General features: G+C 44.7%; 2 protein-coding genes across 3 annotated transcripts in view; both read left to right on the top strand.

Moving 5' to 3' along the window:
* Positions 1 to 4,395: 4,395 nt before the first annotated feature.
* Positions 4,396 to 72,363, top strand: LOC118777426 (sodium/potassium/calcium exchanger 3-like). Its single transcript, XM_036528313.1, has 17 exons — positions 4,396 to 4,930; positions 15,955 to 16,089; positions 54,562 to 54,638; positions 57,862 to 57,936; positions 58,337 to 58,421; positions 59,196 to 59,299; positions 60,946 to 61,020; positions 62,839 to 62,864; positions 63,143 to 63,196; positions 63,395 to 63,525; positions 65,017 to 65,177; positions 65,656 to 65,932; positions 66,389 to 66,555; positions 66,924 to 67,038; positions 68,010 to 68,122; positions 69,832 to 69,897; positions 70,191 to 72,363. Exons 1-17 carry the CDS (start codon positions 4,732 to 4,734, stop codon positions 70,341 to 70,343), a joined length of 2,013 nt encoding a protein of 670 aa, XP_036384206.1. The 5' UTR covers positions 4,396 to 4,731; the 3' UTR covers positions 70,344 to 72,363.
* A 27,242-nt stretch (positions 72,364 to 99,605) lies between these two features.
* The window catches only part of LOC118777409 (ras and Rab interactor 2-like), a 32,776-nt gene continuing 29,197 nt past the window's right edge, over positions 99,606 to 103,184 (top strand). Inside the window, exon 1 of one of the 2 annotated variants that reach the window (XM_036528286.1) lies at positions 99,606 to 99,781. In XM_036528286.1, coding sequence (XP_036384179.1) covers positions 99,722 to 99,781 — 60 coding nt within the window. In that variant the 5' untranslated portion in view covers positions 99,606 to 99,721. The remainder of the gene's footprint in view (positions 99,782 to 103,184) is intronic. The other variant, XM_036528277.1, reaches the window with a different exon arrangement.

Below are 103,184 nucleotides of genomic sequence, written 5' to 3'. Positions count from 1 at the left end.
TAATCTGGCAAGCTGATCCATTACGCCACCCTTCTCTCCATGAGAACTGCTTTATTGCCCCAGATATGCCTGTATATTTCTAATAATGGAATTAAGTGCCTTTGTCACTTGGTACAGTGAGGGAGTGTTTTGAAGCAGTCCTGGCTTTCTGAATGAAATAAGACAGTAGTACATTGTTGTTATTGGCTATTTAACAACAATAAAATAAAACAGGAGTGAGAACAGCTGAACAGTAATATTTTCATATAAGTACAGAAACAAACACTATCATGCACTTACATGGAATAAATATTTTGCTTTTCTCGTTTGCTGTTCTCCACCAGGGGCGATTCTAGGATCAGACCTTTAGGGGGGCTCAGCCCCTAATGAGAATGTGACATGCATACAGTGCCTTGCAAAAGTGTTCCAAGTCCCCTGCTAAATCACTCATTCCACTGGACAACAACTAATGCATTAATATTTTTCTATATATGATATTTTAATAATACTTTAAATAATACTTTTAATGAATTAGTAGTAAGTAATATGAGTTTCTGTTGACTCTATCATGCTCTCTCTCCTTCTCTCCCTCTCTGTCCTCCTCTCTCCCTCTTTGTGCTGTCAACCAAAAGTCAAACATAACAACCAAACAGAGAATTTATAATCTAATAAAAGGTAGGCCTATATAAATTGATCCATATCAATTTATAACATTATTCTAATTGAATATTGGGTTGCTGTGGGCAATGCAGTGAGGTAACGTCATTTTGACCTTACTCTCTCACCTGAACCTGGCTGTTTAACCTAGTCGATAATCTCTAGCGAACTACGTCAGTTTTTCTTTGACACTATTCACACCATGGAACTATAACCAGACACTGTCTAATGTGAGTTATAGCACGGCTTGGTTAAATACTCGTTTCTGATTGGCTGGAGGGGTGTGCATTATTCCCCAGTAAATGCACAGTAATAATGCACGGCTATGAAGTAGTTCCAGTGAAAGTGGCCTTATCACCTTTCTAAATTAATACGCAAGAGCATTCAACTTTAGTGAAGATTCCGTTTACAACTGAACAAAAGGGAAACATTGTAATAGCATTAGATAACGTAACAGTTAACAGCAACAACATAGCTAGAGCATCAACAAAATGACATACACTTCTCAGAAATAACATTTAACCTTTTTGGCAAGAATGGAGACTTTGAGACTTGGATGAAAACCAACGTAGGCTACTGGACAGTCCAAAAAAGCAAAAAATTAGGGAACAAGTGGAAAAATACAACAAAAGGCACAAAACCATCAGTGAAGGGGAAAATAATAAAACAGAGAAAGGGAAACATGAGGACAACACAAAGAAATCAACAACATGGGCAATCAGGGTTTTAAGAGACTGGGTAGTCGAAAACGATGAGAAACATTATTTTGTATCATTAAATGATGAGGGTCTTGACAAGATGCTTTGGTCCTTTTGCACAACAGTTCAAACGTCAACCAGACAAGAGGAGGCCTACACAGTGTCAAGTTTTTTGGCCTTGAGAGGAGGGCTACTGGGCACCATCTGTCGAAGAGAGGAAACGCTGGAGCCAGGTAGCCTACTGTCATGAAACAAATGCTCACCCTTCAAGTTCCGGTAATGAAGCAACGGCGACTACCACAGGGAGATCAGAATTCCAAACGTCAAGTCTCCCACGTAGGCCTATCTTGTTTGATCTACCATTTTCAATGTCAAATTTTACAATAAATGGAAACGTTCGATTTAATTTCAGTAAATGAGTACGATGTAGCTTGTAGTCAACCGTTTCCACATACGTACGTTTAAGATGACGGACACGAATGTAACGTTATCCACTTCACCAGCTAAGCGGACACTGTGAAGCTGGGTATATCAGAATTTTCTGGTTAATGGGTTAACTGTAATTTCAGTAGCCGAAGCCTAGATGTGTAACGTACATATATATATATATATATATATATATATATATGTATTTATATATATTTTTTTAATGTAGGCTAATATAGTACATTTTAAATAATTTAATTTTAAAGTTTGGATGTGTCAAGCTAGCTATATGAATGGACTATTTTCTGCGGATGTGCACATATTGTAATATATATTTTTGTTCAAAAATAATAAAATAGTAGCCCAGTTTAATATGAGTGCTGAATTATTTCTTTGGTAAGTAGCCGTGGTATAAGTGGAATAAACCACTCCTGGCGGTGCAGTTCTATGGAGATAAACCACTTCAGGGTGGTTAACGCATCACACCACCCTGTCGTGGTTTATTTCCATCGAACTGCACTGACAGTCGTGGTTTATTCCTTGCGTAATAACGACCAGTTTGACCCAACGTTCTCAGAACATTAAGCAGTTTTATTTGCTAAGGTTTCAACTTACTTTTAATCTGCCCCATGAAATTCACTAACCTACTTCTTCTCCTTCTACTTTCACTGGCGTACCGACGTTAAAGGTGCATGCCGCCACCTACTATACTGGAGTGTAACATCATGACTTTATAAAGAATACTAGACTTTAAACCTGTTTAAATAAAGCCATTTGAACCTATAATTGTTTGTCTTGTCTCTAACAGACAAGTTCGCAAAATCTAACGTTAGAGGACTAAAAATGATTTCAGAAAATAATAATAATAATTCTATTATTATTATTATTATTATTAAGGGATGCTGAGATGAGCACCCCTAAAAAATCTAAAATCCAATGTGCTCCACATCCTGATCGTATCCACAATATTTCACGTGCTCATTTTCTATTCTCCCCTCATCCCCTTGAGAGGCGGGTCACAGGTCACAGCCTTTGACCTCAATCAGCTACGCCAAGTGAAGACCTCATGATTCTGTGCTCGCTGAACCTGTTATTAGAGCCAGATCCAACATGGCAGAATCACTCAGAGAACACAAATCCTGCCTGTCTCTCCTCTAAAGCTCATCTTTTTATTTCCCTTCATATTTCCTGTCAGAACTGGGGTGAAGCATGATGATAAAAAGAAACAGAAAAAGATATGCAAAAAGGAATGTATATAATTTGATGTGACAATAAAAATATAAATACTAAGATAAAGAGAAAAAAGTCCTCTATTTTCATGTGTACCCCTTCTCTGACTTCCACATTGTGCTTTAAATGTGGGACCATGGGCATTTTATGTTATTTTTTATTTTAGCTTTGTGATATTTGGTCATTTTTCCAGCAAGGACTGATTTGCTTTATTTTTTCACCTGAAAATAGCTTATAATTGCATCGATGACTGTACATATGACACCTAAAGCCTGGGAAAGCAGTTTTATAAATAAAATGTATTATTATTGTTGTTGTTGTTTTCATGACTAATTTGCATTTACTGCTCTACATTTAATTTAATATGTACTTCTTATACAAAATGTACTCTATACATGTTGAAAATTGATTCCAAGTTAATAAACAATCACCTATTTAAATCTTAAAACAACAATGTGGTCTTCACAGTAGGTGCCAAGCTATAAGTACAGATCTGTTCAAGTATCAATCTATCAAATAACAAAATAAAAAAAAATCCAGAGATCAATATCAATACCACTTGATACTATGCACTCACACTATGGTAATGCAAACACAATCCAACACATCAGATGAAGGCTACATCATCTTTGTAAACTGGTGGGGGATTACTACGGACATGCTGTTGGCCACTACATTATGAACATTCAATTATAATTATAATTGCACGTTTTTTCACCCGGAATAATCGGAATTGTTATTATGTTCTCATAAAGCAGGGCCGTATTGTCAGTGTAGACCGGCGTCTGTCTTACGTTTTATGCCTTGCAATATTTGGAGCAACACAGTGTAAACTGTTTCTTCAGGCAAAATATCAGCAAAACTGTCAAGTGCCTTGCGCACCGCACAGGAAGTCGTCCAAAGGAAGCAGGCTGTAAGCTGTTTTGAGCGTGTGAGAACGTAGAGCTCTTTGCAAAAATTGCGTAATGTTTTGTGCAGGCCAGCTGTTCAAGGTATTGGGTGACAGCTACCTGCGACAGCACAGGAGGCGCAATCGCAACATCTGGATTTCACACCCGAGTTGCCGTTTTGCTGTTTGCTTTTGCTTCGAGTGATCAGTAAAGTAGTTCCCAAGATACTTGACCACGTTTCAAATAACATATTTAATGCTAACAAAGTAGGAAGTCTAGTTCGAATGGTATATTCATGTTTTTGAACCAGATTAAGTAATTCTGCAAAACCCTGCAGATGTCTGCATCTCAGCTGAATGTTATTTTTTTCCAGAAGAGGGCAGTGATAGGCGTGTATTTCCGCGTTACAAAATGACTCCCCTACTCTCCTCTCTCAAGAGCTGTTTCACCATCAAACAGCTGCACTGTATCAATTTGTATACGTCTTTCACTCCCTCTCCCATACTCGCTCTCGCTTTCTCTCTCTCTCTCTCTCTCTCTCTCGGTTTCTCAGTACAACATCCAGAACCTCACAGCAAATCGTGCCGCGCAAGAGTTGGCACCAACCTGACGCATCCATGGGGCTCTCCTTCCGCCCACATCATTATTGCACAATATTAACATTTAAATGATATAGGAAGGAAACACCTATACAAACAAGCGCAAAGAAATCGGTACCTTAGGTATTTACGGCGACGGCATTCCACCTTTTCGGTTTAAAAACTTTTCCTATCCGTCTTTACCCTCTCCCGCAAACCACCTCTACTTTCTCGCTGCCCATTTTTCTGCAAAGATTGTTATCCCGCTCGGAGATGTATATGGATGGGGCAGTCGCCGGCAGGATGTTTCCCGCTGTCCGAGCTCGGAGTCGGCCGCTGCAAGTGATGCTAACCCAGAAGAAAATTAGAGGGAGGAGGAAAAGGCGAAAGGAGTTGCTTTTGATCCAGATGTGCTTCATGGGATTTTTGCTGTTGGTCGTGTCGGGGCTTTCTTTTCTGGCTAAAGATTCAGGTGAGCTTTTCGTTCCAGTTGAAGTCTCCTCGTGTCCATGCGATTTGGCAGGACTAGTTGCTAGGGGCCGGGGGTAATTTAAGAATATTTCGCGATACAAATATGGGGGCATTTTCTAATTGATCTAATATACATCGATCTGCATCGACTGAAAAGCGAACTTTTATATCTTTGGCGGTGTGTGTATTCAGCGTAGCCCCCCATTCTGTGAACTGTATGTTAGGTTCTGCGCGTCTGCATTTAGTGGCCCTGATTCTGTGAGCTCAGCATTTAGTTGCGAAATTCATCAGCGAGGGTATGTTTTGGTTTCATGCCGCAAACGTGCGTGTGACATCACCCTCTCATGAGTCCATGTTGTGATGTATTGTATTTGTTTTGTGGGGGAAAAAAAACATGCCAAATGAGCCGTTTCCTCTCAGTATCACATTAACAGTAACAGTACTTAGAGTTGCGGTCAAGTCTTTAAATCGGATCAGTTCATTATAGTAGACAATTTATGAGGATACTACTTTCTAATTATTATTTGCTTTACCATAAACATATGCCATTTTATAATTGGTTTCTGATATTTTGTAAAGCGGAATCCCTTGAGTTAAAGGGGTACATGACTTGTCAATCAAAATGGATTAAATGGTGCAGTCGAAAACTTTAGAAGTTGTTATCCTATTTGTCGCCGGTGGGTCATAGACGAGTGTCTTGTACTGTGTGTAGCAGTCCTATTGAATGATGTGAAGGCTGCAGCACGCTGTGATACGTGTACTTACATTAGTAACTCCAAGCTCCCACTGAAGGGGTAAGTCAAGGCACTGTTTGGCTGACGTTGTTCTGCCGCTGGTATGATTACTGTGTGCTCATAATTTTTTTAATGATAATATATTTTTTATTGTTTGCGTTACCTATCATTACTATTTACAGATCGGAATTCAGACGGTACCTGCTTTAAGAGCTTTTAGTCGTAGTTACTATACACACAGCATGACAGTGTTAATAGGAAAGGGTTTACACATTTTTGTGTAATGATTTTAGGGAAGAAAAACTAATTTCAAGGCTAGGTTAAGCTTCACAAGACATGCTTGGAGCGAAATTTATTAAGTAGGCAGTCAACTGACAGGCAGAAGCTGGGCACAGTCTAGGTCTCTGGAATGGTTTGAACAAACAATAAGAAGAAGGCTGCTTTGAAGTTGTTAAAATCACATCATAATAATAATACTCAATATTCCAGTGGAGCCCCTCAGTTGCTTGTTCCAGTGTTGAGGATTTCAAGTCAAGGGGAAGACCTTGTTTCATATGTTGTTGAGAAGTAAATAGGCCTTACTGAGGTAGAGAGATCCGCTTTTGACCCCAGGATTACAGAATAGATTTGTAGGGAGCCCTCTGTGCTGATTGTGGGAGTGGGCTGTTAAAGCTCCTGAGAAGCCTCATTCTCACCTAGTGAATGTGACCATGTGACCCCCCCCCAATACTCCCATCCTATTAATTCGGCCACGAGAATCAGCAAAATGGATGCAGGGATTTCACGCCAGAGCAACACGAGACCTTTGCATGATTTACGCAAAGCCCCCGAGAAACGAGCCGTCTGTGTCGGAAACAAGGAGATGCAAGTTTAAAGAAGCTGTTTCTTCTACTGCACACCACAGTACTCAGACAGTTTATGAAGCTTGTTGAAAGTCCCGACTAGTCAAGACAGTCTACCTGAGGATTTCCTTCGGGTAAGGGAGAAAAAAAAAAAAAAGAAACGCTGGGTTTTGAGAAAGCACCATGATGAAGGACAGGTTATTTGGAAGCACCCCGGGCTGAAATGGCAAGGGACGTTCATGTGTTAGGAAGATGAGTGGCAGAAGTGGGGGTGAGCCTTGCCTAATGATGTGAGAGTGGGATAGAAGGAGCTCCTCACAGTCCCCACTGACAGGGGTTTCTCCAGCTTGCCTGACAAGAGATTTCATCACCCACACAGAGCTCCTGCAGATTTCTCTTCAGAAAGATTCCAGTCAGAAAAGGAAGGGTTTTGACTCTTTTTTTTTTTTTACATTTTGCCTGCATAATCCATGAGTTTCTTTTTTATCTCCATTTAGCTTTTTTGTCTCAATGTATTTAATTGGGAGGGGAGATACTTTGTCAATTAGCATTTATCTTTTTGCCAGTATCGCCCACGTTGTAGTTCGCCCAGCTGATTGGTTGTCCAGGGCATGTTTGTATTGGGCATGTACATCAACATTCATGTTTAATGTTGTTTTAGTTTCTGAGCATATGGGCCAGATTGGTGGGACTGCATTCAGGTGTGCGTTTGGTTAAGCCGTCTGCGTGTTGGCAAGGCAGGGTCACACCGCCATGTGGCATTCTGTCAGTGAGGCATCTGTTCCTCTCTGATTTCTCCACAATTTGTGATTATGATTTTGGGTTAACTATTCAGAAATAGGATTAGTCAGACATTCAATCCATTCAATGCCATGAAGGGATACATGGAAATATCAGAGCAATTATCACCCTGTTTCATTAGCAGTGTTTGTATGGTTTCTCAGCACAGTGACCTTAACATTCAACTTGTTTACATGTCAGTATCAGTGAATTGTAGGACATGGTTCTGTTTTGCTTCTATGGTTAATTATTTTGTTTCTCAACAAAAAAAATGAATTGAAATTAGAATTTTAAATAATTGAATAATATCTAATGTACTTCATTTCCCTAGATAATAAAAAGTAAGAGAATATATCTACTCTACTCAGTTGTCTTCTTCCTCTTTAATCCGAAAGAAATGTTCCTTCAACAGAAGTGAGACGGTTGATTCTTGCAGGAGGCGGAGAGACTCTGCAGTGGGTGTCCATTGGTCAGGGATCTGGTGAGAGGGTTCTGCTCACTAATGAGTTAAACAAGTGCCTGGACCCGCAGCTCCCTCTTTGTTGGGTTTTTCCTCACCTGAGATCATTCAGTTACTGCCAACATGGTTGCAATTAGAGGGCTGTTGATTCCATTCCCTGGTAGTCCCAGACTATTACTAATTTAACCACAAGGCACGAATAGCAAGTATTTGCTGGCATAGATACCTGTGGTTGTATGCAATGAGTAAACACACTCATTTTGAATTAGGTTCAAAGATATGTAAGAAATGGTATTAGTGCCCCTTTATTTGCGATAAGGTATGAAATTTTTATATGGTTGCGGTGAGCATGAGTTATTGCTTACTGGCCCCCTGCAGAAGGAAGGTTAGAGACACCGAGTGCCGTTTTGTGAAGGGGATGAGTGGTGAGGATCCCCCCTCTTCCTCAGTGAAATCCGCTTTCCGGGAGAAAAGCAAAAACAAACATTTCCCCTCGCCTCATGCTGCGTCAAAGCCTCCCTTGTAAATTCCAGTCTGAGCACAAGAGTTGCAGGCTTCCCGTGCAGAGTTTAGGTAACCGTGTGGGCTGTAATGAGCTCTCACGCTCCATCTGTCCATGTCAAGACCAGCCACTCTGCGGCCCCCAGCCTTCAGGGCGACAGCAGCTACAGCAGGGAGGCACGTCCAGGGCACTCTGTAGCTGTGAGTGAGCAGCGTCACCAGATTTCCTCCTTCAAACAAAACGATACAAGTCGTGCCGTTCCCATAAGTAAAATACAAATGACCGTGGCACTTTAGAACTGCAGTAAATCCACAATACCACGCACAAACGGCATTTTTAGAGCGTGGCACAATAATTCATTTGTAATATGTGGGGATGTTCAGTATTTAATCACAAGGTAGATTTAGGCTAACTCAGGGTCACTTGTTCAATATGGCTATATTAGTCTCCTCTGTAATTAAAGCAGGTGAGATTCCCGCATTGTCCTCCTTTTAGCCCGCACCCAATTAAGAGAGAGAGATCTTTTATAGTAAGCAACTATTCTGAGAAGCCCAAGACAATGCAGCTAGGGGGTTTCATTTCCCCAAAGTGCAGGAGGAGGTAAGGGTAGGGTTTTCTGCCTTCAGGTTTTTACACGTGTTCTGGAGGTATGCAGCGTTCCTCTGGCCTTGACATGGAGATGGGGGTCATTATTCTATGTCTTGTAGGCGGGAAGGGGAGGGGCTAAAGGAGACCAAGGGAGAGGGCTGTCCTACATACCATCTGTGCTAAATATAGAAAGCCTCAAACATCTGCATTACAGGTATGATTTATGATGCTGCGTGGATCCCTTTGTAACCTGCTTGAGCAAGGAAGAGAAGTAGTACGTAGTGCTGGTGGTATCCTGCGCGTGAAGTGCTACAATGCTCCGCTGTGCTTGGGAGCGCGTGTTAAAAAGCTCGCAGTGCTTTGAAGCTAAATCAAACGGTGGTGGAAAACATGCGTGCGTCACAAGCCCCCAACTCTGCCAAAAACCCTGGTGAACTTTCTGTGATTGTTTGACCCTGACCATGAGTAACAGGCAGATGTTTTGAACTTTTTTTTTCAGCTTATGTATAAAATGGTGTCAGACTGTAATTTTTCAGGAATGTAGCACAGGTTACAGCAAATAAGACAATTACGTAGACGGCCTTTCCTCTAATCCAACAGCCAATAAATAAAGGCAGGTTTGGTATTAATTTGTTTTGGCTGAGATATTGTTTTATAATATATTAGAGGTCAGTCACATAGAAAGCATTTCTAATACTAGAAAATATTACCCAACACAGGGGCTTACAGGCGTGGGCCTGCACCTTTGATGGCTCTGGGATCCTTCATATTTAAACTTGATATGGTGACAAATACACTTTACACTATAGGCAGGAAATGATCTGATATGGGCATAGCATTCTGTACTTTTTTCTGAATGAGGTTTAAACTTTCCTTTCATGTTGTTTCACATGAAGATGCAGGGAGGTGAATTTTGAGACAATCCCTACACAATAAAGCTCTCCCATCCTCAAGTATAAAAACCTCATCCCCCACCCCCTTTTCATGTGAGCTGTTGGCAGCATCCCTTCACCACCCCATGTCCTCCTTTTTTCCTGTTCCTATGTATGATGTCCAATGTGTAGATCAACAGCCTCAGCCCACGTCAAGATGTCACCCCTTCCTAGAACTCCAGTCCAAAGAACTGTACCTGTATACCCTCATCGAACTGTACCTGTATACCCTCATCAACAGAAACATCTTTTATTGCAGTATAATTCATACCTACTGAAATGCTTTTTCTGTCTGGAGGACAGCTACACTCTGAACCTAAGATGGAAGGTCTTTAATTATCATGCAGTGCACATGAAGACATTACTGGCTCCTTCCAATGAGACGCATGCTCTGAAGGAGATCCTCCACCTACCTGTGCAGTATAGTCTCTGTACTGAGACTTGAGAGGACAAATCTTCGCTCCTTTGTGTCCTGAGATTAGTACAGGTGCTTGTACCTGAGTCTGATACAGCTGCCTCACATAGACCAGCTTTGTAAATCCATCTGTGAAAATACCCAGAGCCCTTTGGAACAAGAGATTGGCCTGACACCTTCTTTAAGCAGTCCCAACACAATTCCAAAGCAATCAGCCTAGACTTGGAACCAGAGGGAAGAACACACAGGCCCATTTAATTGCCTGCTGAGATTAATTGTGATCTCAGAGTGTGAGAGAGTGCTGAAACATTCACTCTGATTGTAGTTGGAGGTTAAGCAAGAGCTCCTCATGTCAGGTCTCCTTTTAAGATTATGATTCCCATGCACAAAGCGGCAGTTTTCCACCACTTTTTGAAAAGATGCTCAGTAAATGAAATACACAGCAAAAGACTGCCTCTTAAACCTCTAATCTGCTCTGCTCACATGAGCTCCTTTCAGAATTAGAGCTTTATCTGTCTGCAAAAGGCTACTAAATTGCATTTCGAGAGTTCACTGTTTACGAAGTTTGACTTAGCGCCTTTTCAGTGTGAATCCACTTTTATAATGTCTGTTGATGTCCAAAAACCATGTTTTGTAATAAATCTGGCACTGTAAACATTCTGACAGTATGACATTCAAAACCTGGGTGTATGGGGCTATTGTGCTGATACTCCCCCTGATAATCCCAAATCTGTTTTTAATTGAATTGAGCATTTGATGTCTGCATTAGGGATACATTAACTGCACCTGAGTTAGTGCTCAGGGGGCACTGATTGTATTCCACCTCATGCTTTGACAGCATAATTGAGGTCATAGCCCAGAGATATAAAATCTCTTGTTTTTGCCCCACCTGGATTATTTTCTTATTAAAAATTGTCTGTAGAATCTGCCATAATCCACCCGAACATCTTTGTCAGCAATATTGTCGTACTGGTCCATTAAGCGTTTACCTATTGCACACAGAGCTCCTCAGAATTAACAGGCATTTAACAGGTTTTCATTCTGTCTGTTTCTTTTTGTAAATATATCATTACTAAGATGGAGTAAGCATCTTTTCTAATATTTTTCAGTCCTTAAATGGGATGTTTTTGTATTTCTCGATGGCAATGGAGAGGTTGCTGTTGTTCTTTCTTAGTAACTTGACCAGTGGGCCGAGATCCTCCATGTCCTCTGTGTTTCCCTGTGCAGTGTTCGGTTTACCGTGCACCGCTGTTACAGTGCTTTACCCAGCATGCCTTGAGAGTGAGAAATAGCCTGGCTTGTTAGAGGACGGACAGGGGGCCTGTGTAAAGGACAGAAGGGTCAGGTTGCCTCCTGATCCTACTCCAGGTCATTGGAAGCCATCGTCCCTGAGCTTACGTCACCACATTATGAATCCCAGCAGGCACAATGAGAGCAAAGCCTAATTAAATCGGAAAGAGGCACCTCAGACCCATCCCAATGTTTATTTTTTACCAGCTCTAACAAAACAAAAAATATGAAACAGACAACTTTGATTAGCTGCTATACATAACCTGACACGGCACTGTTAATTGTTAATTATGATCACGTTAATGATATAGGCATGTCACATGGTAGTCTAGCATCTCGTTTTTATGGTCGTCCCTTGGGAAGGGAGGGCAGCTTGTGGAGAAGAGCTAAAAACTCCGCAGGAAGACTTTGCTTAACCAAGCCCAGGGATTCCCACTGATGTAGAGTAATCCACCTTTTCAAAGACTGACGACCCTCAGCTGGAGTGTCGCGGAGGAGGGTTTGTAGACGATCCGCTAATGAGCCCATTTATAGGCTGTCACGCTTCAAAAAGGCCACTTATTTCATCACATTATATATACAGCATGTGTAAAAATGCAGTGGAAGAAGTAGGAATATAATCTCTCTCTTTCCCTCTCTCTGTCTCTCTCTCTCTCTCACTCTGTCTGTATGCAATATATGTATATGAACATGCAAGCAACATGAATACCAAGTCTTTGGTATCTTTGGTAACTTACAGCATAAACTGAAACAGCACATTTTAAGACATCCAGAAAAGTACACTTTACATGGTAAAAGGAGACCAAATTTACACTTTTCTGTGTTAAGTGATATGTCAGTCTCTTACATGAAAGACTGAGCATTTCTATACCCTGTGAGTCTAGAACTTGACATCTTTCTGTCATTGTTGGTGTGAATAAATAACCTGAGGGTTTTGTATTTTTCTATTCATTCTAATGTTAAGTCCTGCCTGATGGTAAGGGGGGCTTGTGTCATCAACTGGAGGAGGAGGATCAGTTTCTATCCTTGTAGACTTACATTCACACGTAATACAGAACATATCTAATTTACATTTTTGAGTTTACATTTACAAGTTCTGATTTTAATTCCAACTGGAGGAACGAATACACTAGCTAAGGGAATGGATCCTCCAAAACAGAAGATGGCGACTTTCTCAGTCCTGCTTTTCCTCTCTCAGGACAGGTCCACAGCTACCTATACAAGGCCCAACCCCACCGCTGACCTCACACCTGTATTGTTAATGAAGATTAACTACGTAATTAATTCTGGCAAGGAGGACGAATGCAGCATCTAATTATAACGCAGCAGTGACATTATGGGGTCAGGCTTCTTGATGTGGTGGAAGCGGCGGAGTTTCCCCGTTGTTGCTGGGGCGGTTCTGTGCATTGCCGCCTCGCGGCCCAGCCGTGTCCGCACGACCTTCCGCAGCTACTCCAGTTTCTCCTCACCTCCTCAATGTCACACGCCACCACGGGTCGATAGGGCCCCTCGAAATAGCCCAGCCGCGTCGCCTTTTGCGAAGGACCGCCGCCTCACCCCTGAGGTGGCACTCCCCCCGTGTCGTGCAGCGGGACCGACGGGACAGGCCCCTTGCTTTGCCCGACCGCGTAACCGCAGTAGTCTCTCGTGGACCGCAATCAAAGCTCACCTTGCAAGCGCCGCCCTTCTGGGGCGGCAGTGGTGGTTTCGCGGGTGTGCCGAGCGGGTGTGCCGAGCGTGTGCAACCACGCGCAGTAGAGTGCCGTGTCTGCCTCTTTAAAAAGTGCACCGTCTGCCAGGGACCATGCTGTGCCTCACTGAAACAGCCAGTTTCACGGAGACTCCTCCTCCAGACTCTTATGTTTTGGCACAAAACGCTTTGTTTTTTTTTGTCTGTGTGAAAAATATGCAGGGTATGTTCAACCTCAGGAAAAACACATCAAAGTTTTTTTGTTTTGTTTTGTTTTGTACCCAGAAGGCTTTGCACACTTCCCAGAGTGGGCAGCAGCGTGGAGTAGTGGTTACTGTTTTACAATCATTGACACAGGGTTGTAGGTTCAAATTCTGGATGCGGTGCCCTTGAACAACACACTTCATTCCCAGAGGCTCATAACACAAATTTGTATGTAGCCTGGTTTTTCTTATCTCATTGCTGTAAGTGTTCAGGCATGCTGTGAAGGTGTCGCACGCATCAATAACTCATTGATTCTTCTGTGCTTTGTTTTAAAGTTATGCTCAGTTGTGTAGAGGAGTGTTGAATTTAATAAGAGTGGGACTTTTTTATCCAAAGACACCCCCCCCCCCCCCACCATCTCTTATTTGAAATGCTGGCTTTGATTACTTTCACCTTTTGTAATTGCAACTGGATTTTGGTGTCAATAATTCACAACTCCAAATGGACTGGGATACATTTTTGTTTAAATATGAGGACTTTTATTTTTCTCCATACTTGTTTACGCATGTAATAATTCTAGATTTTTTTTTTCCGAGGAGAAACCATTACGTAATGACATATTTGTTTTACATAAGCAGGGGTACAAGCATTAGGGCTCTGTCTGCATTTTTTAAGGAGTCTCATTCTACGTGTTTGCTATTCAGGACACATGCGTTAGCAGACCATAATGCCCTTTGTGCTGTGCAGTGCGCCATGCGCTGTCCATCCAGCTACCCATTGTGGTAGGGGCAGTGTATATTTCCCTGCCCCCCCCCCCAGTTTCTCCAGTCTTGTCCCCCCTTGTGGTTGTGCACCGCATCTCCACAGTAACTTATTTCCCCCGTGTTCATTTCTGACCCATTGAACAGGTAATGCCTTTACCACACAATGTGTTGGGAGCCCACGGGATGTCCACAGTGGGTCCGCGCTCAATTGAGCAGGCGTGATTAATCGCGATGCTGTGCTCGCTTGAGAAAAAAATGCGTTTTGATTTTCCCTCCCCATGCCTGCCGCACGTGGGAGAGCCCGCGCCGACAGCTAGCCTGACACGTGCCTCTGGAACATGTGAGGACAGCCTGGGCCCGCTCCAGCCTTGAAAGCTTCATTTTACCCTGGGGGATAAAGAGGAAGTGTGAAGGTGGCAAAATGTCATGGCGGACTTAGATTTGCACAATTGCTTTGACACTGGTGAACTTTAGGTTTTTACCCTATTATAAATATTTAAAAGCCACGGGATTTGGAGATCCTAAGCCTTTGAGACGAGTACAAATGGCTTATCTGGTGTATCCCCTACAGTCCCTGTATAAATTATGAATGCACTGAATAACTAAAAAAGGAAACAAAGCCCAGTGTTAATGAGTTTCCACCCTGTGAGGTCAGACAATGGGGTACGTAAACAAAGAGACAGGGAATGGTTGAAGGTTGAATTCTTGAGTCCCAGAGAAAGCCAGGCTCGAGACTAGGGGGAGATCAATGCGACCCCGCCGAGCATGTTGCAGTGGTCTGTTTTGGGGGGGAAAGCAAACAGATTGATGGCGGTTATCGCTGTGCAGTAAACAGATGAAGCTGTTGTGAGAGCGGGAGGCTGACGTGAAGAGGGACCCTGGCCCCGGGACATGGAGACCTAAATCAAGGGGCTGCCAAAGGAGCCGCGCTTTGAGGGACTGCGCCGTGGCCAGGCCCTGCCGTCGGAGCACTCGCTGTGATGTCACGTTTATTACACCTCACCTCCCCTGCACAGCAGAAGGATTTCCTGAGAGCACGGAGGCTGCCGATTAGCGCATCGCTGTGCTGTAACCCGGTAACTGAACCGAGGCGGGGCGACTCTATGCGCAGAGCATTACGCGATCCGTTCCTTTGTCCGTCCATTAACTCCTGGCGATCCTGACAGGACGTCTGTCAGCGCTGGTTATTTACGACGGCCATTATGAGGTGCACTTAGCGAAACTCGGTGCTTTGTAAATCCTTCTGAATACCATAAACCAGATTACTATGTATCGGTACAGTTTGCATGGTCAGGTAGGGCCACGGTCCTTTACCCACGAAGCCCTTCCAGATGAGTCCATTTCACACAAAAAGTTTAAAAAAAGCATAGAATGGCTTGTTGGGATTTATAGTGGGGTTGTGGACTCTGGAACCCTTCATTACTAACTAACTAATACTAACATGTGGTGATGGATCCAATCTAGAATTCTGTATAGGCAGATGAGGTATGGATGGCTGCATTACCTGCTTTTGCAATCATACTTTCTTGATTGATCTTATGACGCAGGACAATACAGCATCCTGTAGGCTGGCTGAGGAGGCAGGGGCATGATGGACACCTGTGGGGGACATCTGATGTGGAGTTTAGCTGCGCTCCCTGGGAAAATCTGCATGTCTTTCCTTTTCATTTCATTTCCCTCCAACTCACAGCGTCTAAGTGGTAGTCTGATACAGGTGTGATTGGTTAGTCACTAACCGCCGATCGCCCACACACCAATGGTCAGCTGAGCTGAATCGAACGAGCCTCGCTGTACGCGTTAAGTGTGCCTTGCCTTGTCTTGCAGGTTATGACGTATCCAGCCACACTACTGATGGCCGCGAGAGGTGGGGCGTACGGAAGCTTCTGCAGGAGCCCATTGGCAACGACACAGAGGAGAGGGAAGAAAGAACTGCAAACGCCAAAAACTGCACTGAGCCAGGTAGGGGAACGGTCACCCATTCTCCGCTTCCAGCAGAGCACATTCTCATGGGTACGAACCTCCCGAGCGGCGCCGTGTCAAGAATCCTCTGCTTGACCCGATTCTTGGAATCGTGCACACTTTTGATTCTGGTGTGTCAGATGTAAGAGTTGTTAAGGGCTCAGTGGCGACATGAACGTTCAGATTGAATTTTTTTTTTTTCTGGGAGTAATAATGTTGTGATCGCCCTCGAATCGACGCTAAACTGCTTTCGCTTCGTATCAGGCAGGCATGGGCTGGGGCGCACATTGCCCTGGCTGATGTCACGACTGATGTCGCTGTGGTTTGGTGACTTTGACCGTCCCGCACGGCACGGCTTTGCGGATGATTGGTGAGGTCGCTGAGCCGCACAGACAGCCGGCCCTGTGCCGAGCAGGGAGCCGGGTCAGGGGAGCGCTGAGCTCTTCTGCGCGCGTGGCAGAGAAGGACCGCCGAGCCCGCCTCTGTAGGGTAGGGCCAGCCACTGAACCCAGGTCACCCTGTCGGGCACAGGTCAGCTCCGCTCGCCCCCCAGCGCGTCGGTGGGCGGCTTTGTTCCCCGTGGGTCAGTAATCCCGCTGACACAGACCATGCTATTGTTGCCGGGATACAATAGGAGGAGGCTGGCACGGCACGTGGCTGAGGGGTGGAGGGGTGAAGGGGTGAAGGGGGGGAGGGCTCGCTGGAGTCATGTGCTGTCCTCTCAGCGCGTGCTGATGCACCACAGTGCCACGGGTTCACACACAAGGTGCCTCCCTTATAGTTGGCAACTCTGTTAGCTGGTTCATGTCTCACAGTGAGAGACCCTTAGCAAACATCTCATTGGGCTGGTCCTTGTGATGTGTTTTTTTTTTAAAAGAAGGACTGATTCCAGCATTTGGTTATGTTAGCTATACTCCTGGCCTAACCTGGCCCTTCCTTATGCTGTCTCTGATTGGTCCCTATTCCTCTGGGTATGCTTTGGACAGCCTACTCATGCCTATTCCCCACTTGTTTTATTCCTGGGGAGTTTTCTGTGAATTAAAAATCTTAATGCTCCTCCCAATTACTCAGCATGCTCCCCCCTCAAACTCCCCCAGTTTATGCTCCATTGTCTGATTTTAATCCACACTGAGTTTGGTGAAGTAACACTTTTGTGGACAGATGTGCCTCTCCTTTCAGTTCAGAGGGATATCTGTAATTCTCAAAGGGGATTCATAAATCTTCCCCAGAAGGGGACAGAAATGGCTGCCTGCAGATTGACGCACATTAGCACATTTAGCCTAGCACCTGATAAACTACAGCATAGGAGAGAGATGCTGATCGTGCTGCGTCTTTGCCGCTCTGCTGTCTCCCGCTAACAACATGTGTCAAGCGGTTCAAAGTCAACAGAAAGATGTGTGGATTTTAATTAGCTCCCCTCTGCGGAGAGCCCAACTGGGGCAGTTTTGTGGCCTCTTTGATTGTGGATGGCCACTTTTATGCAAAAACTTTGTTTAATATCATTTGTTCGTTTCCCCTGGAATCCCACTGACTCCGCTGTAGCTGACGCTGGGACGCCAGCAGGCTAATTAAAGAAGCCTCACTGCGAGGAGAGGAAGGGACGGATGAAAGGAGGAGTAATCAATGCAGGGGCTGATAATTGATTTACTGCTGCAGCCTGCATCAGTGGTTCTCTCCATTACCTTGGTCTGCTGCTGTAGGGCCCATTCACTGGGTGAATGCAGCGATAATGACAGCACTGAATACCGTAAATACATTGCATTGTAGTGTCAACTGCATGGTGAGCAATTTGCCTTACTTTTCACAATTCACGCTAAATAGCCCTCAGGCTCCAATTAAATGGGACCTTGAACTTCATTATACATACGTCTAAGTCTTCACTGTAGCTCTAGAATATTTTTGCGGGTGCTTATTTTAGGGCAATGACTTTAATAATGCCCCTGACAGATTCCTGTTGATCTGTTGCCTCGTGCCCTAACAATAGGATATTCTGCTGCAATTTCTAGTGCACCATTTGGCACCATTATTTAATACTGTGTTTTTGAATGTTTGCACTGTCCCTGCCCATTCAGTATATATCTTTCAGGTCTCCTGCTCGGTTGTTCTTCCCTCAATGTCAAGTTTGAACATTCCGTAGCGACGATCTGAGAAGGTCGGTGAGACCTAAATTCAGGCCCTTTTTGGAGGGTGCAGGAATCCCTTACGGGTTCCTCAGCGTCCAGGACATGAAGGGGCATGACTGCGTGTTAATAGAAAGGAGAGGGGGGGGGGGAACCCACCAAAGAAACAAACAAGTAAACCAAGGCTGCCAGCTCGCACGGGGCTTCATACACCGCCAGCTTCACTTCCTGCCAGCGGGGGTGCTCAGAGCAAGCTCGGCGCTGCGGCGGCATGGGTCCGCACGCTTGTGTGCATGTGCGGTTTTAAGTGGGGACCTGGTGGTTTATGGGAATGTTTTTGCCATGAGTCGGCTTGATATAGCTATAAATACGAGCCTTTTTTTTTTTTTTACTACGCCTTGTTTCCATCGGCCTTGCTGGGCTGTGAGCACGCCGTGTCCTTGGGTGGCTCGGAGGGCCAGAAGTTTCGGAGCTCTGCGGCGCAAAGCAGCTCGATGTACGAACTCACACCCACAGGATGCCAGTCTCAAACTCAGCGATAGCGCGCTGTTGGCCAGAGCCGGTCAGAGAGGCAGTGGGTATCGTTTTAAAGGCAAGAGTATGGAACACACAACCTGCAAAGCACGCTGCATGATGGCATTATGTGTTCTGCTGTCTTTTTCTGAGCCGAACCTGACCTCAGGAAAAGTACCAACAACTAGGATGTGACCACCCCTAACACCCATCCTGTTTTTGGTTTGTTACTGCGTTTGGTGAATGCATAGAAGGAGAATGAAATCATTACATATCTATGATCTGTATGATAAAAGTCATGATTGTCAAGTAATGTAATCCTTGCAGAAATCACTGTTGTTCTGCTCATATACTGTCAAGCTAAAGAAAAGGTATGTATGATACATGCCTACAGATGCACATGGTAGGTCATTTTAAGATGCAATGATAAGGCAGTGGATGCATCCAGATGTAGACTTGTTGAGACAGATGTCACAGAACTGAAGCAGGCTTTCAGTAGGTAGGGCTGACAGTACAAGCACACCTATTTTTTTTAGCATATTTTTTTGCTCAGCCACAGTCAGCCAATTACACCTGGCCTGCTCGAGTTTCGACAGTACACGGTCACACCCAGATGTACCTAAGACCAGTGGAAACACTCACTCTGGTTGCAAACAAGCTGGCGTGTAGCTACACTCCCATCTGAAGAAAAACAAAACCTTGCTTTCCCCAGTCTTTCAACACAAACACATGGCTTCTAGAACTGATTTGGTTTTTCTAGGACTGTTACTGTGGCTTTGATTGTGGGGTTCCTCTCAGTGTCAGGACCCAGGTCCATAATGCATCCCAGTAAGAGGGTTCCTCACCAGGTTGTGAGGCTTTATATTTGATTCATGCTGATGCTAAATAAGTTATATTTAGAAGGAAATACTTAATGTCTTGTTTCTGCTTAATTATGCCTTCCCTGCTGAATTGCTGTAATTATTTTAATTGGGATTATTTGTGCTTTTTTGCACAGCAGAGTGCTCGACAAAGCTCCCTCTCCCTCTGTCTCTCTCATCCTTTTATCTCCTGCCCCCTTTCCTTGTTTTGAATGTTCCCATTTGTACGGAAGGCTCAGAACGTTCACTTCTTTTAGACAGACTCGAGGAAAGCTAAGCAGTGAGAATGGTAGAGAGACTTCATGTCCGTTTGTCCAGTAGATCATAACATTGGTCTTCAGAGCCTGGCCCAGTAATCTCAGGCTGTACACTGACAGTGGGTCCATACTGAAGAGTGACTACAAGATCAATACGCTGTATTATTTTTAGGTCCTGCTAATGTTTATTTGACATGCAGTTCTTGTGTAATTGATGTGTGGAGGTGCGACTTTTGCTGAAGACGCTTTTTACGTCTGGCTTGTCCCCTCTTGAGAAAAACGAGTGGACCCTTGATGGCTGTCCTTCTGTGACCTCATTAACCAAAACGACCGTCATCAATCCTCTCCCCTGTCCACCGCCCATCTACCAAGGTCAAGCTTATCAGCCAGAAATACAGTGGGGTCAGGGTTCCGGTAATGCATCTCCCACCTCAGCTTGTCCCTCCCTCAGCGTATGTTCCTTCCCTCTGTCCTATTAAAAACATACCTGCGCGCATCAGTGGGAATTCTGGGATAGCTCAATGCTGTCTTGAGTAAAACACCCATTCACTTCAGCCTCCTGCCTGAAAAAAAAGAAAACACATCTCACCACTTCAGTATTTTAGCTCTGCTCTTAGTAAAGACATCATTGCCAATGAGTCATGCTGTATGTGACCTTTGAAAAAGCACTTGCTGTGTGCTATAACAGGGGAGGTGGGGTGGATTTCTGTATGAAATGATGATGTGTAGACTCTTCAGATTGATACACAGGCAGAACGCCTTGTTTTTTTTTTTTTTTTTTGAAGGTGCGGAGGCTGTTGATTGCTCAGCCACAGTCCTGCTGATATGTGCCCCAGAGAGAGCCTTCATTTAACTAATTTTCCTTTGAGTGCTCATGAAACGAGTCCCCCCCCCCCAGCCCCCTCCGCCCCCACCCCCTCCCTTCCAGCATTCTCACACTACATAAAACGAAATGCTTGTGTTTTCCCTATTATTTTTCACTCTGATTTTAATTGTGGGATCCTGCTGCGTGTGTTGATTTTGCAGCTTGTTTTTGTGCGGAAGAGAGCAACTTCGTTCCAAGCTCTGAAACAAAGTGGGGAATCCGCCTCACCGCTTTTTGGGGGCTCTGCGCACCGCTGCCACCACGTGAGGATGCTTGGCGGGGGTGGTCCTTTCGGTGTGAGTTTTTCAGAGGGGAGTGGTCTGAAAGGAGGAGCAGGAGGACAGAGTCGCCCCCCCCACCCCCCCTTGTCTGCTCTCCTCGATCCCGGGGCTTTCACAAAATGAAATTGACCTGAGAGGACGCTGATATCGTGGAAATGCTCGCAAGGAGAGTGACGAGCGCTCAAGGTCAATGCCAGACTCTCGTAGTCCCCAGCTCTGAAGATTGCCTGATATATTGAACAGCACTGTGCAGAGAATAGCACAGGATGCTTATGTTAATGCTGTTTACTCAGTAGGTAACAGCATTATGCATCCTGCACTTGAGTGCTGCTTGCCACCACTTTCTTCATATTTACACAGCTGTACCTGATGAAATGCCCCAGCCTGCAACAGCTGTTCTCTTGCCACTGCCTTATGGCATATGAGACAGAACACACTTCTATGTAGTAAGTATTTCATGAGACGATTACACCTCCACTAAAAGTCTGAGGGCAATCTATACAAATCTGCAACCCATACAAATGACAAAGAGAATTTTATGGCAACGAGCAAACGTGTGACATCCGTTCCACATCCACCCCCATTTCTACTTTCAGCAAGTGACACCTGATAGTCTCTGATCGTCCCTTATGTCCAGAGCTGAGAGGAGACGGAGGCGAGAGTAAAACATGCAGCAGTCGATCTGTTAGAGAAAAAGGATGCAGCCGGCTGGTATTTTCTGAATTGCTGAAGTCCCCATCTACAGCTGCTGTGCAGGCTGCATTTCAGCGAGGAACAGTTCATTTATTAAATCCCCTGTCCCTGCCCCTCTCTCTGAGCATAATTTATTCATGCACTTCATTCACTCGTTCCTTCTTGGGTCTGGCTGAGCTGAAATGGCAGCAAATGGTGAAATGTCCATCCCGTTGCCCCAGTGTGGCTCAGCTGCGTAATGTCGCTCTTAGCGCATGATCGGTTTGCGGTGCCCCAGCCTCTCTGATGTGCAGTTATAGTGTAGCCTGGAAGATGGAGAGAGAGAGAGAGGCAAAGAAAGAGAGGGAGACAGAGAGAGCGTCTCCAGGGAGGGCCGCTTCAGTTATTAAAGGCCCACACTGCTTCGATTGCACTTCCAGGGGGGAGATGTCTTCATCAGTGCGTTGCGCGTGAGGGCTTCGTTAGGGAGAAGTGATTAATTATAGGGAGAATCCCTGGGTGGCGTGGAGTGGGCGGTGAGTGGGAGGAACCTGCCCGGCTCCCGCAGGAAGTCAGGGGAAAATCAGGCCAGCCAGCGCCAGGCCCAGCTGATGAACACATCAAAGACCACAGCAAATATCCCTATCTCTTGACTTCCCGTTGCCTTGGCCTTAATGTGTATTTATTTGTACTATAAATGGCCCGGCTTTCCAGGGAGCGTTTCTCCTCTTTGAGGAATAATTGACTGGGTGTCGTCAGAATACTGATTGGATCTAAAGGGGGACTGTGGCCTCATCGAGAGGCTAACTGTGGCCGCATAGCCGACGCTGGTTCCATGCTGGGCAGATGGCCTGCCCGCTGGAAGTGAATGCACTGTGTTAACAACCTCTTGACAAAGGGTCACAAAGTCGCGCAGTGCATGTAGCGTTTCAACAGTTAACCAAGCTGTCAGACGCCCATTGTCCCTTTCAATAGGCTGTCTTGTTGTTTTGTTTTGTGTTGTTTTGTTTTTTCCACTGGTGTCAGCCATACCCATGCTTAATGGGTGAATTGAAACTGCAGATCTTTCAGACCTTTTCGTCACAATGATCATCTTCCTGTATTCTGTTCCTTTGGAGTCAGACTGTGTCTGTCTGGCTGTCATCAATTGCCTGTTTGGTCATTTGTAAGGCCCAGGGAATCTGCTAGTAACAGTAGGGACTATCAGCCAGCATTCAGAAGGGCTGCATGACAGTCATTCCCTTGGTTTTCCCCACTGTCTCATTTAAATGAGACAGTTATGACAGTTATGGTCTGTTCTTATCATCTGATGCACACACTCACACACACACACACACACACACACACACACACACACACACACAGATGTGTATTATGTATGATGTGTGTATGATGTGCATAATGTATGATGCTTGACGATCAGCAGAGATCATAACTGTCTCATTTAAATGCGCTTGTGTGTTTCATCTTTCTTTGTTCCACGCATGACGCTACACCTTTCCTGGATAGTTCTGTTCATCTGTAAGCATTCCAGAACTGAGCTTAAAAAAAGAACGTACCCAAATTCGGTGAGAAGCACTACCGGTATGTGCTGTATGTTGGAGAGTATTAATATTTTTCACTCACAGCAGAATAGACAGATTCAAAACCAATCTTCTTAAAAACAATGCCTTCTGGCGATTAGCTGAACAAACTTCTCAGCGGCTTAATCTTCACCAGGCAGCGTCTTACTTGTCCCTGTTTCTCTACAAAATACACACAATATGCCCTTATTATCCCCAACAGTATAATAGCTGGCTGCTGGATTAGAGATAAGTTCACCTCCAGTGGAATTCTCTCTGCAGTCCTTCTTAAAGATTAATTGTGTTGCTAGAATGAAAAAAGCATACATCTTGTCCTCTTGCAGTGGGAGGGTGTACAGTATTATATTGCCTTCAAAACCTCAATAAGAGTTCAGACCCTTTCATATTTACCATGGGTCACAAACACAGATTTCTCAGGTGCCCTAAACGCAATTATATTGCTCGGCAGGAGGCCAAGAGTGAGAGAATGTAATTAAAAGGAGTTTCTGGTGGGGATAGTGCTGGCTTGACTCATTCCTCTTTGGTGTAGAGATGGCTCTCATGTATGTCATTCTGCTCTCCCTGCTCAACTCGCCAGAAGAGCGGACACTGAATAGAGTACCGGCCAGTCCCCAAGGAGAACTTCAAAACCTGTGGATCAGCTCCTTCCTCCATTTCAAAGCACAAGTGCGTGTCTCTGCTGTCCACTTTAACACAGCCCCAACCATTTCAGCCCACCCTGTTTGCAGGCTGCACATGATAATGCTGTATTTGACTACATGCAGTTGTTAGTTATTTAAAAGCCATTTATGACTGTACTTTTCTATGCATCCAGTGCATGGAATGTACTGTACGTTTCAGACTGGCACTTGTTTGTAAGTTCTTCGCTGAAAAGAGCCAGCTGGGGAAATCTGTGACAGTGGACCTGTGAAAGATAGCAAGTCCGTCTTTTTTCCCCCTCTTTTGCCTAGCTTTGTCTGTGAGAAGCTGGTATGTCAGCTCCTGTAAACTCACGTGGTGATGATGAGAACTGATGCAATTCAGGACCGTTTCATTTCTGGAACCTTTAGGCCACTGTTATCTTGTGTATTTTTCTAACTGAAAAAAAAGCAAAGACGGAGTTAGGTTTGTTGTTTAATTCTACGTAGATTCACAGCTTGTACATCATAGCAAGTCATCCGCGTTCGTATGAGTTACCCTCCATGAAGCGCTTCTCCTCATGAGCATCAAAGCTTTGTTGTGCCGCAGCACTTCCTCCAGTTGGCGTTTTGGAGGTGGTAGCAATTAAAGTCTCTCGTTTTCCTTCACACCCCTCCCACGACCACCACCTGGCTGGCTGCGTTTATGCCGCGCCGCTCACTCCATTGGAAGCAAGATTTTCAAGCTTTTGAAGAGAGATTCTGGAGCAAAGACAACGTCTGAATACCAGCCAGCTCTGGACTTGAGGTTGGAGGGGGTTGGGGGGGATAGGGCAGCGTGTGGAACCAATCAGAGTCGACGCTGTGTGGCCATGGTGGAGTGTTGCGCTCCACATCTGAAACAACATTTCCTCCAGGCCAAAACGCAGGCGGCAGAAAACAAACAGGCCTGTTTCTCCATAAACCTTTGTGAACGGAGAGAAAGGAAAGCCCTCAACTGGGACTGCCTTCTCCAGGAAACTTACATCATACTCTTCCTGGAGAAAGAATGGCAATCAGGGTCCTCACTCTCAGATCTTTATGGTCAATGACGAGCAACTGGAATACACCTACAGTAATTCCAAAGAGACATAGAGTATACTGTCGCACACCTTGCTTAAAGTCTCCTTAACTGTATAGCCACATTTAAAAACTTTAGGCAGGGTAGGATACAAACGATGGTCAGTACTTTTCTGTAGTGTTGCACAAAAAAATACATATTCTTCCTCCTCTGCTGTTTAGCAACATTAAAGCTAAAATGTACACAAATTTCTCTAATATATTTAAATAGCTAGATACACTGTGTGCTATGTTAAGTTTAGAACACAATGCTATGTCATTTGAATTTGATATATATTTGTAATCACAGATTAGATACAGGACAATTTTGACTGTCCTGTACCTAATGATACAAAATTGATCAAAGAACAAAATCTTGTGTCATTTAAGTTTTGTAAAGAGTGTGACTGTATTCCTGCTGACTATCCTGTTGACGTTTGAGCTGCACCTCTCCACAGAGGTTGTGGAAGAATATTCTCATTCAGAGGAAAGAAATGATTTTAAAATGATTTGAATCTCATCTAAAGTGAATTCTGAAAGTTTTGGGGTGAGGTACATTAATTTTCAGATTCATACTATAATCCCTGTTCTTTTGGGTTTCCCTCTGTGTCCAACCCCTAGAAGGTACTGACAAGTTCACACTGTGTCAGCTTGTTAGTGTAGGGGTAACTAAATGGGTATACATTCTAACACAGACACAATCAATCTTAACATGCATAGCTGATATTACTATAAGTAATATAGGGGAATCATTTGGAGTGTGTCTTCATTTGAAACAACAATGAAAAGCAATACTTTTGATCGTACTAGATAAAAATAATTAGTTTATGAAACCACAGAAGCATCTCAAATGAGCTTGTTTTCCCAGTTATCAAAACAGAAAGGTTTCATAATATTTTGTGGTTACCTTTTACTGTATTTAAAACCAAGAAAGGGTTAAGGGACTCATCGGTCAGGGGGTTGTTTCCAGTCATTCTCCAAATCGCTGTCTGGCTGATTAGGAATGTGTAGACTGCGTGTAGTTGTAGCATTGTAGTGTGGAATGCCACTAGCGGTAGCGTACGGTTTCTCTTTGCATGTTGTGTTTGAGCAGCTTCCCCGAGTGGGTTTCTCATTTCCTTGTTTCGGTGCAGCTCGGCCCCTGCCTCGTGCTGAAATGTTAAGGCGTCATCGTTATTCGGTCTGACGCTGGACCTGTGCCGACACCCCCGGGCTTGGCCCTGTCATTTCTGGTTCTGAACGAGAGAGACCTTTAACAAAAAAAAACCCTGAACTATTCTTATAGAAGAATCAGAGCACAAAAAGCTGAAAAAAAAAACAAAAACAAAATTAGGGTTTGAAAATGTGGTGCACGTAGACGTATCAGGTCATGCTAAAACCCTGGGGTTCCTTTGGGTTTTTGCAGCCATCTATATTCTTTGGAATTTGTTGTAGTCCTACTGATCCAAAAAGACCATTCCTCTTGCTGTTGAAGACAGCATCAAGCCTAATCAATCCAATGTGCTGCATCGCTGGCTTATCTGGAATGAGCCTACATGCTCTTAGTAAGCTAAGACTCCTGTTCAGGCTTACAGCAGTGAACTTTTTCCCAATGTCTTTCTCCCCACGAATTTGAGCACACGTGACTGTTACACAAAAAGCCTTCACCAACCACAGCAACTTGCGATGATGGCCATGATGGTCACTGTAACGATCACTCTGACTTGCATAACAATTGGTCAAATAAACATGAGGTTTGCTTAAATCTGTGACTCAGAGATGGTTGTGAGTTTGCCTGAAAGTACTGATAGCTTAGTGGGTGGGATGATATAAACAGACTGGGCACATTCTGTGCCTGAGGTGTCGCCCCCTGCAGGCTGAGTGGAGGAGAAAAAACCCAGCTGAGGAATGCATGCACAATCACCATAAAACCACATAAACACACTTACCAGTGTATCCCATCATCACTGGGTTAACCATTCTCACTTTCTTTACTTTGACTAGAGACTGCAGCTGAAATACCCCTGAGCAAGTAAACCCATTTTTTTCCTTCACCTTGTAATGACAGTCTGCTTAGAGCTGTCTCTTCTTCCCTGTGCACTGTCTAACATCCAACAGCCTGCTATACCTGTGCAGTAAATATTATGTAGGGTTAGCCTAGCCACCGCTTTATTGATAGACCAACATATTCTTGGAGTAAGGGGTCATGTTACTTATGAGGAATGCACTAACTTGTCATGGGGGGGGGGGGGGGGGGGGTCACATCTTGCTTCGAATTTTTTAGCATTAGATCATAAAAAAAAGAACAGCTTTTGTTATCATGGTTAAGTTGTTCACGATAACTGTAAGCTTGGCTGTAGCACTTGTGAGTTTGGTTTTCCATCTTCATGTAGAGCAGACTGGGCACATCAGAAAACTATTTTCACCGACACTGAACGTACATTTATTTACATCTGTTTATGCTACTTGTGGAACACATCTGTGCATGCATATACAAATTGTGGTACTACTACACAAGTCTGCTAGCACTGGCTGTATTCAGGTCCTGAACAGTGGCTGTTCAAAGGTTTCAGACAAACATAGTAGGAAACTGACATGCGACACAAGGCTGAATAATTCAAAAGAAATTATGCTATGTAGACGGGAGTGTGTGAAGCATTCACCTTTAAGCACTGTCACTGTTAATAATGTAGTCACATTTCTCAGACATTTTAACAATGTTTATGCTATTCAGTGCTTTGATATCTTTTGCTTTCCTTGGAATCCGTGAATGTGTTTTGGCCATCTTTATAAGATGCGATCCAAGTTTCTGATCGAGTAAGAAATCTTGGCTAAATCCCAGGTTGTGTATGTTCAGAATTTTCCATTCGGTGAAAAGATTACAAATTCTTGGGCACAGAAAGAGGATGTGCAAGTATTGTGCATTCATGAATGTAGGAATGCCTGGCATAAATACCACAGGAATAATATTCTTATGCATGAGCCCTGCTTGGTTTGCATACCTCCAGACATTTTTCACGAAATATTCATTGTTCTCCTCGAACAGAGACCAAAGGTGATGATTTCGACCAGTGGACTAAGAACGCAATCTCACATCACAGGAATTTTGGAGTGCTGGATTTTTTTTTTATTTTAACATTCAGCTCACAACATTTAACTGAATAAGTCAACATATAAAATAAATCAACAGAACTTGTGTCAGTATTTTAACAAGGCCTCATATATACTTGCAATCATTATTGTTTGCGATTTGATTGTTATGCATTTAGAACAGGTATTCTGTTGCATGTTAAATGGATGTCCTCTGAATAATTTTGTTTTATCTGCACATTAATGACAAGAAGTTTCATTAATTCAGTGCATTTGGACAGGAATTTATTTCAACAGGCCTAGGTTATTTGTTCTGGCAAAGGAGTTTGAAACATGATCCCGGTAGAGTGTGGGGAGAGAGCGGAACCTTAAATGCCATGTTACTCAGCACGGTTGCTTACTACACGCAACGTGTCAGAGTGCATCAGTGTTCTGGGAGTGTGTGTGGACGGAGCCCGTGCATGGGGAAACATGCTGATTTCTGTGGAGCGCTACCGGGAACCCAGCTTTGAAAAATGAGTAATGCGAGGTTAACCGTTTTTGTCTGAGACATCAAGCGCGGCCCCGGAGATCTCTTTTTTATGACTCTCACAATAAATATCAGCCGAAATTGCATGAGCGGGTGACTCTTTGTGCTTGTTGATGCTGTTGTGTTGCTGTCACAACAAAAAAATGTTGAAGTGTCCTGCACCATTATTACTTTAGGAGAACAGCAACACTGAAACACTTCATCTCCCTACTACTTCTGCATCATTCCTGCGGTTGTCAGCTGGTCCGGCAGTGACAGGGTGGACACTGTGTGCCATTGAAGAAGTGTCTCAAAAAGAAACGCTGGGACCAAATGAACCCTATTGCCACATGTTGATATGCTCTCGCTCGCAATACTTTTGGAATTAACTGAGGCAAAGATTTGGTACACTGGCGAGCTTCAGAGAGCTGTTAAGGAAGCAGTTACTGGAGGGCTGAACTGTATGTGCACTGGACAAAGGCCTCCTTTGGCAGCCAGAATGGGCAATGATTGGGCATGACTGGAAAGGGATAGAAACATTGTCCAGCTTTGCATAGTTTATTTGAACACATTACCGTCCCACCAAATAAGGAGTTGTATATGTAAATTGTGACACGAGCTGAATATTTTAGGAGCCAGCATAGATGGTGGCTTAGTGCCACATCCCATTCATGGGAAAAAAACAGAACTGGAGTGGAAACTATTTGAAACATTTTTAAATTGGCTGAAAGAATAATACTAATCACAAAATCACACAGACGCTATCATAAATAAATCTGGTGGGCATTATCTGGTAGCAGAAAAAATATAATTTTTTGGTGAGAAGTGACAAGTAATGACTTGTAAAGGATTGCTGGCAACTTATAAAAAGAGATGAATGCTTGTCAATACTCTCTGACACTTGTCAGAACTCTTTAAGGCCTTATAAAGGATTTAATTGGAGTTGGAGCTCACCTGGAGCTTTAGCAAAAATTTTGCAAACCCTTGTTTCGAAAGACCTAATGGAACTTAAATTACATTTATTGTTATATCAATGGGCTGTACTAGCAAACCAAGGTTACAGGTTTGAACCCAAGAAGGAATTCTCTGTCTGCACTTTTGAAAGCTAATTAACTTGAATTTGTTAAGCAAATATCCAGCTGTTTGTAGAGACTCTAATAGAACAGATAATGTAAATATGCAAGGCGTATATAGCGAGTTGCCCTGCGTAAGATGTCTGCAAATAAGTAATGGGGTGGAACTTAACCATTTAACAGCTGGCACTGAGGCCCGCTGGTTCCCCTGTGCCCTGTAGGCTCTAATGCACAACAGCACTCAGCTGTCCCCATGCATCTCCATCACAGTGAGATCCCTCGCCACGCTTGAGTTTGGCCATATGGCGAGGTGCTAAAGCCCTGCCTCTATTTATAGACGAAGACGCATGTCATGTTTGCTTAGCGGGGTGTTACAGCCAAGGGCTTCAAGCTTTTACAGTAAAATCAGCAGTTTGTATGAAAAATGGGTTCCTTCTGTGGGAGAGGGAAGCATCAGAGACAAACGTCCCGCAAATAATTTTCTTGATTAAAAGCACATGCCCGGAGTCGAACCCTCTTTGTCGTGAGCGCGCGCACTCACGCATCCTTGTGTGTGCCATGTAGAGCGGAAAGCCTTCACCCACCAACATGCTATGTTTACCCTCCCGTGCAGGTTTATGGCAGCCATTTTAACGAGGTTTTGGAAATTGAAACAAAAGGAAGTAAAGAGTAATGCCATCTGACGACTTTTGCCGAGTGCAGTTATGGTCCTTTTTGCAGTTCAATAATAACTCCCCATCTGTGGTCGGCCTGGGCAGCGTTTAAGTGTCATCTCTTGCGACACTGTAAAAATGTTCAATGTTCCCCCGGGCTTGTCTTTAGCAATGATCTGAACACTGGTGTGACAGGCAGCCGGGCCACTTTTCTTCTCAGTTTGAATGTGACTCCACATCACCAGCAGACAGGTGAGCAGAGGTGTTTGTTCAGAACTCACGCATGACTTGGTTATGATACTCACCTTTGCGGGCTCCTACAAGCAGCTCATGTATATGTTGAAATGGCTAAATGGTATTACAAAGCCAAGTATCCAATTAACTACAAGTGCACTGAGCATTGATCTTCTCTATCTGTGGTTTGAAATGTTTCCCTTGAAATACTAGTTACCCAAAAAAAAAAATCATTTGGCCAGATAAGCTGAATTCACCATTAAAATAGGTCTTGATGCCCATTGCTAAAATAGCATTTAAGAGTCTTTGCATAACCTCATAGTAGATAACAAAGTTCTGTGCGGTCCAATTAAAATCAAACAATAAGAAGTATATGGAAGGTTTCCAGGGGATCTTTTGCATTGTTTTGTGTACATTCCACGGCTTGAATAAAAAACTTCTCCCACTGTGCATAATTATCCTGGAGATGGAGCTACAAAAATATAGCACACTGCTATTCCTAATTGCCCGAATGGCCTCCAGCCAGTGGTGGAATTGGGAGAATGTTATAGGGGAATCTATATTGCTTGATGTTTCCTGAACTACTTAGCAGGGATTTAATTACAGCGGGGTAGCCATGTGATATATTTTTATACAGTGTTACTGTAATTCATCATGGCCAGAGAGTTTCCCAAGTGTCTACTGATGGTTCTTGATATCTCTGCAGTGCTGGGATGTAGCACTACAATCGCACCAAAAAAATGTTCATTACCTGTCATCCTGCATCCCATGGGGTCTCATGGTTCCTTCAGCTAAATATATCTTTATAACATCCCCCGTTAGCATTTTCCTCCACCTTTTCCCCCCTTTCAGTTTCATTGTCTTACTGTACATTGTCTTACAAAACAATATGAAGCGCCCTGCCAGTCATTTTGGTGGCATCACGTTGAAACAGAACAACAAGATTCTGCCCGCCTGCAGCTAAACAGTCAGCCACAGATTTACAGAATTAATTGAAGCACTCTGCAAATAGCTCACTGTGGCAGATCTTCAGCCCAAGTCTGTTCATGGACGACTGTCAAATGAATCTCAGGCAAATGTTTCTCTCTTGGCGTAACAGTACTCTTTGTAATATTTTTAACCTGACAGTTTTTTTTTGTCAAATCAGTGTAGGTGTCTCATGTTGCTGGTCTTCATCCCGCACAGAAATCAAGAAGAAAAGGGAATTTCTCACAGAGTAAGTTTGGTGAAGTCACAAGAAGAGAAGTGGGTCCTAATAGTATCAGCAACGTTGAATTCAGAGGAGACATACAGAAACAGATCAGCATAACCTGCCGGGAACCAGATGATGCCATGTTTCTAATGTAAATCAGCATCCAGCCCACGACAGCAAGGTGTTCCCATCATCTATTGCCATGGACGTCAGCCAAGTACTCCTGTAGACCTTAGGTTTTGATTTTTTTTTCTCTGTCCAACAAGTTTTCCTCAGCCTCTTATAAAGTGCTTACTTGTGTAATTCGGGGCTCTGGCCGCGAAACAGTCAGCGTTACTAAGGTGCTGTTAAAACGAAAACGAAAAGCCGGCCGCCGTTGCGCCTCTTGGCCAGATGGCGTGTGCAGCGTGCCGAATGTTCTCTCTCCCCGCATAGCCCTCCTCCCGTTCCGTCGGCACGCGTGCGAGATGTCAGATTTCTCAGCCCCACGAAATGACCGATGTTTAGTCATGCACAAAAGGCCCGGCTCCAGATCGCCTCCATGGCACAGTTACTCAGACTTCACCGTTGGCAGCGCTGGCCTGCGCTGACCTTCTCCGACCCAGGTTTCCAGCTGGAGTGCAGGGTAATACGGAGGACAGGGCCTCTGGCACTGGTGGCTCCTGCCTCTCGCACACCCTGACGGACGTTCTGAAATGACCGCTCACAGGTTCATCACTTCCTCATGTGTAATTTTTATTAAGCTACTTTACAGGAACACCTTTGACACTAGGGTATCCTAGGCTGAAGTCAGCTAATGTGTCTGAACAGCAGGAGTCAAGAATATAGTCAAGAATATTTGTAGGCCATTTAACATAGCTAGGCTTATCATTCTGCTTGTCATCTACAGCTCATCTAGTACTGTGTCAGCCTGATCTTGGTCACTGGTCACTGTGCTTCTATTACGAACCCTAGGAGACCGTTCCATGCATTTAGAAGCCATTCCATTTATTAATGTTACTGGAGTCCTGGTCTTTTTCCCTGTGAATTTTTCCCAGCTGGAAGTCAAGCTAGCCAGTCTTTTCTCATGAGAAAGGGTAGTGGAAGAATTGCTTTTTTTTTTCAAAGCAAACTCAGGCCAGTGAAAAGAGCAGCGTCCTGCGTCCTTTTCCTCCTTTCTAAATGAGCCGAAGTATTTCAGCGTTCGCATTTGTTTCTCTGCTGCTTCGGCAATCGGCACGTGCACTGGCATGCCTAGTCATCAGGGCCCCGCGCTGATTCACTTTCTCTCCTCTCTCCCCTTTTGCGAGGCTGCACACAACCTGATTCCCCAGCCGCGCGCGTTGCCTAGGCAACCCGGCTAAGTATGAGATCATCATCATCGGCGCTGTAGCGCCTGAGCCCCAGAAGCGGACGGAGAGGCGAGGTTACGTAACGCTCCGGGCTCAGGCCGGGGGAGTGATGTCACCATTCAGAGGAAAGCACAGTTTAGAAATGCAAAACGAAGGCTGCTAATCCCGAGGGAAGGGGCACATTAGTCTTTCATGGAAATGCGGTAATGCTGGATGTGCCTCTGTCTGTTTATTGGACTACGCTTTTCATCCAATCTGTCCTTATATATGGGCAAGTCTGTATGTAATGATGGCTAATAAAACATGGCTCAGTGTATTTATGAGTGTGTGTGTGTGTGTGTGTGTGTGTGTATGCATTAACATGGAATTTATATACTATGATCTAACATGCTTCATGTTGCAGAATAGCTGCTCAAAAGGCGTACAGATAAACAAATGCTTAGAATATGTGATCAGTAGTTCGGTAAGTAACGGGGAAAAAGAGGATCAGTCCCTGTATTAGAATGCTGGCAGCTTCGGAATTAGTCTGCAGCACATGGCACAGAAAGGCCAATGAAATGGACATGGCTGATAGTCAGCTGAAACTTTTATGTATGCTTAATTTATGCTTTATAGAACACGGTCACAAATCTGGGAACAACAGCATTATTCTTTCATCCCCTATTCCTCTTCCTCTTCCTATCTGTGCTTTTGAATGATTCATGTAGTTTTGCTAGTGCTTTTTGATGCAGGAAATGAAAGAATCATATCGATAGGTATATCATAATATCCTAAGGTTTGATTTGGAATCCTTTTTTTTTTCTGCTGCCGTTGTTCCAAAGGTACAGGACGTCACTGCCAATGTCCACACTGTTATTTATGGCATGACCAGAGCTTGAAATATGGCTTTGTCCTCTGGTGCAAAGTAACACAAAAGCACTGAGAGAATGAGAATGTGAAAATATAAGATATATAGGGCGAAAAAACATGTACGCATTGTTCCTTCAGAAAGGGGTTACTGTTCTTTACCTCACACTCACTGGAGCCAAAAGAGAACAGAACATACTGCTGAGACGGTGGAGGAAAAATGGCTCAGATGTTAATGCTCAGATGGTAATGACTTTCAAAACTTAAGCACTTAATTTGATTATTTTTACCCGTGAAGTGAGCAGCCACGTACTGTACATGCTTTGTTCATTATGCCTGTCAGGTCATGGCGTGTAAAATGCTGCGCTCAGACTGTCTGCTGCCCGCACGCTCAGACCAGCACGTCGCATGTGAGTACACCTGGACTGAGGAGGAATCAAGGGGGCGAGGGTGGGGGGGGGTGTGTCCGGGAGGCGTTGGCGGATGCGGCACGGACACGGTTTGCCAGCCGTTCGGCCCTAGGACGGCCCGGTGACAGGCTCCGACGTGTCGGTCACCTGAGGTGACCGCTGCAGAGGCTCAATTCCAACAGGGTGAAAAATCTGGCGGTGCGCTCCCGTTAGCGGAATAGCGCTCGCTGTCATTAGCTCTGGGCTGAGGTGCGGGGCTGAAAAAAGGAGCCTTGATGAACGCATGAAATATGCAGGAGGTGCAGGGCTCTTTTTTGGGTCCACGTCGAGGGAGAGGGATCACTTTGCGTTCCGCCCGCCGGGGAGACTAATGAGAGTGCGCACTATATTTAAACAGCGGAGATCGCAGATGGATGAGGCCCCCTCTCCGCTCGCCCGTCCCTAAAGAGGACGCTTCTCTACACTCCCACCTTTTATCTTCGGCCACAAAAATAAACGAGCGAGCCCTGTCCCACAGGGATGTTCATCCGCGAGAGGGAAGTGATGCGTAACGCCAGCGCCGTGCAAACGCCCGCTCGCCCCTAGCGGGAAAACGTTCCGGGATGACTAACGCCGGCAGCACATCACCAGCAGCCAAAACAATGTGAGCATCCATATCTGACCATCTGCTGAGTGTGGCTTTTATGATATCCACCTAAGGAGGCGCCTGACGGATCACCGTCGCGTGGCCCGAGTCAGCTGCAGACATCCCTGCAACTCTCCAGCCATTTCTTAGCTCACTTCACTTCATTTCCATTCAGTTCCATTCATCTCAGTTCAATTCCGTTCAACTCATATCAGATTTATTGGCAAGACTAACACAGGGTATATATTGGGTATATAAAATACAGGGTATATAGTGTATATATGTATATACACTGATGAGCCAAAATAGTATATACATGTATATACTGTATATACTGTACACTGATGAGCCAAAACATTATGACCACCTGCCTAATATGCTGTTGGTCCTCCGTGTGCCACCAAAACAGCACTGACCCACTGAGGCATGGACTCTGCAAGACCCCTGAAGGTGTCCTGTGATATCTGGTACCAAAACATTAGCAGCAGATCCTTCAAGTGTTGTAAGTTGCGAGGTGGAGCGACTGTGGATCAGACTTGTCGGTCCAGCACATCCCACAGATGCTTCATCGGATTGAGATCTGGAGAATTTGGAGGCCAGGGCGACACCTTGAACACCTCGTCATGTTCCTCAAACCATTCCCGAACAATGTGTGCAGTGTGGCAGGGTGCATTATCCTGCTGAAAGAGGCCACTGCCATCAGAGAATACTATTGCCATGAAGGACACCTGGTCTGCAGCGATGTTTAGGTAAGTGGCACATGTCAAATTGACATCTACATGAATGGCCAGACCCAGGGTTTCCCAGCAGAACATTGCACAGAGCATCACACTCCCTCCACTGGCTTGTTATCTTCCCACAGTGCATCCTGGTGCCATCAGTTCCCCAGATGAATGGCACACACATACACGGCCATCCACATGATCTAAAAGAAAACAGGACTCATCGGACCAGGCAACCTTCTTCCACTGCTCCCAGGTCCAGTTCTGACGCTTACATGCCCATTGTAGGTGCTTTCGATGGTGGACAGGGGTCATCATAGGCACTCTGACAGGTCTGCGGCTACGCAGCCCCATACGCAGCAGGGTGCGATGCACTGTGTGTTGTGACACAACCATCAGTAAAATTTTCTGTGACTTGTGCCACAGTAGACCTTCTGTCGGTTCGGGCCAGACGGGATAGCCTTCGTTGCCCTCGCGCATTGACCACTGTCGGTAGGTACTCACCACTGCTGAGTGGGAGCACCCCACAAGCCTTGCCGTTTCAGAGATGCTCTGACCCAGTCGTCTGGCCGTAACAATTTGGCCCTTGTCAAAGTCGCTCAGGTCTTTACTCCTGCCCATTTCTCCTGCATCCAACACGTTGACTACGAGAACTGATTGTTCACTTACCATCTAATCTACCCAGACCTTGACATGTGCCTTTGTTTGGAGATGATCAACGTTATTCGGTTCACCTGTGAATGGTCATAATGTTTTGGCTCATCAGTGTATATTCTTACTGTCACGCATGAACACCCTGCTTAGAAAACACCTGTCTGATATGGAAATGGTATAGATACTGACCTATGGGTGGCTTTAAGGGACAGATAGAAAAGTGAGAAGGGAATCCATAGCTTGTAAAGAATGGATGGCTTCTATTGCTGAAAGGAGTTTTCTGTGGGGGCAGAGCTGCGCACGAGTGGCTTCTCAATGTAGCCCATTTCATCTGATGGAGTCGCCGTGGCGCTGGCAGACCAGTCTTCACTGCATGTCTGGGCTCTGTGAGTGGATGCCGCTGATCACTCCCATGATTCCCGAGGGGGGTGGGCTCAGAGAGCGGGGGGTGCTGGGAGATCACGGGCGAGTCGGCCGAACCGCAGCCGCATGAAGCGTGAGGGGGGCGTTCCGCTGAGCATCCGGCTGCACAACATCGCTTGCAGAACAATATCTTTTGCTCTGTTTGTTTTTTTTTCCCCTCTCTCTCTCTTTCTCTTCATCTTTTTCTCTTTGTATTTCTCTCTCCCTGAGCTGCCAGCAGGTGCTGTAGTTGATAAAACACCCGAGGTGTCTGATTCTACTCTGATGCAATCCAAACAGGGAACGCAAAGAACTGAGTGCATGTCCCATTTTGTTTTTAATACTGTACTGACCAAATATCATTTCAGCCCAAACAACAGCCCCTCTGCCCACCCCCCTTCAACACACATACACCCAGACACACGTGTTTGTCTTATCCTCTCCTCTCATTATTTATTGAGCAGGATCTTGTTGGCAGAAACCTTTCCCTTCACAGGCGTTCCATTTCCCCAGCCTGAATGTGTTTGCAATTAAGCATCGGACCAGTCATGTGACCGCACATATCGGAGTTGAGGAAGAAGCAGGAATGTCAAGGTACAGCATACATTGTCTAATGTCCACTGGCCACAGGAATTAACCAGTGGCAATCAAATCAGAGTTTGCTTGCAGTGAGTGTCTCACATTATTTTGGACAAGCAAGTCTTTTGGACCAATGCGTCTAATGCAGTTGATGTAACTGGTTTGTAAGGTCATTGTCAGTGGGCTGCAAATTGCACCCCTTTTGCACATGGTTAATTGAAATTTCTCTCCAGAATAAAGCGAGTTTCACAGGTTCGGAGTGAGCCATTTCTCAGCAGATGATTGACATGTTTTGGTCCACTTTGCTCAGTCCTTGTTGGTTGTTTTAATGGGCTCACGAGCTCAGTGAATGCACTCGTCAAGCATTCCAGCCTCCGAATCTGGGATACCTCATTGCAGACCTTTTCAGTGTTTATAAAGGATGCTATTTTGATGCATGTATTTTCCACATAAATTCAGCAGCATCTGCATTTTTAAACTCAACTGCAGCCAATTTGTTCCTCAGTGTGACGACCATGCTAGGAAAAGCAGTAACCTAATTCTGGTAGAGAGCCAGAGGGGGGCGGGGTGGGGGGGGAGTGGACAAACAGCACATGGCTCCCAGTCCGTGTTGCATGTTCTTATATAGGGTAGGACCGCAGAGACTTCCCCACACTGTTTGCCTCGAGAAGATAATTGACCCTTAGCAAGCTGCTTCAAGGTTATGCGGATTTACACGCGTTGATTTCAGAGGGGCTTATCAGAGTGGGTTGTTCCTCATGACGCTGCTCCCCGGATACGGCAGAGATCTGAGGTGTCTCCGAGCCCACCGCACACGCTGTCACCAGTGCTATTTCCTTTCATGGGTGCATTTCCTGCATCTCTTGGGGATTGCTTAAAATATTCACATAGAATGTGGTAAGCAGCTGTTGATATTGGCTGATTTTGGGGTCCAGTTACTGCTTCAAGGACACCTATTAACTCTCATTCCACAAGCAGTCAAGGTGTGCCTCCTGCTAACAAAACACACACTTTCAACAGCGCGACGGAGGCCGTTCTCACCGGTCAAGACCTCAACCAGACAAACTACATTTTCCCTCCCAGAGTTACTTTCTGTTCAAATGCCAGCATTACCATGTAACCTTTATTTATTCCCCTAGCTGGGTGCTTTTTTACATAGCAACCCCCCCCCCCCTTCACCCTCCAGCCCACACCCCCATTTTACAGTGTCATCTCTCCTTTGTCTCGGCGCTGGCGTGATATCTCTCATGTGTGATTTATGAGTCCTTCCCGCTCATGGTGTTGTAAATAGGAGCCTTACAAGGGAAATGACGTCTCTTGGGAGCGGGCCGCCTCAGAGATGCGTTCTGAGCTTCCTACAACTGCTCGGGAACATACAGGACCCTCTCTGAGCCGCGAATCAATCACAGCCTACCCAACAGCCATCGATTGAACAAGAAGTCTCTCACCCTGATAAGAAAATTCTCGTTTTACGTTCCACGCCCTGATTTGGCCTCGGTAGACGTCCGCTCATTTTCACAAAAGTGGAAGAGGAGCATAATGGGGCAACATGAGCACAAGAGCAGATTTACTTTGATGACGACAACGTTGTTCAAGAGATGCTTTGCTACAGAAAACCTTACAATGTGCAGATACAGCTGCCGTGGTGGTGGTTCCAACACTCCAGGCCTAATTTTGGAGTCACGTTCTGAGGCTGACTCAAATTAGACTACCATACGACATTATGAAGAAAGAGATAAACAGTTATAAAAGGATTAAAGCATTTTAGTGACAGAGATAATAATGAGTGGAACGATATTCGTCGAAAGAAATAATTGCTGGGGGACAGTTAATTATGCGTTCTCTTGTATGGGAGGATTTCATTTTTCTGCCATTGTATGTGTCTATTATGCAAGCATAGTAATTTCTCTGTAATGATGCAAGCACAGTGTGAGGATTCACACACACACACTACAATATGTACTGAAGACTGGAGATCCAGCTGTTGTTTCCTGCGTGGGGTTGCATCATCCGGCTGCATGTACTGCTCAGTGCTGAAGGTGCTTTTTATCACAGGTTAAGTCTTCCTTAATTTCCACAAGGCACCGTGAGTATTAGGATGCATTTTATATATGATACATGCTATATTGAGCAATGTCCTGCTCCTGATCTGAGCGCAGGTGATTTCTGGGCGTATCCCATCCCGGCCTGATCATTATGGATTACGAGACAGGTCCCATAGGAGCTGGTCCACCGCGGCTCTGTTCATTTGTTCAGTGTCTGTCTTCATGGCCTCCACACATCGCCTTAACCATTTTAAACTTTAAATGTTAAAGTTTAACATGCATAGGAAAAAAAATATATATAAAACAAGTTACGCAAGTAGAGCATCACACAGTGCGCGTGATTGAGTAAATAAACGGAGATGTTCTGGAGATGATAAATTTTAATGAGCTGCAGAGCACAGCTGTAGAACGCGCTCTCTGCCATTCACCCTGACAGCCTGTAATTGACTGCGCTGAATGAAATCTCACCTTTCCGCAGGGTGCAGGTTCTCCAGCCTTCCCAGCTGCGGAAATTCAGAAAAGTACGTTCTCCTCCGGTGGATGAGGTTACACGAGAACACTCACCCCAAGACACGGAGCCAATCAAGAGCGTTTTCCTTGCGAATGCAAGGCCGTTCAGCTTGAAATGCGACCAAGGCCTTTTTCTCCTCACATCATTATGAACCTTGGGCTCCTCTTCATGCCTCTCCTGCCTGTGATCTCACACCTGCTCTTGAACTCAGATTGATAAGGCCATGGTATACTGCTGGTCCTTCAGGCTGTGGAAGAAGGAGAGGTTTGGAGTCAGGCATGCCAATTAATTTTCTTCTGAGACCTACAGGATGACACACTCTTACATCGCAGTGTGAATACACAGTTGATCAGTGACTGAATTTGGTGAAAAAATATGCTTTAAGTGGTGAAAAAATGTACTTAAATGCTTTACTGAAATTATCATTACTTGAAGATTTCTCTGTTGGTGGACTTGTGGTATTTCAATGGTTTCTTTGGCTGCTACTAGTTTCTAAAAATAATCCATTAACAATTGCAAAAAAGCTCAGAATCCTGTTTTTGTAATACTGTATGAAAAGGGCTTGCTGATTGGTTGATTGATTTATTGATTGATTGATTTGCATGTATGGGTGAGTAGATGACCGGACAGAGTTTGCACAGATTTACAGTCGAAAGTTGAAAGCTTCTTATTCGGTCATCGTTATCGGGTTGTCCACCAGCGTGAAGCACAGCGAACTGCTGTTTGAGAGGGAGAGAAGGAGATGAGAGACTGATGAGTGAGTGACGGATCGACTGTGACTGACTAATGAATAGAAGGTGGCGGGGGGGTGTGTGTGATTGCAGAGTGGGCGGATGGCGGGAACAGTGTGTATGTGTGTGTTGGGGTGAAGCAGTAGCCACTGGAGACCACAGCAGCTGCACAGAGCCTGCTTACTCCCCCAGACACAGCGCTGCTCATTGCAGTTTATGTTCCAGGCTGGAGATGCAGTGAAGAGCATTTTTTACGGTCACAGAGATTCTCTGTCTCTCTCTCTCTCTTCCTGTTTCTCCCTTTTTGTTTTTTTTTTCTCAATAAATTCATCTTTTTTCTGTTATTACAGATTATCATGATTTCTTCTGCTTATCTGTAGCATTTGTAGCAGTAGTCATCTGCCATTGCTTCAAGTCTCCTCACAGTCAGTAAAAACATGGGAAAGAGTCAATGGCACTCCCTATCTACAGAAGTGCATATGAGCATATGTACTGTGCATATGTGCGTGCTTGCGTGAATCCATGCTTATGTGTGAAAAGTTTCAGAAGTGCATGTCCAATCACCTGGTTGTGTTTCCATGCATGCTGTATGAGCGTTCATTTGTGAGGAACGTGCCCCTGTTGTTGTAAAATGTATTTAATTTTTTATGCTGTTCGCTATTGCCACGTGACTGTATCAGACATTGTAGGTAACCCTGGATAAAGGCCTCTGTGCAGGTACAGTGATGACAACAATAGAAATATACAATAAAAGTGAAGCTCCAGCTGAAGATTTGGGAATATTTTCAGACAGTCATGATTTATTAACCAGACCTAGACAAACCAGTCCCGTCCACAACTAAAAAAATCCAGCTCACCACTTCTTTTCCATGTCAGCTGTTCATGCCACCGTGCATTTGTAAACATTCCGTGGTGAAGAATTTCCGTCTGTGAGCAGCCTGCCACTCTGAGCTCATTATCTGGGATGCAGCCGCGGCTCGGATAGGTGTGCAATACTCGGTGTGTTCCTCTATTAGGTGAGGATTCCTCTTCTTCACAGGGGAGGTGGTTTGACTTGACCACTTTGTAACTCTTCTGGAACGGCTCTTAATTCAAGGCACCTGAACACATGCACACACATGCAGCATATGCAGAAGGATGAGGCAGGCAGCTCACCTTCTGAACAGGCTTAGCTGGTGAAGCAGACACTGCATTTAACTGGTGATTTTTTGCGGCAGCTCACTGCGCCGTGCTGGGCTCCAGTGCAGCTACTGTTAGATGCCCAAGCATGAGGTCGGCCCCCCTCCCTCCCGCAGAGGGTGCCCGTTGTGTGTGTGTTAGCCACCGCAGACATTCACAAGCTTATACGCACACACAGGCCACACTGGAGCATTTAGGACTTCTGCCTGTTTTCTTCCCAGCGGATTACGCTGCATTTATGCAACATCTCAGTTCTTGAGCTTTCATGATCTTATTGAGGTTTAGTACTCGGGTTCAGTCAAAATCTGTGTACAGTCTCTCCCTCTCTCTCGCTCTATCTCTCTATCCCCTCCAAAATCCTTCCCTTGAAATGTCCGACCTATTAGGTAATGTGCCACCCAGTTGCTGTTTTTAAGTACTTGTGGCAAAAAATAAATGCAACCATATGCTCGGCTTTCTGAAGAGAGGTAGGGAATGGAGGACAAAGGGATTCTTTCTCGCCTCACGCAGAGCTGAAGGTCAGTGCAGGGATTGGAAAATATGTGGAGTATGTCTGCATGCCCAGGGAATGTGAGTGGAGGGACACTCTTCTTCACGGAGCTGGGGTTAGGGCGGGGCAGACAGGTAGTCAGAGTGGTTGATGAGGACTCACCTGTGACATCACCAGTATTGGCAACACGCCCCTCCCACACACACACAGAGCTGCATGCAAACTGATGAGGCAGCAGGACGCTGTGGACACTGCAGACAAACACGGGCTCCAGAGTCCACACCTCATACTACACACAGACTGGCCTGGTGTTGTCACTCATGTCATGAACACTGTCTGTTTTGGGTTTGTGCTGGATTTGGATTCGGGGGTCCTTCCAACCACAGTGGTATGGCAGAAGCTTACAGGATACTGTAAGTCAATGTCTGGACATAACTTTTCGTGCTAAGGTATCGCATTACTGTGGCTGCAGTTCAACTGAACGAGCTGCTCTATACTGTTAGAATTAGAAGATCCTGTGTTTTTGGCTGCAATTTGAGCAAGCAGCTGTAGAAACGGCGTTGACTTACTGGTGTAGACTGCCACCAGCAGTAATTATATTTCACCACTAGAGGTGCTATAGGACAAAAAGGGCGGCAACATAAATGGTACCTGTTCAGGTCTTGGGAGACAATAGGTGTAATCAGTAGACCCAGCAGCCAAAACAGCAAGTGCAGAGCTGGATGTAGGGGTCAGACCAAGCTAACTACGGTAGCCTTAAGCCTGCTCTCACACTCTGATCTCTCTGGGCCTTCTGCTACGGCTGCAGAGCCATTTCCTTCTGCTCTGAGGCTCAGAAAGCATTTTATGGAATTGCCGAGTTGATCCAGGGAATGAGATTTTAATATGGTTGACAAAGGCCGAGGTCCCAGGCCCCCAGGGCTCTCTCGGCTAACTGGAGATGCGCAGGACACGGTAATTGGCAGAGCTAATTACTGCAATGATGCCGAACGGTGAGCCGCAAGCACCGTGAGGTGAGAGGCGCCAGGAGCCCCTGTGGTGGTTTCATTGCATTACCATCCGCAAGCCTGGAGGAACGCCGAAACGCCTCCATGGTCCCCATGTCACGTGTCATGAGCGCAAAGCCAAATGCACGCGTGGTATTGCAAGGATCAGATTTCAGATGTATCTGAAACGACCAAAAGCAGCTCTTTTCTTTGTGATGTGTGGCTAAGTCGGGTACTTTCTGAATTGGAATAACATATTGCGTTATAAATACATTTTCAGAGCTATAGCTTCAAGAGTTGTTTACAGAACCGTCTCTTGTGCTTGTTTTCTTTTGTTCTGTGCAATCAAAGTGATTCAGTTTGGTTGGAGCCAAGGATTTCTCAGAACTGAGCATCTGAGCCAATCAGAGATGGATACTTGAAATTCTCACTGTAACCTTTTGGTCAGATAATTCTCCCTTTCACCATTATTGCCAATTTTTCCATTTCTCACTTGCTGGCACAGCAGCTGTTGTCAAATCTTAACTGTGTCTGTTATGTGTGGTAATGTAAAAAAGGGGTCAATTCTATTATGGCTGTTTTATGAAATTTCTTAGATTTTGAGAGTATTTGTTTTAGAGACACCTTGATTAAAACACAGCTATGGAGAATGTCTTCCCTACAATCACAACACAGAATTCATTTGTACTTAATGCTTCATCAATGTACTGTTGTACCAATGTACCAACCATGTATGCTTGTTGAAGTTTTCAACATCATTGATGAAATTTAAATTGTAATAAAGAAAGTTGTTAAAGTTGTTAAACTTAAAAAATTGGTTTGAGTACTTTACTTAAGAGAAGAGTAACAGTGTTTTGTCATTAGTTTAGAGGGGCAATTGAAAAATAATAAATAATAATAAAGCTGAAGAGACATATTTTAACAAAATATTTTCAGTAGACAACAGTTCTTAATATTTGACAAGATATTGCTGATTCATCTGGAAGAAAAAAAAAACACTGTGTTTTCAAATGTGATCTCAAATGCAGGTCAGCAGTCAATTAACAGATTAATCTTGTTAATAATTAATTAAGAGAACGCAGATGGAAGAAAAAAAAAACGCATGCACAGTGGATCCTTAGGACCAATGTTGAGAAACACTGCGATACAGAATATAAATGACAAACTCTACTGCCGTGACGATTCCAGCCAAACATTAGTTTCTGCCTCTTTGGGTCAGGAGGTTTGCCTGGCTCTCTCTTCATCCTATACTGCAGAGAAAGGACTTAATTCCACAGTTCACTGAAGCAGTTTAGCAGAGATAGGAAGTAAGCTGCATGCCTACTCCTTTACTGTGTTGTAAATATTGATGTGTTTAGAGGATTAGACTTTGGTTTCAGGCATCCGTTGAAGATGCATCATCCTATGAGATCCCACTGAAGCACAGTCCCACAAAGAAGCAGCCACACGTGGCCCTTAATGACACTCTAATCGTGTCACAAACATTCCCCTGTTAAAAAATACATCCTTAGATGACATTTTCCATCGTTAATCTAAACTGCCATCGACAGAGGGATTAGAGCTAGTTCAGCTCCTCTCTCCTGTGATCTGAGGACACTGCAGCTCTGCTCATTTTTTAGCTCCTGCTGTACCAGAACACAAGTCTGTTCTAGGACCTGTACCAAGAGCTCACGCAACCGCATGCCTCCTTCTCACCTTTGTGTGTGCATGCGTGGCCATCGTCCAGCGAAATCCTCGCATTTCGCCGCCAATTTGCAAGCATCACTTTGTTGTGAACGGTAGGTAAAGGGTCGGGTTGGTAAAAAACCAACACCAGCGTGTTCAGAAAACAACATCTGTTCCCGCATACTATGAGATGAAAGAGAAGCTTTTTTTCCCGTTGTGTTCCTAAAAAGCCGTCCTTATCCCCGGTGATCTATTTGATGATCTATTCAGTGATGTATAGGATTGGAGTGACTCAATTATGGAGCACAACAATTATATAATAATCACACTGTTACGCAATCAGCGTGGACTGGCATCTCTGTTGTGTTTTTCTGCCTTCTGCTCCACCAGCAGCCGTCCCCGGTCAATCCAGCTGGATCCAGCCTAGATTTAAAACTCAGGATCTGACTACAGCCCTTTGCATATATAGCACCCCAGTATTCCTGCCCACCCCATCACACCAACACTGTAGGAGTGTGTGCACTCATATAAAATTACGGTATGTTTGTTTAGTTGATGCAATTATATAGCGCAACTTACATATTCTACAACTATTACTACGTTATACCTTTATACAGTTGGGTTTTTACTGAGGCAATTCAGGTTAGCTACGTTGCTCAAGGGTACAACAGCTTTGGCTCGCTTTGGAATTGAACTGGCAACCGGCAGGTTGTGAGTCCCGCTCCTTACTATTAGACCACACTGCTGCCATAAGTGTGTACGTGTGCCCATGTGCGTGTGCGTGTGCACGCGCACACGTATGTGAGTGAATCTGTGTGAGTGTGCGTGTGCGAGCGTGTGTGCACTCCACCTTCACATCTATGGGCAGGGAGATGAGCATTGTTAAGAAGGGACCCGAATAATCTCAGCCCTGGATAAAGAAAAGAATACGAGAGACCGAAGGAACAGCACAGTACTTCCCCTCTCAGCGTAAGTATTCTCATGCTGTCTTTCTACGTCATCCCCGTTATTGAAGATTGCGGAGCTGCACGCAATGAAACAGCAAAGGTGCCGATACCGCTGGGCACGTGGAATGCCTGGTGTTACGGTCACATGACATGGCACACAAGCAGGCTTGATGCTCCACACAGTTCCTGAAAAGGAATGATTGAGTTCCACCTATTAGACCTCAGTGTGGGAGCGCTGATTGAGAATGGTGGCTGTGCTGATGGAGGCCATTGTAGGAGGGTGATTCACACTGCCGCGCGTTTAGCCTTTTGACTCTCACTGGTTAACTATCCATACTTCCAAGACTGACGTCACCCTAGCCTTTCATATAAGCCCTCGCATATAGAGAAATGAAAGTAATGACCATGTAATCAAGACCTCAGGGATGTTTCTCTCAATACAGCCATCTGCGCTATCAATCTATCTATCTATACTGCACTATCTATCTATCTATCTATTTATATATATATACTGTAGATGGAGTGGCCATGATTAATGTGAACCATCGGAGGACATACGAGACTGCAATATGTACGTATTACCATGAAACTCATGTATCATCACCAGTGTCTTGCCAAGCATATTCTCTCCATTCCTCCATTTCTCTCTATTTAGCTATATATTCTCTTACACCACTAATGAAGGTGTTAAAGAATATGTAGCTAAATAGGTTATATTGAAACACCCTTTTAGTAATAATAATTTTGTGTTCATTTACACCAATGTCCTTAAGGTATCCACACAGCAAGAAAGAAACATTTAGTTCTGCTGACAGAGGGCGACGGGTCCTGGTGTTGGGTCCCCACATGGGTGGAGAGGAAAGAGTGAGTGACAGGAGATCTGACAGGCTACAGACCTTGTGAACCTGCAGCTACCTGTCACCTGATGTGACGAGACAAGATGGACTTTCTGAAGTAGGCTGTCACCTGTAATTTCGTCTGCTGAAGAGCACCTGTCAGACGCCCTGTCAAGGGGGTCGTCACTAGGGGCCGGCAGGACTTTTTGGACACTGTTTTGGCTTAAACAGTTACATGAATTATTTCCCATAATTCCCATTTTCCACATGTCCGATTTTCTTAAATACGGGCAGTGACTTCAATGGAAAACAATCCAAATTTAAGAAATCACTACGTTTAATACATGCCACATATCCTCAGCAGCTTTAAGCACTATTTAACATAGCAAATAATGTCCTCTAAACCCAGACTCTGCTCTCCCCTCCTTCTCAGTGACCCTGTCAGCCTGTTTTTTTATTTTTCCAGCGGTAGCTCTCTTATCACTGAAAGACACAATAAACCATGCAGCAAATCTATTTGTAAGTGAATAAACATGAGGTGTGTGCATGGTGGCAGTTTCATAAATAGAATAAAAAAGCTAGACAACTAAAATGAAAGAGTAAAAGCCTGTGTAACAGGGCGACAGGTTAAACCCATCATGCCCCAGCTGGTCTAGAAGTGGGAGAAACAACCGACTGACACGCAGACTTGTAACGAGACCACTGAGGATATTACGCAGTTGTAGCCTTTGAAGTGGGCTCTTTCACAGTGCCCACTAGTTTAGTTGTGCTTTAGTTGTGTCATCATGAAGTTTTTAGAGGAGTATTCCTGTGTCATTGTGGATTCGGGCATAAGAGTGCAGTCGTACAAGGTGAAACGGTGTCACTGCTTTGACACCCCATGTAGAGAGGGACCAGGGGAATCCATGTAGGTTTAGTGAGAGGGACCAGGGGAAGAGGAGGTAGAGTGTGCCACAGTGCCCCAGCAGAGAGGAGGACATATTTTTAGGTGCAGGGTGCTGTTGTCAGGGTAACATGGCGGTATGACATGGCCAGCGACCTCCTTGTACGCTTACAGTCTGTATATATGTATAGTATTACTCTGTGTTAAACAGTCTCATACCTACCTCTCTTCTGAGGAACAGTCCATTGCAGTCATTTCAATGCAGACAGAATTTCTGACAGAATTTATTTCTCCGTCATTAGGTAAGTAGGGGTAAGTACTCATAAGCTGGGTTAATGTATATACAATCTACTCTCCTTGTAATAATGATAGTGAAATTATGTAAATATACTTACAAAGCAACAGAACACACTAATGCTATAATTTTATACGTAATAAGCTCTTTCATGAAGATCACCTAATATATACAGGGATGTGACACAACTGGAGGCTGGTGTATGGTAGAGGTGCCTTTAGACTATGTATACAACTGCACTGTACACATCATTATTTTCTAGTTTTTTAGCTTTCCAAATAAGCTGAAGATATGAGCTAGTAAATGTCAGGTGGCTAGCTACAGGACTATGTAGACATCATGAATACAGGTTATTGTTTTTAATAGTAATACTTTATCTAGTTAATTAAACACTCTTTTTGACAAAACTCTTACAATTAAAATAAAATGTCGTTATCTTTGTGGATACTAGTATAACTTTTTGCCAGTCATTGGGAATAAATCAGAAAGCCAACTAACTTTGATTGATGATCAAGCAGGGACTTTTCAGTGTGACATATATGTAGTGATACTGTATGTTGAGTAGAGTGGAGTTGCGCTGTGTCTTGCACATGGAGTCCAGTTCAGGTTTTGGTTGTCCTTGTATTTCTATGTTTCATTACCCAGAAAACACATTACTTGTGCAGAAAGTTGTTCCCGTATATGTAAATGACTTTGTAACATTTGTAAAAAAAAAAAAAAGTGTGACCCTGGGGATTTCAAAGAGTGCCAGTGGAAGGTTATTGCATAAAACAAGAAGTCTGGTGGTGCTTTGAAATCTGGTGATGTTTCAGTGTATAGTTGCTTATAAGTAATGGATGTAGTTAATTCTCTCTTTGCTCCTATTATCTATAAAACTCTGCAACAACACAAAGCTGAAAAGTAAGGAGCATGAATGGGGAAGGTTAATGTGAGGATTCATCTCCATTAAGCTCAAACCACACACACGTGCCTGCACACACACACACACACACACACACACACACACACACACACACATGCATGCACACACAGACACACATGCATACATATATCAAAACTGTGATGTGCTGCAATTGTTGTCTAATGTAGGAGTCTTGCTGGTTTAATTCCACATGAAAGGATAATTCCTGATCTTGCGTCAGTGCGTGCACTTAAAGACAACTCAACAGATTATACATTTCCAGGAATCAACTATAGCGAACCGAAAAAAAAAGACAATTTCATGAAATGGACAGGAACATTTTAAAGGGATTTATATATTATAATGACAATAAAAGCAGCTTTTCTGGACATGCTGTAAGCTACCACAGCAGTCTATTTATTCAGCAAATCCATAAAGAGATCATTTCACTGCACAGAGACCCAGGGACCGATGACCCAGTATCATCTCTAAGCTAATCATGGCCATCATCATTTTTTTGTAATGTACAGTAGACAGCACTCAGGAATATTTAGTGGCAATGTCATGCTTCTGGCATGCCAGCACTGTATAAAATATCCCCAGAGGGCACTGTGGCCATTATGAATGTTCAGTGAATTTGGGTGATTGAATTTTTGATCGTTTTTATGAAACATTACTGCAACGATGACCATGTCATCAGTTGGAGGGACATTTAGTATCAGTATGCCAGTATGACTAACATTCAGTGCTGTTAGTGACTGGATTGATACTAGTGAAGTCACTAGTTTGGTACTAAGTTGGTTACTAAGTTGGCTACACAGTGGTACTTGCATGTTTCACTTTTTGTGTAAGCCTTCTGCTCATGTTGATCAGACCTACCAAGGATGGCACTTTCTATAGTAACAACCCAGGGGAGGGTAGTGTCCTGGGTTCCCGGAGCAGAGATGATATCAGCGAGTTAAGCCCTCTGTGCCAGTCTTCCTCAGCCAGGGGTCCAAGCAAGTGCCTCTTTCCTCCAGTGAGGACAGAACACCCAATTATATCCACTCTGCCTGTCCAAAGGTTGCAATAGTGGCTTTCATCCACCCTCATGTGAGTGAAATCCGTCTCTCGTTTCCACTTGTCCTCTGAGCCATTTCTGCTGCAGGGTCAGTCTCTTCTTCTCAAGCTGTGTATGCTGTCCCGTTCTCAGCTCACCTCATTTGCGCGTACCGCCCATTGGGAATCCACAGGCAAAGCAGTAGTGCACCCCCCCCCCCCCCCTATTTCGCGAGGAGTAAAACCTTGCGTCGCCGAGCCGTGTGACTCAGCAAGATGGGTGTGTTGCGCCTCTTTGTTTGCTGTGTACTCTCCTTCGTGTTTGTCGGTGAGGCGGTCCGCGAGTGATGGCTCCGGCTCAGAAAGGGGGAACCCCCGAGGCTGTCGACACGAGAGACGTATTCATCACATGAAGATTTTTTTATTTTCGGGAAGAAGCCTTTTTCTGTGTGCTGAGTAAGGGGGAGAGGATCGCAAACCGGGGGAATTTTTTTTTTCTTCTGACAGATGGAGAGCTTGTGTCTGAAGTACACTAATGAATGGAGGAAAACAGCCCCCTCACAGTCCGGTAGACCAGCTTCTCAGAGAGGCGCATAACGCGACCATACGATGCGCGTGCGTCATCAAAGCCAATCATATCGTCTACACTCAGTCTGGGTCCATTTTGAATTACCTCTAGTAATGACAAATTATGGAGGCTAATCTCTGTTGATACATTAGGACACATTAGAGTCCTTCTCTTCATAGTGAGGATATGAGAATCCTCCATATTCGAGCCACCTCCTGCTGAATAAATAAAGCAGACCCCGAGGAATGGAGTCCTGGGGGTTGTCCCTATATTTCCTCTCGTTAGGGAAGCACTGGGAGGGGGGGGGGGTTACTCCCGTGCCCCTGTGTCCTTGGCCTGGTGAAGGTGTGCTGTGCTCTCCCCCTTGTCCTGCGGCAGAGCCATAATGAGAGCAGGACTCATTTGTGCCTTTGAAGAGCGGAGGAGATGTCAACCCGGAGCAGCCGTCTAATGGAGTCTAAGAATAGAAACCCCCCCCCGCCACCACCACCACCCCCACCCCCACCCCATGAGAGCTCCGCGCTCTGCGCTCCGCACCGTGGAAGCAGCGTGCAGGACCCCACGCCAAACGCGCATGTAGCACTTGTAGCCGTAAATATTAAACGCTTCCAGCTGACAGGTTAGCGCTGCAGCACCGCGTTCCCCGTTCTCCTTTTTTTTGTCGAGGCGTTTGCCGCGCAGCAGAAGGGGCGGCGGGCAAGCTTAGGGAAGGAGAAGCGTGCCACAGTGAGGGAGTGTAAACGGTTAAAACCGTGCGGACGTGTCAAAGAGCAGTGCAAAAGCTCGGGGGACGAAGCGGGTTCTCAAGTCAGCTGCGCTGTGCCCCACGCGCCTGTCCCGCGTACGTGCCGCTTGTCTGAAGTCTTCAGAGTCCCGCCTCGGTGCCAGCGCAAGCGCCACTCGAGCTGTCTGGCTGCCCTTTTGATGGGAAATGCTAGGAAATGTGAAGCAGATGTTCGCGGCTGCCCGTAAATCTTGCATTGATTGTTGCGTCGGCTGAATTAGTCGGCGGGGATGGTTCACAGCTGACAGGGCCAAGTGCTGGCATGCAAGTGTGTGTGAACGGAGCACTGCTGTACAAGGGTGGGAAGGTGTGCTAATTTCACATGGGTCGTTCTGCCTTTGGCTGTGTGCTCCCCAGTACAACCCTACTGAGTGCTGCTCATGAATCTTCATTAGCAAGACACCTCTAAGATCTTCAGTTTCACACTGCCCTACACGACACACTACAGACTAAATCAGACTGTTCAGTAGAGGTGGGTAGTTTGAATTAAACAGGAGGTGGTCATGAAACATCACTCCCACTCCCACTAAATACAAGACGCAGATTAGACTCTTCGATTGGTTGGATCTTTTATTGCCGATTGGTTGGGCTTAGTTATCCACATTCAGCCCCAGGAGAACTATCAGCTATCTGGAATGGTATCAGAGGATGCACCCCAAATGATTCAACATAAAATGCTGGTTAGGATTCACATACCCAACTTTCACACAGGTACAGAAAGGAAAAGACCCCAGTATATAGCAAACAAGCTCCACACCAGCACACTGAAAACATTTGGATATGGTCTACCTTCTTGCTGAACATAATTCTGAGCAGGAAAATGTCACTCAGTGCTTTGTTCCCTTAGACTGGAAACCAATCCAGTCAAATGCATCTCAGCTGAAGTTAATGGTTAACAGACTCAGCCTGTTGATTGGTTTGTTTAAGAAAGGCAACCATTTAGACTGTCTTTTTGGCAGCAGAGCCGTTGTGAATGAGTGTGTATCCGACATAGACAAAACAGCCCTTTATTTTCCATTTTGTAGCTACAGCAATGCAGAAAAAGGGTAGGTTTATACAATCGAATAAAGAGGTGAATGTTAGCGGTGATGTCCAGTGCCAGTGTCCGAGGTGGGCAGGCAGAATTCCTGCCACTGCATTAATGGGTTGTTTGGTAGAGCAATATCAGATGACAGCGTGCACCGCAAGTGGCTTGTGTATTTAGGAGTCCAGCACAGGGGACCATAACCTCCTCCCAGCTCTGCTTAGGCAGACCATTAGTGGTGCAAGAATTACACCCATCAAATCTCCGGGTTTGTTCAGGCCCAGTGGCGAGGTTTTCCAGTGGAATCTGTGCGCAGAGCTGCACTCACCTCATATACCCCCGTAACAAGCATGCTATTGACCAGGGCGTGCTGCTTGCCCGATCCCGCCAAGTGTGCAAAATGTAATTTGATGTGGGTGGTCCCTAGGATTGACTGCATGGGTTCGCGTACATGCGCGCATAGCGTAGTATTTTGTTTGTGTTCTTCTGTGCTGACAGGAGCTCATTGTAATTGCTTTGGGGATTTCTTTTAATTCAAGAAACTTGCCAACTTGAAACCGCTTCTTTTTGTTGTTGTTGTTGATTCAAGTTTGCTTAGTATGGCTGCTTAGCGCTGTTTTGTTCTGCGGCTCTGTAATTGAAATGAGGTTAATCAGCACCTCTTGAGAGTAAATGGTGAAGTCCTGTGGATTAATGTGTGGGGACTCTAGTCGTGATGAGCTGCAGTGGGCGTTTGAGGCGTTTTAATGAAGGGATCCCGGTTATTGGCTTCTGTAATGATTGTAAACAGCTAAGCCAAAAAAAATCCAGAGACCCTGGGTATTTTTTGGACAGATAGATTAATGACTCTAGTGTTAGCTTTTTTTTACATTTTATCAGTTTAATATTATCTGGCATTATTTAAGGCAGAAGGAGAGCTGACCGAGGATTCAAAGCCAGAGTACAATATTCTGACAATGTGAGTCGGGTATGCCGTCAGGGTTGTCCTGTCACAACTCCGTTGCATTTATGAGTTCCAGGGTAAGTGAGCAGTATTGGATAAAAGCGTCAGTGAAATGCACATGCTGACACCAGCAGTCTTCTGAGGCTACAGACAGCCATCTCCAGCCAGACTGGCATGTACTCCACTGGGCAAAGAGAGAGGACAGACTTCAGAGCAGCCTCTGTGTTTAGGCACTTAGGGGATCCGCTGAAGCGACTGCTCACCCCTAGCTCTCCCTTTAAATGGTCACTGCATGTGTCCTGCGCCCCGTGTAATCCTTTTTCCCTTTCTGTCCCTCATGCTCCTTTTCTCCACTACTCCTCGTCTCTCTGGCGCCCTCTCTGGCCACCGGGATAACAGGCACGCGGTCCTGTCCGGTGTGATGTGGTTCATGTGAGTTCACCTCTCCGTGCTTTCTCCGCTGCGACCTCGCGGGCCGCTTCCGGAGTAATGTCAGCGCACAATGTGCAGCAGAGATCGCGGGAGGCGGACAGCGTCCTCCGCAGGGGCCCGCGGGCCCCGTCACCCACGCTCCTGACGTAACGGCGCCCGAGGCGTCGGGATGAATCGCGGGCTGCTGTCATTGTGCCCTGAGCGTCCTGTGCTGTCGTCCTCGTCATTTTACTGTAGTTGACATTTTGTGCTGTGTGGTTAATTGCATATCTGTACATATGCCGCATTTACTGCCTGTTGCCCTAACGCATATTGGTACTGAGTGCACTGGGGCAGAGCTTACTGTGACATACACCCTTTGTTCTTTCTGTGTGTGCTTGACTGGAACCCCTTAGGTATGGACGGAAAGGCAAGGTAGGGCTGTTACGTGGTCCTAAAGTGGATTTCTGTTGCACCTGTGATGTGTTCAGGCCAATGCAGCAGACACCACTGTACGATTTGTTCATCTTCAGTTCAAATGATGAAACAGCCTATGTTACTCTGGTAGGGTCAGGGTGTGTGTCTGCAGGGTGGGGGGGGGGGGGGGGGGGGGGGGGTTATTCACACAGAAGACTGAATTATTCACTCTTCAGGGCCCAGCGATGGATGTCGTTCTATCAGACCAACTGCCCAGGAATAAGCCCATTATCACACGCCAGTGGAGTCACAGCAAATTCCTTAAATTCACAGCACTGGTTTGTCTTGCTGAGTTCTAACACTTTGAGTTTGAATGCTTACCCACTTTACGCAGCAAGATTAAAGCTGAAGAATTTGCCTGACAAGATTCCGTTGTTTACGACACTGCTTGTAATTGCCCTTCTAGAGATTTATAGCAATGACTTTGACCTCTCTTCTCATCATTTGACTTACGGACAGTGCCTAAGATGAGGGGTGGGAGGCACAGCCTCGCTCTGGAGAAAAACACAATGAATGGATGCTACTCACTGACATGCATTCCTCTGGGTGTTAGTGAAGTCTGGTGTGTAACCCTGAGTCTCTCTCTCTCCACAGCTCTGCACGAGTTCCCCACAGACATCTTCTCCCACAAGGAGCGGACAGAGGGGGCGGTGGCACTGCACGTCTTCTGTGTGAGTCCCCCCGACATTTCTCACTCTGCCCCATCTCTGTCCCAGGATCACCGTCTGAGCGGGGAAGCAGAAGGGCTTTTAACGGCATAAAAACCGTTCCCTCAGTACGCGAAGGAAGGGTTGAGCTCATTCTCCGGCGAAGGTGTGCTCACGTCTGCCCCTAAAGTTTGACATTTTATGAGAATGGGTGTTGCTCTCATTTCTCTGAATTCCGGCAGCTCCACGGTGGAGGGACACGGAGAGCAATACTCTTCTTGAAGATGCAGTTCACCCATCAAAAACTGGGTGCTGTACTGTCAGCTAAAGACACCCCTTTATCCTCCAATTGCTGAAGACATGAATTTCATGCGGACATACCCTCAGCTGTTCCTGAGGAAGGCAGTAGTGCACAGCACCACAGATAGGAGCTGTGGTATATTTCTTTAGGAAAAGAGACATTCAGAGGAGCTTAATTCACTTGCAGTACCAAAAGAAGGGGCATGGACCTAAGGCCCAGGAAATGAGAGCAAAAGCTCGATGGAAGTTAAAGAAGCAAAGAGCAGTCAGCTGTGTTATGCTAATGCTCACACGGTTCTCAGATGGTTTTTCCTCATTTACGCATGCTCACATAAAGACAGGATTAAAGATTAGACATGTGAAGCTGTTCGTCTACAGTGAATTAAAAAAACACGGAAAGGTCTTTTGACCCCTGGGAGTACATGAACATTGGACTCATTGGTTACAAAAGGCCCCTACAGCTCCTAGGACAGAGTACTCCTCCACAGAAATTCAGACACAGACACAGCACTGAAGACAGGCTGACAAAAGAGAACATATCCTGGCAAGGATGCACATGAAGGCTGCAATTCATTTTAATGGCAAACTAAATCTCACTGTGTTACATTTCAGTCCGTTTCAGTCTAATTCTTGACATTTTAAACAATATTTTGATGGTTACACTGTCTGGGGGTTAAGGGTGTTTCAGCTTTCCTTGGATAAGATGAATCTTGCAGCAGGAAAATATCTCAATGAATGACAGGATTTGTTTTCTGCATTGTTTTGTTAATACCCAAATACAATGCCTTCATGCTATGCACCATGAGAATTGAAGTAAAATCCTGCAGCGCTCTATGGCTGACTGGTTTCAATAGGGATTTCTAGTTTACCAGACTGAGAAAGTGATAGCTGGCTGGCAACCAACGCTAAACAAATGGCTTTGGAGTCCAAACTGCGCTGCTAAGTACAACAGTGCATCTGGGCCTACACAGCATGAGCGCGGCCAACTGCTCCAGCACTGGGGTCCTGTCAACACCGCTGGCAGTTTATTTATTGCAGCCCATAAATACGTTCGCAATTACAACCAGATTGCCGTGGAGCGCAGTTTACCCTGAGAGAGCTGCGCTTCCATCAAGCGCTGTGAGCTCCGTGACGACCGTGTCCGACTGCAGCATCCCCAGGACCGGGCTTCAGGGGAGAGGGTGGAGCCGGAGGAGAGGAGGGAAGAGAGAGGGAGCTAGAGGGGGGAGGAGGGGAGATGGGAGTGGAGCTGGATGGATGAACAGGTGAAGGGGAGATGGGAAGGGGCTCATGGTTGGATGGATGGAGAGGTAGGGTTTCAGCAATGGAGGACAGATATGCCTCGCTGACAGATTTGATAGGCGGTGGGGAACAGGTGGAAGGCCAGGACTGGAGGGCGGAGGAATGATGGGTAGGACTCAGTAAGTGAATGGGTTACACACTGGCCTCCGTTCAAGTTCCACCAGTTGTTATCAGCATGTTATTATGTTTTTTTTTCCCCTTTTTCCCCTCTGTATTGAAATGTAAATGGTGCCTCTCTGCAGCTGTGGCTGGAGTGGTGTTGTTGGGGATGTGGAGGCTAAAAGCTGTGACTGCAGGCAGTGACAATGCCACATCTGGCCGAGGCTGAGGTTCTGGGGGCCCCTGTTTCATTGCTAACCTGAGAGAGCTGCCTTAGGTCTTAAAAGCAGCCAGGTCAGAGGTCACAGACAGAGCGTAAAAGATTTGATTGGGTGCGAAATTAAAGCTTGACCCCAACAAATATCAGATAATCTCATCTGCTCCCTGTGTGGGTATGGCAAAGAAGCTTCCCTTCAGCGACTTAGCTGAGACGTTTTAGGGTGCAAACATGTTTACAGACCCAGTTCTATTTTCAAAAAAAAAACAGTCAAAAATTACAATTATGTCTATTTTTATTACTGTTGCATTACTAGCGTGTTGCGTGTGATGTTGTTTACTGTTGACTGAGAGCACAGCAGAGGAATTTTACTCAGATACAGATGGCAGTGGTGTTTGCAGGGAATCAGCCTTTAGCAAATTAATCTTATTCGTTTATCTTTTGGGTCCTCCGCTGCTCGGCATTGTGATGCTCGGCGAGTTTCAGAGCTTGTTACATAATTGTCACATTTTGTGCGCTGCGCTTGAGCCGAATTAAATGCACTGATTGGCAAAGTCTTCTCAGAAAACAGCTGTTTGACAAGTCCCAGGGGCCCGAGCGGGGCCAGCGCGCGCAGCCCGAAGTCTCTTCATCCACAAACGGGCTCGGCGAGCCAGAGATGCTGATGCAGGATGCTGTGAAGAGCGGTCTGTGAGGTGCGCCGTACACCAAGACTATCCCTGCTGCCACTGGGCTGGTTCAGCTCCCAGGAGGAAGGTGGCCTTTCGTGCCTTCGCCCCAAAGTAATCCCATCCCTGTCCGTCACAGGACCGCTCTTCCCCGCCACCCTGTCACTGACCCGTGCTCAGGCCCACAGCCGGAACGCTCAGATGGTCCGGCACTTTGTCACACGCCGGTCTGCGCCAGCTGATTATGACACTTCCATTCCGCAAAGTTCCTGGAAATGTCAGCCTGTACAGTACTTTGGAGGAAGGACTGAGGTGAAGAACAGATGCGGGTCGACAGAGTGGCAGCCCTAATGGCAGCCCACAGCTGGAGGCCCTGTGTGTCCTGCTTTCTAAACAGGCCTCTGTTAACCCAAAAGCCACTCTAGGATGGGCATGAATGTATTAGAATGTAGTAGAAAATACATCATGTATATTTTACATTTAAAACGTGTTTTAAAGATGATGTGCTTTTGAAATGTGTTAATTGCACATATATTCATGAGGAAAAAAGATTTGTTCAGTGTGGCTATGATTTTGTCATATGTTGTGTGTGTGTGTGTCTGTGTGTATGTTTCAGTATTACTCCAAGGCTAATTGTTTGCTGTTCTCCCTTCTACCTCAGGCTGTGTACATGTTCTGTGCCCTGGCCCTAGTTTGTGATGACTACTTTGTTCCCTCTCTGGAAAAGATCTGTGAGGTCAGTCCATGGCACGCGTGCATACACACACACACACACACACACACACACACACACACAGACACCCACACTTGCACGCTTGATCGGGATGTGCCTGTGGCCGCTGCTTCATTCACTCAGTGTGAAACGGCAGCAGTAAGCAGCAGCACTCTAGTAGAGTGAGCAGGTTAACCTACGGCAGTCAGAGTGCTTAGCACTCAGGACAGGAAGTGCCCAGGGCTCTCAGTCAAGCGCAGCGCGACACACTGTACACCGCTCAAAAGAATCCCGACCGACCGTGTGGAAAACGAGGGGGGATGAGAGGCAGGCGTCCAGCCCTGGGTTTGTAAACGTCTTGCAAATGTGATGTGAGTACTGCATGTGCTGTGCTGCTCCTGAGAACGGCCTCCTCTGTCCCCAGCGCCTGCACCTGAGCGAAGACGTGGCGGGGGCCACCTTCATGGCCGCCGGCAGCTCCGCTCCCGAGCTCTTCACCTCCATCATCGGTGACGTACTCCTGCCTCTTGCCCCCCTCCCCCAGGCACCCTTTACAAAACTAGCCGAGCATTTATCGTAGGAGAGGATGTTTTCAAAAGGGTTCCGTGAGGATAACAAGAGAACGCCGAGTACCACTTTCCTACAAGAGCCACTCTCAATATCATCTCATAAACAGCGATTTGAGTTCTTGGCAAAGACAACAGTGAAAAGTAGAGCACTCAAGTCTTGTTGTTTTAAGAAAAATGAACATTAATTTTGCCCCTCATTGTACTGATCTCTAGTAAAGATGTGGCTAATCATTAAAAAGCTCTGACATACTGGCTTCATGTGAAATGGTGTTTTTAGGCAACCTTTATGTACCCACCTGTAATACTCCCAACACAAATGTGCAGGTTAAATAACAAGGAATTTCCTGCCAATACCGTTATTTTCAAAAAGACTGTTAACAGCTTTCTAAGTCGTGGCAGTCGTGGCAGCAAATCCAACAGCATATATACATTTTATCTGAAGTGATTTGCAGTCTTGTTTCAATATTGATGTTTAGAGTGGGTATATAAGTTAGTTTCAGTCAATACATTCAGAAAATATCCACAGAACATTAAGTATTTTCAATATTTATTGGTAATAGTTTTCTGTTTTCTGGTGTGCTATGCGCTCCAGTTTTGTTCTTAACAAATGTACTAGGCTTAGTTAACAATGGACAAATTGTATGTTCAATGAAACTGAAACCCTGTTGATTTGTTTGTATGACTGTGGCGTGTGCATCTGTCCACTTGTAACAGGCGTGTTCATCACTAAGGGCGATGTGGGGGTGGGCACCATCGTGGGCTCAGCCGTGTTCAACATCCTCTGCATCATCGGCGTTTGCGGCTTCTTTGCCGGCCAGGTAATGAATCAGTGATTGGCAATCAGCAATCAGGGTGGGGGGGGGAAGGCTCCCCATTCACACGGATGCAGGTTTTCTGTGTTTTTTTTTTCTTTTCCATCCATCTGTTAGTAGCACCATGGCTTGCTAATGTTAAAACCCTGTCACAAACTGGTCACACACGGGTTGCCTGTGCGCTCTGCAGTACCTGGTTCAGGGACAGGGGCACCTGGGTGCAGCTTCACCAGCTGTGGGTGGTTTCCAGGTAGCCTGGAGGGAGCCTGGATTACGTGCGATGCACTTGTTGGGCTTTGTCTTACAATGGGGCTACAGGAAAGCTTACACAGGGTTGGCACTTCCACACTCATGCCTGAGATACACCCACTCAGGGCCAACGTTAAAGTGGAATCTGTGAGTTCTTGAGACTTGTTATTTATCCCTAATTTATTGTTATTTTCCCCTAATAGTATGTTAGTTGTTGTTGAGGCTGTAGTCCATTTTGGTTCAGGATTTAGAAGGATATCCTTGCTGAGTTGTGGTTCCATATTCAACACCCCTGTCCCAGACTTTCCTTCACCTGCATGGGTGAATAACCACCTCGAGGTCAGGAGTGCCTCTCACTCTGGACTGCTGTGGAGTAAACACAGCCGCTACACGGTGGCATTTTTATGTTGTGCTTCAGATGTGCGGACATTCTCCTTCACTGTGGTCAGTGTTATACGTGGGTTAGCTTGTGTCGTGAGAACAGCACTTGTGGAGAGCACTTTGGGATGAATGCACTTTCTTCTTCATCTTCTCCATCCTCATCGTGGTGCCAAACAGCCGGATTTGTTAGTATATGGTATGCTTAAATCTACAGACCATGCAAATCAGTCATTACGATTCAGCCCAGTCATTTTGCATTTTACACTTGCGAAATATGCCACATTGGAAGTGTTAAACATGAATAAAGCAAGTTGTATCTGTGATGGAATCTGTCATGTCAGAGTTTGCATGCCAGAGATAAGCTCAGCAAAAAGGACTCAAAATAGAAATTGAATACAGATTACACATTATGTAAGGAATGAACGGCGTGCCAGTGGTGTATTAAAGTCCTCTAATACAATCAGGTTTTCTGTTTTATTTAATTTATTTTGATTCTTTTTTTCTGAGTTATTGTGTTATTAATAATGTGAATGGCTGGAAAGAGCATGATGTACACTTTGTGTAATGGGATGAGCAGAGTATGTGATCCCTGGGCAACTAATAAGGAAAAGGGGTGGTTGCTTTGGGAAATAGAGGACATTCAGAGTCCTAATGGATTAAATATTAATGGAGGGACATCATCTGAGGATGATGCACTTTTTTGCAAGGAATGCCTGGCTACACAGAATTTAGAACTCGAGGCGAAAAAGCAAAATCTGTGGTATCCTGCTAAGGAGGCGCAAATGCCAAATCGTCCAACCCACTGCCAAGCACAGTCTCTCCGCCAAAAATGTCCGGCGTGTTTCTGTCTAATTCGTCAAATCTGAAACAAAATTGTTTTCAGGTTCCGGGTGTTCCAGCGTAGCGGTGCGGCAGGCCATATGGCGCAGGAAGCTGCGGCAAGCGCGGGGTCGAGAGCGGTTTTGTAAGACTCGGGGTGTGCATTTGGAACGTTTGCTGACCGCTGCCCTGTCTCCCTGCAGGCCGTGCGGCTCTCCCACTGGACGCTGCTGAGGGACTCCGCTTTCTACACACTGTCCGTGACTGCCCTCATCGCGGTGAGTGCACCCCTCGGCACAGGGGCTGCGATCCCCGGGCCCTGTCTCTGCTGCTGCGGGAGCCCCAGGCAAAACATACGGCACTGGTCATCTACCTGGGGGGGGGGGGGCGGTGGGAAGCATATTGCTACCAGAGATTTGGCTTGTCCCTGCTGCTGGAGTGGAGTGCAGCGGGCGAGAGAGAGGTATCTGGGCAGTGTCTTAATCAAGCACAGATGCACTGCTGTCAGAGCTGGATGTGCTGGGAGGAGACTTCAGCTGGTGTCTGGCTTCCTCCCTGGACCAGCAGGCTCCATGCTGCAGCTCAGCACACATATCTCTGTGAACATGCGCTGGCATCTTTACTGGGCCCTCTGGCCAACGAACTACACCGTAAGGAGAAACAACCAGAACAGCTCAATCAGTCCAGTACAGTATGGGATCTCTAGTAACTGGGCAACAGTACAGCATAGACTCCATCAAGCAAGCACTTCACGTACCTTATCTGTTGTACGTATAGAGAAACAGATCTAATTTGCCTTACCTGAAATTGAATCAGGGAATACAGAATTTCATTATAAACTCCTCATATATAAAATTTGGTTTTCCTGACAGACAGCTGGCATTGTGGATTACCATTGCTGTAGAGTGATTAATTAAATTGATCCAACAGATAGGCAGTATCTGAGGGTTTCTGCTGAGCAGCCACAGTGCATTCCGCTGCCATACAGTAGATTACCTCCAGTCTGGAGTTTAGTGAGAGATCCCTCTCTCCGGCTCGCTTTGAGTCTTGAGTTTTTTTCTTCTTGGGGACCTTGGAAACTGGAGCAGGTCTGCCACCTGGTGGTAGTGAGTTGACCTTACACAGCTGATCCCTCAAAAAAGTACAGAGGGTAGTGTCAGCAGTGAATGTCTCCATTTAGAATAATATATTACCACGAAAGAACTAAATAGAATAAAAATTTCATTTTCACAGTTATTTATTTCATCTCAATCTCAAGTGTTTCTGATTAAAGATATATCCTGTTGAAAATCAATTTTTGGAGAGAACTCAGGCCTAAATCAGAAGTGTTCCCTTCTAATGAGAAAATATTCAGTTATGAATAAATATGAATCATTTCAAAGATACCTGTTGAAGATATGTGTGGAGTGACGACACAGTGTTGTGTGTGGAACAGGTCAGTAGTTCTATCTGTGCAGTGGTGTCATTCCTGGATGGCTCACCACTTCCTGCTGGTGTCCTAAGCGGCTTGCACAGCACGGAGACCCACTGCATTTTGCTTTTTTCATTTCTCTATTCTGCACTTTCTCTTCATTCTTTTATTATTAGCTTTTATTTTCCATTCCTTTCCCTTCCTCTCAGTGTGTTGAACATTCGAACCCTGTCTCTGCCCACACACACACATACACACACACACACACACACACATACTCTGCTAGTGTAAACAGTGAGAGCAGTGAGTGGGTCTGGGGGAGAGGCCTGCGGGGCAGAGATGGAGCTGGCTGGGTTTTCTCTTAGCTCAGCAGGGGGGGCAGCAGTTCCCTGAATCATTTGCCTTTAGCCCACAAAGCATGTTTACATGGGGAAACGAACATAAGCTGGAGTTGTGTGGCCACGAGCGATTGGCTTTAATGCTTCCCTCTCTGCTGCGCTGGGGACCACTAGGCCCCATAGCAAATGTTCCCGATTTTATAAAAAGTTTGCCTGGATGTGCACAACAAAAGCCTGCTTTTCAATGATATAATCAGTACTGCTCATCCTTGGAAAGGATGGAGTGACTGGCATGCTGTGTTATGTCTCTCTGTATTGATCATACTTTGTTTCTCTTTCTCTTGTAGTTTATCCATGATGAGAAAGTGTCCTGGTACGTATTGGCTTTCCATTTTGCACTATGTGTTGAGGCAAACCTGTTCTTGCCCAGTTGTAGTAAAAAGGAAGAGAAGTCACACTGCGTGGGTGAACCTCAAGGTTTCGTCGGTAAAAGGCAGCGCAGCACGCTCTGCTTCTGTGACCCCTGAATTGCTGACATTACCATTCCACCTTAAATTTCTTTGTCTCTGCTGTCATTTGATGTGAAGTTGACCAGCGTGTCATCACTGTATCTCCATGAAAGTCTTTAAGGAAGCACATCTTTCCTTTTAGGTGGGAGTCCCTGGTCTTGGTTCTGATGTACCTGGTTTATATCTTGATCATGAAGTAAGTTTGTGCCATAACTCTTCCAAAGTAGAAATTCTCCACCTCTGAGACCTAGCACCCGAATGTAACGTTTTTCGGATTTTAAGTGTGTAGAAGCCCATGCATAGGATATCACCTCAATGTGTTGTGTACATAACCTGACTGCGCTACTCTTTCTCCATCCTCTGTTCCTGCCATATGTCTGTGCTGCACATGAAGGTTCAACTCCAGGGCACAGCGCTATTTCGAGCGGCAGAAGAAGAGCACCGTGAACCTGGCCAACGGTACAACGAGCAACGCGGACTTGGACGATGCTAACTGCGATGCTACGGTGGTGCTGCTAAAGAAAGGTAGATACCACCCAATGCTGCTGTATGTCCACATCTCCACCCATATGATGTATAGCCGGGATACTGCTTTTTTACATTCATAATTCATAATTTTCACATTCATTATTGTTATACTGTCTATTAGGAGACGTATGCAGTACTGAGGAATTTGGGCACACCCGTGTAAAACAATTAAAACACACAAATCTACATGAAGGCTGTGCATCCATGTGTGTGTGTATGTGTGTGTGTGTGTGTGTGAGTGTGTGTGAGTGTAAGTGTGAGTGTGTGCTCATGCGCCTGCACATATGCACCAAGTGCATCTTAGTGTAGGTACCAGCGTGTAGGTACCAGTGAGCATGTGTGAAAGTACATGTGTTCCTGTGTGCGTGCTCTGGCTCCCCGTAAGACCCTTTGTAAAGGTTTCCCTGGGGATGAAAGCTGGAGCTCCTGCAGTCGTGGAGGGAGTTGTGAAGAGAGAATAAGGTTTAAAGGCTGCACCTGCTGCCCCTGGAGGAGAGCCTCTCCATGTGTAGCTCTCCTGTCAAGCTGTTATGCTCCTCAAACGTTCCCCACCGCGGCACACCTCACACCGGACACCGACTCCCCTGTGTCCTTACAGACAAAACGTGCTGCAGGCTCTGTCAGCCCTAATGACTGCCATGCTCTGTAAAAGATGAAACTGGAACGTGAGACTGTCACATATTATAACAGTGTGTTTTGGGCAGCGCTGCAAGGATTCGGGTAGTATCATACAGTGAACGCGAGATTGTGAGTGCGTTTTAACTGTTCATCTAAGTAGTAGTTTTTGGCTTCCCCTATTAGCTAGCTGCTGATACATGTGTTAAGTGAACAGGGCATTTATTGGATGTGATTGCCCATTGTTATGTTTTTAATAAAACGCTCTCCTTCAAGTCCTCAAATACATATATACAACTGTATTACATTTGATGACTTCCATAGTAGAGAATGGACAGTAAATTGGTGTGAAATGCTAGTGAAGTACCACCTCCTCAACACTATATAATGAAAACCCTGCCCTTTTCAGATGAACTCCTATTTACAATGGATACAGTTACCCAACCTGTCTGATCCAATGCATCTGTCCAGTCCAGTTCAGACAGGCCATGAACAGCCAAGTGAAGACAAGGCATTAGTGAAGGTTGAATTCTTCTTAAAGGAGCTCTTAAAGGAATTCAGGAACTGCATCTCATTCACATTAATGGAAGGGGAGCACACATACATCAGAGGGGGCAAGATGCATACAAGAAGAGGTTTCAAAAAATGCAGAACATGAAATCCATGTTTGTAACTATAACATAGTTAGCTAAAAATAAATGTTCTTTTGGAGTGATTTGAGTGGGTGGTCTATGTTATTTTATTTATAAAATGTAATTAGCTGGCGGCAATTAAATGAAAGTGAAAGTGTTGACATGGCCTTGACCTCTGTTGTTTATGGCCCTGTGTTATTATGGGCTCCTCATGATGCGTGTCTGTGTCTCCTCCCTTCAGCTAATTTCCACCGCAAGCCCTCTGTCCTGATGGTGGATGAGCTGCTGTCAGCCTACCCTCATCAGCTGTCCTTCTCCGAGGCCGGCATGCGCATCATGATCACCAGCCATTTCTCTCCAAGGACCCGCCTCACCATGGCCTCCCGCATGCTCATCACAGAGGTGAGGAGCCACACTTGCTGTGGCAGCCGTCAGCTGTGTCCCTCTCATCCTGTCCCTTAATGCCCTTAACCTTAATATGTCCCTTAATGACTTAATTACACTCGGAGGTGGACACTCTTGGAGATGGGGTTTTAGGGATTTCTCCCAATCAGACCGGTGTCTTTCAGGTGACAACTATAGACGTGTGTGATTCAAACTTCTATCCAAGCTGCAAATCTGGTTAAGTTATTTAGGCCTGAGTTGGAAATGAAGACCAGGAACTCCTGGATCTCTGCTGGCCAGCACTGTATCAGACCAGCAGCTGATCTTGCTGTCACTGGTTAGTAGCTGAGAAGGGGAAGTTGTTAAAGTTATTAACATTACTGCAGGAAATAAAGTTCAGTGATTTGAAAGATGCTGCTTTTCTCTGCTAGGCGTTTTTGGCCATTTTTGATTTATATGATTATTGACTGCTTTATCTGCGTGCCTGCACCTTCAGAGGCAGCGGCTGATCAACAGCAGATCCTTCACCAACGGAGACTCAGAAGTGGCAGTGAGGGTACCGGGAAGGCGAGGCGTGGAGAATGGGCTGGGCGGAGCCGAAAGGGGGTTCAATGGGCGAGGAGGAGGGCGGGGAGAAGACGACGGAGGAGGGGTGGAGGCCGGGAACGACACAGAGAATGAGAATGAGGACAACGAGAACAACGAAAATGATGAGGAAGAGGAGGAGGAAGAAGAAGAGAATGAAGGACCTTACCTACCCTTTCATCCCCCAGGTACATTTCAGTAGGGGTGATTAAACACTGTCTCCAGTGGCTAGCTATGATAGGGGTATCAAAATTAGAAAAAACAAGATGAGGGCAACTAATTTAAGTCATAATCCTGCTCTCCAAATTCCTGTCAGATAAAATCAGCACTTACTTACTCAGATGCACCATTGCAGCATGAACATTCCGGTAACTCCTCTAGGAATAAGCACATGAAAAACGCAGAAAATGTCATTAACCCGTTATTAACACAGTAGCCACTAACCGTCACTAACAGACTACCTCATTAAACAGGGCGAAGTTAGGGTGTTCCCACATGTGAGCAGACACAAACTCTTAGTTTGCAGCTAAGACAACTGAGTGGCTGTGGGGGAGCAGCAGGGGGGTGCGTGTGAGTGGCCCCAGCTGTGTGACCTCCGACCTCTCACGGCCCGCGGGGCCCTCTCTGCTCTGCTGTGTGTGTAGCTGGGGCCTGCAACAAGCTGAAGTGGCTGGGCGTGTGGCCGCTGTGCCTGCTGCTCTTCTGCACTGTGCCCAACTGTGCCAACCCACGCTGGGAGCGCTGGTTCATGGTCTCCTTCATCACCTCCACCCTGTGGATCGCCGGCTTCTCCTACATCATGGTTTGGATGGTGAGGGGACGCTGATTGGAACATTCATCCACCTCATGGATGCTTATCCCCGGCCATAACCGCTGTTTCAGTTGTAAAACTGACCCTGATCTCTCTGTCAGCCCTAACCGTGACCCTAACCCGGGCCTCAGTCCTAACACTGGTCCTAACCATTCCCGTAGCCCTAACCATGGCCTTAATCTCAGTCTTCACCTTACATTTACAAGAACCTTCATCTGTGTCCATGACTTTGTCATCTACTTTATAGTAAGAGGGGGCATTTTTTAAGAGGTTCACCATGGGGGGGGGGGGGGGGGTATTTTAAAATACTACCAAGTATTTTGCTGTCTCTTGTAGCCATGTGGACTCAGGTGTCTGTTTTGTTGAAGGTGACAGTGATTGGGTACACACTGGGCATTCCTGATGTCATCATGGGCATCACCTTTCTGGCAGCTGGCACCAGTGTTCCTGACTGCATGGCCAGTCTCATCGTGGCACGACAAGGTAAGCACATGTGGCTCTTCGTTTGTAATATTACGTTTATATCCTCTCTCTCTCCGGGATTTCACCTTAGGTTGTCTTCTTAGTTATACAAATGAAGTGATTTTTTAAAAATATGGGTGCTGTAATAAAGGTAAAGGAAAACATGCTGAATTTTAATGGAAATTCATTCATAGATGCATATGCCTGCTGTGAATCTGTTGAAGAGGGGCACATATATTTCAAATGCCAAACAGTTTATGATTGGGAAATTGTATTATGAGATTTATTTTGGGGGATATGACAATTGAACACATGACATCTGAAGGTGTAGGAGGTGTATACTTTTTAGGATCTAAAAATGTTAAACTGTCAAGTCTGAAACCTATGGTGGTAACAGAGATTTCAACTCAATGGAATATCTGATACCCCGATGGGTCTTTTCTGATCCGCATGGTCATGCAGTTATCCCGAAGCAAGTCCTCTGTTTCCTTCAATGGATCAGCGCTGACTTTGAAATGCATTCTGTTCCACTGTGCCATGAGTCTCCTGTTCTGTGAACTCCTGGCAGCGATCGCAGCGCTCATGAGTATTTCTAAGTGGCTCCTGTGGCCGACATCAGCTGATCAGTTGTGAGAAAGGGAACAGGCTTTGAAGTCATGTCACCTGTAGGCCTGTCACTTGCCAGCACCGGAGACAGACGGCGTGGCACATGCCATCAGACCTCCTGCTTTCATCTTTGTTTACCTTGCACGCTCCCCTTTCTTCTTCTGTCACTTCACTGTTTTCCTTCTCAAAGGGGGGGGGGGGGGGGGGGGGGAACAGGGAAGAACTGCATTTGTAACAAGTTGTTCCTTTTTGTTGTTCCTCTTCTGCTGAGACTCTAACAAATGACCCAGATTTTCTCTTATGCTTATGATATCCGTCATCACGAGCGGTTCCAAGTGAACCAACAGCACTGACTGACACCTTCCTGCCTCTCTCCTCCCTCCAAGGTCTGGGTGACATGGCCGTCTCCAACTCCATTGGCAGCAATGTGTTTGACATCCTGGTGGGGTTGGGTGTGCCCTGGGCCCTGCAGACCCTGGCCATAGACTACGGCTCTTATGTAAGTGACCACTACGTCTTCTGGCAGTGTCGTCCGCTTGGTTTAGCTCTGTCTTCTTGCCAGGAAAGCACATTCCTACACCTTAGAGTTACCGCAGTACCACATCTCCCAATAAAAGAAGCAAAGGCAGACCGCTGAAAACCCAGCTGCAGTTAAAGAAATCTGTGACTCAAAGCAGATGTCTAACCAGTACCTGGGTGCGCTAACCAGCGCTGGGGTGCAGAGATAAAGCATCCAAGATGGGATCAAATGTCCTGTAGAATATGAGGGCAGGAGGAGAGTATGGCTTTCTTGTGCAATTATTTTTTGACATTTTAGTAATATATGTTATCTAGTACCTGTTAAATTCTTTATGCTCGTGTAAGTACAATATAACGTTAGTCCTATTCACCTGAGAAAGCTTTTGTGGACTCTAACTTTAAGGTGAGAGAGGTGAAAATGGATAAACTTTTAAATAGAAAGACAAAGTAAAAAGCATCCAGGGGCATTATAACTTTGTGTGAACACCTGTTGGACAACACGGCGGTCCAGCCTTGCTAAATTGAATGCACATGTCAAACTCTGAGGCCGTGAGGGGAATGTATTAAGGCAAATATGTGCCAACTCTTGACTGAAGTGTTTGCTGAGCTTCTCATATTTTCAGCTGTGAAAGCTCTGACTTTGCATGAAAACAGGGTATTGCGGAGAGCGTGTAAATATATGATGTGCAGAGTCAGGAGATCGCCTGACCTGTCTGTGCTCTCTGTTTGAGGAAGGACACCACTGGTTGCTTTGTTCCCCTTGTTTTACAGTGAACATCACGTTATTCAGTTTTCCAGCCCTTTCCTGCAGGGGGCAGCAGAGCTCACATATACATACAATATGGTATTAGTACAGCTGGCAGTACATTTACTTTTAGTCATTTAGCAGATGATTTTATCCAGAGTAATGTTCAAAGCAAGTAGTGGCAGTAATATGTGACTACTGCATCTTCTGGTGGTGTTATCTACTTGGTTTAGCTCTGTTTTCTGCCAGGAAAGCACATTCCTATGCTTTATAGGTACCGTAGTTCCGCATCTCCCAATAAAAGAAGCAAAGGCGTACCTCTGAAAACCCAGCTGCAGTTATGGAAATCTGAGACTCAAAGCAGATGTCGAACCAGTACCTGAGTTTTTGGTTATGTTCCAGCTGTGGAATGCAGAGTTAAAACAGTATGTGTAGTATTTAATAATATATTTTTCCACTTAAGGAAACACAGCATATCCACTGTTCTTTGACTAACTGACATCACTCTTTCTTGGGAAGCAATGAAAGTAAAGCACCTGTGTCACACCCAGGATGTGTGGGTGTTGGCCTACTGCTGCCTAATACCTTAACTAGTACTCCAACCCACCACTTGCTGACAAGTATAATTATTAACTTCTGGAAAATATGCATTTCTATAACACCCTTGTTCATTGCTCTGTTATCTTCTGTGTTGTCCTTTTCTGTAGTCTACACCTTTTCTGTAGTCTAGACTTTTACACAACAGATCAGTGCATTGCCTTATACTTCCATTCCTGACTTCCTTGCCTAAATTGCAGAGCGTTTTTAAAATAATAGGTGTGAGATATGGGGACTGGATAATCAATTTCATCATTATGCGGAAACTTGCCTAACTGATGTAATATTCCAGGGTCTTCATGTCAGATACTTAAGTATCACGTTTGAATTCTGTTTTACCTCTGCAGATTCATTTGAACAGCAGAGGACTTGTCTTTTCTGTGGGACTTCTGCTGGCGTCAGTATTCCTCACAGTAAGTGCTGGAAGTAATAACCAGCAACTTCCTTCTCAACTGTAGGCCGCTGCCCTACTTACCTTACCAATAACGTTGAGCTTGCTGTTGACTGCTGCTCTGTCTGTACACCTCTGTCCTCTGTCTTTGATGCTGATCTCCCTTAAAGTCAGGAGTGTTGACTTAAATTAATGGCAGAAAGGACATGTAGATAGATTGAGAGATATTACCTAATGGGTTACATCACAGCATGCTGAGTGGTAGCTTATATGGCTGATCCACGCTTCCACCAACCCTCCCTCCTTCCTCCCCAGGTTGTGGGCGTGCACTTGAACAAATGGACCCTGGACCGGCGACTGGGCCTCATATGTCTGCTGATGTACGCCGTCTTCCTCTGTTTCTCCATCCTCATCGAGTTCAACGTCTTCACCTTCGTCAACCTGCCCATGTGCCGCGAGCTCCTCTGATACCCCAGGAAGACGGCGGCTCGCGTCTCCCTCCGGCTTGCGCAGATTTCCCTTTTTTATTTAAATTATTCGATTTTTTTTTATTATTATTTCTATTTAACTTTTGGTGCAATACGAACAAAGGCTCTGTGTGCCTGTTTGAGGGAGCTGCAGAGAGGAGGAAGGCAGGGGGATATCTGTGACTCTTGATGAGTAAACACACTCAGACAGGACAGAAACACAAAGATATTTTTGTTGACTACTGCCTGCTTTGATGTGAACAGGATCCTTTTGGAGTTTTGTATGGGTGAATCCACCTGAATTATTACTACCATTAACACTATTGTATTTTGTAAAGAAATTTGTTTTATTAGCTGCTACCTGGCTGGTGAAGAAGCTGGACTGAAGAGAATGCCCTACTGGATTATCATTTTGATGATGATTTTTATTATTGATGCTTATCACTATTTTGTGTTTGGGGAATTTACTAAGACTAAGACTAAACTTTGGGACTAGATGAAAGGTACAGGTGACCTGATGTATATATCTGTTGTTGGCGATGATGTGGTTGAAGTTTCAACTCCAGATCCCTCTTCTTGATTGGGGCCCGTCCAGCCCTTCCTTCGCATGTTGCCAGTGCAGATGAGCCAGGGTGCAGGGGTATTCCAGGTAAAATGCCAGGGCTTTCTCTTTGTCTTTCTGTCACTGGGGTGAAGAACCTTTCTGTCCACTGAATTTAAATCATTCATGGTCAGTCAAACGATGGAGCACGTGTGCACCCATCTGTATGCATATGGCTAGATCTTGCTCAGAACAGAATAAAGGCCCTTTTTGATTGTAGTAATGAGGAAAACATCACTACTTTGTGGTTCTGAGACTAGGCATACCAGTGTTGGATGCTACATCCTGCTTTTTAAATGTTTGCTACCTGCCCCAAAGCTGCTGGCTGTAAGAAGGAGCTACATCGTGGCTGATAATGTGGATTGCACATTATCCTGCTTACACATTTTTTTTTTTTTTTTGGCTTTCATTTCCTGTGTATGTTGTGAGGCATAGTATTTATTTATCTATTGACCACTATTCACACTGTATGCAGTGGTCTTGCTTGCTTTTGATTTTTTTTTTTCCAGAAATACTTAATCTACCCAAAGCTGTCCCAAAGAAGAGATCACTCTGGAGTCTCAGTCCAGCACGGTCACTTTATTGTACAGAGCTTGTTGTACGACTCTTTTGTACTACATCCTGGGTTCTCTTGTTGTTGACTGTTTAGTGGCCCTATTTTGGCTATTTCCTCACATAATTTCTAACTCAACCAGCATTTTCTCTATTTTCACAGTTAACTGTTAACTGTCGAGATGATCTACTTAAAGGTCAGCTGGATTCCAGTTATAACAATTAAGAAAGGCAAAGTTGCGCACTGAATTGGCTGTTGGGCATCAGCTAATAGCCTTGTTCCATGAAGGGCTTGCTTACTCCTGGAGGGTTGTGAGTTGTGGTTTGAGTGCAATAACCCCAATGGATCTGGTAAAATGGAGCAGGTCTCACTTTGAGGACTCTGGACTAGCCTGGTTAGAAGGCCATTTTTTATGTCTTCAGCCTTGGGTCAAGAGTTCACAATACATTACAGTGACAGAAATTAGACCACTCTACTGATCACAAAACAAAACACTCAAGGTAACTTTGATCCTCGAGGTAAGAACCCTATTTCAGGTATTTGTTCGACAACAATCATGTCGAGCTTGGAGAACACCAAACTTCATGTTTGCTCCATCACAGTCTAATGTGGGCCAGGTGTCTGGTATTGAACGAGCCCGGAACACGACTACTGGGGTTCTGCAAGAGCAGGGTTCAGAGCTCCATGTGAGCTCAGTGGACTTTCCCCTGGAGAGGCAGTCATTTCGCTAGGCCACACTGAGACACTCGCGGTGGGCATTGACACAGAGTTGACCAAAGGCCTCTTCTTATTCTTCTAATGGCGGGAGATGGGGACTACCTAGCGGGCATTTCTGCTGACATCTGGACAATGACAGGGTCCCAGGAACTGAGCAGTATGTGGCGAAGGCTCTTCTCTTTTATTTCTGTCCAAAAGGAATGGCTGCCACTGCATTGGACTTGCTTATGAGACATAACATTGATTATTTAAGGACATTTGTGTTACGGAAATTCTAGTCTCTACTTTCTGTCTTTCAATTAAAAATGAGTTATTTGAAGAAATTAATGCTGGGTAATGTTTTGGCTGTGCAGCATATCTACAAATATATTAGCTGTTTGGTGGATTTCCTAGTCCATTGGCACATCTCTGGGGAACAAGGTTGTCCTATAAACTGAGTGACACAATTAAGTTATTGTTCATACTGTATCTTAATTTTAGAAATTTAGTTGGATAATGATCTGATCTTTAAAGGTATTGCTGAAAAAAAGTGTTTTTTATATGACAAAGTGATTATTTGTAATTTGTAATGCACATGTTTAGAAATGTTTTCTGCTCAATGGTAGTATGTACTTTGAAACAATTACTGCTTGTGTCCTTTTGTAGTGTTTTATAGACAACTTCGATCTTCAGCTGTTACCATCTTTATGAAAAAGTAGTATTATGTCAATATATAGTCAAATATGAAATTCAAAATATAAGTACATTTTAAAATATATGCCAAAATATACAGTATATATTTATAAAATGTATCAGTTATTGTCACTTTCATTCATGTAAAAAGCAGACTATATAATTTTATGTAGATGTACAGCATATTTAAAACACATTTAATATCACAATGTAATCTACAGTGTGCAAAAAAATATTACAGTTACATGTATGAAAGTGCCAATAATCAATATGTTTTCAAATGTATCTTGTATATTTTGAAATATATTGAAAATAGGCTGTTTATATTTTGTAGTTTAAGGTTAAACATTTTCTTACCAGATCAATTTAACTCATTGTTTTTTTCTCAAGGGCACTGCTGATGTTTTCTGTAGGTTGTACTCAGCACTTACTACAACACATATTTCCAAATCATGTGAAATATATTATAGGTAAAATTCTGAATGTTAAAAAATAACTCTTTACCCCTGTATTTAAGATCTAATGGGTGGAATAGATAACTTCATCTCTGAGTGGCAATCACGTCTTTCCTCTCCAAAAAAGGAAGAAAAATCATGCAAGTATGGCAAGAAAGTTGAAAGGCTAAAACCTGTTGCAGAATGCTCGGTGTGTCTGACTGACAGTCAGTTATTGTTGTTCTTTGCGTTTAATATCAGTTTTGATAAATAATCCGTAATGCATGTGGGATGCCCTGGGAAATAATAATGCACTTGAATCCTCTCATGTAGCAATAAGAGATTTAATTTCACTCTGTCTTATTAATATTGGTATCATCAATCAAGCACATTGAAATAGACTGCATCCCTCCAGTTTGGACATAGTGTGCTGTCTTGAAGTGGGGTTTTTCAGGATCAGCTGGAGGGAGGCCTTACAAATTATGAACAATATATTACTCTATTCCAGTTGTAAGTAAACACTCTTCCTCTTGTCTCATGGTCCAAGAGGCTCTGAGACACCTGGTATGTGTCGTTATACAGTGTAAATCTGTAGAATGTACAGCATTATGGTTTTGAATTGTCACTCGGTTTTATGTATGGTTGTATATTTTGGCCTGGTCCATTGTTGTCGTCCTTCAACCTTTATTGTAATTGCTGTTGAGATGTTGCATTTGTTCAAAAGAAAAACACATTATTGAATATTAAAATATAGACAAGGTTTAACATTCAGTCTCTTGAAGCCAATTTGCAAAATGTGACACATTTCAAAGATTATTATTTTATAGCAAACTTAGAAGTTTTACACTTGAAGATGCAGTATTTTTTATGGTTATTACAGGCCATTCATACTGTCTGTCAGCCTAGACCAATTTCACACACACAAGTGAAATCTTTATTATATAATAAGTTGAAGATATGTAGAGTATTTTACTTCTGTCATTGCTCTGATACATAAAGCCCCAGAGCCACAGTACTCAAAATTTTTGTCCCTGCTTTTATATTGTTATTATGCAGCAGTAGCTGGTGCAGGTAAAAGTATTGCCCCCTCATAAAAATGTATTCAAGATAAAGAGTAATTAATAATTACTATTACATGTGCTTGTCACTTGAATAGGTTGCATGCTACACAGTTCCTTTAATTCAGTACTAATTTTGATTTTAAGGAATAGATGTTTCTGAGAAGTCTATCAAACCTCTGATCCCAGAAGTAATAATACAGTAGATTGTCACTTATCAGTGATACGGCTATAATACTGTTTCTTGCAGCTGTTTGCATCATCAGTTATTTTAATCTATACATATCCGGACATTTCCAGTTAAATTGGTGGGATTCAGCAGTAACTCTACTGGGTAATATAACTTACATATATGACATTCTTGAAGTACAACTGCCTTTTTCTTTAGATGTTCTGTCTTGCACAAAACATGTTTTAGTATAATTTGTGATATTCACAGTTGATATATATATATATATATATATATATATATATATATATATATATATATAAAATATTCTCTGTGTATCATTGGTATTTTGTTCTTTTGAAATTTTTGAAAATTATTGATTTTGCATAGATATGATCTAGTCTGTTCTTTTGCACTTGTCCATTGTGTTAAAAATTGCGATAGATCACCTTCCAGTCATAGACAATGGTTGACTCGCATGGTGAAATTTTAATATAAAAATTTATTTATTTATATTCAAATAACACTAGATAGCAATGATAGTTTTGGGGCATGGGACATATCAGGACGTGGTTTTACACAGTGGTGCATGCTTTCAATTGGATTTTTGCTGGGTCCTTGCTGATACACAGTAGGTGTACAGCTAAAGCCTGAACAGATCCATATCAGTAGCACAGTACTGGAACCTGCGCTGGAAGTATGGAACAGAATTTTATTTTCCTTCATGTACCATATGGTTTTGTTCAGATCTCTCATTTGTGAATCTGACCTTTGCCACCTACCATAAGCATAAATAAAAACAACCTTGCTTAAGGTCAGGACAGAGGTGACGTGTCGCCTTCTTTTCAATGTGGGGTCTCTATCAGAAAAAGTCGGGTAAGGGGGCAGTGGAAAGATGTTTTAATGAAAACTGCGCCCACTGCACAGGAGAAGTCACATCCCGTCACCATCATAATGGGAGGTATTGACCTCAAAGGATGCTGAAGGAGCATCTTGCATTGTATGGAGTTCGGCCACCCCCCACTGTTGAAGTCGGGATTAACAGTAAAAAGAAAAAAAAAAAACTACACTAACTGGGAAATCGAGTTTTATCAATAAGAGAGATTAACTGGAGGCCAGGTACAAAGAACTTTGCAGCAGTCTGTATAAATGATTATTTGTTTTTGTTTTTTTGTTTTTCATATTTGCAGTTCAACCAGTTGCCTCATATGAAAATCTGAAGACAATTTAAATACTCGTGTGTTCATTGTTAGGCTTATTTAGCCAATCACATTCTCTGATATAATCACAGGCTGTGTCATGATGTTGCTCTCAAACCTGCGTCCCACTTGTTCTCTGAAAGTATACTATCAGAGGGCTTTTATCAGCTACTGAAGAAGAAAATGAGGATTCAGTAAGGAGACATTTAAAACCATCATTAACATTCACTGCCCCAACACACCCGCAGGGCTGCGGCTTTCTCATCCCTTTCACTCACGTCATTGTGCCCAAATTCCTGCCCACAGCACCTATATGGATGACTCTTTTCATCCAGCTAGCCTGTCCTTACACGTAGCAGCCATTCTGTCTCCATGACACTCCTCTCTGGTCCTTTGGTCACTGTTGTCCCAAAGTCGTGGTACATTTTAATAATTAATGGTGAAGGAGTCCGTTGGATCCAAAGCAAAGTAATTATAAAGTATTGTAATTAAACATTTAAAATGAAGAGAGAACAGTGTTGTCTCTGGCACTTGTTTTATCGTTATACTTAAAATGTCTAGTATAGTTCACCTTAGGGCCAAAATTCTGAGCTCCTTTAGTTTGTTATTTTCTATAAAGAAATCACCCTCGGATTGATTTGGCCCCTGAGTCTGTTCATCATTCTTGCTAGACTTTGTTATGAGCCACGTAATATCAGACTTTTCATTCAAAGTGCAATTCAGAGTTTGCAGACTGATGACTATTATTGTCATACACAGTCTATTGCATTTTAACATTTGATTTTTTTCACATGTATGTATTTTAAATGTAGTCATTTTTTATTAAAGTGTGAAGTAACTATTGAGTAATAAACATTTGTATTTCCCTTGGGGTAAAATCTATATCTATGTGTTTTCTGATAATAAAGTATTTTGGGGTTAGAATTGCAGTATTTATACATTGAAGTGTGATTATTCAATGTTTGGCAAAGGAATTAAACCACAACTCTGGCTCAGGTCAATTCCCCTTAAAGCTCAACAAGAATGCACTGAGTAATGTGGTGACACGAACTGAAGTGTGCTCTATCTAAAAGAAAGCTGTGGTGTGAGCCAGGACTGTAATATCACCGAGTAGAGTATCAACGCATGAATCATTTGTCCAACACTCCATAAACAGCCGTGGAATGATGGCAGGTGAAAATAGCTAGCTCACAACTGAACTTATGAGCACGGTAGAGATAAAAGGCTAAGGATGTCGTACACCTTCTTACTCATTAATTCCCCAAAACTGTAGCCCCAACTCATGCCTTCAGAGCTTCAAGGAGGCTGAAGTGATATTAAGTAGTTATTGTCATGGCAATTGAAAAATTACTGTGACTAGTTCATTGTATTTCATTCTGACGTTGCATTTTGTTAAATATTTTTTCCTTTCAAGTTGATGTTCTAACCTGATTTACAAGAACATTATAAGGTGTATTGTTTAAACTAATTTATCTGTTAAGAACGTGATTTTATGGTGGTTTATTTGTAATAAATGGAATATTGCACTGAAGTTTTCCTGATTAGGGAACAGAAGAAAAAATGTAAGACTGCATGTGGGTGCATCTGGGATAGTCATTTTATGATTTTTGTGTATATATTTGAGGATTTGAGGACACTGAATGCACGGTATTGATGATGTTGTATATAGTAGAGGTATATAGCATAATAGATGGAAATAAAGAATGTTTAAGACATTTCTAAAACAGAAAATAATAATTTTTCAGTATGTAGAATGTCAGTACAGTATACTAATAGTTTTGGGGGAAATTTGTCATTTTACTATTATGTTTCTTTGCAACTGTGAAAAACAAAGAATTAATTGTTTGTGAATCTTAATTTTCTTGAAGACTCCTGAATCACTTTGTTTCTCAGTGAGGTTCCCAAGAAGGGTGAGGGGGGGGAACACTGCATTCTCAGGGGTCTTCCAGCAATAAACTGATTTACACACTGACTCACTGTGTCTTGGGTTAAATTTATTCAGGCAAAATAAAATGGCTTTACTGACTTTGCAGATGGCAGTTAATGGGTACTATGAGTGCAAGATATAAGTAACCTACATATCGTTGTTATGCTTCTCTTACAATTTTGCTGTCATTTTAAAATGCACTTTTTATTCCTTTGAAGTGTTCATTTGCATCAAGAACACAAGTCATATCTCAAGTCCATGGCAGAAGTAAGAATCCAAAGCAGTAGCTACATCACAGAACGCAAGCAGCTGACACATATAAACCTGCATTGTGGGTAAAACACTCCGAAGTGTCCACTGATAATCATTGTGAGAATCTGAACATGAGAAAAAAAGAGAAGAAGCAAGCCTATTTTCTGTTAGGAACCCTCCAACACATAATTTCCAGTTCTCAGAGCAAGTTTTCACTCCATTAAAGGAGCTGGCAAGCTGTGAGGCCCAATTCCATGTTGGCTCAACGCTCTGCAGTCATTTCCTAAACTTTCCTAAGGATTAGTGCCCAACATTCCACTAAATGTTCACATGCAATGATGTTGCTCAAGAAGAGAGCCAGCCTTGGAAATTCTACTTCTCTTGCATCCAAGACAGCCCAGCTGTCCAATTTTCTGTCAGTATTTCACTGTGAAACTGAATTCAACGTGTGATTTATTTTCATATAGTGCCTTCTTAGAACAAGAGAGAAAATACTGGGTGAAAGCAAAACATTAATGATGTGTGGTGTGGATGTGTTTTCATTAACATTGGAACTCCTTCAATCCCACATGTCTGTCTAATGGGATGACATAATGGTTGGCTTGCCATCCATTAAACCAAGATGTGCTTCCAGCTCAATTTATAGATTCCATGTTCCTCCCTCCACACTATTAATATTTCCTCTTCTCACACATGCCCTCCCAGGCATAAATCTGTAATAGATCAGATTCATAAAAGATTAGATCTCATTCATAATGATAGTTTCATTTTTTTGCTGCAGATTTCAAAAGTCTTTCAAACTGATTTAATAATGTATTCCCATGAAAAGACTGGATTTGGATTTTTCCCTGAAATACCATTAAATCTTTCACAATAATGGAAATGACTCTCTTAAATGCAAGAATAGCACATCTTAAAAATAGGATTTGGACAAGGATGCCCTGTGTGTCCATACTCACTCCTACTTGCACACAGCTCTTTGTATCTCATACTTATGAAAGTAATTTACCAGGCATCTTAATTGCAGGGTGGTGAAATACTATAAGGCAATTAGCAAAGGACTCCATACTACATGAGAACACCAAAAAACGATTGCAGTAAACACAGCACAAATTTGCAATAAACATCTGCAACATACCCCTCCAAGGTCTCAGGTCTTTATATTATATATTACACAATATACTGTTTATTCACAATACTAGATGTGAATTTCCCTCAGTTTAACCTTCCAATGTATCCCACATTTATGATTCAATAAACAGTGCTGGATTAACTATTTAAGAAGTATTGTCAATACATTATTATAATACATATTGTCGGATATGCTCTGTTAATATGAACATTATCATTGAGAAGACAATGAAAAAGGTACACTATGTGGCTATAAAAACACATATCAGAAAGGAATAGTTGTACTTTCCAAAAGGCAGAATGATTTCCAGATCTAATTATCCTGCTTTATATTTAGTTCAGAACACCAGGACTAATCAAATTGATAGGATGGTGTTTAACTTTGTAAGGAAAAATGTGTTGATTAATGGGTACCTGTGAATATGGCAGTCCTCCCAACTTTCAAAATAATTTTCAAAAGAACCTGTTTGAAATGTTATCCTTCAATTTGTGTTTTAACTCTGATATTGTTAAAATCCCTACATCTGTGAAATTTCCACAAAAAAGTGCTTCAAGGCTGGTGCACAATTTTCAAGCACATTCCACCCCACACAAACACTTCATGTGCAAAATTAGAGACATTGCTTCTATTGTCATTTTAACACAGAAATAATAATTTAATAATCAAAAATAATTTTATTTTTGAATGGTACAACTTCCCATTCTGGAAGGATTCCACTAAATTCATTATTGGCTATATGCATAATAACTTCTACAAGTCTTTGAATAATGTACTTTGACTGGGGTGTTTTTTTGACTGGGCTGTCCAGCAATTCCTAACCTGGTGAGATGTTATGCTACACACAATCTGTCAGTAACAGACCACATTCTGGTTGACCAAGTCACATCATCTCGCTTACACTGAAGCATAACATGTTCCGTCCTCCTAATGGTTTTTACACAGCAGATTGCATTGCATCAAGGCCAGGCTGCAATAACCTAAGCATCAACAGGCCAGATGACTACACCGAGGCCCTGAGGTCACCAACATGAATGGAAATATGGCATCAGCCACACTTAGGTATATCAGTAATGCAGTGAAATCTTTCTTTGGACAATCAAACAATCTATCTAATGTATTTATGTAGCACTCTGCGACAAAGAATTTCTTGCCCTAACTTCCCCTTCTTCCTGTTCCCTTGTTAAGCTACTGATAAAGAGTGTTATATCTCTACACAAAGTGCCAACAGGCATTGCAATACAGAGCATATATAACATTTTCAAGCTGTAGACCTACGAAACGGCTCACGAAAGCCAAAATTTATTATTTACTTGTTATCATTTTCTGATCGTCTTTCAGTAAACTATTGGTGGTTGATGCACTTTTAACATGCACTTTTTAAAACCATTAGAAACAAGCTAAAATAGTTAAATCTTTTGAATATGGTCTGCAATAAGCTACGAGACGGAACCGAGGTGACTGGAATATATACTCCACACTATACAATAAGAGAATAACAAAGAATAAAAATACACACTGTAGACCACAATTAATTTTGCAGGTGGCTGAAGAATCACCGAAATCCAGGGCAAGACATTCCAGGAACAGGCACGTGACAGGAGTTAAACAAAGTTTACTTTTGTTCTAGTGAGTGAGTCTGTTATTGCCGGTGGAGGTCGCATGTGCGTCTGTAGCGATTTTGGTGGTGGAAGGACTTCCTTCCATCAAGAATGAAACTTTACAATACACAAAGCCGCAAACTATAATACATATATAGTGCCAGCTAGCCGACTGCACACAGACGCCTTGGGAATTGGATCCTCAACAAGGATTTGCTAACAAGGTGGGGGCATCATTAGATCAAAAGAGTGTCTGGTTAGTTCCGATGCTTTTTTCTTTAACCTCATTAACAGTCTAACTGACCACTTACACAGGGCTCCGATTTCAGAGTTTGCACTAAATGATGTTAGCTAAGTACTGTCAGGGACATGTCTAACCCTTATCGACTAACTAGCTAATGATGCTTTTGCAACGTTAACTAGTAGCTAAATTCTAACGATGTTTATTCCCACATTGTTCAGATAGCTAGTTGCTTAATGTTAGCTATCTATACTGGCTTGATATCCTGACTTTAGGTCTACGCTGGTGCTGTTCTTGCTTTTTTCCTCAACAGCTAATGGCATTGAAGGATGTCAGCATGAGTCTTGTTGGCCGAACGTTACCTTGATAAATTTTCTTTTATGCACCACAGCTGGCTAGCAAGAATGTTATTCATGTAGTTAGCTAAAGAGCTAGCTGCCGTGATGTGGAGAGAAAGGGATGGCATTCTTAACGCAGGCTCGCTTGCGCTCTTACGCGTTTACGGTTGGCTCTTTCTTAACATTATACCGGTGTTATCAGTTTAGGGTGAGATATGGAGTTTTCCACGAATTACAGTTTCGATGAAGCATGCCTGCTATAGTCTCAACATATACTAGATTGTAGCTGGCACTAATGTTACTTTAGAGGGATAGTTCTGTAAATTCTATGCGGCGACCCAGAAGGCACTTCAGATTGGATGTGTTTACAGTTTACTTAAGATAATGCAATGTAAGAATTACGTTAACGTTAGCGCCTCTTGATAGCTAACAGCTACTAACTAGCTCATATGAAGGTAGCCTGCTAAATTGGTCCTGCAGATATGCTTAGTCTATTTATTCAGCGACAGGTTCGCGTGCCACTTAGTCTAGAATGTAGCTGTAACTAGTTAACGTCAGATGGATGAGTAGCTAGCCAGTTGATACCTAAGTCAACGCTATTAATGTTAGTTAAAGTTGTTCAGTTGGTTACACTAGGCAATGGCTTGTCAACTGCTAAATTACAGTTTCCAATTAGCAAGCAGCGGTTCGACACGGAGAGTTCATCCTCACTTTGTGTCACTAAGTAGTGTTAGTGAGTGGTCAGCAGCCCGCTACTGCAGCTAGCTAACGTTAGCTAAACATAATGCATGTAGTTAGATACGTTGTTTTCCCCTTCAAATATGTTGCGCAATTGAGCGGAGATATCCAAACTGTTTTTTCCCCACATCCTCTTTTACATGACTTGATTACTGACGTTAGCCCTGACAGACTAGTATTATTTAAGATAACGTTAACTATCTCATAAGTCTGACAACTGTGCCGAGCGAACAAACCAGTCTAAAAAAGAATCACGTCGCTTTCTGCAATCAAAGCCTTAAAATAATACCACAGAAAAGCGAAAATAATACCACAGTAGCGAAACGTTTCATGTTCAGGTCTCTGCCACCTTGTTATGTATAGGCGGTGAGCGGGACAGTAGGAAAAAGGCTAGTTTCCTAACAGTAATATTGGCGACCTACTTCAACAAATGGGATCCATCTGTGAGTTGAATTTAAATAATTGTTCATAACACTAGCTACATTGTAATTATCATTCACTCGGCTTGAACCACCCAATCATCAAGGAGCTGCCTATCAGAGTAACGAAAGCCCATGATCCCATGACTCAAAGCAGAAGATTTTGCTACTCTGGCCTTTTTTTCTGCTGCCAGGAAGTGAGTGAGTGCGGGTGGGGTCTTGGAAAGAGGACACAGCTTATCTGTGTGATTTAAAGGCCAATGGTGCAAAGCAGCTGAAGCGTGAGGGCCATATCATTATAATCCACCATGAAAGGGTTCCTGCCGCTTGTCTCCATTTGGCACTGCAAGGAGGTGATGAGTCATACACCAGTGATGTCTTTGGTGGGATACAGAGGCTGCCCCAGGTGCAGTTCTGGCCTCACCTTCAGCTCAGTAAGCAAATATAGCTAGTAAACTGGACAGTTAAACTTGGGGATGAGAAGTCGCCTCAACTGAGGAACATACAAATTGGGCCTCCCTGTAAACACTTTAGCTGTTATCCCATGTCATTCATCTAGTAGTTGGTGTGTGCTGCTCAGCTTCGACACTTAATAAGCTAATCCACCAACCCCTTGGTCATCAAGAGGCTGTATCTAAACAGATGTGACGGTAGTGAGGTATTTCCCCTCAGTATACAGTCTCATTTGGCGGTCACAAGATGTCAGAGTTTTTCGTAATTTGTTTTATGTACAATGACCAAAGGAGAGATCCTATAAAACAAAGGAAGGAGAAAGTGAATAAGGTAATGCACGTGCAGCCTATAGCCTGTATCACCCTTGACTTGGCACCGAGAGCATTCCTGCGTCAGATCTTATCTTGCAGGGTAAGAGCACCTAAGATTTGAAGTTGCAGTGATAAAGTGTGGAGCTACTTTTTTGGCATGTTGTTTCTTGGCAGTATGAGTACAAAGCAGCCTGCAGATAAGCTTTTCAGGGTCATTGTTAAACTGTATGGGTTTTGGGGTTGCATTTGTTAATGCTTTGCTTTGTTTTATAACAAAAATATATTCACATTTTTTTTTTTTTGCATTTATTGACTTTGTCAAGGAGGTTAGGTAGGTGTCATTAGTGAGAGTGAAAATTTTGGGGTTGGTGTCATTAAGATTAGATGTAGGTCTACACATTTCAAAGTTCAGCCTGGCTAATGGTCAAAGACAGTGAAAGAACTGACCTTGGGTGGAAAGGGTGAATGCAGGGACTCAGAATGTTTCTCTGTCATCCTGCAGTTTTTCAGTGGACTAACAGGTTCCCTGGGAGTTCAGTCTCACTCTTGGCTTTGTTTTGTGAAGCCTCTTCTGCTTGCTTTTCTGATTTCCCCCTTAGTATCGTTGCTTGGTCTATATGATTTTTCTCTTTATCGAGAGCTGTTTATAATGGAGTCATCCACACTGCCTCCGGGTGGAGCACATGGAATACACTTCGAAGCACGCCACAACACACAAGGGCTTATTTGGTTTCTCACAGGATCACCACCGCCCCTTGTCTGTTTTACGAGACAAGTCTGGAATTTTCCACATGGTCCTTATTCATAAAAGGCAGGTTCAGAATCATCCAAATGGTCCTTATTCATGAAATGTTAGACAAATTCCAAGAAGTGTATTGCATGGGAAGGCTAGTAGGCTAATTAATGCGCTTACACATATAGGCTCTACAGAGTTAATTGTGACACACATGGATAACGACTTGGGTGTAAGTAACAATACCCAGCAAAAATGATTGTTTTACATGGAATTTGACATATTTTAGTAGATGGTCATTTTCTCTGCATTTTAACCACCTTGTTTTGTTTGGTTGTGTTTTTCCTTTGTGTTTTCCTTCAAGTACTTGGGTGTTCCACAGAAAACTAGTCTCTCTTTTTCAAAGCCAACACTAGGCTCTCTCCAAATTGGAGAATGGTGAAAACAGACACCTTTGAGACCACTGTACCACAGCACCATCATTATCTGGAGCTCTGTCCATTATCAGAAAGATCTTACTAAATATTTGTCAATAATTCCCCTGCCAGTTTTCCAGGAAAGCCCAGTGGAATCTGTTAAAGCGATTAGTCTGAGCCAAGGAGACAGCTTAAGGGGAAAAAAAGTAGACTTAGGTCGTCGTGAAGAACTTAAGTCAGAGGATAGGAATTTCATAAGTGGGCAAGGACTGCCAGTTCATTGTTTAGGTAATGGAGTTTGTTTTCTCTTTTCTACATTCAAAGCCAGGAAACATCCTTAGTTGGAGAGGACTACTAGATGCTTCAGTTTCAGTCACTTCTACCAGTTGTCATCCAGCTGAGGAGGCAAATTGTGAGTGAAAGAGAATGGGACGGGAGGTGATTCACCTGATATACTGTCTGTGACCTCAGGAGAGCAGTTTGCTTCTTTCTCAGATTAAATGCTGGCACAATTCAGTATGAGTTCCTGCACTCTCACCCAGACACCCCACACTGACCTGGAAGGTGGACAGATCTGAAAGAACGTTCCACAGGACTTCAAAAACGCGTGCCGTCTGGTAGTGCTGTTTGACAGTCTGCATCTGGAATATGTATCGTAGAGCGGCAGTGAAATCTGTTGTTTTTCTTAATAGCTCCGCTGTTTGGATGATCTACTTGTTTGACATTTGGAGGGGTCGCTAGCCTTCAGTACAGCTGTACTTAAGTGTCTCTGAGTGGCCTTACTCACTCTCAGGCTAATGAAGTTGCTTTCATTATTGATTGAGTTTTAGTGGAGGGCTTGTTGATAAATGTCAGTCTTAGGGACTGACTGCAGCAGTAACATATGTGCGGTTTTGGGTTCATGTAGTTTGGACTCTGTCTGGTGTTAGAACTCCTGGGGTAAATCCAGGGCAGCTGGGGAACGCCAGTTGATAAATTGGGATGGAAGTCTCTCTCCATTCAGTTTGGTGTTGGATGGCTGCTCCCTTGCATTTTTGCGGCATTGCCTAAGCCGATTTCTTTATAGCCAAACTTAATCTGGGGTATGTGTCCACATTGTCGAGATGAAAATGTGTTGTAATGAGGACTGCAGAAATACATTTTTGTGTTGACAAAAGAATTTGGAGCCGGCTACAGAATATACTAGACAATGGCCACATTAGGGTGATTAAGGGCCGTCCCTAATGTTTTTGTTCTGGCAAATCTGGGACAGTGGGCCTGGGGTGTTGTGGGTACTGGCAAAGACAAGCATCGGTTGGAAAGGTTGTTCCACTCAAGTAAATCATTCTTTGTTTTTTTTTTTTTTTTTGTAATATCAAGTTTGTCATCATATGTACTCATCTGTTTCTTGTATTTTGTTGTTCAGACGTACTAGAAGTTGTGTATTTCATTTCAAATTTCCAGATGTTGTAGGATTGGGAATTACCTAGTCAACATATAGACACATTTCTATAGAAACCATGGTAGTCAGAAAATTATGTACTTCATTTAGCTTAAGAAGAAGTATTACCGCTGTTGAAGTGATTCAGTACTGAACTACAATGATTGCTGCCAGCTACTAAAATAGCCAAATGTTGTGTGTCAAACAGATGAGTCAAGTTACCCAAATGATAATTTACAATGGTACAGTGATATAAAGCCAAATACCTTGGCCCCTAGAACAGGATGAACCGGCACAGAGTGTCTTGTTTGATGTCTTGCATTGATGCCAGATGACTCGTCTGGTGTGACACGGTGAAGATTGAGCTCAGAAAGAAGATTCAGAGAAGCATGTAGGCCTGCCCTGTCCATCATCACGGGCCGTCTCAGGTTTGGTCTCGCTCTAATCAAAACAGCAAGCAAAGCAGTAAAACGGTCAACGTAATTAGGTGGAATTAGGAAGTTCTGATCCAAGGAATAAGTCTTAGCCTATTTCTCGTTGCTAGTAGTCCTCCACATTCCATGTGATAGGAGCCTTTTGAATGTTGTTGAAATATTTGACCTGTTGATTGCTCTATCGCTTTCACAAGCCACTTTCATAGCTTCCTGTCCAAGTTCAATATTTGTCCTGCTTACAAGGGCTCCTTGTAATAGTCTTACCTGGGTAATTGTAAAAGAACTTCTGTGGGAATTAATGGCAACAACTGACTTCATGCCAATGGGTGGGAATGTAGTCATCGAGTTGGAAGCTTATTTCAAGTCCTTAAAACTAAGGAACTGAATCACACAAAATGGCTTGCGCAAAGCCTGCTCAAAGATGTCCAGGATCTTAAAATCCTGCTTTGTATTTCCTTGACAATATCCAGAAAGGCAGTAGTCATTTGCTAGTTTTATAATGTCCCTTGCTTCAACAAAACACAAAACAAGATTGGACGTGTCTCATGTGCAGGAAGTCAGTCTTGCTGTACTATTGATACTGCAATTGATACCCATTGTAAATGCCAGTTATTGAGACAGGGGGAGGTGAGGTCATTTAAAGGGGTAGAACAATATCATGTTGAAGGGAATATTGCTGGTTCTTTGATGCATCTAGAAGATATAATGACATCAGGCACTGAAGAAAAGTATCTCCAGCAGTGGAGTCATTTTATGGAGGTGAGGGTTCACTGTGACCTTGAGCACTGCTGGATGTCTCGTATAGAAGTACATCGAGAAAAATGGGCTAAACTCCAACACCTACTTCAGCCTTTGACTTCTAATGACTCACTTTGTGCACGTCTTCTGTGTGGGAAGCGCTAAGCAATGAAGAAAAATGAGCAAAGCACGTCAGAAGATCCCAAACTTGAGGTTAGCACGGACTCAGATTTGCTGAGACAGGCAGTATGATTCAGCTGGAGGGGTAAATAAACTGGCACACAGGTCTGTGAGAACACAGGAAAAGGTAGGAGCGCTGCCATGGGCCTCTTCAAGCCTGCATCCAGCCGGCCTCTCTTGCTTGGATCTAGGTTCCTATCTCTTCTGCTGAATTTAAAGGTTCAGTCTAGCTCTTGAGGGGAGAACTCCTTGATAACAGGGCTGAATGCCTGCGCTGTGTCCCAATCGGGCACTGCTGAAGACAGCTTAAGGGCCCAGCATGGCCCCAGTATGTCTGACAGTAGCACTTTGTGGCGCCAGACCCTCTCCGTGGGGTGGGTAGACAGGTTGTGGGCTTGGGGAAAGTAGAGGGGTAGAGGGGTGCACAAGTTTTGTGGTCAGCAGAAACGTTCCAAAGATAGCTAGCTTCACATGTGGAGACGTTCAGCATTCAGTGGCTTTTCCCGCCTCAAACGGTCCTTAGGCCTCTTATCCCATCTGTATCTCTTTCTCTGTCTGTTGCGTGCAAAACTGTAGTAAGTTATGCCATTAAGTGCTTATTTCATGGCTTTGAAATTCATAGAAAATGGAGGAAAGAATGTCAGTACCACAGCATCCTCCATTAAGGATACTGAAATATAAATTTCAGCAGGGAGAAGGTTAACTTGCAATGTCGGTTTTGTAGGATAAAGTGAATGTCACATTTGAGCTTCCAAAATCTGAACGAGCAGCTATTTTCGTAACTGCAAACTCATGTCTTCGCTTTGCAAATGTTTGGTTGTATCGGTGGTTGTTTTTCGTGCTTTTGGTCAGCCGGTTGATTGCACCGTTTAAACTGCTTCAACTGGTCCCCTAGGCAGAACCAAGGGTTGTGGAAATGCAGCTGTCTTGGACTGTGGCTCTCATGGTGCAGTTTTTCCAGCTTTTGCAACTGGAGAGCAGCCCGGCAAAATCTGCTGCTTTAAACCAGGAGTGATCAACTCTGAACATGTGTTCCACATCCACCTGCTAAATGGTGTAATCACACAGGAATCTGGAGTTGAATGAGAACCTGTTGGTTTACATTTTGTATAGTATGAAATTGTGATGATTGTTCAAACAAAGGGTTTATTTTGGTCGTGGTGCAAAAGCTCTGGGATTGTGACAGCAGATGTGCATGTGCCTTTCCTGCCCTACATAGCTGAATATTTTTAGTAGCGTAAAAGCCAGATAAAAAGCTCTGTAACAAAGCAGACTTAGTCTGTCAAAATGTTCACTGTAATGCTGCAGGGTCCATTAATTTCAAAGGTGTCTTCATGCAGAATGCATATAACAAGCATATACATGTGTTTTCAGAAAACTCAGCCTTTTGCATTGTGAAGTGTTTTAGCTGTAGGCTAAGTTTGATTTGTTCAGCCATTACTGGCCATGATACCCTTGAATGACAATTACTTACTTAGTGAGAGAGGTGGTTAGGCATGGGTGATTTAGCCGGTTGAATATCTGGTAGAAATCAAGACAAGTACACAAGGGAGTTTCAGGGAAATGCTTATGAAGGGAAAATGCCCTTGTTCCATTGGTATGCAGGAGGCCTGTCAGAACTCAGCACTGTTCAACAGTGCAACAGAATGAGATGGCGTGAGCCAACTCTGACCGGTGATGTTTTCTAGCGTCAGTAAGGAGCACCAGGTTGCATGTAACCAAGTCCTCACATCAATGTTGCGTCATTTAGTCCAGCTGCCATCAGTCACTGCAGGTGTTCTGTAGCAGGAGTTCATGCCTGCTCCGCCCGTCATGCTTGGGCCACCCCAGTGATTGGTCTGCTGCATACAGCAAGTTGCATATCACACATCTGCAACACAGTCCTTGTCATCCATCAGGGTGGTCTACAACGCAATGCATGCATTTTTTTCTGAAAACACATGCAAAGCAAGCGGTAAATATATTTTGATGATCTGTGTGTTTCAGTGCGGATTGATCTATAGTGTGATGTTCTGGTTAGCTGTGGGATTAGAGAGAATAGGGTATTGTGGGATGGAGTGAGATGGAGACTGTGTTGGTGGAGGTAGTGTTCGGGGCTGGGGCGGCTGGATTGCAGGCTCCTCTGGATTGTAAAATGGACTTAGCAAGCTGGTGTGGAGCGAGGAGAGGCTCACCCTAGTATTAAGTCCTCTCTCCAGGGCAGACGGCACTGGAACAGCCTCCAGCCTAATAAATGATATCATTGCGTGGTCAGGAAGCAGCCACTCAAGTTCGCCCACTGCCAAAACTTACTGTTCCCCTGGCTCTTTCCCTCCAATACTTCTAGAGGGAGATGGGGCGTTCCTGTGACCATTAATTAGGGCTTCAAGAGCTGTGTGTGTCTGAGCGCACATGCATGCGGCTCAAGGATTCATTCCTTTTTTCTCCTGCATACCGGGAATCTGAATTAGTTGAAATTCGGGCGTATGTGCTGTACTCAGACGTTATAACACGTCTAAGTCCACAGCACTATCTGTGGAATCTGGGAGGAGTGTGCGTGTGTGTCTGGTTTGTGCCATTTTCCTCACTTCAGTGGTGGTTGTGGCGGGTTCAGGCTTCGTGCCTGGGAGGGCCAGGGCGGAGCCGGCCACATCCTGCAGATTGCTGCCGGCCCCTTGCTGCTCTTGCATTGACCCTGCAGTCAGCCTCTCTGCGGCTCCAAGCTCTCAAGTGAAAAGAGACACACCCCTCTCTTTAAAGTTGATATTTCAAAAAAGCAGGGAGTTCCTTCAGCCCGCTGTTCATTTCTTTTCTTTGTGTGGAATCCTTCTTGATGGCACTGAAATGCAGCTAATAACTTTGGGATGGCTCTCGGGTTGCGTGCATATGAAAACTAGCACGCCACCTGTGTGTTTTCGACTCGCTGCGCTGGCATGGAAAGTTTGACAGTGCGGTGGCACCTAGCGCGCCGGATTGCGTTGAGGAAATGAAATTTATTTTGGACTTGTTTTCTTAGACTGTGTTATTTCAGCCTCACCCATTTTTACGGCAATTAAAAGCTCTCCGTTAAAGCATATGTTTGGTGACATATGCATGGACATATGTAAAAAATTAAACCGTGGTGGAGGGCGAGGGCCATTGTGTAGACGCTGAATTTCCTTTATAAATGCCTGGACAAATTTCCAGTTATGCCTGGTATTGTAATGGATATTTTGGCCCATTGTGGGTCCAATCTGCTGGGGAGAAGATAAGAGAAAGCAGACCTTGAGTGGGTGGGATGAGTCCCATCCCCCCCATCCCACTTGGGATAAGTGTCAGTTTGAGACTGTATAACAAGGGGGTCCCAACAAGAGTCCCTTGCCAGATTACATCAATTTCCAGTAAAATTTTTCTTTCTCATTTTAATGACTCTACCACCTGTTTTTGTTTAGCGTTTGTGTACTATAGGCGGTGCAAGGCACTCTGGCCCAGTGTTTTTGTTGATGTGGCCTTGCCTGACACTGAGGGGTAGGTTTATGGCCGAGGTCCAATTGTTGGATGAAATGAACAAACATCATGCACAGAAAAAGTCCCTCTGCCAGACAGTCGTCAAGGGTTGAAACTGTGCCGACGCTTTTTCAAATGGAATAATTAAGAATACAGTCTATTATCAAATAGTGCCTGAGAGTGGCATTTCCAGGCCTATACCAACACTATTCGGTCCTCATTGCTTGGAAAGCTTTTGGTCTTGCGGGGTCAATTGGTCAATGCAGGGGCTTTAACTTATTTGACCAGCCGTATAGGGCAGTGGGCAGAGAGCTAAACCTCTTAACTGCTGGTTTGAATCCCAAGTTTGGCCATACTTCCTTAACCTTGAGGCCTTTAGACTGAATTAATTAATTAAAATTAATTAATGAAGTAAGTAAAAATTGAAAATGATGTTCCAGCTATGTAATTCGGCAGGGTGTAACATGCAAGTTGTGTGAATGCTTAGGAAAGAGCCTTTATCCAGAAGTGAAGAAATGAGATTTTAGAAAGAAATCAGTTTTTAGGCAAAGAAATGATGGGCCTAAAAACTGACAGAAAATCATGGTAAGATTACTGTATTGGTGTGATTTGTGTATAATGTTATGTATGCATATTTCTGCTTGCTCAAACATGGCGTAGATTAACTGTAGTATAAAGTGTGTAAAAAAATGACTTGTCATAAGTTTGGTTACCTGTGTGTTTGTGTCATAGTTCATTCTCTCCATGTAATGATCTATTGGACCTGTCCCGGGGTTGTTGTTGGTTTCTTGGTTCTGTTTTCTGTAATTGTGCAAACTCGACCAAAATGATTGTTTTTGAATGGTTCCCTTTAAAAAGCACCAAAATAATTGTCACTCCACTCGTCCCATCGTCGCCCATTTGATGAGGTGTGAGCAAAGGGGATATGTGGCTCCGGACTAGAGCCCTTCAGTCCCATGTCGAGGTTCACATTGAGCCACTGCCATTGTGCTGCTTCAGCGAGTGCGAGAAATATAAACATGGTACAAACTCTTCCTTTTCTGAGGAAAAAAATGTAACATTAGCTACTGTAGCTAGTTCGCCAGTTAACCAGTAAGCTGGCTAGTTAGGTAAGGTGAGCTGGGTACCAGCGAATTTACTCGTATTTAGCTAACATTAGTAATGGAGGTTACATTTTCTGGATAGATAGTTATTGTTTCAGACGCTTAATGCTAACAAATTTATATGTTGTAAGTTGAAGAGTTGAAACTGAGGTCAGCAGTGCAGCAATACAACACAAGCAGGTCAGGCAAATCAGATCAAACCGGTGACTCCGGATCCACTTGTTTGTTAAGTGCCTTGCCCAAAGGTACAACAGAAGCGCCCCGGCGGGGAATTGAACCAGCAACATTTTGGCTATTAGTCCTGCTCCTTACCACTATACCACACTGCCGTCAGATGGTTAAGTGTGGATCAGATCCAGTTTCACAGTTGTGTGTCGTTGGAAACTGCTTTAAGTGCCTCACTGAGCAGTGTCTACAAGTCTGTCAAACCTTTCTTCCTGAAAGTCATATTCAGCAATATATTGCTAGCTAGCTACAATCTACAATTGATAGGTATGTTGTTACATCTGCAACTTTCTGTAAGCCAATCAACCTCAACATCATAACTTTCAATTACTGCTACTTTGTAAGCAGAAGTAGAGCTTTTTTTCTCGTGACCCGGTAGAGAAGCTTCCATAGTCTATTCTGGATCAGGACCCGGTGGTTGACAAACACTGGTAGGTCAATAGAGAAATTTGTGGCTAGGAGGGACCAGGGCAGTGACTCCTTGAGCAGCTGTGAAATCTGCATAGGGCAGAAGAGGCTGTGTGCCTTATAGCACTCTGACACTTGGTGGTCAATTTAGTCTGTTTCCACTGTCACAGGTGGCTACTTCAAGGTCAAGAGCTAAGTTGTAGTTGGTCACAGGATCCACCTCTTTCCTTTTTATACAAAATACACACAGAAGTGCTGATGTGCTTGTCTGACAACATCATACAGAAAGTGGGGATTGAGCCGGCTGAAATGCTGAACTTTCCCTGAGTTTTGACTTGATTGTGCAACTCGCTGACCAGTTCTGCTTGCCCGACACATGCTTATGGTGGCCCTGGATAATCGGGCAGCCGTTGATATTGAAGCTCGCAGTGCTACTGTAGCATCCATCACAGCACCAGTGCTCCGCATCACACAGTCATGTCTCATAGACACTTCTCCACATTCCAAGCTGAGCAGGAGGAATTGGGGCAAGGATCTATGAGGCACCAACAGAAAAGCTGGCAATGTTCCCAGTAGCTTTGCCCTTCAGTGTGTGGAACAGAGAGAGTAGAGAAGGGCTGGGACTCCATGGTTTCACCTGCTTCCAGTTCCCGTAGTGGAAAAGACTATGTTGCGTGTTGTAATGGGCTGTTTGACAGGCTTTGTAACAAATTATCTGCCCCCCGACCCCCCCATGAGAACAGTTTGCCCTTTTTCCGATGTTCTTTGGTGATGTGTTTATTTGTTACCCTCACTGTTTGTGCTCCAGCATGTGTCATATCTATAGCATCGCAGCCTGGGAGATGTGGACTTCCAAGGAAAAGCATCTTGTGAGTACAGAGCGGAATCGCTGCATCGTGACGCAAGCTTAAGGCTTTGGAGGCAATTACCCCAATTAGGACCACATGCCCGCAGCGTAAATAACATTCCTTATTTAAAGGCTTGACATCTATGGGACCTTTTCCCAAATATCCGTTTCTTCCCTTTTAACACCTCATTGGATTTCTCCTTACAGTATGATGTATCTGCCATCAGAGCTGATTTTCTCACCTCGTAGAGAAGAGGCTTAGGACAGGCCTGCTATTTTGGCAAATGGTCAGTTCCTCCTGTGTGCTGTCCTCATGCGTGAAGGAGGGAGTCCTGGCTGATCATCTCTCTGTCCAGCCAGTGAGCCTCCTCATTAAGGCTCATTAAAGGCTGGGCTACGCTGGAAAGATCCCAGAGCAGTGACATAAACCAGGCCGTGGGTTTGCTCCAAAACGCGCTGAATGCAGGGCTTCTGGACTTTACTTCCATGATTTATTTATTTCTGTGTCGAAAAAGGAGGGAAGATGTTGTACTTGGACACTTACTCTTATGTATTGAGTTTATTCCCTCCTGAAATGTTAAGGAATTGTGCTCTAACCTTGCCATGGAGATTTTGTGTCAACCCGCTCGATGTAATGGGATAACCCCCTTTTGCATGCGGTGGAGTGATTCGCTGAGGGGCGATCGGGTTCCAGTGTGGAGATTGGCTTGAATTTTGGAGATATGAGGAGGTTCGATATGAACAGCGAAGGGAAAGTTTTACCGCACATCGCAGAGCAGCTCCATTGATGATAAGCAGGCTCTTCCCCTCTCTGGCTGCTTGCTCTGACTGAACTCACCTTGAACTGCTGGCCCAGTTAGAGGTGGTCGCTGTGCGCTCGCGGTGCGGCGGACCGAGCCTTGCCGGAGGCCCTGCTGGTGGGGTCCGCTCACCCCAGACCCTCCCAGAGGAGGGTATGAGGTGCCTCCCGGCGAAAAAAGGCTCGGAGTAAATAAACATCACGCACCAAGTGGCCTTGGTCCGAGTGAACCCCCCTGAGACTCGCTGCCTGTTGGAGCAAAGATCTATGCCTGTTTGCACAGCTGCTTTATGGAGATGCGCCGTCTGGATGCAATTCCAGCAGCGTCTTTCAGTGGTGCGGAGGGCTACTCCATCAGCGCACCGCCGATTGCCTCACCGGCAAGCAATGTCTCGCGTTGGCATGATGGGAAGACACCCGCGGTTTGTTTAGGAGTGCGGCGGTATTGTGGGAGAGGCACAGAGGGCAAACCCCAAAGCCAAGGCGTGAGCTGCTCAGGCATGTGGGGCTGAAATTACTCCTCCACGTTGTGTCAGTGCCGTCAAAGGCCTCCCTGGTGAAACTGCGCAATTGCAGTTATGTTGCAGCTCTAAAACCACAGCCCTTGCATAGCTTCATACCTAAAACTGTGATCAGGAAACAATTTAGACAGTTAAGGCCAGACAGGGATCCACCCTAAAAAAACAGGTTGTTCACCCGCCTTCTCCTGTGTGGCTACTGTGTTCTCTACAGGATAGCAATATGTATTGTCTTATATTTTCTTCAACTCATATTTTTGTCATCAAATGGTCACCAGTAGAAATGGGTTGCTTCATGCCACTGGCGTTCAGTTTAGATTTTCCACACAACAACACTTCCATGAAATGTGTTTCATACTGAATGCAACACTTTGTAAACCTTGATTTATTGAGTCTGTGGCTGTTTTACCCATATTGAAAGCAAAGGCCTGTACTCGCGTTTAGATGCGAGCTGTTTTTAATAAAATGTATATGCGTGCTGGAGGGGGAGAATACTTTTTTGCTTTTTCCCCAAATAACTATATAAACAGCCAAATACATTGTTAATCCCTTGTGGTTAATGTAAAACATGTCTAGGATATTTCCATAGAGTGTTGAGAAGTGAACAATTAGGACCCAGTCCGCTTTGAACCTCATCCCCGACCGTGCCCTTCCGTGAAAAACTGAACTAAAAATGAAGCATTTTAATGAAGAACAGGGCATTTTTAATCTTGCATTTTTGGGTGCTGATGTCGTCCCTTCGTGTAACGCAAGGTCCAGCTGCGAACACACTCTCTCGCGCACACGCAGCAAATGTCTGGTAAAAGCTTCTGGTAGAGTGGGAAAATGGGAGGTGGGCCTGTCTTCAAATGTCAAAGCAGTTTGCTGTGGAAACACTCTGTCTGCCCACCAGTGGAAACCTCATTTCAGACATTTTTTATGTTGTAGGGTTTGTCTAAAAATAAATGAGGCAATTTACTTAGAATGCTTAGGTTTTTTTTTTTTTTGCAAACTAAGAGCGCATTTTTGGGGATTTTGAAAGGATGTGCATTAGCTGTTGGGGCATTGTGAGTCAGCTGGTCCTTGCTTCCTTCCCTCTGTGAAATTTGGAGAAATGGACAGAAGTGGTGAGGAACTCGACGGCCGCAGCACTGGGCCGCCCGTTAGCGCCTCTGACCCAGGAGCCAGCAGCCAGACTCAACGCAGCGTCAAACAGACCTGCTCTCCTGGCGGAGGCTGGTCCTCACAGAGCAGCCCGTCTCTGCAAATAGGAACGTTCTCTTTATGGACCATTAGGGTGGCGTGCCTTTCTCTTTGTACCCAGATCCTTGTTCTCCTCCCTTTAGACCATCACTCCACCTTCCCCGTTCAGGAGCCATGAGAATGTTACCGGTGCAAAAAAGCGCTAAATGCTTTCGTTAGTTAGAGGTTTCATTTCGTTATTGAAAATAGCTGTTGCGCAGTGAACTATGGAGCGTTGGACAAAACACAGGGTAACAGACTCTGGACTGCGATCTGCAGGGGCACACCCACAGCCTGGATCTGGAAGAGGAATGTGGCGCGCAAGTGGGCCTCTTTAATCTGCATTAGCAGGCTGGGAACTCTTGTATTTTCACTCACAAATGAAACATTAGCGTGTGCAGGCCACTCTGATACTGTTTTGTTACTGGAAAGAGGTTTGGAAAGAATTATACGGTTTCCCAATTAGTGGGATAGTTTCTTGATGACTATTTGGCAGGTGCAGGTTGACTGAACCCTAATGTGATGATGTGATGCAATTCTCTGGCTGACAGTGCTTGTACTTGGAGGTATCGGTATGATAAACCGTCCAAGGTTTCTTTCCCTCACTTGACATTAAAGAGGCTTAACTGCCTAATTTCCCTGGAAGAGTATTCCTACAGGATTAAAGTGGTCGTTACTTGTACGTTACCCGGTACGTTCTAGATGTAAAAGTAGATTTAGGGTAATGACACAGGGCACAAAGAGTCATGTAGGCCTGTTAGCACAGCCAACAGAGTAAAAAGCTTGTCTGTTTGTGTGGTCGGTAAATGCAGGTTTTCCCTCAGCCACGTGTTGTGTTACTGACGAGCTGTTTGAGGTTGTTCAGCGACTTCCCTGCTCCGTACAGGAAACGACCCGTGCCATCTCTCAGCTTCAATCAGCCTCCAGTCCCATTAAGGAGCTTCCTGGGTCACTTGGCCGGCAGAGCTGGACGCGGCGAATCCGTGCCGCGGCACTCCAGCACCTGTGCGCGCTCTCGGCCACCGGGGCGATGGGGGAAGGATGCCGGAGGGGACAGAGAGGCCCTGTGTCAGGGTGCGAGGAGGGGTAGCCACGCAAACATGCTCAGAGACGTCTTTGTGCGGCAGCAGCTGAGCCTTTCACACGCACACCGAGACGCCTTCGCAAAAACGCGTCCCATTACGTCCTCACAAAACACGGGCTCCTGAATCCGGGGCGGCTAAGCTGCCACATCAAAGAGAGTGCCCTGCGGTGGCACTAGCAGGTCTGAGAGGAGGCAGAGGTAGCAGGGACGGTGCCAGCCACTGCATTTAACCCAGTTCTGGCCGTTTTCCATTGCTCGTGTCTGGGGCTTATTGATCGTTATCATTCTGATTGGCAAGGTCTAACACTCACTGCAAAAACTCAGTCCTTGTGAAACAAATATCAGATTGCCCGACTTTCTCCTTAAGAACAGAGTAATTATTGTAATTATGCTGTCACTGTAAATTTATTTTGAGGCATTTATCTTACAATGATTCTCATTCATATCCTAATTGAGTTTTAGAACGATGACAGCACTATTTACTTTGGTTAATTTAGTTAATTTATAGCTTCACACTGGCTGTTCGTGTTCACTGTTGTCTTTATTTCTGAACTGAACAGCGCTTGTCTGTCTCTGAAAATGTGATTAGATACACTCCAGTTAGAGTAATGACATTTCATAGTTTATTCTGCACTAGCTGGTCAGGAATGGGGGGCGGTTTGAGAACGTCTTCCTGTTTTCCCCAGATCCCAGTGCATAACACGTCAGTGTGCGAGCAGGGGCTGGGTTTGATATAAGGGCACATCTGGGAGGACATGAAGGGGGAGAGGAGCCTGCCTTTTACAACAAGAACAACACGGAGTTAGAGTGCGCCAGAAAAGGTATTATCGGAGTAAAGAAAAATCCAACTGGTGCTTTTCAGGAAATTCCTGTAGCACGACCAGACATTTCTTTCTTTTTTTTTTGCTCCGCTCTCTCCACGGTCATTTCCTGAGAAACACACAAAGCATTGAAATATAATCCAGTATTTTCCCTGACTTTGCCTCTGTGAAGCAGACGGGAAGTCAGAACATTGGCCTGACAGACACCAATGTGTCTGCTTATGTTGCTTGTGTTGCCTAGGATTCACAATTTGTAGCTCTGGATGATAGAGCGGGTTCAGAGAGTAGAAGCAGAAACTCCAACACACAACACACACACACACATAACATATAGATAGTTATACAGATAGATGTAAAGGATATAAACATTACTGAGTAACATTATTAGGAACTGGTCTTTGTAGGTTGAGGAAAGAGAGTGCTTTAAAGCAGCGCTCTATCTAAGATTCCTGTGGTTAAATGAACTTTGTAAGCAGTTTAACCTGTGGGATTCATTTGCTTAAAGTTTGCCTCAATGCTCAGAAGCTCTTTTGAATTTCTTAAATACAATGTACAATACGGAAATGTCTTATCTGTTGAGCTCCGGTGTGTTTTCTCCTTATCGTATGGTCAAACGTTCTGCCTTCACTGTGTTCCTTAGCATTCTGGGTCAGCATCTGGACCGCAGGCTGGGTGATGGAGGAAGAAAAACAGGTCGAGGGGGGGGTGAAGAAATAGCCTTCCCTCGGCTCTGGTATCTGTGTTCGTGTGTTCCGTATAAACAGAGCTGCCAGTAGATAATTCTGCCTCAGTGACATACCAGGAAATGTCAGCCTCTTGTGCAATAGGCATGGAGCCAGAGCAGTGGGAGAATGTGCCGGAGCATAGAGCCATGCTCGAGCTTGCAGATCCCCTGTGCTGTGGCCCCCGTCAGCTCTTCCGAGGTGAGCACACCGACCCTAACCCAAACCCCAACCAACAAGTGAAAGAAACGGAAACAAATGAAGCGTCAGTGCTTGGAGTTTTTCGGCACCCCTTGTACTCTTGTACATGTGGACTCTAGTGGCGGATGCGTACCCCCTTTGACTTCACCCTCACACACAGCAAAGCTGCTCCTAGACTGACGCACCATTTTTCCAAGACTCTCAAGGTAGATGAATTGAACACAGTACAGTTTACAGTGTATGGAGTTGTGTTGTGTGTCCGTACACGGAGATCTCCTCATGTAAACGATTTCCTGCCTCAGAGGGCTCCGCTGGGGAATTTCCAGGAATCGCTGACCTCAGGTCAGATGTTTACAATGTACATGAAAGCCAGTCTGCGGTCTGGATCAACGGCCCCAGGCCCGCGGAGCGGCAGGACCGTTAGCAGGGACGGGGCATTTCGAGGCCCCGCGTTGTTGTGTGGAAGAAGAACAGGGCCATCGGTCTGAGTGTTCTTAGTTTTTTTTTTTGGACTTCACTTCCTTCCCTTTGGACACGAGCTGAGAGCATCTCAGTTCACGGCTGCTTTGAACGGGAGCCAGTGCAGGACGGCTCCTAATGGTTTCAGCATGGGCTGGAGGCGGCCGAGCGGGGAGCAAGGACGCCCCTTTCGCTTGTCTGTAGATAACATTGTCTCCGATGGGCCTGGCTGGTTCCTCGGGGGGGTTGGGGGGGGCAAGTGTGTTGAGCAAGCTGACTAGCGAGGGAAAAAACAAGCCCCCCTGTTAATGGCACTGATAGATGTTTATTACAAATACAGCTTTGTTCTGTAAGGCTCCTCGTACTCACTGAGCTCTACCCGCAGTGGCAAGATCAACAGGCTTGTTTAAGCAAGCGCTGGTCGCTTGGCCGATAGGGGAGGGAGGGTACGCTCTGAGGGGAGGGGAGGGGAGGGGGCGGAGACCGAGGGGCTGGAAGCGTGGGCCTTGTTGCCGGAAAAAAAAGAAGCAACACGAGACGAGGTGGGCGGAGACTGGGGGAGAAGAGAGAGACGGAGAAGGAGCGCAGCGAGGAAAGGTTTGCTGGCAGAGCGGCCGGTGTTGGTTCTCTGACCGGTCCCTGTGGCGAGTGATGGAATTTCCTGCCGCCGGGCCGCAGCTGAAGTGCCTGTCTGTGACTCGCAGGACTCTGGCTGCCCGCAGCCCCCTCGCAGACGCAGACGCAGACGCAGACGCAGCCGAGGGGAGCAGACGATGGCCACCGGTGCTCTGGTCGAACCTGGCAGGCTGGACAGGAGCGGCAGCTTCTTCAAGGTAAGGGGGGGTGGGGGGGGGGGCGGTGTTTCCTGTCTGTCTAATTGCCTGCCTGCCTCCTGTTGCTTGGTCCGTGTTTACAGGCTGTGTTTCACTCATCTGTTCGAAGGGAGAGAGCGTGACCGAGAATGCAGGAGACTCTCAGCACAGAGCAAACACACCCACACACACACACTCACACACATGCACACATAAACACACGCACTCACACACTCACGCACATGCACACATAAACACACCCACACACACACACTCACACACATGCACACATAAACACACGCACTCACACACTCACGCACATGCACACATAAACACACCCACACACACACACTCACACACATGCACACATAAACACACGCACTCACACACTCACGCACATGCACACATAAACACACCCACACACACACACTCGCGCACATGCACACATAAACACACATGCACGCATACGGTTGTGCACAAGAGGAAGGAAAAAGTGAGCAGCTGTTTTGGTCAGCGCTTTCAGAGTGATCGCAAGTGTCAGATGTCGTCTGCTCGCCTCGTTACTTTGAGTGATATTCTTTTAATTATGGGGAACATTATCTATTTATAGATGGAGAGTGAGCAGAGTACTTGGTGTCCCTTTTTGCCTGCAGCTGTATCCTCGATTAAGGGACTAGTTCTTTTGCCTTACTTTTCCTCCGAAAAAGTGCCCTTAAACAAAACAAAAGTCGCCTCCTCAAAAAAAAATAAAAAGCCCTCCTCTGTAACAGCTGGGTTAGGAGTCACTGTCAGGCTGGTAATTGATTCATCTCAGTCCAGTCTCTTCCCTGCACTGTTCCCCGCCGTGAGGGTAGTGTTGGACTCACTGTGTTGTAAAGCGCAGCCGCGTGATTTATTTACTTTTTCGGGGGGGTGGGGTGGGGTGGGGTGGTGTTTTCCCTCCCGCGTGGTTGTGTTTGAGTGTGTCAGCGCAGCGGCAGACGCCTGGGGCCGTTTCACACAGGGTCGCGTTCAATTGTTCCGACCCCGCGCTTATCCAGAGTTCAGGCCACTTCCTGCCGCAGCAGGCTGGAGTTCGCACGTCAGACTGTGAGTGATGCCACAGAAACAGACAAATGCAAGAGTGCCATCGTTCCAAAGCAGCAATCGCTTCCATCCCCTTTTTTGGTAAATGAGTTTATTTGATCGTTCCCTCATTGCAAATTCACTTCATGCTCCGTACAGAGAGGAGCTTCGCTCCCAAGCGGTCCTCGCTCTCTTTTCTCATGCATATGTGCTGAAATACATATCAGCCTCTGGGGCTTTGTTCGGTATTGTCTTACGTTTTGGCGATACAGTGGGAGCATTCTGCCAGCATATTTACAGCAAATGTAATGGAGCTCATTTTGAGCACGCTCAGAGCTGGTCAGGACCGTCACAATAAATCTTGAAGGAGGAGTTACAGGCAAAGCCACTGCTAGGGGAGCTTGAGTCTCCTCATGGAGGCATAAATTAAAGCCGTTAAAATGCTGCTTTCTAGTGGAGTGCCGTGTAATTACTGAGCTGGCCCGGCAATGTGTGGACCTCCACATCTAACTCAGCACAACAGGAAGTGATGTGGTGCCAAAATTGTGGGCTAGAACTGGAGACTCCGCTAAGACCCATAAAAGACCGTCAGCATGACTACGTGTGGCCTGGATGACACTCTGGCAGACTGACGGAGCATGTTTATGTAGTAAAGATGCTGAGGGGAAATGAGTGTGTTCAAACGCCTCCACTGCTCATAGCTGTGAAATGCAGGGGTAAGCAGATTCTGCTGCTTATTTATTTATTCATTTACCCCAAAGGGTTTTGTTTTTTTTTCCTCCACCAGCATGAGTAACTCCCAGCTAATTAGTTACAAATGCAGCAGCGGCAGTCGTCACATGGTGAATCTGGGAACTGTAATCTTGAACCTCCGTCAATCAAAAATGACCGCTGCCACAAAGTGTCCTGCATAATCACACTGCATTTCGTAGTTAGGTCAAAGGTTACCAAGGTGAGCAGTCAAAGGCGTCCCAGGGTGAGTGGTCTCATGTCCAGGCTGCGCTCGGTTAGAGTGGGGTCAGGTCATGGACTGCTCATGGTGTCATGTGATCTTAGGTGGGGGGAGGCAGCCTGTGGAGAAGACCCTGTGACCCGTATGCATCACTCATAGCCTTTAGACTCGGCAGCTGGAAGCTGCAGAGGCCTTGTGATGAACACAGCTGTCCCTGACCCCAGTCTTGATGAGGGTGTCATGTCCCTGATGGTGTCACATCTCAGGGTTAATCTTCTTAGGAAAAAAAGGTGAAATCATTGACCAACTAAACCGTGGACTAACTGAAGGATGAATCGGATGCAAGGATCGGCCGTCAGAGAGGCGGAAGGGCATAAAGATGCGAAATTTAGACAGACATTAGCGCAAGTAGACAAAGAACGTGATTGATCGGCGGACACAGCCAGGGTGCTGAAGCTTTCCTGTGTTAGTGTGGACAGTGTCAGTGTTGGTTTGTGTCTCTCTCTTTCTCTGGTTCTCTCTCTCCCTCTCCCACTCAGCCGAGGCCCAGTGAAAGCAGCCTCTGTGTGTGAACACATACTTTCCTGTTGACCGCAGTCCTTTCATTACGTCCATGCAGAGAGACGCTTACCTCTCCTCTCATTAAACTCCAGCATTAGTGACAGAGCTTTTTTGGAACCATTCTTCTTCCTCAGAGATGGTGGGCTTGGGAGAGTTTTTTTTTTTTTTTTTTGTGGCGTGCCAGTTGATGTGGGCGTCAGAATCTCCGTATAAAAATCATTAGGGGGAGAAAAGGGGCCCGTGTTTATTTTGCCATCTGCCATCATTCTGGGCCCGCCGCCCAGAGCGGACCATGAGACACCCTCAAAATGAACGTGATTATTTACTTTCATCTTGTCTCCCTCTCACCCTCTCTCTCTCTCTCTCTCTCTCTCTCTCTCTCTCTCTCTCTCTCCACTCCCTCCATCAGAGCCACTTACCATAGTCACACAGGACACTTGTTCTGTCCGGCTGCGTCGTGTGGCAGCGCGGTAGTCCAGCTCCACCCTGTGGCCGCGCGGGGCCGGTGCGAGCTTGGCGGCACACGCTGTGATCTTGGAAAATAACTTCTAAGAAGTGGCATTCCCATCCTGTTTTTCCTCTTCAGGCATTGCGTAACCGCGCTGCAGACGGTGACGGCTGCCACAAGACATGCACACATTTCCTGCTGGCTGAGTCGTAACGATGAGAAGCTCTTACAGCGGGGCTGGCTTTGCTGCCCCGGGAGCGGCACGGAAGCTGCGAACCTTTCTGAGCGCGCTTAACACGTGCCGGATCGTCTCGGCGAACTCGTTGACTTGCTCGAAGGTCGCGACTCGATAGTTGAGCGGAAGCATCGACAGGACCTCTGCGTCTCGCGAGCCGAAT

This window comes from Megalops cyprinoides, chromosome 1, assembly GCF_013368585.1.
Source record: "Megalops cyprinoides isolate fMegCyp1 chromosome 1, fMegCyp1.pri, whole genome shotgun sequence".
NCBI lineage: Eukaryota > Metazoa > Chordata > Actinopteri > Elopiformes > Megalopidae > Megalops > Megalops cyprinoides.
The sequence above is the reverse complement of the archived record's forward strand: the minus strand, read 5'-3'. Positions and strand labels throughout refer to the sequence as shown.

Bases quoted from the DNA above. Each gene is read 5' to 3' on its own strand.
- LOC118777426 (XM_036528313.1), top strand. From the start codon at position 4,732: ATGTATATGGATGGGGCAGTCGCCGGCAGGATGTTTCCCGCTGTCCGA. The intron at 62,865-63,142 runs GTACGTATTGGC...CTTTCCTTTTAG, and splicing joins CATGATGAGAAAGTGTCCTG to GTGGGAGTCCCTGGTCTTGG. The intron at 63,526-65,016 runs GTAGATACCACC...TCCTCCCTTCAG, and splicing joins GGTGGTGCTGCTAAAGAAAG to CTAATTTCCACCGCAAGCCC.